The 142,317-nt window shown below is 40.8% G+C and overlaps 10 protein-coding genes across 16 annotated transcripts in view; 4 read left to right on the forward strand and 6 right to left on the reverse strand.

Annotated features, from left to right (window-relative positions):
• Positions 1-4,219, reverse strand: part of loxl5b (lysyl oxidase-like 5b) — a gene marked incomplete at both ends in the record, with an annotated part of 4,352 nt that extends 133 nt beyond the window's left edge. The window contains 6 exons of the mRNA XM_084545723.1: positions 1-143; positions 289-384; positions 1,859-2,015; positions 2,240-2,377; positions 2,833-2,941; positions 3,499-4,219. The exon at positions 1-143 is cut by the window's left edge and continues 133 nt beyond it. Of these exons, the coding sequence (XP_084401849.1) occupies positions 1-143; positions 289-384; positions 1,859-2,015; positions 2,240-2,377; positions 2,833-2,941; positions 3,499-4,219 (1,364 nt within the window). The remainder of the gene's footprint in view (positions 144-288; positions 385-1,858; positions 2,016-2,239; positions 2,378-2,832; positions 2,942-3,498) is intronic.
• A 5,371-nt stretch (positions 4,220-9,590) lies between these two features.
• Positions 9,591-12,214, reverse strand: LOC311489018 (nicotinamide riboside kinase 2-like; the record flags this gene model as incomplete). Its single annotated transcript, XM_084545913.1, has 7 exons — positions 9,591-10,326; positions 10,466-10,572; positions 10,666-10,737; positions 10,850-11,024; positions 11,261-11,309; positions 12,021-12,111; positions 12,189-12,214. 7 exons carry the CDS (start codon positions 12,212-12,214, stop codon positions 10,241-10,243), a joined length of 606 nt encoding a protein of 201 aa, XP_084402039.1. The 3' UTR covers positions 9,591-10,240.
• A 2,409-nt stretch (positions 12,215-14,623) lies between these two features.
• On the reverse strand, positions 14,624-24,380 carry atcayb (ATCAY kinesin light chain interacting caytaxin b). Of its 3 annotated transcripts, XM_084546892.1 has the most exons (14): positions 24,238-24,380; positions 23,691-23,907; positions 21,483-21,589; positions 20,358-20,407; positions 20,046-20,273; positions 19,539-19,697; positions 18,876-18,978; positions 18,472-18,603; positions 18,271-18,357; positions 18,019-18,117; positions 16,786-16,821; positions 16,643-16,690; positions 16,304-16,350; positions 14,624-15,271 (listed from the first exon to the last, which is right to left on the reverse strand). In XM_084546892.1, the coding sequence occupies exons 3-13, from the start codon at positions 21,557-21,559 to the stop codon at positions 16,311-16,313; spliced, it is 1,059 nt and encodes a 352-aa protein (XP_084403018.1). In that variant the 5' UTR covers positions 21,560-21,589; positions 23,691-23,907; positions 24,238-24,380; the 3' UTR covers positions 14,624-15,271; positions 16,304-16,310. The 3 variants fall into 3 exon arrangements, with proteins under 3 accessions (XP_084403018.1, XP_084403019.1, XP_084403020.1); XM_084546893.1 differs by lacking the exon at positions 24,238-24,380 and having other exon boundaries at positions 23,691-24,080; XM_084546894.1 differs by lacking the exons at positions 23,691-23,907; positions 24,238-24,380 and having other exon boundaries at positions 21,483-21,931.
• A 1,079-nt stretch (positions 24,381-25,459) lies between these two features.
• On the reverse strand, positions 25,460-29,565 carry LOC311489698 (excitatory amino acid transporter 1-like). Its single transcript, XM_084546895.1, has 9 exons — positions 28,727-29,565; positions 28,417-28,554; positions 27,875-28,082; positions 27,736-27,778; positions 27,599-27,668; positions 27,318-27,483; positions 26,463-26,696; positions 26,246-26,372; positions 25,460-26,001 (listed from the first exon to the last, which is right to left on the reverse strand). The coding sequence occupies exons 1-9, from the start codon at positions 28,899-28,901 to the stop codon at positions 25,903-25,905; spliced, it is 1,260 nt and encodes a 419-aa protein (XP_084403021.1). The 5' UTR covers positions 28,902-29,565; the 3' UTR covers positions 25,460-25,902.
• A 2,612-nt stretch (positions 29,566-32,177) lies between these two features.
• On the forward strand, positions 32,178-36,341 carry cplx4c (complexin 4c; the record flags this gene model as incomplete). The annotated part of the gene is made up of 3 exons (XM_084546481.1): positions 32,178-32,341; positions 35,758-35,845; positions 36,123-36,341. The coding sequence occupies 3 exons, from the start codon at positions 32,178-32,180 to the stop codon at positions 36,339-36,341; spliced, it is 471 nt and encodes a 156-aa protein (XP_084402607.1).
• A 4,216-nt stretch (positions 36,342-40,557) lies between these two features.
• Positions 40,558-45,744, forward strand: rx2 (retinal homeobox gene 2; the record flags this gene model as incomplete). The annotated part of the gene is made up of 3 exons (XM_084545724.1): positions 40,558-40,878; positions 44,125-44,381; positions 45,307-45,744. The coding sequence occupies exons 1-3, from the start codon at positions 40,596-40,598 to the stop codon at positions 45,742-45,744; spliced, it is 978 nt and encodes a 325-aa protein (XP_084401850.1). The 5' UTR covers positions 40,558-40,595.
• A 4,488-nt stretch (positions 45,745-50,232) lies between these two features.
• LOC311489914 (dynein axonemal heavy chain 8-like) lies at positions 50,233-79,057 on the reverse strand (the record flags this gene model as incomplete). The annotated part of the gene is made up of 91 exons (XM_084547225.1): positions 50,233-50,520; positions 50,603-50,724; positions 50,992-51,181; positions 51,346-51,498; positions 51,588-51,744; positions 51,856-52,016; positions 52,111-52,212; positions 52,290-52,406; positions 52,509-52,664; positions 52,823-52,975; positions 53,261-53,334; positions 53,433-53,635; positions 53,728-53,843; positions 53,927-54,329; positions 54,521-54,773; positions 54,872-54,977; positions 55,182-55,364; positions 55,447-55,602; positions 55,697-55,852; positions 55,957-56,128; positions 56,256-56,383; positions 56,477-56,614; positions 56,929-57,144; positions 57,285-57,452; positions 57,540-57,716; positions 58,114-58,217; positions 58,302-58,420; positions 58,567-58,793; positions 58,975-59,139; positions 59,358-59,511; positions 59,893-60,023; positions 60,105-60,227; positions 60,305-60,497; positions 60,572-60,735; positions 60,824-60,933; positions 61,026-61,239; positions 61,330-61,452; positions 61,537-61,671; positions 61,773-61,915; positions 62,039-62,270; positions 62,365-62,505; positions 62,614-62,855; positions 63,124-63,370; positions 63,476-63,637; positions 63,730-63,864; positions 63,943-64,050; positions 64,135-64,221; positions 64,320-64,507; positions 64,593-64,771; positions 64,868-65,040; positions 65,159-65,383; positions 65,784-65,945; positions 66,114-66,218; positions 66,563-66,665; positions 66,797-66,960; positions 67,046-67,199; positions 67,383-67,582; positions 67,713-67,953; positions 68,041-68,178; positions 68,262-68,362; positions 68,515-68,577; positions 68,666-68,779; positions 68,901-69,005; positions 69,559-69,794; positions 70,801-70,927; positions 71,028-71,188; positions 71,683-71,806; positions 71,936-72,008; positions 72,093-72,199; positions 72,288-72,385; positions 72,475-72,610; positions 72,802-72,921; positions 73,023-73,139; positions 73,303-73,383; positions 73,460-73,647; positions 73,768-73,900; positions 74,000-74,119; positions 74,217-74,316; positions 74,429-74,505; positions 74,645-74,842; positions 74,922-75,071; positions 75,169-75,270; positions 75,392-75,499; positions 75,684-75,797; positions 76,147-76,323; positions 76,551-76,714; positions 76,922-77,108; positions 77,295-77,446; positions 78,186-78,270; positions 78,788-78,943; positions 79,028-79,057. The coding sequence occupies 91 exons, from the start codon at positions 79,055-79,057 to the stop codon at positions 50,233-50,235; spliced, it is 13,743 nt and encodes a 4,580-aa protein (XP_084403351.1).
• Positions 79,058-80,851: 1,794 nt separating this feature from the next.
• Positions 80,852-84,289, forward strand: calr3b (calreticulin 3b). The gene is made up of 9 exons (XM_084546273.1): positions 80,852-81,021; positions 81,447-81,548; positions 81,950-82,153; positions 82,230-82,324; positions 82,411-82,620; positions 82,708-82,821; positions 82,912-83,055; positions 83,141-83,233; positions 83,331-84,289. The coding sequence occupies exons 1-9, from the start codon at positions 80,925-80,927 to the stop codon at positions 83,538-83,540; spliced, it is 1,269 nt and encodes a 422-aa protein (XP_084402399.1). The 5' UTR covers positions 80,852-80,924; the 3' UTR covers positions 83,541-84,289.
• Positions 84,290-86,998: 2,709 nt separating this feature from the next.
• On the forward strand, positions 86,999-104,685 carry LOC311489464 (epidermal growth factor receptor substrate 15-like 1). 5 transcript variants are annotated; one of them, XM_084546549.1, is made up of 25 exons: positions 86,999-87,036; positions 87,463-87,504; positions 87,617-87,706; positions 87,808-87,855; positions 87,951-88,046; positions 88,267-88,332; positions 88,407-88,532; positions 88,662-88,721; positions 88,857-89,105; positions 91,342-91,499; positions 92,847-93,012; positions 93,226-93,288; positions 94,182-94,267; positions 94,829-94,901; positions 95,107-95,268; positions 96,052-96,249; positions 96,647-96,814; positions 97,197-97,311; positions 97,458-97,597; positions 97,927-97,987; positions 99,998-100,083; positions 100,340-100,403; positions 101,796-101,932; positions 102,646-102,662; positions 103,120-104,685. In XM_084546549.1, the coding sequence occupies exons 1-25, from the start codon at positions 87,010-87,012 to the stop codon at positions 103,187-103,189; spliced, it is 2,568 nt and encodes an 855-aa protein (XP_084402675.1). In that variant the 5' UTR covers positions 86,999-87,009; the 3' UTR covers positions 103,190-104,685. The 5 variants fall into 5 exon arrangements, with proteins under 5 accessions (XP_084402675.1, XP_084402673.1, XP_084402674.1 ...); XM_084546547.1 differs by lacking the exon at positions 102,646-102,662; XM_084546548.1 differs by lacking the exon at positions 102,646-102,662 and having other exon boundaries at positions 101,799-101,932.
• Positions 104,686-105,715: 1,030 nt separating this feature from the next.
• On the reverse strand, positions 105,716-108,186 carry klf2b (Kruppel like factor 2b). Its single transcript, XM_084545725.1, has 3 exons — positions 107,832-108,186; positions 106,643-107,555; positions 105,716-106,529 (listed from the first exon to the last, which is right to left on the reverse strand). Exons 1-3 carry the CDS (start codon positions 107,901-107,903, stop codon positions 106,354-106,356), a joined length of 1,161 nt encoding a protein of 386 aa, XP_084401851.1. The 5' UTR covers positions 107,904-108,186; the 3' UTR covers positions 105,716-106,353.
• Positions 108,187-142,317: the final 34,131 nt, after the last annotated feature.

The raw sequence follows: 142,317 nt of genomic DNA on the forward strand, positions 1-142,317 counted from the left end.
TTATCCACAGAAACTCTCCCACCGTACCTTGTTACTCTGCAGTTGCGTGTCTGAACATAAGTTCCTGTGTAGGTGATATCACATCTCACTACGTTGTTGGTGAAGTCTGACTCCAGGACGTGGAAGTTGGGATTGACGGTAACCTGACAAAAAAACAAATATATATATAAATAAGTGCATGTGCAGCTCTGCAGGGAGGTTACAAATATAAACGTCTGTGTAGTGAAATAAAATCCATAAATAGGCGAAATTGTGCAGGTTGAACGGCTCGAAAGTTACGCGACGCACCTTCAAGATGTAGTTTCCTGGAGGTACGTCAGTGATGTCAATCCACTGACAGTCGATGTTGGCAGCGTAGACATCGTGGCATCCCGGGCTCAGTCCCTGAAAACACAACCCAGCGCGCCCTCAGTGTGGTTAAAAACTTTGACTACAAGTGCTGCAAATGAAGCAGTTTTTAGTTACATAAACAGTTCTTGGAAGGAAAGCTGTCATAAGAAACCGACGGTAAGTAGCGCAAAGCCAGACAACAGATATAATAAATATTCCTCTGTCCTCAGGATGTTTTTTTTTTTTCTTTTCTTTTCTTTTCTTTTCACTGGCATGCACCAGACTTTTAGCTAGAAAAACATTTCTCAGAAGTGGATCTGGAAGATTTACAAAAGAACTGCAAAAACAAATGAACTGTGCAGCACAGGTCTCTTTGAATGGTAGCTATTATCTAATCTAATCTAATATCTCATATGTGTCAATGCAACACATCCTTTATTTTATTATATATATATGAACAGATTTAAACTCACAACTACATATAGTGGATGTAGTAGGGATTTCAAACTCTCAGCACCCCCCACTACAGCCTTATTTTCTCTTGGAAATCTAATCTAAGCTCGCCTTAAAGACCGAATATCTATATTTTAAACCACAAGTGAATGTGCTCTTCATGTGAAGTTGTCTAATGTCTCCTGTGTCTCTATCGGAGCTTTGTTGAATGACTGAAGTAATCTCCTCTTGGCTTTGGAGGCCACAAAGAAAGAAGACACCCTGAGAGTCTAGAGTTAAAGAATGTGGCTGTTTAATAAACAAAAATCGGTCTAATAAAAAATGGATCTGATTTTTTTTTTTTTGGAGCTCGAGGAACACTGCTTTGGGAACGTCAAGAAACATCAGACAAAGTATTGGTTTTGAAAAGTGTGTAAAATCTCTGAAAACATATTGACCGCCTCAGAAAATTACGTCACGTCTCCTCTCAGATTCAAACCTGCTTAATCTCACAGCTCACAGCGTCTGGACATAAGACAACACTTGATGTTAGAGCTACACAAAAAAAACTGTTCTGGCCAAGAAAGACCTCATCTAGTGAAGTCACTACACTGGTTTTAGTAACTTGTCTTAACACCAGGCCTCTTTCTTTGACACATGCTCGGCCCAAATATGAATAGAGTGTATCTGAGCAGCTACAGGGTTTATTTAGATGATTTATGTCTCATAATAAAGGCAACACTTCTACGTTTGCTCCAGGGGTGGAAGAACCGGACTATATTTCACCGGGTCAGAGTAAATGAAGATGGAGGATCATGCATTACCTGCACCGAGGCTGATGCTAATAAAGTGAAGTTAGTAGAGGATTGTTTAGGTAAGCTCCCCAAATTGGCTACTTTGGCACATTTGGACCATCTGTATGCACAGCTGGCCCCTGTCCCATAAGCTCTGCAGTTCTGTGGGCTAATGTTTTCCCATTACCTTTAAAAGTTGCTGCGAATGGTGATTTTTTTAACATTCGTGCCAAAAGAAAACGTACGAGCCGCTGAGTGACTGACATGTTCAGAACGTATATATATATATACATATATTTCACCTGTGTATGAGCTGTGCAGGCGTATCGCCGTCTGAATCCAGGGTCACAGCCCGTGTCCTCCAGACAGAAACTGGCCTTGTGTCCCTCTGCCACTTTCCGTCCCGTGCTGACGTCCAGCAGGTCGTAGTTACTGAAGGCGTCCATGCTGTGGAAGTGTCTGATGGGTGTAAAATAGACAGAATGAAGCAGACTAATCATTTATTATTCTTGTGGCAGGGCTCAGGAATGCCTTTAAGCCATAACTTTGTTGTTGCTGCATTCTGAGAATGCGGTGCTTCCCCGGCATTGTCATATCAGATCTTATTGGAGCCGAACTAATCCCCAAAGACGTGTTTTAAAATAAAGATGCTTCATTTTGGCTTTCGGGCTGGGTAAACTCACTGGTGACAGCTGTGCCAATCCCACTGATATCTGGGCTTGACGGGGAGGAAGTCAGTGGTGCCTTGGTTCTTCACTTTCTGTGGGAACCGCAGGAGGACTCTGAAGTCGATGTCTCGCACCGCGGGCCCATAAGCCGACCTTGGAAGGATCACAGGGGGAAATAGGCATAAGCTGCGTTGGAAAGTGCTACTGGCCGAACTCCCGGGTCTAGTTTTCTTGAAAGTAACAGAGCGCAGAGGGTTTGTTCCATTTGTGCTTAATGCTTTTGGGAAAACCAACCCAGAACATTTATGTCTTGGCAGGACATCATGTTGGAGAATCACTGCTCCGTAATAACATCAGACAGTTTTCATTACTCCATCAACACAACAGTCATCCCAACACATTAACAAGTTGTACTTGCATAATTGAAAGCAAACATTGAATAGTTGTGCTCAGGCCTTCAGACCTGTAACATGAGCCTTCAGTGATAAAAGCAAAGGCAATATGACCATGTGTGTGTGTGTGTGTGTGTGTGTGTGTGTATGCCTCTGCGTCTACGTGCTATTGTGCACGTACTGAACAAATGAATCACTTTTGGCAGCACGGATTACCTGGCCAGACAGTTCTCCTCGGCCGCACAGCGCAGCGCATACATCTGCATGCGCTGGACGTAAGCACCTGCTTGGATGGCATATGGGTCTGGCACAAGGTCTGGCAGTCCTGGAGGAGGAGGAGGAGGAGGAAGAAGAGGAGGAGGGGGAGGAGGAGATTAATTTTGAGATATTAATTTTGCCAGTGTATCCATGGTGAAAGCAACACACTGGAAGAGACAGACTGAAAAGAAAAGGAGAGCAGTTGTTTGGCTGGTTGTTTTGGATTCCTTAGATGTCATTCTGAGATCCAAATAAGATTTCTTGTCTCTCCTTCTTCACATTTAGCTTTTTCTTCAAGTGAATGAGACACGATGCTGTACAAACTGTTTGACTTACACACAAATCAGCTGATTTAAGAACATACTTGTGGTTTTATCCTAATTCTTGTGGCCTGTTCCTGGTCTTTCGCAGTCATATGGACACTAAACAGTTTGCTGTAATTGTAGCCAGTCTAAAAATCACAGTCTTGGTCAAGTGCACATCTGGGTTTTACTCTGAAACACTGGACTCCATTAAAAGCTGCTAGAACAGGTCAGATTGTTATCAGAGCAGTTTGCTTGTGTCCATATCAGTCAGACTTGATACATCTAAAGAAGTGTCACTGCATGTGGATGGGACACTTACCGTTTTGGAAATATCTTGTTCCGTGCCCGTTGCCTGGTGGACGGCGGGTCCGGGCCGCTGTCCTTCCTCTTGAGGGGTACGCGTTATAAAAAACTGAATTCCTGTGGTTTTTTGACGGGTTTCGAGGGTCGTCGTTGACCATGCTCTCTCCATTACCGGCAGCCTCGTTTGAAACATCCTCACCGAGAGCAGGAAATGGAACCGGAGCCTCTGCTTCCAGCGCTGCGGGATATCCTGGGATGGAGCGGTCCGTCTGCGGGGGTTGCCTGGAGACGGGCATCGCTCCCGGGACTGCGCGTAACAGCTGGTTTTGCGCACCAGGCCCCGGCCCAGCTCCTCTGGTGACTGACGCGCGATCATTACCGGACACGTACTGTCTAACACTGTGTCCAGGTGTAAAAGATCCTGGTTCCACGCTTTGGTCAGTCCTAAACGGCCTGGACTCAGGCTGCCCAGTTCTTACAAGCGTGGATCTTCTGTGCGCTCCCGGCATCTGGCTCCCGGTGCCATCCCTCCTGGTGCTCACGTAAACCCTCGAGTGGCTTCTGGACCGAGCCGGAGACTGGAACTCTGAGCCAGTGCTCATCAAACTATAAACCTGCCCGTTGTTCTCCCACTGAATCCGGTGCCTCCAGGGCCCAGCTGTGCGCTGCTGCCCAAAGATTAATGGTAGTAGTAGTCCTTGGAAAAAGTATAAAAATAATAGTGGCCATTTTGCCATGGCAGTACAGTTTAAGATATCAAATCCCTCACGGTAAGTTAATGATTATGACATAAGCTACGCGCACAGATGCTTTGTGGAAAGTGGATGAAAATCAGGAGCGCGCTCTCAGTTCCAGCTCTTAAACAGAACAACAAACCACTTCTCAGGAGGACTGACAGTCAGAGTGGAGAGGAGGGCTGAGACCTTTTTTTTTTCCTGATCGTTTATCGAATTCAGCCCATTTACTTTCGTAAAGTCAAGCTGTTAGCAAGAGAATTTAACCCATCCCTCGCCAGTTCGGTTACACAAAACTTACGTAAGGGCGTTTGCTGAGTAAACTTTACGCACGGGTGTCAACTGAAGTCATCTGAATGTTACTATTCAGTGGTTGCTTTCAAGAACCGAAGGAAATGTGGCCGCAGTTTGTTGTATTGTGGCTTTTAAAGGCAGCCAGTGGTTTCAATAAAGCACATTAATGAGGATTAAACTGTCATTAAAAAGGTAAAACTTTATTTTATTTCTATGGAATTATAAAGCGCTACATGGAGAATGAATTAAAGTTAATAAAACATATTAGATAGCAGTGTTTATGTTCTGCAACATCTCTATAAAAGCTGTCATCACATGTTTCATTCAGATTTAAACTTTCACCACAAGGCGGCAGTCTGCATCTATATGTTCACATGCTTGGAGACTTTTCATTTCCAGCATCACTCTGGAGGAATCTTCAAACCCAGACTCATAAAATGAGTAAATTGGCTTCAAGACAGGCTCAACTCTGTGGATTATAGTCTATAATTATAAGTAGTTTTATACTTCTTATTTGTCTTATATTTCTGTCTTATCCAAAGATAACCAACCGGCCACGTTCAAAATGTTTTCTTTTTTTTTTATCTGGTAAAACATCCAGGGTCGGAAAAACTCTAGTTGTCTTAGTCTTAAATGAGATCAGTTATAATATTTGTTGTTTCCTGTTCCATCAATGTTTACTGGCTGTGTGGTGTGAGGAGCAGCTCGGGTTCAAAGTTCAACAAATCAGAGGCCGTCTCAGGCTGCCTACGTGCAGAAGTAATCGTAGGATGAAGGTAAAGGACTGAAACAGATTAGGATATCACCTTGGCAATGGAAGTCAAATACAAAACAAGAAGGAACCGGGAGGAGGGAAAGGAAAGGAGGAAGGCAGCCAGGAGGACAGAGATCAGAGGGAAACAGGTGGACAAGTGGAATGCTTTATAAATCCTTTCTATTCCTCTGAAAGTCAGCCATGCAAAATGTGTAAAGCACACCAATCAGCCGCAACATTAAAACCACTGACAGGAGAAGTTAATAACATTGACCATCTTGTGACAATTCAGTGTTCTGCTGGGTATCTTTTGGACCTGGCATTCATTCATGTGGAACCTAGACCGGACCAGCGGCAGCAGGATGCAGCCTGACACAGGCACACACATAAAAACAGTTTAGGAACAACTAAAAAAACATGAAGAACAGCACCTGGCCTCCAAATTCACTAGATCCCAAACTGATTCAGTATCTGTGGGATGATCCACAGAGGCCCCTCCCCCACTAACAACATCCTGACACCCTCAGAAGGCCCATGTCCATTCTCTGATGAGTCACAACTGTTTTGGAGACACAAGGGAGACCTACACAATATTAGGAAAGTGGTCATAATGTTATGCCTCATTTGATGATGTTGTTGTTGTACATAAGTCATAAAAACTATACGAATATTGTCTAACAACTGATGTATTTGGTTCAGATAGAGAATTTCTGCTTCACTTACTAAAGACATAAAATGAACTGCTCATTTGCTCATGAAACACGTGTCACAGAGACTCAGAGTCACTAACAGAACCAGGAACGCTGCCTTTTTTTTTTTTTTTTTATAATAAAAAAGTCTTAAATGAATTTAAGACCAGTGTACTTTTAGTTGGAAACAAGACCCAAACGAGGCAAGCTGCCGCAGCAGAAACACGAAACCAATAAAACTTGCATGGAAAACAGATTCTGCCCTTTTTTTTACTGCACTCTCACAGAGAAAATAAAACTTTAAAGACGTGTCGCAAATTACATTTTGTGCACTTAATGCATCAAGTTAATAACAAGCATACACCACAAAGTAACTGGCTTATAAAGTATAAACGCCAAACAGATGTAATGGAATAAAAAGGACATTTTTGTTGCTTCTGATAGACAGCAACAAAAACATATTAAACTGTAAATTAAAATAAGAATAATACAAGATGCTACCTCTCTAAAGTACAAAGAAGCTGTTATGTTGTAATCCACTGCTCTGAGTGACTCAGGTCTAAATAAATATAATCACCAAAGTCTATAATTAATATCACTATCTTCTTTTTTCAGGTAAGGAATAGCTGATATGGGTCACAAATAGGACAAGACACACAGGCTCAGTTTCTGTCACCTCTCAGATGAAGCATTGCGGTGTGTGTTACCTCTGCCAAATAGGGCATCAGGTTGGTGAGCCGCCATGTTTCTCTATTCTTAGCAGGACCGACCTCACCCCCCGCCCCCTCCGCTCTAAAGTCCAGCACCGCCCCGCTCTGCACTCTGCCTCCGACCAGATTTATAAGAGCCGCAGATCCTCGGCACTGGTTTGGCACAAGACTTCCCGAGCAGGACATGTAATCCACAAAATTTAGCCAGTAAGTATTCACGTTGAATTAAGTCTTTCTTGTGTGTCTGACCTGAAAGTAAAACAAATCACAACAAGTGTTGCCACAAGGTCTTATCTTTTCTGTAAATTGGGAGTGCTTGGAAATAAAATAAACTGGTTTTTTGTCATGGTGCGCCTTCAGCAGCAGGAGCTGAGCTTTTCCCTGAGCGAAAGACTAATTCTTCTACGCTTTGAATATATCTTATCCCATGAATCTAGGTGTCCAGGGCCGCTCACAGCTCTGCTTCTTGTGAGATTTAACGAAGATGATGGTCTTAAAGTGGTTTTACCACGAGAAACTTCCCCTACAAGGAATATACCTGTTGTCCTCCCCCCTGAGGCCTCACACTGCCATTCTGAGGAGTAAAATGATAGATCCAGAGGGTTTACCACAGATCATGGGGAGACAATACAGGTGAGATGCTGAAACAAACAAAAAAAAATGCTTGAAAAATGAAAATTATTAAACTCTGCTTTGGTTAAATCTGCCGTTATGTTAATACTCAGTTTCTCCTGAAAGCAAATAAAACAAGTGGATTGTTGAGTCTAGCCTGCATTAAAATAGAAATGTGTGAAGCGAGGCGAATTACAGCCCCTGTGACAGAGATGCATATCATCAAGTTTCTTGAAGCACCACTCGGCCGGCTTATCTTAGATTAACCTTTCGCCAGTATCCGATCTGCTCACGTTTCAGCTTTGACCAACGTGCTGCTGCGTCCATCTTTACGGTTTTTGGTCGCCAACACGTGATGAACTAGTTTTTACGGCATTCAATATGTGATCTATTCAAAATGGAGCTTGTGGGACTTCACACCGGCCCAACCTGGACTCAGACTTCAGGGTAAGACTCAGTGTTCGAGGGCTTAAACTCTTTGAGGTGAGGAAAGTACCTAAATAAATTTAGTTTGTACATAAAAACATTTCTGAATTACTTGCACTTGACTGAGTCGTTCAGTTTTATACGGCTTCTCTGCGACTTAAAACATAACTACTAGTCGTTTGTCACCATTTGCTAATAAACTATATATTGTCATGAAACATAAACTAACTAGAGCAGTTAAAATGTAATAAAGAAAACTGCTCATTATTAATAGTCAAAATGTCCTCCAGCCTTCGTACAGCTTCATCATTCAGTGTCATAATGTTCATATAGTGCCTGTGAGGGGCCATGATTCAAGTGTTACACCCACACGGTTTCAGTTGATCACATACGTTTGTCCCGCCGAGGTCGCCATAAATATTCCTGCCATTCACTCCGTGGTCTGAACGCAAGTGTTCACATGCCTCGGGGGTCTTCGCCCGCTCACACAAGAGGCCCCGTTGAGCATGTGACAGCCGCTTGACTCCCGTGTCACGGCCTCTCCCCTCCTAATATGGCTGTACATTTCAAGGGTTGCCATGGCGGCGGGCGTGACGTGAGGATGGTCTCGCCTTACGCGGTGTGGGGTGACGGCGGCGGCTGCGGCAGGGGGTGGTGGTAGGGGCTCCTGAGTCAGACCAGGAGCTTCCAGTGGGTGTGTTTTCACTAAGTAACAGGCTGTACACTTGTCTCATATATTCCACTGACAAGCCAGGACACTTGGCCTAAATATAAACCAAGAGAGCAGCTACACTCTGCTCCGGGCCAACTGTTGGCATGTAAGGACTCCCAGAAACGTATCACAAGACCCTGAACACCCCCACCCCCCCAGTGCTCCTAAACACACCCTCTGAGGCTCTGCCAGGTCCTGGGACAGAGCTGGACAGGCCTCTCTCTGAGTTACGCACAGAGTGAGGTGAATTACATGATCAGAAGGAGAGTCTAATGACATCTTCGCCGCCTGCGAGACACAAGTGGTTGGTTTTACAGTTCTGTGTCGTCAGCAGAAACACAATTGGCCCGGTTTTGATTTTAAAATATCAATAAAAGTGAAAATGGCTTCTTGTTGCCCCTCATTTCTGTGCTGACAGACAAGACAGACAGACAGGACAGAAGTGGCTGAGGGTTGAGCAGTGTGGGTGACTTTTGAAAAGACATCTGAGGAGGTGGTGACCTCTCAGTGGAAAGCGCGAGCCCTGTCACCCGGTCTTGTTGAAGTTAATGAACGAATAGATAAATATTTGCTGCTTTTGCCCCTCGTGACACACCAGGACATTGAAGGTTATTATTTTATAGTAATGGATGAGTTGTTATCGCGGCAGAGGAGCCGTAATTAAGAGTTCAACCAAACAGCCGGCGCTCAAGAAGCCGCATTTAGCAGAGGCTCTTGAGCAAGACATGCACAGTTTACTCAGCGGCCGACTCTGACCTTCCCGCGGGCACGCAAGTGAGACGATAATTTCCCCAGGAGGCTTTAAAGAAATGTCAAAAGCGATCTGGAGGATTCTCTGATGCACGAGTCGAACATTTCTTCGCGTTAAACACGTCGTTATACGTGTGTTTGTTTCTCTTGGTCCGGAGAGTTTATCTCTCTGTTTATAAGGTCACGTTTTGAAAGATGACAAAGTTATTATAGCAGGAAGAAGAATGTGTCATGTGAGTCAAATAATCAAGCTCCAGGCACTCGAGTGGATGATTGATAAGTAAATCTCTTTTAATAAAATGAGGAAAGTACAATACAGAAATAAATTCTCACAGTTTTCTCCACAAGTGAACCAGTTTGAACCCCGTTTCTTCACAGTTACAGATGAAATGCTTCCGCATTCCTTCATGCATCCAAGCGCGTGTAGTTACAGTCAAGCAGCGGTTAAACTGGGCCGCCGTTATCTTTTATTGGCCCTTCTTGTTCACGACCATATTTCATTTATTGTCTTTCAGGAAAAGCACATTTACTACTGCTCAGTCTAATCTGGCTGATAAGGAAGCTCAGTGCAGGATGTTATCGGTCATCCTCATTAGACACATGAATGGAGCTTTATGGGATGTGTGTGTGTTTTTCATGTGGAAGAAAAACAAGGAAGCATGAGCTGGATTCAGTCATTTCTTTCTTCAAGTACCGAGACACAAATATTTCCTGCCAGTGTGCATTTTATAACTGTCACATTTATAACAAGGTCAAGGCTTTATGTCTGGTGGTAAAACACTGGGCAGTCCAGAGGTTGGATTATCTTTTAGAAAAAAAAATAAAGGAGTTACATAGGATTATACAAAAGAACACTTCTGCCGTTAGTTCTTAATAAGTTACACGGTTAACTATTTACAAATCAGGCTAGAAGAACCGGTGTTACACATTTACTCAACATTATATTTACAAGTCTGTACACAAGTCCGCTGTGAGCCCCGTCCTGCTGTAGAGAGGAAGAGAGAGAAGGATTATAGATGCTGAATTGGTTACCGGCGATCCGTGGCGATCATGTGGAAGATCGTGCTTTTTATTTACCTATAACTTGTTCAGCAGAGAGTTGTGAACGCTTTCGTACACTTTGGTGTAGATATCGTCCTTTGATGACATCCCGTCGAGGTACTCTGTGCAGAATAAGAGACAAAAGAGTGAACGTGAGTCGGTTTAATGTTTGAGTTTTGTAGAAGAGGGGAATGTTTTGCTTTTGTTATGATACGAAGGAACGTCATTTTGCGTCAGAGGCAAGAAGGAGGCTTTGCAAACCTATTCTGTTGCAGTTATCCTCCATCTCCTTCCTGTGTTTCAAGTACATGGGCCAGACGTGGCCGTCGAACAGGCCAGGGGGGTCGGGGACTGTGTACGTCCTTGTACTGCGAAGACACATTCATTCAATCAATATATCAGTCATTTTTATAGCCTCCACTGCAGTGTCTCACTCCCACGTGGAATCTGTCGGTTGTTACCTTCTCCTCCTTTTGCACTCCTCATAAGGAATGGAAATGTAGAAACATTTGTCATAGGTGTCGATGAGAGGCCTGCAGAGAGCAGAGCAGAGCAGGGGTGAGATTAGAGAAGAGCTTTAGAGGTCAAGAGGCCTGCAGGTCAAATTTTAGAGCAGAAAACTGAGCAACGCGGCCGGCGACCCACTTGTAGTTGTAAATGAGGAATCCCTCCACGATGAGAATATGGATTCCCTCCTCCGAGTCGGATTCCTCAGCTTCGGGTGACAGGCTGACACCGTGAGAGCGGGCGAACTTGACCGGGTTCTCCTGCCAGCCTTTCACCGTGTTGACCATCGCCTCCATGTCCAGGGCGGTGATCACTGTTGCAGGAGAAAAGAGAAGAGCAGGCTTCACCACACAGGAAACAAACGCCCCTCACCAATGTGCTTTTTAACACACATTAGTCACGGTTAGTGAATGTCTGTAGCATTCACAGAATATTTAATAGAAAAAAAAAAAATTATGTTTAAGGATTGATTGGTTACAAAGTAAAGAAATGTGCAGGAAAGAAAAAGTACATTACTGCAAGGTTTTCCTATGCGAAATCCATTCTTACCATCCCACTGTCTAAAGCCGTCCTCCCCGACTTCTATTTGAGCGGGTTTCTGAAATAACAGTCACCAATAAAACATTGCTGCAACCTAGTAACCAGCCGGGGCTGATCACACCTGGACAGGATAAGTCAAGGACTCGTCTCCACCAAAAGTAAACGCACTGGGACTTTTTTTTGTTTGTTTGTTTTTGCGTGTTTTTGTTGTTGCTACGCACAGGAAATTTTGGTTGCTACACTTTAAGGCAGAGCTTTACTAGATATCTTCTTTTACTAAGTTTCAAATGAGAGTTAAAGCTTGTTGCCGGCTCACTTTGATGAAAGAGAACTTTTTGGGCAAACGCTTTCTCTTCAGACTCTTTTTCAGCTGTGACGTTTTCCCATGCTTTTTTTTTAATGACCAATTGTCGTTTTCTGGCCCTGAATGCACCATGGCTACATGGTTGTAGCAGAAATAAAACCTTCACTGCTCCTGCAAAACGCTATTGGACAAAGTCTGACTTCCAGTGGGGACGCTCAGCCCTTTCATTGACTGTCCAGGAGACAATCAGCCAGATGCATTACTAGACTACTACCATGACAGGACATCTGCAGGTCAAACTAGGGTTATATCTGAGCACACAACGTCTTCAAGGGTAGATTTAACGTAGCAATTGAAATTGTGTGACAAATAATACTTACAGGAAATGCAAGGAAATGCCATAAACTAGTTAATGTATCTATAAAAATATAATGACTTTAAAGTAATGATTTTAATTGAGCTTACCTTGAAAAAGTCATCCTGATGCACCACGCAACAGTTGGGTAATGTCTTTAGTAGTCTGTTAGTCAAAGTGGTCTTCCCACCGTTGGTCACTCTGAAATAAACAGGAATAAACTTTTAACACATATGCATCAAAAGACAAGTTGAAAAAGTAGATTAAATAGGACTTACCCTCCGATGCCAATGATGAACTTCATTTTTTATTTATTTTTTTTGTTGTTATTGTATTGGTCACCTCTGGAATTCAGTAGATAAAAGCAGGGAACCCAGCCAAAGCAAACTCTCTCTCAAAGGCTTCAACTAAAAACCTTTCCCTTCTCCTCCGCCGCAGATGTCCCCCCCTTTTACTACTTCATTGATAGACAATCTCCTCAGCGAGCATATAAAGGATTCGGCCCCAGCGTCACAGCCTCTCCAACCAATCGGCCCCTTTTTCCTGCAGCCAATGAGCTGCCACCTCACAGCCTCGCAGCCTCGCAGCCTCACCCGCGTCATGAGAGAGACTACAGGAGCCTCACAGCCGCATGAAAGCAGATCCCACATTTTGCACCTGCTGTCGGGGGTCAGCGAAAGCCGGCCAACAAAATGCGCGACAAATCCCTCACCCAATAGAGCTCTTAGAAGATTTAGAGAATAACAGTGAGATTGTGATGCGGCTAAGCTGTGAAACATTAGATTAATTCTCTTTTTGGAAGCGGCCACCACCTGTGCCTCACACAGGAAGTTGTTAAAGGTGGTGACGTCAGTGTGTGAAAGGAGAGGAATGGTGTCAAAAGCAGCAAATATTTAAGACTACGGTTTTGATTTGAAGTTGAGAAGCAGTTTAAAGAAACACTTTCCATATGTACTGTATATTCTGTGACATCTGCATCACAGCACAGAGGCAAACCCCATTATTTGGGTGTTTAAAGGATAAATTTCCATGCTTAGACAGCTTCGGTTGAGTGAAAACCAGGAGCTCTATATTTAGTTGGCCGTGTCTGCCCGCTGCGTCACACATATTTCTGATGCAACTGGCTGAAGTACATGGCCAGGAGCCATGTGATCACAGTGTCTCCATTCACGGCAATAGGTGACGATAAAACACATTTATTCCTTTGGAACTCAAGTGCTCTCTGCTGATTATCAGCTCTGATTGGCACACAGCTCCAGATGTGCACAGTATAATCTTACTATGATTAAATTTACACAGCCTTTGACAAACAAACTCCCTTTCAGCCGAGTCTTATCTTGTTGACTGTACGTGTGAAGGAGCTGAACTTTGAGCCAGAGCCATCAGGCCACATGGTTTCATGAATTGTTGCCACGACAATCTCAGTGGAAAAGTGGACCTGTTGACACAAAATGATTGACAGATTTAATGTTAGTAAACAGGAAACGTTACATAAATGAGTTCAGAACTGTCCCACCTACTGACTCTGGGGCACCAAACCATGTGGGCCAACATGAGAAGCATGTGGTGCACATACTTTTTCCTTTTTGGAAACAGAAGATGGACACACCTTTACTCGACCGTCATTTTTTCAGTCCCAGTTTAAATTTGACCTTTTGAGATTATGCCAGAGGTCTAATATCAAATTACCTATACTGTTGAGGGTAAAGAAAAACATTGATACTTTGGAAAATTTGCGTATTGGCTTTCGTGACAAGATTTTAATGAGAAGTTTGATACCACTCTTGTATGTGTGTGTGTGTGCTCTTGTACAGCTGTCTTTCTGAGGACTTTAGTTTTATACCATCAAAGTGAGGACATGTGTGCAAACTCTTTCCAGATTTCTAAATTATGCCTGAAACATATCATAATCTTTGTCGGTGGTTTAATCTCTATCACAAAAGCCCAAATACTAAATGTTAAGATGCTACTTGGTGGTTGTTTGGAGGGTGTTACACAACTCATTTTGGAAAATAGAACTCAATGAATCCAACAGCTGTTGGTCAAAAATACTTGTATACAAACTCAGGTATGCATTAATAAATCAGCTGCTTCCTTGTACCTCTAGTATTGACGCTAAGATAACCATGGCATGGCTCCAGCTCTGTACTTTATGCACAAATGTAGGCGAAAAACCCATGCATTTTTGTAAAAATGTTAAAACATTTCTTTATGTGAATCAGTTATTGATTTAATATATATACTTTTTAGCTAAGACACATGTGACTTTTTCAGAGAATCATTAACTGTATAAATGATTGCATTTGCATAACAGGCTATAAATATTAAAAGCAAAAAATGTGAATGCGCAGGAGAAAGTGCAGTTTCTAATGTGTTATGTAAAGTGGTTATGGCTTGTGATCACACCAACGTTGCATATGAAAATAAAGAAGGGTTACTTCAAGGGTATCAAGTCCAAACGACCCTCACAGAGAGCAGCACAGGACTGTCAGGTGGCACAAAGGCCATCAACTGACTTGGCCAACACTCTCATAGATTATAATTATGCCTCTTAATAACTCGTGTCAATGACATTCTGGACCAAAGTGGAACACAACAGACGGAGATGTAAATATAAGTTGAAATGTAAATGCATGAGTCAAGGTTGAATTGCAGGAGGTGAAGAATCATGACAAAGATTTCTTTAGTTCACTTATTTATTTTTTTATACAAACAGTAAATGGCACGTTTTCTTAAATAACACTTTTAATCTGAGTCTCTCTTTAAATATATTTAATTTAATTTGTAACAATCAATGCTTTCCATCTTGTAAAAGTTCTTCTTTTTTTTTTTTTTTTAATCTGACAAAAAGACAGGAAGGATATAAACCAGCATGCCATCTGCATATTCAACTCTGGAAAAAAGTTTAAAACTGCAACACATTTTTGCATCAGTAACATCTACTGTAGGTTTAAGAAGAACAATATCATTGCACATTATAATTATTATCTTTTTTTTTCAATAAATACCCTTTAAACCAAACAATACCCATGGCATTCATGTACAAACACCTTTTGCAAAAATATATTACACATATGTACACACTGGTCGCAGCTCTGTCTGAAGAGTCCTTAACTTTTCATTCATGTAGTTGAAGTCATGCGGAAGGTAAAGCTCAACTTGACATGCAGGAAGCAGATACTTTTTGACTTAGCTGCAATGCTTTGGTGTAGGTTGACAGAAGCAAGCATGTCACAGAAACTACGAGAAATGTTGAGGAATGATTGTCTTGCAGCTAAAAGATCCATCAGGGGATTTAATCCCGTTTAAGAAGTGTGTGATGCTGGCTCCCATTTTAATGAATTAATGTTTCCCACTGGCTCTGTAATGCAAACACAGAAAGTTTAATTCATCTCTGTGTCACATAAAAGTTTGATATCTTCAACATTTACAGTAGACTTTACATTTGTCTGTGTCGATCGGCATGCACTAAATCTAAACTGAATGCAACTTGACACATATCAGGTTTGCCTATTCATTTTTCTCCTGCTTCCAATGGTGGCATTTGGTCAGGACATAGTGCCTGTGTCCATTCCTGGGATGTCGGCCAGTCCTCTGTCTGATAGCTTGATAAATGAGGGTCGATAGGAATGGTCAGCAGCACAGGACGACGCAAGGGGACAGGGTTCTAAAAAAAAATGTCACCTCGCACCACGTAACCCACTCTGACCATCCACGGCGGGTATTTCCCCCCCTCAAGTGATTTCATGACAGGCTGGACAGCGCAGATCAATTTGCCAGACCTGGTCTGTACAGCCTCTTATAAATAGAACTGATCGGTTGTGTGCAGGCAGGTCTTGAAGAGACGAGCAGCTGTGCTTTATGTAACATGGAGTAATGTTTGGAGATCACGTAACATTTCCTGGATTCAGATGCAGATGGAATTTAAGGACCTGTAACATGACTTGGCAAAAGTGAATATAAGCTGGACCCGATGATTGACATTAATCAAACAATGCTCTACGTCAACTTTACATTCAGGTACCAGTGCTCTGAGAGAAGAGAGGTCAAAGTCCGTGAGGAAACACACAGCTGGTGAAATTACATTTTGATGAAGAGATTCATAAATATAGATCTGATTAGAGAAATAATAATTGAGGTCTGAGTCGGTGGGATACTGAAGCTGTATCTTGGTGCCCCTGAACTTAGAGCTGACCTTTTGGTCCTTTGTTCAATGACCCAACAATTCAGACATGCCGTCGTCCAGCATCTGATTTACTGTATCGTCTCACTTTTACACATATAAGCAGATGTCTGATGGCAGAAGAGAACATTTCCCTGTATGTTGGAGATTGGTTACAGTGGGCTGACATTACAAACTGCTCTAGAGAGGTGATGGAGGGGGCGCTCTTACCTTAATGTCAGATGTCACGGCCAACCTCTGCTATCATTGACTTAGGCCTGTAAACGAAAGATTAGAGTTAAGCCATGAGTAAATATAAATATTTTGCTTGCTCATTTCACCTGTATTAGGCTGCACATTGTGTTGCCAAGTTATATCTATCAGGCCAGAGAACAAAGTAAAGTAATCTTTGCAATTAATCAGTTTCCTTGATATAAATGGAGGAAGATTCCTTATTTCAGTTATCTCAAAGCATAAGTGAAAATGGTGTCACACTAAAAAGCAGCCTCTGAATGTATTTCATGGTGGAGCTGCATGCACAGGACTGTATGTACTGCAAAATGAGGTCACCTTTCTTTAGTGAGTGTTGAGTTGGGCTGCTGCTGCTCTTGCTCAAGTCTGTAAGTCACACAGGCAAATATGAATACTTCTGCTGACATGCAGGAAAACCTAATTTTAACACAAAATGGCGTGAAAAAAAATCTGTTGCTCACCGTTCACTTTGTGCTCTTATCTTCTCATCATCATACCTTTAAAAAGGAAAAAAGAAGAATAAATCTCTGATGTGTCATTACATCAACACACTGTATTTGTCTGCAGTGGTGCATTGCAGCAAAGCTAAAAGCTCACAGTGGCATGCTGTCCCCAATCATATGTGGGAAAGATCACATCTGCTGTTGGCCCTGCATTAAGTACTTACTGCATTGATCCACACAGCTGGTCTATAGTACAACCACTTACAGCGTACTTAAAAATAAGTACCTACATTTTTGGCTGCTTTTTACTGGTTTACTTTTTAATATTCATAGCCTTTGTCAAACAAGACAGATAATCTACTAAGTGAATGTAGGTTTAGAGTAGCTGTAGATAATGTGCCTTAAAGGGATAGTTTGGTTTCTGTGAAGTTGGACTGTATAAGATATTTTATGAATTATAGTAGAACATGGTTGGCATGCCCACAGTTTGGAGAAGCAGAGATGAGCCAAGTAATGAATACTGTGGACAAGGTCAGAAGAAAAAATAATTTTAGCTGCCTGAAGCAGGGCTCACCCCCAAAAAATCAACATAAGTTTAAGTGTAGGCCATATTTAGAATATCATTAGTGCTGACAGCAAGCCGAAGCCATTGTCAGGACAGACTAAGCAAACAATAGTTTTGGGTCATGTAAAAAAGAGAGCTTTTGGCAATGAAAACCATAAACTCCCTTCATAAACCTATGAAGTCCTTACAGTGGACTGACAATAATTAACTCATAGGGGCACATTCTATCGACCATATGACAGATTTTTACTCATTTGTACTACGTGCCGTAAATGTGTTTTTTAAAACCAATGCTTTTTTAAAACAAAAAAAGATTAATGACCATGATATTTTGAAGGGCAATTTTTAGAAAACTTTTTACGGGCGAGGTGGTATCGTTGCTTGGGGCCCCCCAAAATCTAGGATCACCACTGGCCACTATATTGTCTTCTTTAAAGCTTCCAGACTCCATTTACAAAACCACAAATTTTATGAGTGACTCTGTTGTCTTAGCACATTAATTCAAACCCAAACTAACATGTTAACACGATAATAACAAATAATCCACACTGCTTGGCTTAAGTTTGCCCTGATCATTTAACTGTGAGATTTATTTGAAGTGTTGTTATTGTGAGTTTTCAATGTAACAGCTGAGATGGAAGCATATAGTGCCTCAATGGTGACCCTTGGTGGCTGAGAGTACTTACTGGAGCACACACTCAGGGATCTGCACGTGCTCCATGGGGATAATCTGACTGAGTTCCTGCAGGGTGTGAACGTACCGGATCTTATCCATGAACTTCACACTGCAGAAAACAACAAAAACACCAATGTATTATGTCTACAACTACTTTTATGTTTTACTATCTACTCTGTTGTTCTCTTTGTCTCTTAGATGTGTTAAGAGATATGATTTCACTACCAGTAACTACAGCGATGGACCCTGAATGCATCCACACCTGATGAAAGGTCTTGAGATGGCCAGGACCGTCCGGATAAACCACGTTGGGTGAGCGATGATGAGACACTTTAGATTCTTCCTCAGTCTGCCGGAGACATTCAGAAAGCATTTGTGATCATTTTTTAACATTATAAATTCCAACATTTTTGATTGTTCTTATTTCCATCACATCAAGCTTTTCTGCTTTTGTGTGTCTTACTTTCTGTCAATCATCTGGTAGCATCTCTTCAGCCAGCCGATTCCAGGCATCTTCCTGCGAGGAGTTGCTCCATTCAGGTAAACAATCATGTAGTCCTCTGCCACCAGCAGCTCCAGGCTGCTCACAACGTACCTGACAACACAACAAAGAAGCTCAGATCAGTACATGAAGGCAGCACATGAAGTGAAGACGCAATATCTACTACGGCAATTCCCTCTGGGTGTTACACTGATTCATCTTTTTTTTGTGTGCAAATAATGATTTCCATGAACACGGAAGGAGACTCCTAGTATTTAGAAAAAAAAAGCCTCCATTCATGTTGTCGGATGAATTATGCAGTGAAAATACGATCATAAAGTATGCTGCTTTAAACGACTGCCTTGAGAAACTGGAAAGGATCTTACAGGAACAGATTCTCCATGATGTATGTGTAGTCATCACAGCTGCTGTCAGGAAGGCAGCAGGCTGCAAACACAATGATGGCATTCAAACCCTCACCATAATAACCTGAGAGAGGAGAGAGACAGGCGTAGTGTAAAAAGTCATGTTATCAGCTGCAGTATCAAACATATGGCATTTGAGAAACTTATATATCTCCGTGTGCTTGTTGTGAGCGGCTTTCCTTTTTAAGTTTCATTTCTTATGATGGTCTAACTGCTGCTTCAGAGCTATGGGGGTCATTAAATATTTCTAAACACAAAACCTATTTGTGCACCTGAAACAAATGTTTGTTTTTTTCTTTGTTCACAGCCTCAGTGAGTCAACTTTAGTGTGAATTAGTCACTTGGACTACGTTTCATCCAAATTTGGTGAATTAAGTAGCTATTTATGCTAAGATATGGTTACAGTAGATGATGACATAACACCATCATGTGTGCACAGTCTTTGTCACCTACTCTCCATGTTGGTCTTTGTCTACAGTTACACTGATCTCACCTTTTAGTGGTTGATCTTGGTTGATCAAGAGAAATATCTCTCTTTTCTTCAAAGATTTTGCATAAAAGAGAGTAAGAGTCTTTCAGAAGACCCTTTTAGATGAACTTTGATGTACACTCTCTCTAACTAACCTCCATGTGTGACCACCCTCAGGTACGGCCTGATGACCTGCATGTCAATCCGTTGCTCCTGGTCTCCGATGATCACCGTCCGCCACAGACGACCAGACGAGTCTCTCTCCTCTTCACTTTCACCTGGAAGACGCTTAGCGGTGGCCACAGGAGTGTCATCTGAAAACAAAGTAACGCCAGAAAGTTGCTGCTTAGATCGCTTAACCTTCCTCCTCACATGTATGGGGTCATCACAAAATACTATGACTGTTTTGCACAGCTTCACCGAGACTATTCTAACATTAAAAAACTATTATGACATCAAAGACTTTACAGGAGATTTACAGGTTGTGGATTAAACAAAAGGATGCTTAACAATATTTTGTAATCAATATGGAATATCCCAGCAATAAGCACTGCAGTGAAGGCTAAAATATTCTAGATTTGGTTGGCTGTGAGAGTATTTAATTATTCTACAGGATTTATTAGACTATAGAAACTGTCAACATCATTTGACCTCTGTCTGACCTTCCCACTCTAGCTCGTTGCCGTTGTTGATGAACTCCAGTGAGTCGGTCTCGTCTGGAGTCTCGATGTCGTCCACGTTGATGTCGAGGTCGTCGGGCGTTTCCAGGAGGTCATCAGAGAGCACCGACCCCTCGCTCTGATCCAGAGACAGGTTCATGTCGGGGGCGACCAGGGTGCGACGCTTGTGTTGGGTCATGGACTCCCCGACACTCAGGGTGGTGGGAGGATCTAAAACGGCAGGTCAGGAAAGATCAGACATAGAACAGAGCAGAAAATAAAAAAATCTAATAACTGTGTATTTACTGCACTTACTGGTTCTGTTGTCAGTGAGGCCACATGAATATCCATCCTCTGGTAGAGGCCTGCAAAGAAAGATGAGAATGTATAACATAAATAAGCTCATGAATTAGAAATAAACTGATATAATTATGGTTTCTCTTATTACCAAAACATGACATAAAATAAAATACTATGAGCAGTCACTTCTTGTATTTTACTCACTGTATGTTGTTTTCAAAGAGTGTTTTAGCTACACTGTGTCCTTGGTAACAATTTCTGTTGTTTGACAAAGCAACACCAGTAATTATCAAGTCCCCTGTGACATTATAATAAGGCAGCTGGAGGCTCAGTGCCTGGGCACGAGAGGCCTGATTACAGAAGCTGGCCCTCATGCCAGCACAGAGAAGAACTTTAATGCAGACATGCATGCACAGACAAACATTCCCTAAAACACCACAAGTATGGGCTAGCTGATGGAGCCGCTGGGATAATTGCTGTTATTATGTTGTCAGCAGCTTTGTAGAGGTAAAGTAAAGATGAAGCAACTAGAGGGAATTAAACAGCAGATGAAGAGGAAAACTGTTTGTATTCTTGTAATGTTTATTTCGATCTGCGTCACTCTAGTCATATCATACATTAACAAATGGTTGAGACTGAGGTTAAATAAAAGGAAATAATCAAATAGGACATTAAATTTAGGATATCGCTTCTGCTGAATCCACTTCTCTTACCTTATTCCACCTTAAAAATTAGTTGATCCTTAAATATTATGGCTCATTCACAATCGTAAACGAGGCAAAGACAGATGAAACATACTGAATGAAAATACCATTCTTTTCTACTGTTTCCTCTGCTCATTTCCTCTGCAGTGGAAATGATTTTAGCCAGTAAAAGAGTGGGTGTCTGGCAATTTTTCCACTGCTGGACACTGTGACACACTCTAGTTTTCCGCTAGTTACTATTTTTTTTCACTGACATTATGCAACCTCGTCATGACTACATCACGGAAAGCACACACCTGCTTCCTTTCAGCCTTCAGCACACACACACACACACACGTGACTGACTTTCCGTCAAAGCCTTGTGTGTTTGTCAAAGCCAGTGCGCGAATCAGACACAAACTGAATCTATCTCTCTCTCTGTCATACAAACAAATACCTGGGGAAGTCCTCATCCTGCCACTCGTCCTTGACCTCCATGCTGTCCATGCGCAAAGTGGCCTCCGCTGTACCCATCCTCTGCCGGGGAGGACAAGCTTCAGCTCACTGTGGTTGATCAAACAGATAAAATCATTCACCCAGCATTCATCAGTAGGCGGTAAAACACCAAGTACTTGGAACTGTATTAAAGGAGGCGCTCCACCCAAGACTTTAAACCTAAGTAGCCTGCATTACCACGTGAAAAGTCATGGGTGGTTACCAAACATTCAGAATAAAATGAAAAAAAACTATCTAGTTGCATTGTGGGAAATTGAGGATTTTGAGTTTTTATAGACTGACCCCTGCCATGGAGTAGAAACCAGTTGTCCTGGCGTCTTTTGCTTCCATTTTGAGCATTATTTGTGAAATTTTTGTCTCCTAAGATGAACTAAACTGTTGCAGTACTGCATTAACAGGCCTAGCAAACAACAGCTTTTAGATATTAGAGGCTGCTACTAGTTGTACTTGAAAGCAGCAAAATAGTACATGCATATATACTTCCAAAAATAGCACATTATGTAAAAAAAAACCTGAAACACCTAAATGTAATTTAGCCACCAGTCACTACTACACAGAGAAGTCACAGTAATAAGAATTTGGCTAGAACAAGTCCCACTGGCTTTCAACGTCCTCCCCGGGGATAGTGACAGAAAAAAAAAACATCCAATTACTCATAAACTACAGTGTCTCAGAGCAATACAAGCAACTCACACATGCCTCCATATTCTACACAATAACCTCCATTTAACATGTCCTTTTCCTGGTGTGTGATTAAAAGCTGCCTGACAATCAAGGATCCGTCGTGCACAGAGGCGAACATCATGTGTTAGTCTCGTGTCATAAATCTGTGATGGGAGGAGGAGTACCCCTTTTACGTCAGTGTCCCAGACAGAGTTCATGCTATAGCAGACGCTACTGCAGTCCATTTGTCCACTGAGATGGCACTGATGTACTACAGCCAGGCCACATGGAGAAAAAAAAATGAAAAAATGTGGGCTAAAAGCTGCTGGCCCTCTGGCTGTGTAGTGATTGGATTCCAAATGATGGGGGAAAGGGGAAGTGTTTACACCGTGTTAATTCAAGAGAAAGTAGAAGCGAGATATTTGTTAAAATGCCACTTTAAAAAGGTTCTTTCAGTTTGACTTCCTCTGTTTTCAGACAAGGAATTTCATATGATCAATGGGGCTGAGCTGCTCACACAGTGAACTGCAGATTGATGGACACAAAGTAAAGGGACGTGTTTGGTAGGGATTTGTATCCAGATGGCAGGCCTGCCTTCATTTCTCAAACACTGGCTCGTGTTGTGTATACAATAAACAAAATCCTAAAATTCCATCTCTAAGCTGGAGAGTAATCTATTGCAAAAGAAACACATTATAAATGTATTCATGTTGCCACGTAATTATTACTCTTTGTTCGCACAGTTCAGGCGAAGCCATAGAGTTTTCACTTTAATAAGCGTCACATTAACCTTTCCTCCTCTGTGATATGAAATCATTTACATGTCCTGCAGCTTGGAGATAAGGGGGCAATATATCCAGTGAGGATGAAAGGTAGCACGGACATCATGATCGAGATTGTTATCTACATACATCATTACATAGTGACATCAAATGTTCTCAGCAACATTTAAGGTGTACGCCTACAGCAAATAAGCACAAATCTAAGTTAAGAAAATGTCTTTAGGTATTTGAATAGCTTTCCAAATTAAACACCTGCTTTATCAGGACTGCGTAGCTGTTGATGTGATTAGATAGACAGTGCCCAAACAACCGCAAAGCTGTGAAAAAAAGTTGATTCAAAATGTTTTTGGGGAGCCGATTCCTCTTTAAAAAGAAGAAGTAAAAAAGCGCTACACATAAAAATCAAATGTCAAATCTGAAAAACTAACAACCGACATTTGTGGAAAGTGAAATCATGGAGGATGTCGTTACTCTTCAAATTCAAATTTTCAAGGACTTTAAACGTGTGTGAAAGCCATTCAGTCACGACTGCCCTCCTTTAATTAACGGACTCATTTAATCAGTCTCAGCAGAATAAAACTAAGCACTGAGTGTCACATTTGATGATCTGTGCCTCAAATCTGTGGAAACTGGCCAGAAGAAGAGCACTTAATCCAGAGATTAACCAGAGATATCACAGAGTCAGGTAAAGGCAGGGTACTCACACGCTGTGATTAGGAAGACTTCCTCTTCTCGGTTTTGAAAGCTTCCCTGTTTTACTTTCAGGTGCTCCCCTTTTACGCTTCCTCCCTAAAGCAACTGAGAGAGAGTCATGGCTGTTTACATCTGCAGGTGGGAGGCTCCTCTGCTCAGGACCGGGCTGCTGTAAGATTCTTGACGTATACTGATGCTGCTAATGGAGGCTGGGAGAGAAATCGTCTCCTGTAGAGAGCAGAAAGATTAGGAGAGTCAGAGTCACAGTGCAGGACACACCACCCTGCTCTCATGTTTTCCTCTGCCAGTCAGACACTGTGCTGCTTTTTGGACAAATGATAATCCTCGCCCCGCGCTTTTAGCTCGTCTCCTGATGATCACTCTCTTTCCCTCTGCCTCCCATTTACTTCTGCTTCTCTCTGCTGAATCCCCCTGCCTCTACCCTCCTCCTCTTCCCTCCACCAACACTAATGCCCCCACCCCGGGCTCTAATCCTGCTGTGGTGATGTCAGCCGTATGGGATCTGTGTTATGATGGTTATGTAATCAAAGTGCCTACCTTCTCGTTGATTCTCCCAGAGTCAGGATCACCTGTTTTCCTCACGTTCAGTCAATTGTGCATCCATCATCAGATGAGCGTTCGTCCTCCCACGAGCTGGAAAAGAGGGACGTTTCTATTTCAGCGTTGTTCCCCGGCAACAGCATCTTTCTCCGTCACACACACAGTCTCTCTCTCTCTCTCTCTTGATTTTTCTCACCATCTCTTATAACCTCCCTCAGCCTCAATGAAACTCCTCCTCCACATGTATTCCCCTCCTATTCTCCTGCTAGCTGGCTGTGACTCTCTCACCTCCTCCCTTCTCTCTCTCCCTCTCTTTCTCTCCTCACAGCTGCACTGAGCTCTGGGAGATGTCAGTAAACACAGAGTGGCATTGCCTTCAACGCCCTAAGGGAGCCGCCGCTGTTCTTCTCTGCTGACTACTTGGCAGAAAAGTGTATTTCTGGTGTGTTTACAGCTTCTATTAATAACACCACATGGAGCCGCATTGAAATGCTGCGATAGGTCCTGGCTCGTGACTGAAAACATTTGTTTTCCCACAGATCTGGTTGGCACATGTATAAATAAAACATGTATGAATCTCACTTCAAAAATATCAACTCTTAATTTTACTTGATCAGCTGTCCACTTTCATAACCTTTTGCAGAGGTAACTCAAAACACATTTGTGTTCCAGTTCAAGATCCACATTGTGTTTTTTTCTATTTGCATAAAGTACGATAACGTGGAAAGTACTTCTTTGTTAAACAGCATAATCAGTGTGTAACTGGGTCACTGATTTCTTTTTTCTCTTGCATATTGACCTTCCTGCCACCAGATGGCGTAAGAGTGCTCAAAAACATTTGTTGCAAAAGTTTAGCATGTTAAGCAGCTTATCTGTTGTATTGTGTTATTAAAGCACTACTGTAATAACATGGAGTTTGAGAAAAAAAAAATTAGGATACTTTTTAAATAATAATTAACCAATTTATATTATAAAAGATTATATTATTATTACCTAAGAACATAATGTATGTGACAAAGTATCCCTGGGCTGTGCCCTTCAAACTAAACAATTTTATTGTAATTTTGTTGGCACACAAAGTGTTATCAATATAAGCATTACAGGACAAAATCTGATTAAAAACACCAGTAAAAGCTTAAAGGCACCAACTTAATGTAATACTCCTTCTCCAAACACTATCAATGTATTTTCATCAACATTTTATATTTAGCATATTATACAGAGAGAACCATTTATGCATCAGCTTTGAAGGATCAATGCTGCAGGAATCACTGGGAATCCAAACTAGGAGCAGGTGCAAATAATTAACACAGCAAAAACCTTGCCTTTCTTCCACTAACATCAGCTGTTCCTAATGTTTTGATGAATGCTCCGCGCATCTGAGAGGTTTCTTACACTTGGCTTTGTTCAACAGGACTGGAGCTCTGAAGCTCATGTCTAGACAGATGCTGCACCACGCCGACACCGATACAGTCACCCAGGACATTAGTGGCAGTCCTTAGACGATCCCTATCAACACACACACAGTGAGTTGTGAGGTTAGAAATTTGTGTGTGGCATGACTTAAAACCACATCACATGTTACAAGGATACTTTTAGAGTAACACACGCTGAACATGCACTTACAGAATCCAATCCACAATCAACAGTAGCGATATGTCTTCAGTGGGCAGTCCAACTGACGATAACACAATCAACATTGATACCATGCCAGCCTGTGGGATGCCTGCTGCACCGGTGCTTGCAGCTGTGACAATCAAGCTGAACATGGGAAACAAAGAGTGTTTTGTCATGTAATAACAGCTTTCAGTTGTATGAAATCAGGCAGAACACGTTAATAGTGCTCTTAAGCTTGATCAGTCTTGTATGCCACAGTCCTAAATAATGGCTGTGTGAATTTCAATCATGGAGAGACTTTATGTTTACAGTTTCCATACCTGAGGACAATGATTTGTCCAAAATTGAATCCCATATTATTAACCTGGGCTATGAATAAAGCAGCTACTGCTTCATAGAGGGCTGCACCATCCATGTTCATTGTGGCGCCTACAGGGAGCATGAAGCGTGTGACTTGTTTGTCCATGTTGTGATTCCCCTCCATACAATGGAAGGTAACGGGCAGGGTTGCAGAACTGTGACAAAACCCGCGAGGCATTACAGCAATAAAGATATAATCGTTTCTTCATGTGTTTACAGTATTTGATTTCTGATATTAAACTCACCTGGATGAAGTCCCAAAGGCGGTGCTGAGAGCCTGGAGGAGACCTGCCATGAATTTAAATGGATTTTTACGTGTCACAATGAAATAGATGACGGGGAGTGTAAAGAAGCTGTGGATTATGAGGCCGGTGATCACAGTGACAGCATACATGGCAACTTCACGACCAATCTCTCCTGTGTCTGTCATCTTCACAACCTGCCCTGCAATCAAGAAGAGGATTCCCACAGGGGAATACCTGCCATGTAAAGGGGGAGATGTGATTATTATTCATCTTTCCTCTTATCTGTTTATCTTGTCTTATCTTGTTGAGCATCTAACACAACAATAAATTGTTAACCATATGCGGAAAAATGTGTCACAAAGATACAGAAAACTGAACAGCAATAGACAAATCTGAGAACTGGAACACAACAGTGTTCCTGTAGGGTTTCTAGAGGATGTTTAACCACTCACCCAAGTAGCTTCTTCAGTTATAAAATACCAGCGGGGAGTTGGGGTTTTAATAGGAGCATCTGCGGATGGTGCACAACTGAAACTCTCATGACTACACTCTGTAACAACCACATACTTACTTGGCCAGTAATGGCTTGTTAAAGTACTGGGGAAAGAAAACAGGATCAAAACAGAGTCATTCATTACAGGTAAGTATCTTGTTGTGCCAGTTTCAGGTGGGCACCACTCACAGATGTTCCCAATAAAACCCACCAGTCTTTTAGAACTGAAGAAGGTACTTGGACAAGGGGTGAAAGGTCTTCAAGAAAACCCAACAAGTTGCTCTTGTTTCAGTAGTTTCATTTTCTTTTTCTGGATACTAACAAGACAACTGGTTATTATAGTTTTAGCTTCTAATTCTTACCAGATGACTATGTTAATCAGATGCATAATAGCTTTATTCAGACAGTCAAAGAAATCCCTCAGAGGTTTTCCCTGAGTGTCCATGCTGCTCAGGATGAGGCCAAAGGCGAAGGAGAAGACCAACAGGCCCAAAATATTGATGCCGTCTGACGTGCCTGGCATTGGTCCTAATCAGTGATAATGGTAACAATTAGTGTTGAAATGTAAAAATCATAACAGTAATTAAAAGTTAGACTAACAATTGGTTCCCATAGATGAAAAAGAACAAAAAAGGATGCTCACTGATCTCAGTCATGTTGACGATACCATGATGCTCTTCTGTAGAACTACTCTGGGAATAAACTGTTTTATACTGGACAAAAAATAAACATTAATGCTTGGTGACGGTATAATTATTAAAAACAAATCACTGATTTTACCTTTCTGAAACAAGCTTCCACCAGATTAGAGGGGAACATGTTTCTGTAAACCGAAACACAAAGGTTTTTTTATAGTAGTTACACAACTTATACTAAAAGAAAATACCGTTCGGCTTCCTGGAAAGGCTTTCACACAGACCTGATTAGATCCAGGAAAGCATCCACACTTTGCACAGCCTCTGCTTCACCACCAGAGGACGCTGCAGTATCCCTGGAGGACTTCCCTGGCTGGATGAGGACAGCCAGAGCGATGCCAGTGAATGCAGCAATAACAGTGGTGATCATATAGTAGCTGAAGGCCCTTAGGCCAATTTTTCCATAAACCTTCCTGTCTACACCTGACACACCTGGAACAAAGAAAATAAGTTTGTAATATACTGGCAAGAAAAAATATGAAAATATGATCTGATTAGAATTTTAGTCATTAGTATAGGCAGACACGATGTGCTAAAGTTTATAACATTATCTGACAATAATCTCAAAAAATGATTTCTTATTGCAGATCTGCATGAAGTTCAGGAGGATGTTTTGTGCGATTTTTCCAACTGCTTTAGCTCAATCACATTGTTAGGTGCACCAGTCTAGAGCGGCTGTCAAACACAAAGCTATGAACATGTAATACGTGGAGGGTAAAATCATAACTGAAAACCCAGTTTAACCCAGCTGTAACGTGGGTCTAACCTGTAATCAGACTGGAAACGATGAGGGGAAGCACCAACATCTGCAGGATTCTCATCAGCAGCTCTCCAGGAAAAGTTAAATATTTTATATCCCTGGCTGACATATTTATGTGTCGCAGAGAAAAGCCCAGGCCAGTTCCTCGAAGAAACACAAACACAGGTCTATCAAAGAGAGAAACAAACGGAGAAGCCAATACACAGAGAAGTGCTGGAGAAAGCAACAAATCAAACAAACAAGCAACACTTTGTATTGAAAATGATAAAATAGATATTAGTAGATTTAAAGACATTTCTGGGAGAAAAACACTTACCTAATACAACAGCAGTCATTGTGAGAACAACAAAAGCATTTCCCTTCAGAAAAGCAGCAATATTAGATCCTTTCTGCTTAAAGGATTTATGACCTGATGGCTGGACACATCTGTGGTACATTTGGTTTTCTTCAGGTTCTGCAACCTTGTCCGCGATGTTGGAGCTTGGTACCATCTCTTTCTTAATTAGTCTCTACAATCAGCATCAAAAGATATAAACCTTACAGCACACGCAACGCTAAAGCAGGTTACAATTACAAAGAGCGAAAATGAAACTATATCTAAATGGGCTTTAAAAGTGACAAATCAACAAAGTTACAAGCCAACTTCTCTACTGAATTAAAAAAGCATTAAAAATTCTCATTCTCCTCTCGTCTAGTGGCACTGATAGAGAAATCCCCTTTAAAATGTCACTCCCTAAACAGTTTTAACACATGACGACTAAATAGAGTAACCTCAGGACAGCTGATCGAAGGGACGTTAATCATCAGCTCTGTGTCTGTGCCGTTCCCCCGAGCTACGTGTAAATAGTTTACGCTGAACTCAAGTTAAACTAGACAATGTCTAATACCTGGAATTATAAGAGTGTACTGTGATCACCTTTAAAGTTCTATTATTGTTTCAGAATAAAAAATCACAAACACCTTCTTCAGTCTGACAAAGAAAATGCAAATTTCCGTTGTGTGGATAAACTTGACTGATGTTTTCCCTTTTCCCCGTTTGTCATATGAAAATAAAAACAGTGTCACAGTTTGCACGTTCATTTTAGAAACAATCGTGTGCTTTGCAGAAGTCTGGCCACAGGTTGGACTCGTTTATCGTTGGCTAAATCGCAGCCAGTACACAGAAGTGTCACAGATTAATATAAGCTGTCAGTCATCCAAAATAAACCTCTTACTCCACACATTTCCTTGTCCCAGATCTTTAAAACCAAAGTGAGGGGGCAAATACACAAAATGGGTGCAGAGTCCAATGTACGCAAAAAAAAAAAAAAAAGTGCTACATGAGACCAGCCAGATCACTGGAGCACAAAATGTTTACCAAACTTTATTTAATTGGTAAGCAATGGGAAATTGTTTGTAGTTTTATTATTAATTTAATAAGCAGTTATAGTCTGCATAAATTAATTCCAAATTCCAAGTGGAACAAGGTTTCATTTTGCAAAATTACCAATGAAAATGACCACATAATGGTAGCTTGCACAGTATGTATGCATGTATTAAGCTTATAGGAAAGTGATTGTGTGACACATAAAGTTTAAAAAATTTGAGGTACATTACATCTCACTTGTGTTACATGAAGTCTGCAGATGTCAGATTTGACAGTTTGGCTTCAGTCCACAGGTCAGGTCAATACCTGAAACAAATCCTCTGTAATTAGATAATCTAAAGTCCGACATGGTTAATGTCCCAAGTTTTATTAGTTCTGTGTTAGGAACAGAGGTTTTAGGTCAAAGAGGTGTTAAGTCCCCAGCGTCCCTAAAATACTCTTAGTATCTCATGCTATGACATGGCAGCCATAGCAGACAGTAGAGCTGAGCAGAAAGATTTTAAGTATCTTATAGATTCATCCGTCTCCTTAACTTGCAAATCCATTAGAAACACAGGTCCTGTCGGGACATGTTAAGAATCCACAAAATATCTTTTAACTTGTGTGAACTTTGCTTCTTGTGGGATTGTGTGATTATACTGAATCAGACATTACAGGCTATCTGACAATTCTCGACAAGTTTACTTATAAAATCCAACACAGATATTTAAAAACATCTGTTCTGGGATACATTTAATATGAAAAATGACAATTTACTTCCGGCTCTTATAAAGCTTTGTCATAATTATTAATCCTATTCTGAAATTTACACCTTTAACAAAACAAATCCTGTTTTAGACATCATCCTCTATTCTTTTAATTAGTGGCCTCAAATGTGACCACAAAATACTGTTAAGCAACTTCCATCTGATCTTTTAGATCACTGCATAGCACTGAAACCATTCTGCTGAAAGTACACAACAACATCCTCCTATCTGTTGATTCTGGTTCCTGTGTCATTCCAGTAGTGCTCGACCTCAGGGCAGCCTTCGACACGGTTTACCACGACATCCTTTTATAGTGCTTAGAGGCTGATGTTGGTCTTCATGGATCAGTGCTAAAAGCGGTTTACATCCTATCTGAGAGACAGAACCTTCTCTGTAAAAATAGGCAGCAGCTCTTCACTCCCTGCTCCCATCAAATGTGGTATCCCTCAAGGGTCAATTTTAGGGCCTCTTCTTTTTTTCCCTTATATATGCTTCCCCTTGGCTCTATCTTCAACAAATACAACATCCAATATCACTGCTATGCGGATAACACACAATTTTACTATTTAGACCAGACTTCACCAACGGCATTGGCTCCCTGTGAAGCACGTAGTCGATTTTAAAATCTTACTATTTGTTTTTAAAGCCCTAAATGGTTTAGCTCCACAATACAACTCCGACATGCTAATTCCATGTTCTGCCCCCAGGTCACTAAGGTCATCCTCACAACAACTCCTCAATCCCAAACTCTCGCCTTAAATCGGAAGGTGACCGGGTCAATTACATTGCGTTTAAGTGTGCTATATAAATAAACGTGACTTGACTTGACTTGACTTGACTTTCAGTTTTTCATAACTCTAGAATAGTCTTCCATTCCACATTACGTCCTGCTCTACTATTCACTGTTTTAAATCTCATTTAAATTTCTACCTCTTTTCTCTTGCTTTTAGTTCGGTCCGAGGTTGCCCTATGGCTAACTCTGTCTGGTCCACTTTAAACTGATTTTTATTGTTCTCCTATTGTATTTTACTCTCTTACTGTACTTTTATTTTATTATTTTGGCTTTGGTTTGGTGCTTCATTGTTATTGTATTATACTGTGCTTTACTGTTCCTCTGTATTATTGGGTCTTACTTGTATGGAGGCAGATGTTTTTATCTGCCCTGACTGGAAAGCACTGTAGGTCAACTTCTGTTGTTTTTAAATGTGCTATATAAGTAAAGCGACTTGACTTAAATCTTCAATTTAAAAATTAAATCTGAATGATACAACTACTTTATGAGATATATCCAAATTTATAACCTGTTTGTCAAACAATGTTCACAATAGTTATTAGTACTTGTTTGGGAGGTAGACAGTGGCCTACATACTGAAGGTCTATGCTGCTGCGTCTTGTTTACAAGGTAACTAGTCTCCATTGTCTGTAGGCTGTCAATTATGAGCTAAGCTCTTTAGCGGTATTACTCCAGCCAAGTTATTGATACAGTCCAATCATCTGGACACACAATAGGCACAGTTTCAATTTGGGAAGTTTATAGTGAGCAGCTAAAAGAAATTCTTGATTTAAATATTAAGATTTCATTTTAACATTACCCTTTGTACTAGACTTCCCTTTAAAAAAAAAATCTTAGTAGGATTGAAAATTTCAACTGAGCAATGGCATTCCTCATGAATCAAATGTTGGGCAGTAAGTTGAAGAGTTTTACGGGAGGAGGTCAAGAAAATATTGACGCAGCAGCCGATGGAAAAGAAACGCCAGAGTCTAAAGGCATGTCCAGGGAGGAGTTTGAAGAATACCAGAGGCAGCTGGTGGAAGAAAAGTGAGTAAGCAGTGATGCTAATATTATATCATAAATCCAAGGCTGACAACAGTGACAAAAATATTGCATAAAGTAAACTGATCAGGAGATTGCGATTTAAAATCGCTAACAAATGTGGAAGATTGATTTTACGTATTTTTTTGAATGACTAAATGTTTCTGCATATGACATGAGTAGCATGGTAGGTAACAGTCAGCTGATAATTTACGATAAAAAGGGAGAGTAATTAAAATGAGAAGATGCAGCTGACATATCCATTAAGCAGGGATTAGCAGGTGTGATTAGTAATACTTAATGCAGACTTCCACTGATATGTAGACGAAGAAACTAAACAAAAACATCCCAACTTCAGCTAACACTGGAGGAATGCCACAGTATCGCTATACAGCACACTTAGTCCACATTAAGAGATGGATGTGAATCTACTGAGGCAGGGTGCTGTTGAAATATGGACTATACTGGTGACTTTAAAAGAAACCGGTAGGATGTTTTTCCAGAAAAGGCATCATGGTTAATACACAAAAGCTGCTATCTGTGTTTCTAAGTAAAGATTCTGCTTATTTATGTAGAGTTTAATTGAGAACTAGAGTAAACAACTTTCTGACACACTGCAAGCTAAAGATAAAATGTCTCAGGTCTCCAGTTTTCTGATCCTGAACATTCAGATCCCACAGACTGTCGTCAGAGTTCCCTGGAGTCCTTATTTAACTCTTGAATGGAAAAATAAAACCGTTCCTCTTAGCCTCAAGCTGCACTAAGTCGTGACGTGGACTGGACTGGACTGTGCAAAATCTTTGACTCATTCAGGTCATTACATGTAGACACATGTTAATGTTTCCATCTACCCACATACAGTAAACACACCCTAACTAAAATATGTTTAAAAAAACGTTGTGTGTGTGTGTATTACACAATCTGAACTTGTTGGCTTGGCCAGGCTTATAAGGTAGCTTTAGGTAGCGATTTATATCCGCGAGGCTCAAATTAGCCAGAGAAGCAGATTAGGCTCTGTGTGTAATAACTTGTCAGGACTCCGCTTCAAGAAGCCGCCATTAAACACGTCCTTTAGCCAGTGCGCTTTAAAACAATAATTATTTAATCACCTTACAATCTCGAGTGTTTGTTATCTTCAGTTAAGTAAAAAGGCAAATTGTAATGAAGTTAAAGTCTTATTGTCAACAACAAAGTGTGGGAGCCTGTGCAGCGCCTGACAGTTGACAGTGTAAATTCAAGCAGCACGGGTAATGAAAAAGAAAATTAAATTAAAGAAAGAAAATTCTTTAAATAATTAAATTAAGAAATAATATTTGAACAATATTGGAAGAATATTAGTCTGTAATTTTAAAACTTCATAATTCAGGTACCTTTTATTGAACTAATATAGCAGAAAAGTAAGATAAGATAATAATATATGATAGTCCTTTATTCAGCCCACAGTTTAGAAATGGTATCCAAGTCTGTGGTTAAGTCACAGTTTCAGTGAAGCCACACTGTTTAGAAAGCCATAAAACTGCTCTGACTACAGAAGTTCAGCCACAGTTCAGTAGGTTTGCCTTCTGCTGTTCCTGTAGGATAAACTTCAAAACCGTATCTCTGTAAATTCTGAGATTGTCTGTGTGTTGGAGGCACAGCGTTCTGAGGGAATAAGGCGAAGGCGCGAAGCAGCCATGGCCGAGACATCAAGGAACTGCAGATCTGTGCCAAGCTGCAGCTAATCTTATTATAGCAGGGTCAGGCTCTGAGTGGACCACCCTTAAATAGACACAGGTCAAATCTAACACCAGCGAAAAAACGGACCAATCGTACTGAAAATGTTAGCGGCGGCACATACAAAAGTGGGCTAATGACACCATTGACGTCAGTTGAGGGTCTGGGTTAGAGAAGTAACTCTGGATTGAGGAGAAGAATGAGAACCTGTGTCTTCTCTGGTTGGGTTGTGTAAACCCTACTGCTTAGTACTGTGCAACTCCACAGTTACACAGCCCGACGTCTATTACTACTGCTCATTTTTATTATACACGGTACCCTGAATAGTAATCAGAATTTAACATCGAAACCCAGACGTACAAATAAATAAGGATAACCAGAAACAGAAAGAGACAGAGGCTAACGAGTGATATTTAAAATACTGACTGGCAGAAATCACTAAAGAAGTGCAGACATAAAGTGGCAGTTTAGCTATGAGGGTTTAAATTTTGCACAATAGTTAAACCAGTTTCACCTTTAAAAGGGTCTCATAAAAACTACTGTGAACACAACTTGGATCAGCTCTCTGCATCAGCTCTCTGTATGTTTGTAGCAAACAAGGACTTCTGTTCTCATAAACAGGAAACATTATGTTACATTTAGAAATTTTAGTACGACACTAAAAGGTGGTTTGCTGATCCTTCAACAAACCACCTTAATAAAGCTGAGATGATGTACAGTGATAGCACCCCCAACAGGTTAATCTGAACTCTGCAAAATAAAAAAGACAAAGTTCAAATTATTAACTAGAATTAGTTCATATCTTTGTGAACCAGACAAGGATTAAGTGTAGTTAATGTCAGGATCATTAAACAGATGCGACAGAGGGAAGCAGAACAAAAGCAGCACAGTGAGCGTTCTTGATTAGATTAATAAGATAATGTTTCATAGACAGATCTCATCAACAGGCGAACGCCTTCGCTTGCTAACAACATTATTATAATGTGATAATGCTGCTGCTGATAAGACACTGATCGCTAAGGAAAGCTTTACTACAAGCCACCTGTTTCTTTGCCTACCCTTTAACCTTTTAATGCACTGTCCTTATGCTAGGTTATATTTCTTAGGAATTTGCTTTCCTGGAGAAGAGAGTCCACTGAGGTGTGGGTCAAATCTGAATCAATATATGTATGGCTTATACATTAAATAAAAATAACACTTTTATTTTTCTCACTGAAACTACACTCACCTGCCAGTTCATTAGGTACACTAATGGAAACTAATGCATTCCAATAAAACAGTGCTGCAATAAACTCCCCTTCACGTCTGCTATAATGTTCAGTTTATGTTGAAACAGCACCAGAAAAGTTGTAATTCAACTGTATGATCATATTGCAGGATTTTACTGGATTGAATTAAACATAAAAGGGTTTCTGTTATTCACCCTAGCTTAGCCCACTGATTAAAACTGGATTATCAACATACCTGAATAGTCCTACAAACCACAGCCTCTAAACTGAAAACAGTGTTGAATTAACAGCACTCAAGTTATTTTAAACAAATGCTGAACCCCGAGGAAGTTAAGATGTAGTGCAGAACTGTTGCATTACATGGCATTCATTTTTACATGTGTATCTAATCAAGAGGTCGGGCAGCGTATGTTTGACTACACTACACAAAAGGTCTTAGAGTTTCCCGACTGTTTTACTTTCAGTGTGTTTACTCTACAGGATTCAGCGTGACCAAGACTTTGCCACAAAGAAGGCTGAGAGGGCCAATCTAAGAGTGGCACTGAGGGATAAATACCGACTTCCAGAAGTAAGGAAACCCCCAGTCACTGTCTAGCCTCTGAATTTTTTGACACCTAATTCCATCAATAATTATTTGAACCAGACTAATTTATTTCACTCCCAGTTTCTACATTTATTTGATTACTGTATATTTAAAGTGTTTTTACGGTTATGCAGGTTTTTTATTTTTTTAAGTATAACAATACTGTGTAGAATTATTCTTCAACACTTCACTGTGCATTGGCAAGGAAACAGTTTTATATAATCCACTTTTAACCACCGTTCTGTATGACTTCTCTTAATAGAGTGCTCAAGACACCGCAACCGTTGAGATGGCCGGAGATGACATCGACCTGCCAGAGGAGCTCGCAAAAATGGTGGATGAAGACGAGGAGGAAGAAGAGACCAATGATTCATTCCTCCATAAACTTCAGAACATGGACGTGGATGCGCTGAAAACCAAGGCACAGGCCACAGTGACGGAGATGAAGCAGACAGCAGAGGAGAAGTGTGCCCTCATGTGACTGCTGTTCATTAAAATATACGGAACTTGCACCACGCCCCGGCCTTCAAAATGTTGTCCATGTGAATTGCAGTATAAGGCCATTCAACTCGGCTTGTTATATGTATATAACAAGTAATGATTGTCATCCTGAAGATTCCTCTTTCCTCTGTGTTTTCTTACTCCTATTACAGAATTAAACTGCTTTTCATATGGAGGGCTTCCCTACTTCACAGCCAACCTCACGTTTTTTGCTTTAACATTCATGATTATTTGTGACTCTTAATAAAGTGTCTTGGAGGTAATAAAAATAGATTTTCATTTTTGTGACAATCACTCTGTTTGTTTGTACACACATTTAAAAGGTTAAATTAGACTTTAAGTGAGAAACGCATTAACCATGGGAACGTCCTAATCTGGATGAGTAGAGGGAGGGTAAACTCTGACTGTTATGACAAATTGAAAGATTAAAAGATAAAGCACCCGAATCCCACAAAGATCTGTTTTTTCCTTTGCCCAATGGTTTCAACTGCATAAATTGCTAAAGCAAAGTATCAGGACAAAAGCACTACGACTAAGTACATTTTGGAAGTTGAGGATGTACTACAGAAGAGCCTGTTCTCCTCGGATGTGGCTCACTGAATGTGTGCACCATGATTAGGCAGGGTTACAGTAACTCTAATTCTGAATTGCTTGCATCTATAGGACACATTACAGGACACACAGTTTAATCTAGGATTAAACCTTTTACTTCTTTACCTGCCTGTCCAATCGGTTACTCGACAGTCATAACTTCATTTGGCTGATTAATATATTATATATAATATAATTTACATATATATCCTGATATTTTAAGATTTGAAGACTGAACAACAGTCATTTTAAATAATTTAATTCCTTTAAAATGAAAAAAGATCACTTTATTTACAACCAAGCAAAAAATTATCATATTTGCAGCCACGACTAAACAAAATGTGACAGAATCAGCTTTTTCTTCACATTTCAGCTTAAGTTAAACACGTGACCAGTCTCTCCGCGTTTAACCCTCCCTTTCCATCATCTTCCTGTCATCCCCCTGCTGCTCACCATCCCCCTTTCCCCCTGTAAGCTGACACAGCGCCTTTAAAACATTAGCTGCTTTCTTGCTAATCGGATCCCATGGACTTAAATTGTCATCTGATAAAACTAAGGCGCTTGATAGCTGTGCTGCACCCTCTTAACCAATTTGTACTCAATTAGGATAATGGGGAAACTAGCAAAGAGGGACAGCTTTAATATATTAACGTGATAAAATGATTATCAGTTTCCCTTGTCTATGACTTGGGTGCCATCAGTCGCATATTGCAACTTGCTCATATAAATACTAGCCGTTAATGACGTGGACCAAATGGTAAAGAACAGGAGGAATATTAATTTAATTTTAAGGGAATAGATTAAACATTGTCAACAGTGACAACAGTATTTCTGAGTACAGTTCAAATACAAATGTAAGAGCAGACGCTTTGACTTATCATTATCGACTTAAGGTCACTTTAAGGATCCAGCATGATTGGTACATATTAACTCATTAAAACATTTACATGGAGCTGGGCCATTTATGTTATTTATCATGATAGTTTTTACTTGTTTCGAGCCAGGTTTTGCAAAGTGGAACAGCTATGGACAGAGCTTACGTAAAAGCTGTACACAAGTGTCCTGTTGATTGATTATAGAATGTTTTTTATAATTTTCGCATTCTCTTTTTTTGTATGCCTATACTGAAAGTTGGAGAAAGCTGGCACCTCGTACACCTGACTCTCTTTATTGTCACCATGTGTACCGTACTTCGTGGTAAATCCCTGCTTGGAGTTAGGCATCTTTAAGTTCTTGATTTCATTTACAAGCAAAAGTAGTGGTCTTTTCAGTCTCTCATTCCCAGAAAACAATCCAGACAACCAAGAAAATGTGACTGGCCAAAGCCACTTAACCCACAGCTGTTCTACACATATACAGCGCTGGCAACGCTTTCCTGTTTTGCCAGATGGCTTTAAACTAGCCGGCTTTTTCCTCAACTGCTTAGGCTTTTTCTACATTGCGAGAAGATTGTGCATCCCTTGGTCTCTGTAATGCGTGTATGAGAAGAGTCTACGAGAGAAAATTTACCAAGCTGTCTAGGAGTTCAAGAATGTAATAATAATAAAAAAATATATATACTGTAATGTTCAAACATTCAAAGACACTTAACTCCTTAATTAAATGCATGCACACCATCCTCTTAAGGCTGAGGTGAAATAATACAATAAAACAATCAGTATGCTCTAGCCGTGGCTGTGCTGAAGATCAGTGCAAAATGTTTAAGTCTTTGAAACATTTGACTTTAAAATGAACATTCTGCGCCATTTTTCCATGTTGGATTTTGTCTTTGACGTGCAAAGAACCCCTAAATATATCTTCAGGTGGGAGGAGTGAGGTCACAGGAAATCTCTAGTGAAGTCTTTAGGCTCATTAAGGATGGGATTGATCTCTGCAACACTTACTGTAGCTGCAACGGCTTTGGCTGTGCCAGCTGGCAAAGGAGAAACTTTCAGGCTGCAGGATGACACACCCCACTGTGAACGCCGAGCAAAAAGATTATTTGTCGAACTGCCAGTGTTAGTTTCCATGCATTTATTTGAAGTAAACAGTCTCAACTAAACATTTTCAGCGAATGGTATGGATTAGGCGGAAAATTTGTTTTTTCTTTTCACTAACTGCGCATGTTTGATTTAATCTGTTTAAATTTACCATTATTTTGCTTCTTTAGAATTGTAGTTTAGCTTTTTATTTTCTTGTCTGTAGCATAAAAAACATGAAAAATTCTGAACTGTTATTATATTTTAACAGCGCCTTTCATCAGTGACTAATTGGACAAATGTACTTAAATAGGAAGACATCATAACAACGTGACAAGAAGTAACATCATCAAATTTTCATTGAACCACAAGTAATTCACCTCCTTATTTTGTTTTATTATAATCCAGTGTGCAAGAATTAAGTACCTACTTGAATGAAACTATTTTATGAATACAAGTCTTTACAGTGTGTAGCCATTCAAGTAAAAAGTCCATCTCTGTGTCTTTGCTCCCTTACATTGTCTAAAATGAAGGGATTAGCGAAAACTCTCAGTACAAGCCATTATCTTTCAGACAATAGATTTTTTGAAAGAAAGTTTTGTTGAGGCTTCATTAGCAATGACCTCCCTCTGTGGTCTGAATGCAGGACACATTTGGAGCAATTACTTGACCAGAAAACAACTGTCAGTCATTCTTAAAGGGGGAGGATTCCAATTAATAAACCTCTTAAACCCTTTGGTTTTACGACCATTCCCCCGCCAGCTTTGGTGTCTTGTGTGGTTAAGGAGAGTTTTGTCAGAAGATCGGAAGACGTTACATGTGCTTGTTGCACAGGACTCTGGCAGCAGGTCCTTTGCTCGATTGTTTGCAGGGGATTTCAAGGACTTAACTGGGAGTAACAAGTGCCTACGGTAGATATCGTTAGTGTCATTTGTCTACTTACGGACTACAGAGACACCATGTGCATACTGAAACCTGTGTTGGGAATCTGAAAGAGGGTAAGATCACTTTATACTTCTTTACTTTGAGTTCTGTCTATTGGGTTATCTGCTGATGCATGCTTTCGATAAAGCACATTGTATGTAAATGAGAAATTAAAATAGTCCATGTCCAGTTGGTGTGTAAGTGTATCTCAAGTTGGCCTTACAATGTGACCAAATTACTGGAATACCTATATAAAAACTTTAAACTGTAAATGAGTGCAAGTCTTGAGAGATTTCTTTTAGACAAAATATGTCTGTCAACATAACTCTTAATCCATTTTAATGGAAATAAAGAAATAGAAACTAAGACGGAATTTATGAAAGGTAACCACATTCACTCCTTTAAAGTATCTTGATTATCAAAACAGGGGAACATATTTGCTAATACAGCTATGGCACTGACACGTCTAATTTCCCTTGCATGTTAAACAGTCTATATCACCAGGCCCTTTAATTGTGTATTTCTCCTGTTTTTCTGTTCTCTCAATATTTTAGAGAAAAAGATGTGAGTTTGTTCTGCGTTTGTGGAAACGACACACAGAGCCTCACTGAAGAGATCCTTGAAAGTACAGAGTCCTCATACTTCACATAAACATCTCTACTGGACGTGAAGCAGAACTGTACAAAAACTGATTCACCTGGTCTCATTCGGTAGCTTTTGTTTTATGAGAAGGAAGAGAGAAAGTGTCTCCAAAGGCTCGGATGCATTTGTCAATGGATACCCTGGGAATAGTGGATGATAGTTGCCTGGACAACTATGATATGGCTAAAGGTGCTGGGTCAAGTGGAGGAGGCAGAGTCCACAGTATTGATGTCATACTGGGATTCACTAAAGACCAGGACCCCTTACTTCATTCAGTGGGAGGTGATGACAACCAAAAAAACAATGGATCAAACCCACAGGAGCCTGAAAAGCAGGTGTCATCAGACAACTATGGGCACCTTCCAGAGCTAGGTGACAGCTCCCAGCATTCTTCTTATCATGGTGAGTCACAAACTTTGATAGATCGTCTTTCTCATTATTTCATTTTGAACTGAACAACAGGTGGAATTAAAAAGAGGTTGTAAGAGTCTCATTTCTCTGGTTTAACATACATTACCCCCCTCACAGTTCTGCACCATTGGCACATAATGTACAAAAGTACAAAATTACTTTTAAGCAGAAGCTATCATATTTAGCTAACTGGTTGTCTAAAAATGATTATAACTTGTATTTAAGTGCCTGATTTGCAAAATGATTCTGGCAAGTGGTGACTGAAGAGCACACTGTGATGTACTGTACTTTTAAGATGTGTTCACATTCTGAGGATAAAACATAGTCTAGTTATATCTCAGAAACACAGCCCAACATGAATCCAAAAGCCTAAAATAATGTCAGATTTAAGAGTCCAAACTTAGAAACAGAATCTTGTTCTTAAATGAATATGAATTACAGCCCATTCAGGTGATATAGTTTCAGGGTCTGGGTATTGTGCAAGCAACCCCGCCTGTATGGAAGACAGGAGACGTTGCTTGCAGTTAGTCATACCTGTGTTCGTCTTGCCATGTGCATGGTGAGAAGTGAAAGTTTTTTTTTTTAATCTTTGGAAACATTTTTGAATGTGCAAATTTCATATAATGTCCTGAGGATTAGAGCAGTGCTTGTTCACACAGGAGGCTTCAATCCACTAATGGGTCCGTTTGGAAATAAAAGGTTAAGAAGTCAGTCAAATTAATCTGTTGCTTGTCTTGACTATTATGTACAATAATGATCTGACATGACACATGCTGTATGCATGATTTATATCATGCAATACGATGGCTACATACAGATACTGTAAACAAACAATTGCAACTCATATTGTATCATGTGGCCATGACACCTAACAGTCATCTGTATATGCAGGATATAATAACACACGATTAAACACAGATTAGCATGCAAATGCTATTAAGCGCTCAAAATATTAATGGTATATTTACAAAGCCACATTCTATGCCAGAAATACAGCAGCGACAACCCACAAAAGCCAAAGGGTGACCTATGTCTGATCAGGTCTGCCCAACAGCTGTGGAAGGTTTTCACTAGTGGGATCCATTTCAAACAATCTCCTTTGAGATCCACATTAAAGACTTCCTGACACCAAATTGAATTGTCTTATTAACCAGTGTTAATAAGATTTTGCAAGTCTTGAGTGAGAACTGACTGGAAGACTGAATTTCAAAACAAGACCTATCTGCATGATGTGTAGTAATGTTTAAGAAATTTTTTATTTTTTTATTTTTAATTATCACACTTACCTGTGATGGTTCTGAATGCCTGAAAGCTAAAAATGTAATAATATATATATATATTTAGGTTTGAGATTGACAGCAGTACCTTACAAATCCTGACATTTTTATTTTGACGTGAACTTTTCAAGAGTTTATCACAAAATAACAGTTAACTTTAAGATTTAAAACGGTGCCAATGAGTATATGGTTGGAAACTGGCTTGAGAACGGCAGCTAAACCAAATATTATTGTGTGCCATGAATTACAGATGGTTGATGATAACTAGACATCAAAAAATGTAATTACACTAGTAGCCAATCATTCATTTTATGAATCCTGACATTTTGTTATTTATCATATTTTGACTTAACCTTATCAAGACTTTAATGTGATAACGTAGAAAAGACCCTTCTGATGGGTATTAAAAGCCACCATCTCACTCATTCCCTTACTCACGGTGTACACTTCACAATGATCACACCTTTTGCTGCATGACATCATTATTTAAAACCAATGATCTGCTGACCACATTGCCTGATGCGATTTGCTATGATTAATGAGCTTTGGTGCATTTCTCACATGGCTCACATGTTGTACATCCATTTCATGGAAAACATAATCTGGACTACAACTGTTTACCTGGCTTGCGAAGACGCCGCCTAAAGTCCCTTGTTAGATTAGTGGAGGCAGGGACTTGCAGGTTTAACAGGTAGCATCTGGTACTTTGGGATTACTCCAAGGGAAGAATTCAGTGAAAGACATGATGTCATTGGGACTTGTCAAACCCCAGGGGTTCACAAACCCTTAACAACAAAACAAGGTCATCAGTCATTAAGCAGTTTAATCATGAGAAGAAATTTGTTTTTTCACCTTTTGTTAAGCCTTCATGTTAGAATACTTCACTTTAAACTGGAAATAATAAACAGTCGTAAATAAGTTGTTTTGTCTTACATAAGACAATATATTTTCATCATATATTCATTCATTACTTATTTGAAATCAAAGAGCTAAAGAAAATCATTGTAAGAAAGTTTAACTAGTATTCAAAATGCTGAAGCAATTTTCTAGGTTTTTATCTGTGTAACTGTAAGAAAAAAAGAACAACTCCAGAGAAATGCTGTAGAGTGGCACCATGTTTATGCTACAAAGTTGTGAAATATTCCCAACACTATTGTTAACACAGGTAACAGGGTGGGAAGTGTTGTGGAGAGTCACTGTTTGATTATGCATAGAATAACAATTATAATAAAACACAGATCATTTATTATCCTTGGAAACCTCACATGGGTTTTAAAGAGTCAATTTCCAATGATTGTCTGACACAAGACATATCAGTGGATCTTTGTGAATTTCACTGAACAAATCTAATCCTGAAATGAATGGGTTTTATGGCTGAAGGGTTTGCCTTTGTAGCTTTAAATATATAGTAATGCTACCGTGCCAAGATCCTTAGCTGCACCCATTAGATCAGCTTGCTTGGGGTTCTTGTTCTTGGGTAAAGCCAATGAGATTTGGCTGGTACTGTTTACGATCTCTAGGGACTGCTTAAAGCCGTGATATGATTCGATTAGGTGTTGATTCGATTAGCGGATACAATTCCGTCCCCATGTAACCCTAATATACTTTGTTTCCTCTTCACATAATTAGTTTTAGTTGTGAGATAGATATTTGAATTTAAGCGTAACTTTTTTCTAATCCCTAACACAAAATAACAACATTTAACTCTAAAGATACCCTGCGATAGACTGGTGACCTGTCCAGGGTGTACCCGCCTCTCGCCAGAGGAGACCCTTCACAGGAAAAGTGGTTACAGAAAATGAATGAATGAATGAATGCCTGTGTAGATTTGGTTTGAAAGTGGCTTGAGAAAGGCACCTACACCAAATATTGCAGTTGGCCATGAATTAAAGAGGGTTGATGATACCGAGAGACAACCAAAAATTTAATTTCACTGTATGTATCTCATCCATCATTTTAGAATCTGATCTCTTCTCTGGTGACAAGTGTGACGGAGGAATGAGCCACCTGCAGAAGGAAGTGGATGATGATGAGGGATCTCCAGAGACTGTCAAGGAGGATGAGCACACTAAAAAGAAACACAGAAGAAATCGCACCACTTTCACCACTTATCAGCTTCACGAGCTGGAGAGAGCCTTCGAGAAGTCCCACTACCCAGATGTCTACAGCCGTGAGGAGTTGGCAATGAAGGTCAACTTGCCTGAGGTTCGAGTTCAGGTAAAGATTGATCCCAAACCCCAATCTTTTCTTTTTGAGCTATTCTTCTGTGGATTGGTAGTGCGCATAGCAATGATTATCTTGTTAAAAGGTTCACTTCCAGTCTCCTTGGCAGTGACACAACCCCAAACCATAACATTTCCACCAGCAAGTTTCTTCTTGTGGAAAGCTGCCTTTGGTCTGTACCAAATATGCCTACTATTACTGTGGCCAAACTTTGACAGCAGCAGTTGAGAGTTATCTGAAAATCCTGTGATAAACATTTGTGGTTCTTGGAGACTGAATTGTCTATTAGACAAGTTTACATGTATTTATAATCTATGTCACTTGTAAAATACTTTCCTTTCAGTGGAACAATTTATTTCAAATAATCTTTTTAAATCCCTTCTTAGACACACTGGCATGTATTACATTTTTTTCTTGAAGGCCTCAGAGACCTATTTAGATCTTAGCATGACACCAAGCACTTCAATTGCAAAGAAAAAAATAAGTTCTAGATGTCAGACGTTTAAATAAGATACATATATCTCACCCTAATTTTGTGGATTTGAAGGTGTGATTATTGTACAATCATAAGTTTGTGTTGGTTAAATTATAGTATTGACTACAAATTGAAGCACTGTTTTAGTGAGGATTAAATATCTGCTTGTCCAAACATGACAGAAAAGACTAAAAAGTCCTACTTATTTGTTCACCTGACAGCCTGATATTATATTACCACATCAAAGCATGAGATTGTGCATTTAATTTTCATCTATACCTGCTAACTGTGTACGTTAAGAGCATACATTTTAACATCAAACACCTCATAAAACCAGTGTTGTACCACCTCATGGTATTATAATAATAGACTTGCAGACATCACAGTCTCTGCAAGATTATCTGTTTTTCTGACATACAATTCATCTAATTTCTGTCTGACCAGGTGTGGTTCCAGAATCGAAGGGCAAAGTGGAGACGTCAAGAGAAGATGGACACTAGCACCATGAAGCTCCATGATTCCCCCATGCTATCCTTCAATCGTCCCCCAATGGCTCCTAATGTGGGGCCCGTGGGCAACCCAATGCCACTAGATCCCTGGCTGACCTCACCCATTTCCAGTGCCACACAGATGCATACCATTCCAGGGTTCATGGGTTCACCACAGAGCCTGCAGCCTACCTATCCAAGCCACAGCTTCCTCAACACCCCACCCGGCATGGTCCAAGGTATGCAGCCTATGGGTCCACCCCCATATCAGTGCCCAACCAGCTTCAACGATAAATATCCAATGGAAGACGACAGGAGTTCCAGCATTGCAGCACTCAGGATGAAGGCCAAAGAGCACATTCAGTCAATGGATAAAACCTGGCAGCATATGTGATCGAACGTAGACGGATTTTTGCGCTGCACCAGTGAATGTTTACAAACTGTTTGATTCATGTACCAGTGAAGAGGATACATGACACCAAAGAAGTTTGAAAGATATTTTGTCACAACTCTTAGATTTTTCAAATCCACATTAAAATGTATTTAATTCTGTGTAAACCATTTTTTGGCCCCAAGGAAAATGATCAAATCTCTGGGCGCTGTTCATCTTGGTTTAGCTCAAAATGTTAGGTACCTACTCTTTTTTGTCAACATAAATACTGACTTAGCAAACTTTTTTGTCAGCATTAATTTTGTATATCTCTAATGAATTTCAGACAGAATTGACAAACTGAAATACAGTATAGAGAGGCTATATAGAGCCGTGTTGTCAGAAGTAGCAATGTTTTTGTACTGAGTTATTACTTGATGACAAATTTCCACAAATTTATACACGTTTGCTGTCTTAATGCAGTTGTGTACTGATCTTTTTTGTGGAGGTAAGACACTTTGTAAAAAACATAGTACTGGCAAAAACTCTACAGTCTGCAGGTACCGGGGTATAAGTATTCCCAGCTCCCTGAAGTGATCAAGACTCTATTTGTACAGTACTGGTCAACATTTGTTGTTTTTAAATGTGCTTTATAAATAAAATGACAATAACACTGACAATGTACCACAATTTGAAAGAATTGGTATCTTTCTTTAGATCTCCACTACTTTAGTATAAATTTGGTTCAATCGTTTTTCTTGCATCTCTGGTTGGGTTTTTTTATTTGTCCATTTTATGGTGTTTTGAAATGTAAATACAGTATTTTTTTTGTCAGTTCAGTTGCCATAAAGTGAGCAAAATGCATATTTAAAACCAATTTTTAAAATTTAAGCTTGATTTGGGTTTAAATGGCATATGGGTGTTTTATATTTAAATAACTAAAATGGGCCTTGGAAAAGCCCTGAGTTCTGATGGGGGTGGTTATCGGAAGTCACAGAGGGTAATCTGTCTTGGAAGCTAATTTAAACAGACAAGCACACCTCTTAACACCTAATTACTGCTTTTAAAGCGATTAACCCAGGATTCTCAGCCATAGACAGAATGCACTCAGATGCCCCTGGAAAACCCTTTTCAAGACCTGATTAACCTTGCCCCCCCCCCCCCCCCCCCCCCCCACTAAAATTAGTCTATTTATAATATTTTTAACTTACAGATACAACACTATATAGGAATATTGTTCTTTATTATGCAATGCCGTACTCTTGATGCTCCTCAGTGCATTGTTGACAAAATTAAGTCAGGTGGATTTAGAGTGAGAAAGTTAATCAGTGCTGGCAGCCTCTCTTACCTCTTGGAAGTATCACAGATAAAACTGTTGAACAACAAAGTAAAAGCTCACGACATTTCACTGACACTACTTACAGATATACGGTCTTTGTGATATTGGGTGTTTGACTTATACTTTAAATGCATTTGGTGTGTATGCATTAAATTAATGCAGGAAGGTGTTGGGCTATCAATGCAAAATGTATTTCTTTCTTCCATGGTTCTATTTTCATGTTATGTCATGGAATGAAGGGATCAGAAACTTGCAAAGCATCCTAAGCATGTTTCCCTTTATTTGTCAGAAATACGATGTCATTAAGAGCTATGAATATGTATCTAAAGATGATACTGATGCTTGGAAGCAAATGTATCTGAAAATGCAAGATTTGTCAGTTTCACATGTTTTGTTGTTTATTGTCTAAAGTGACTAAAAAGCCAAAGAAGTGAAGAGTAACATTTATTTTTACTGGAAGACACACTTACAAATGTTTTAGGATGTTTTTTATCATCAGACTTTAAAATCGTTTTATACTAGTTCCCCACTTTTATTGTGGACCATGTTATTCTTTTTAACCATCCATTAGTGAGCCACCAACATGACTTTGTGCCGTTAATGAGTCCTAGTGTACAATAGGCCATGTAAGCTTTGACAGAGAGCGCTGGCCTGATGGAGGCCTGTTGTGTTCGTCCAGGCCTGTGGAGTTTTGCCAGGCCGTTAGGCAGATGAAGCTCCACTCCATCAGGCCCAACCAGGGGTGTCAGGGGCCCCCGCCTGTTCGGCTGCCGAGGCCACAAGGGCTCAAGCTGTAATTGCCCTTCAGTAGCCTGTGTGGCTTAACTGCCCCAATTTATTTTGGGAAGGAATATTACATCCAAATACTGCTGTCAAATACTTTGTAATAATGGAGTAGCTGGTAGACAACCAAAACTCCAAAAACAGCACTTCTTTTTTTTTTTTTTTTTTTTAAATTGATATCAATCAGATCCAGATTTGAAGGTTGGTGTAGGAAATAGGAAACAGTTTTTATGAGAGGTGTTCAGGTTTAATATATTGTAGAGTAACAGTGGTGTGCACACCAAACACCATTTAAAAACAAATATTGTTTAGAAAATAATTTAGGGTGAACACATTTCAGCCACAAGAGAGGGAATCTTGCTTTTATAAATCAGCTGATTCAGACTTGCCTGGAATTTAAAACTAATGTTTGCATTACAAGAGCAGAAGGCTCTCTGCTTGGTTGACTCTTAGAAACAAAAAAAGAAAAATGAAAATTAAATAAAAACGACATAATATTCAAAACTATCAGCCCCTGTGAACTATGAAAAAAATAACACAAGGACATGACACAATTAAACTATAAAAAGATTTCTTCCGCCCCGTACATAGTTATTATTCTTTAGTTTTGCAGTGAGATCAGTTGCTTAATATTCATATCCTTAACATCTTTCAGTTTGGCACAATAAACCCATAAAAAGGACGTCAATAAAATGTGTTTGACTATGCTATATTTAGTAATAACTGTCTATCAATACACTTTTGTCAGAAAGACTTGTAGCAATACCCAGAATTTGCTCAAGACCCTTTCAGAACTAGTAATTAATTACACACATTATTATGTTATTTTGCTTGGCCAAGCATGACCTTCACTGGGGCCCAGGCTCTAGTTAACAGGCTGACTAGCAGGACGTGGTCCACGGTGGAAATAATAAGTGAAAGGAGCGGAATTAATTGTGTTTGATGAAGAACACTTTTTCAAAGGGACACCATTTTCCCCTCTTGACATAATTGCGAATCACTCAAAGGTTGGGAGGGGGGATAGATGGCTGGCGCCAGTTGCTTGTCTTCTACCCAGTGAAAAAGAACATGTCACTCAAACAGCACTTCCTTCCTTGCCTTAGACACATGCTTATGGCTTAATTTTGTATTCATTGCACTGAATAGCATTTACTGCCTGTAACTCATCTTTACCTTAAATGACAAACACATTCATACATCTCAGCCTCTCTACAAGAAGGGTTACCTGCATTTCAGTGCTGGTGTGTGAGTGTGGCCAGGTGGTTTGGTGGTTGGTTTTTAAGCTCCTGAGGTGTTGAGGCCTTCCACCTTCATGTCTACTCTCACTCTGTATGGAAACTGAGTGTAAGTTCAACATATTATTCGCAACACATAAATCAGCAAGCTCGAACAGAGAGACCCATACCTTATTCCACAATATCGAGTGTGGATTTCCACCTTCATCTCTATTCTTGATCTGTAAAGGAGGTAAGTGGGAGCATCAACATATAATTCATATTACAAAAAGCAGCAAGTTTAAATAGGAAAGGACTCATACCTCATTCAACTATGTCCAGTGAAATGTGATCTGTTCATTGTTCACAATGACGCTGCATAAGTTTGCAGTGTAGGGCTTGATGCCATGTTTTCATGTGCGATACTGTTACCTTAAGTATCTGCCAGTACTGACACCATCATCTTTTGACAGCTTTTCCTTTAAGCTGTTAATAGTTTACAAGATGCTTCTAAAAGTGTTCAGTAAAGTTTATCTTGTTTAAGTCGGATTTGTTGTAATTTTTATACTTGGAGACATTTTATTTTTAATAATACTCTTTTTAAAGTAATTTTAAAGTAATGAAATAGTGTTTATTGTATATTCTATTTAATAAATTGCACTGGAAAATAAAGACTGAATACTCAGGATACTAGTAATAAAGTAAAATGTCCACATGTTGGCATTTCGTTTATTTAGTTTAAAAGGAGTGCGACTAGATTTTATTAGATACACTTAAACACTCCTATCAGTGGCCTGTGAACTAGTTAAGCATCCTAAGAGCAGTGTTGTGCATGAACGTGTACATATTTTTGTGAACTGTGAACTGAATGCATTATTTTTCCAACTGTGAGCGTAGATGTGAGTTTTGCTCAGTCTGAAGGGAAATAAGGATGTTCAGCCAGTTCAGGAAAAAAAAGAAAAAAAAGTTTTACGACAGCTTACGACGGCAGCTGATCCACACAAACAGTTGAGTTATTTCCTAGTATATAGAGTCAATGGTTATTTAAAAAAGCAGTACAGATCCTGGCGGAAAAATTATCACAGGCTTGGGATGGATGGGCAGGTCAGTCAGAGATCCTATTGAACAAGAATAGCTTTAATTATTTACACAAAAATACCAATATGCTGCTATCTTTTATTTAATGTCGCAGAGCAAAGCAACCCCACGCAAAATCCAGTGGTCTGGAGACTGGATGGTGTTCAGCACCACTGCGGTGATGTAATTCAGGTCTGTGCGCCTTGGTTTCTTGTAGATGGGACAGACATAAAGCTTAGGATCCACAGGGGCAGTGGAATTGATGGCAAACATGTGGATGACGGGTAACGGAGTAAACAGCACTTTGGGTGAGGATTCAATGAGATGGATGTTCTTCCTGTCCCAGGAAGCTCCTTCCAGGTACAAACCATAGACATACACTCCCTCCTATAGAGGAAAAGAAAAGTATGTTATTTTCATTTGTTACTTAAAGAATAAACATTTGTTCACAACATTGGTTTTGACTCACTGTTGGTGAGGTTGTGATCTCCTCCTTTGCCTGCTTCAGCACTTTGTTGTTCAATGTGACTGTGTCTAGAGCCCAGCCTTTGTTTGCCCTAGTTACCTCTTGTCTCATAGCTGTTAGAAACCCTGCAAACATTGATGATAAAAGACGGTATTAAGTCTGATGCCGTTCATCCCCAACTGATGGCGACATTTATGGAGGTCTTCATTTAGCACAGTTTATCCCTAACAAACTTAAGAGATCTCAATCGTTAGCCTATTGTGATATATGGTTCTATAAGGTCAAAGTTGCAATGCTTAAACGGTTAAAACCAACAGTCTAGTGTTTTTATTTTGCTTGTGTATGACATGTATCTGTAATGTGATAGGAAAAGCTATAAACCTGTAACTCACCCTGAGGGTTAAAGAAACCGGTCATCCAAAAAGTTTTGGGTCGTCCTTCAAAGACCCATGAGTGGAACTGTTTGTTTCTCTCCAGAAGCTCAGTGAACCAAAAGCCCAGTGTGGAAGACTCCCAGGAGATTTTCCTCCACAGATTTGGCACACGGGCATCAAAAATATTGTCCAGGGCATCACGGAGGTTCTAGAAGTGAAGTACAAATGAATAGTTTCAAAACACTATAAACTATTTTTTTGCAGTTTTGCTCAAGATGATGTTTCAATTTAACACTCAGAAACATTAATTACAACCATTAACTAAAATTAGTGAGTGATGGTGTGTGCTATGTGATAAATCGGTCATCTGACCTCGCTCATTATAATAGTGCCATCAATGGCCAGCTTCAGGTCAGTCAGACTAGAGCGCACTGCACTGATAATCCTTTGCATTCGATCCACCTCCTGACGTAGGAAGATGTTCATTGGGTTAAAAGTTCCCATCTTCAAGAGTCTGGCTCTGACCTTAAACATTCAAAAGTGCATAGTTAAAATTTTATTTGATGCAAGAATTTATGACTAAAAGTCAAACGATATGAATGAAACAAACTGACCTCATGTGGCACATAATTAGGGGGCAGTTTGTCCAACATGTCCTCTGCCATGCTGTGAACAATAGACTCTCGAGTCACTCCTGATCCCCCTGCACTTTCCTTGGGCTGAATATTTGTGATTGTGTCTAACACTTCAGCAGATGTGTTTGTCTGGTATCTAGTCAACATTCAACACAGAGCAGAAATATAATGTTAGCAATAATATTAGGCTAAGTATTTAAATCATTATCAGTTTTAATGCTTCATAATGACCACTGTGTCGCCTTACGTGATATCAGCATTAGGATGCAGTCCCAATGCTTCTGTGGAATCCACAGTGGGCAAGCTCTGGATGTATTCCATGTACTCTTCTACTGTCTTGCACAAAGGAATTTTATATCCAGTGTAAAAGCAAAACGATGGGTCAAAGATCTTTTTACTGAACCACACCTGCCATGAAAAGCACCAAATCTCATGTAACTAATTCAATCCAATTATTGATCAACAGATGTAACACAAATTAAAACTAAATTGGGATAATTACACAAGCAAAACACTTCAATAGGCGTTTGTCATAGTCATCTGTAACCCTTCCTCCATATTGCACCTCAGCCAGCATGTATCGCACAGTTACCCATGACACATCCTGTAAAAAAACACAAACTGATAAGTGAGGGAAGATGATATGACAGTCTTACAATCTTACACTTGCCGGTTCCTCACCTTTTTGGGGCCACAATCATCCAAGTGTCTTTCAACAAATTCGACACTTGCAGTGAAATCAGCAGAGTTGAACTCATAAGGTATGTTCCAACCCAAAGGTCCAAATTTGCGTCGTTCCTTAAACAATTAATATGTCAGATAAAAACATATGGAGAAAAAAAAATTACCAAATGAAGTAGGGCTAAATGAATGCACCCATGCCCGCAGAATGGACAGTACCTGCACAGCAGTGTGGAGAAAGGCCACGCTGTACAGCAAAGGCTTCCACATGGGAAGGTTGCTGACTTCTAACTGGTTCTGTGAAATTCCTGCAAATGTTCTTTTCAAGCCGGCACGTATTCCCTGGGGTGGATCGTTGGTAAACTTGATTGAGGACTAGAGGTAAAGAGGTAAGAGACATTTGCTTTGAGCTCATACGTGTATTGTAAACAAGTGTACAACTGTTTTGTGCAGTCTAGGTCAAGATGCAAAGGAATATATAAAGTTATGCATTCTAACACCTTTCTGTACATAAAAGCTTTGTAAAGACTCACCTGCAAGAGTGTGATAGAGAACTGATCGTGTGGTTCTGTGGTGATCCAAACTCTGAAAGTATCATGCGTGGTCTCCGCAGTTGTGATTGTTTCTAGCAACTCATCCATAAACTCCAAGCCAAGGTGACAATTTTGCAAAAGTACCCAACCTCCCTATACATTTCCAGATACAGAGGTCACAGATCAGTCTAAATAATCAACCATCATTTTGAATAAACTTTTTTTTCAAGAGGGTGGTCATAGGCTACTTAATGTACTAAGATAAGTGAGCAGACCATTTGAGCGTAGGAAGAGTTTTGAAAGATATGAATGTGAAAACAAGGAAACATAATCTCTAAATGGCAGATACTGCTCTTGAAAAAAGTCAGCAATATACTCCCATATGAAATATCTCACTCATACAATGTAAAATGTCATTAATTTATACGATAAAAATACCTGTGTCATTGACGTCTGAATAAGCTTTCTTGCATGCACCTCTTGCCCTTGTCCCATGGATATTGCTCTGCATTCTGTAAAACAAAGCAATGTAATGAGACCATGACACGGCCTCTTCAGAGTCAAGACAATAAATTAAAAGCTGCAAGTTTAACAGAACAGCTAGGCTCACCAAGTTCAAGTTTCTTAGCAAGTGCTTCAATCTGATCAGTTGGATCTGAACCCATAGAAAGGAAGCAAATGAGAGGGGTGAGAGGATCACTTTCCTTCCAAGTGCCGTGAAGGTTCAAGATGACAGGCTCAGCAAACTTCGCGCCCAGAGAATCTCCCACATACTTTATGGCCTGACATAGCGTTCGGTCAGGGCACCAAGACCTGTGAAAAAAACAAAAACAACATCATCAAATATTATTACATCATACTGTGTATTTAAACACACTAACAACAGTCCAGCAGCGGGATCCAACCTTATCAACAAAAGTTTCTGGAAGACATCAAGAGAGTTGTATCCATCTGGAATTGAACCTTCCTCCGGAGCATCAAGATTCAGCCACGCTTTCCAGTGTTTCCCACTTTGAGACACCTACAAAACATGTCGATAGCAACACTGTATCAGTGCATGTTGATGGAGAATTCAGATGTAGGATCCATGAAACTTAAGCCCACCTGGGTTATGATATCAGTGAATTGTGGTAATTTGCTGAGTTCTACCAAGTTTAACCACACCATATCTAGGATCCAACTGAATGGTTTTGGGGGGCATGTCTTCAGGTCAAGAGCTGCGCCACCTTGTGTTATATTCAAAGAACTTATCATGTTACAAGTTCTCATAACAAATAAGGCTGATAAAATTTTCCAGGCATTGATGAAGACCTTACCTTTAATAAGAATCTGAAACTTGTTGTGCTCTATTTTGTGGTTCTGTAAGTCAATTTTGAGGGCGAGCAAGAGTGTGAAGATGAACTTGTGGTTTTCATACAGACCTCGGACTGTGTATCTGAACACCTCAAATGTCAGATATTCAATGATGTTTGCAATTCGCTTCTGAGTTTTAGAGGACTTTTCAGACCTGCAAAAGCAAATACAAGAGAATGATGGTACACAGAGAGAAGACAGAGAAATATAGTGCCACATTTTGTCTTGATATAGTAAAAGGTTAAACTGTTTTTTTGCATCACTCTGTTCTTTCCACACAAATTTGTTAGTTCTTAGAGTAAGCCAAAAAAAAAAAAGATTGTGCAGACATATTTCCTAACATACCTTGCCAGTGACAGGTCAAAGATTTTGAGGAACTGACCCAGGGAGGTCTGGTACATAACATTGACCATGCTCATCTCTGTGATAAGGAAGTAAAGGATGCTGCCTCGAGATGCAACAGGACGATACTCTGCTTGAGCTATATTGATCTTCAACTCTGCTTCTGCTGCAACACTGAGCTTTGCACTAACTTCAGCAGCAGTTTGTTTTGTTATAGTTAGAATGCCAATCATCGAGTCATCATCAACTAAGGAACCTTTAATCACATAAACAGAGAATTTTTTTTAGATATAAATACATTCCAGGTATGCCTTTGAAGATGTTGGCTTCAGGTTAAACTAGTAACTGTACTACCTTTTGTGCTGCTGAGTTTGAACAGTAAGTTGTCTTCCAATTCTTGCATCTTTCTCTTATTGGCAGTTACATCCTCAATGAGCTTCAGTCTTTCTGCCTCGAGTTCCTGTTAAACGTGCAATAATTGAATGTGAAATCCCTGTGCAGCCAAGGAAACCATCAGTGTTACATACTAAATACTGAAACACTAAAAATACACTCATTGTCAATAGGTCTTAAACTTATTACAGCTGTTTCCATTATTATATAGATACTGCTTTACCACTAATGAATGTCAGCCCGTTTTGCCCTGGAAAAAATAAATACTGACATGTTTCTCTCTGAGGATGACGCGTCCAAGCAGCTGGTTCTCCAGGCCCTTCATGTTTACAGTGAAATCAATGATGGATGTCTTGGCGCTGACTTCTGGGGTGTATGCTGGGTTAGGCAGTTTGGTGGTTATATAGAGTTGGAAGCCATCCATAATATTTACCTCTTTATCTCCCACTTTAACCTACAAGACAAATCGAAGAATTTAAGGGTACAAATTTTTTTTGTTGTTTTGCTAAGTTAATGGATATGGTCGGTACAACTACCTTGAAACTGGTTCCCGATTTAATAAAGTTTTTCTCAAGGACATTGTCGAGGGCAGGATCCAGTTCCTCACATATATCTTCAATTAGGAGTGGCCGCCCCAAGGACAGGCAGTCCTCCATATGAGTGCGAAAGAACTTGTGGTTGAGTGATGTTGCCTGAAGAAGGGATAATCAATTACTTTTAGTATTTACATGACCAAACACTAATTTGGGTAAAAATAACACAACTGAATTGCATTTGGCAATATACTTGGAGTGCATTGGCCATTTCCTTTTTCTTAATCCAAGCCTTTCCCTGAGTCTGGGGATCAATGAGGAGGGGATATCTTGTTGCTTTTGTGACAATGATGCCATTTTGCACAGATAAGTCATCTCCTGGCAGTCCTTGAAGGTTCCACTCACTTATCTTAAACATAAATAGCACAGTGATTGTGTTTGTTTACGTAAATAACCATGCAGTTGTCACGTGCAGCTAGCTGTGACATAAAAGTAGGGTTGTGTTGTTCTTACAGTGGGAGGGTCCACTAGGGCAGAAATGATGTTGAGGTTTTCTGTAAAAGGGATTTTATGGCTCCTGAGCTCTGCCTCCCAGATGTTCTTCAACAGCATGTCACGGAAACTTTGGTTGAATGGCCCACAGTAGGACAAGAAACCAGTGAGTTGGAGCACGTCACCCACAAGTCTGCCAAGAAAAACAAACAAGTGGTGTCAGCTATAGTTATTATAATTAATTATCATATTATCATAATCAATACATTTAAATCTGTAAATCTGTCAATGCACTGTCTGTATGATTCTTTGTAACCTGCCTGTTTATCTGTGATTTAAATTCTTTGCTTTGCTCAATCCAGCGAACTTTCTCTCCACCAAGTCCATCAATTAGTGCAGATGCAGCTTGCATTTTGTTCCTACACATCTCAGCATCATCCAACAAGTCCTGAAAAACACAATAATTTAAAAGACATATAATGCCAATTCCTACATAAAGGTAACTGTGAACTTACAACTTTTCATTTCGGATGAACCACACCTGTTTCTCTTTCATAGCAGCATCACATTTGGCCTTGACTTTGTCAAACTCTGCTTGTTTCTCAGCCAGCTGAGCCTCTGCCTGGTTTAGCTCATTATTGGCTAATGTTAGCCTGCTTTCTTGAATGACAAGGTTAGCCTGGACACAGATGAAGGACACTGAGGTTAATAAAACCACACGGGGGACAACAGAGGCCAACAAATTTAGAGCTGCATCTTAATTATTAAAATACTCGTTTTATCTGTGTATTTATCTGCTTTTATTAATGATGTGTCATACAAGAGGGCTAGATAGATGACACTTTAGTTATTTATCCCAAGGGAGCTAAAAGCTATGATTTATTCTATTCACCTAAAATACATCTGAACACATGATTGAAATATTGCAGTATCAAAGTACATTCACATTTGCCAGATGTATACAGCAAAATATAAGTATCAAATTAACTTTACCTTGAGTGGCAGCACTTCTTTGTTTATGCCATAGAAAGTGGCCATAGCCACGGTCCATGCTAACAGACCAGCAACATTACCGCACACTTTCTTGGCATTTTCCATTGTATAGTCTTCCATTTCAAAGTAGGGTTGCAGTAGTTCTACTGTTTCTGCATTAATTTTGTCCTTTTGGAAATTCTGGAGGGACGCCATAAAACCAGTAGCACTCATTAACTAAAGAGAAGACAAAAAAAGGCAAAAGGGAGCCATAAGTAACTTATATACAGACATTGTTTCTCTCCATTTGGGTAGAAAGTATGGGTACTTACTGAACTGCAACCACTGAAAACATTTTGATGAAAAAGTGCCATTACCTTCATTGCTTCTGCCCATGATGGCTTAAGACAAGGCCGATCTGGATCAACAGTGATGGAGTCTAACTTCTTTTGAAATAAAAGCACACAGCAGTCCATAATCCTCATGATGAGATGTGGAGGCTTGGCCAATTTTCTTACAGTGGCTATGTCAGCTGGTTTGATAGTCTGTAAGATATGTAAGTATAATGTTGTACAGCATACAGTATATGACGTAAATACAAAAAAAGTTAAAAGAAGTTACACAGATCTCACATTCAGCGCAGCTTCAGCTTCTGCTAAAGCTGGCTTGGCAGCTTCTAGTTTTTCTTCTGCGAAAGCTTTCTCTTTCCCAATCCCATCCACAATTTTCTGGGCTCTATCCTTCACCACTTGGACCTCATTCTTTATGATGGTAGCAGCTTCAGCACTGACTGTTACCTCTGCCACCACCTATGTAAATGCAAAGTAAAATGTGCCTTGTTAAAAACTGTATCACAAAAACACCCACAAGCTGTTCATCTTTCAGTCTTTTGACAAGACTGAGTCACAGCTGGAGCCTATCCCAGCTGTCATCGGGCGAGAGGCGGGGTACACCCTGGACAGGTCGCCAGTCTATCGCAGGGCTCAAAACTATTCATGTTATAATAAAAAATATTCTAAATAACAGACCTGCAATGAACTTATTATGGTGCATTTCTTTCTTTGCCACATTTTGTGATTTTAAGGTTTATTTCTTCTTCACTGTGTACACTCTGACTTGAGAAAACATATAACTAATCATCCATCCATCCATCATTAAAAGACGCAAATTTTGTGCATGGTCACTGGAGGCTGGCACTGTATTTACCTTGTCAGCTTTGACAGATGCTATAGCAAGCTCTTTTTCCTTTACTTTAAGATCTTTCGATAGTTGATCAACAGACTCACTCGCCTCATGCAGTTTTTCCAACCCTGGAAATCAGTAACATCTTAAAAAATCCTTTCTCTCAGATGACATTTACACCATGTCATAACCTTGCTGTTGCATTTGCTTACCAACATTCATGCGCTCTGCTAGTGTGTTGATATAGTTATGCTTTTCAGCATACAGCGTTTTGTAGCCATTTATAAAAGAAAGGTAGGATTTAGGGGTGACATGAGTTCTTCTTCGGAACCTGAAAGATATACGAAGATAGAACTTAGTTATCAGTTCATGTAAAATTCTGGACAAAAAAATTAAAGAATATCTTAAATATATAAATAAACTATGAATATAATTACAATGCAACAATGTGAGCTAAATGTGACTTGTGTCTTATACCTTTCAAAGTAGCTTTCACATGTTTCAGACACTTTGTCATGGTATGTTCCCATAGTGGTCACAACAGAAGCTTTCACAGCATCAGAGCAAACCATTGGAAACTCTGACAAAAAATAGTTGGACACGGCCACCAAAGCCTCATTGGGCCATGGGGTGAACCAGTCCATTGTGCAACCAGAAATCAATCCTGGAAACTTCAGAGATCTAGAGCGAAACTTTTGTCCGACCTATCAAAGAGACCCGACAACATGTAATTCAAAGAGAGAACATTCATTTATGCAGAGTTCACTTAGTAGAAGTGTATGACAAAATAGGGAGTGAAAATGAAACGAATAAAGATGTAGAAAAATAGGATCCAATCTATGGGTCATTACTTTTGGTTAATGACTACACAAAATTTTAACTTACCGGCGAGAAGCAAAGGACAACATGCAGATTCTTTTTAGACCGAGATATAAAGTAGTCATAAAGATTGTCGAAAGTTGGTGGAATGCGAGGAAACTCTGCTTTCATCACTGAGATCAGATTCTGGGTGATCTCTTGAATCTCATCTTTAGCAAAAAGATTGGATACCTGCACACAGGTTATTTAAAATTAAGCCATCAGGAACAGTACAGGTTTTCATTTGCAAATGTAAAATTCTGTCTGATCTCTTTATTTCTGTGACACAAAGACAACTTCAGGAAGTTAAAAATAGAACAAATATAACAGTCTTTAATATACTTGCAAATGCAGACTAAGTTGGTCAAGCTTCAAATATGTCACTGTTTTGTACCCTTAAAGGTCCTCACCTCTCCAGAAGAGAGAACATTGTTGAGGTACTCAAGGAATGCCTCATCTTTGATCTCATTGTCAGTAAAGACGAAGGTGATGCCTTTGCCTTCAGCTCCCGCTGTTTTATACAACAGTTTCAGGTCATCCATGAAATTACCCATGTTGTATGTTCTAATGAGAAAATAAAGATTGCACTGTAAGAAAACAGGCTCACTGTTTTCATGATTGACAAAACCTAACTAACCCTGGAACTCCAAGTCACCCATGGAGGATTACTTAATCATTTGAGTGAAGTCAAATTTCAAAGATGAGTGTGGGTTTTCAAATTTGCAATATATAAATTTACTTACATTAGGGTCAGGGAATTAGGTGAAATTGCAACATCATGTTTAACAGTGTAAATAAAATGATAAAAACTGTCCATTTTCTAGATTAACAATATGAATCATCAACATCATTCGAAATGATTATTATGAGATTAATCATTACAGTGTTTAATTACATCAGAGGTAAAGTAAGTATTAGCACTAATTCTGTTGTGTCTGTTCTCACCTTGTTAATGTGATCTGGAAGATATTGTATCCAGCTATGTATGAGGCTAGCCGAGTCAGGCTCTGTTTCCCTGATCCTCCCACTCCCACGAGTAAGGCATTTCCATTGTCAGTTCGAATGATTCGCGAGATCTAAAGCAAGTCAAATTTAAAACAAGCATGACTACAGTCTCTTCTAAAATACATGTTGCAGAGGGACTGGCTTGGTCTGACCTTGACAAGATGGGTCATAGCATCTGTGAAGAAAACCAGATCCAGACTGGAGCCTCTTACAGTCTCATTGTGCTGAGTCTGATACATCATCAGCTTTTCTGATAAAAACTCAAAATTTGGTACCTGGAAGAACATTAAATTTCTCAGATTATGTTTTCAACAGTACAAAAATGTTTTGCGGGTTCTAAAACAAATCATACCAGTTCATAAATTTTAGGGGCATCAAAACAGGCATCTTCTTCTTCTTCTCCAGTTGGCTCAGGTGCATCTCGGAGGAAGTCCACAAAATATGGCTCAGGATGAAGTTCTGGGACAAGGCCAGGGTCAACATGCTCTTGAATCACACGGGATACAGCCTTCTCAAACCACTCTCTGTCCTCAGAGCAAATAAACCTACAATAGAACAGTGGTTAAGTCAGCCTTTTTGTTGTACTTAGATGGGGATTTACTGTATGCAAGCACTGTACCTGTCTGCAATAACCCTTGTAGATTCACTCTTGAAAAGAGCCAGAAGAGTAGGGATATCACCACACTCCTCTGCCTTAACGTTTACCATTCCTTGCCAGATCCTGGACAAGTCTCTCAAATTGAAGATGTAGTGGAACTTTGATGGCGTGGGAAGCATTTTTGCCTTTAGAGTGAAATGATAAAACGTCATTTAGCCTTATTGAATAAATCTATCACTACAATTAGTTTGCCATCACCTGCCAAATAATTACTTTTGTCCACTGCCATACAATCCTCCCAGCAGATACAAGCAACACAATCATATCTGATACCGCAGGGTTGAAATTTCTGCATGCATGGAAATAGCCACACCCTATTACACCTGCAGAAAAAAACGCATGAATTTAAAAAAAAAAAATAATTTAATACAGCCTACAGTATGCATAAAAACTGAATAATTCCAGAGACAGCTACCAAAGATCTTATCAATGGAAGTGTTGGACGGCAGAGTACAGTTGAAGACTGTAAACTGTCTTTTCAATCTTTGCGGGATATCATTTCTCCCTCCACCAGGGTGAATCATGGCAGCCAATATTTGTACATCCTCAACTGTGGTAAAGTCTCCTGGTTTGTCCAGATTGTACATGCCACTCATTTCCATCATTTGGCGGACAATCTCATTAGTGATCTGTTTGGGGAGTCACAGAGTAGTTATTCAGATTAAACAGACTGACCATGAAATTATAAATATATTTTTAAAATAAATATATATGAATACCTGATCCCCCCATTCATTCACAACAGGCATATTTATATCATCGACAAAGACCGTCATCCTGCGCCCTCCTGGGGGTCCATAGGTGCTGCCAATTCTTTTCTCAATGTAGCTTTCCACTGTTCTCTATAAATGACAAAAAGTTTTCACAAACAAAAGCCGATACAGAACTGCACAAAGATACAGAAAACTTAACAGTACATAGTTTACCTGAAACATCATGGGTTCTGTTGCAGATGAAAAGTTCAGGGATTTGAACAGGTCTGTCTCGGGATCGTATTTTTTTGTGTAGCCTTTTATCATCACCGTCTTAGCTGTCCCTTGTTCACCAATAAGCAGTACAGCCTACATATACATAATTTTCATCTATCATAGATATAACTACCAAGCCAAACAAGTAATTCTATTTTTAACAGCATATAATTATTTTATAAGAGACACATCACCTTGTGTTGTTTGGCAATAGTCTCCAGCAAGAAAGAGGTTCTTGTGTTATCCACATTTGGCACAAGAATGGAGGTGTAGTCTGGAACATGGTCAGTGGGATAGACATATTCCCCCACGTGGTTGTTCCAATGGCACCACTCACCTGCAACAGAAGGAGTCAGCCTGATAGCAATACTATACACCTGCAAAGTGTCATTCAAACACTCACTTTAAAAATACACAAAGACAGCAAAGTGATGATAGATGATTTATAAAATGACTTTACCGTTCAAGTTGACCATGTACTCAAACATGGTTTCTCCTGGCTTTACTTGAGGCACATCAATGCAGCTGTCGTGGCCTCTGACGAAAGTTTCCAGTTTGTCTCTATCCTCTAACTCCAAAAGGGCTCCCAGGCTCCACATCAGGCAGAAGACAAAGAGGCGCTCAAGGTGTTTGCTATCAGTAGAGCCACTTACCTCCTTGGTTGCAAGGAGGCCCTCCAGCAGATTCACAGACTAAAAGTGGAGAATAATCAGACAGTTCTGAAGGAGTTTACCGGCATCATCTAATTCTTTCTTTTGCTCCAGCATCTTATTTGGATAAACGTACCTGCATTATGTAGTTACACTCCAAAAGCTCCATTTTGGGTTTAAGGTTCTGCTTCATATACAAGTAGACATCCTCAAATGCCCTGTCATACAAAGTAATAATGCTGTCGGCCTGTTTTGCATTGTGCTTATGAGCCCATCCCTGAAACATAAAGGCCATTTTTCATATAAGCACTCCATTGTAAAAAAACAGCATTATTTCTTTTCTGCACACATTTTCTCCATTTATGTCTTCATAAAATAACTATACCTGGAGTATGGGTTTCCAGCTAAGAGCTGATGAGCTCATAAAGACCATACCCACTCGAGACACAGTAGCAGGGGAGGCATTATCCATGTTATGCACCTCAAACACCAACTTGCAGGACGGTGACATTGTGATGCGGTCACCATTAGCTAGGGTCAGTGTTTTGTTATCATCCAGAACAGAGTTGAGGTTCTCAATCCATATGGCGTCCACAGGACCATCCAGCAGAATCCATATGAACTCCCCTGAAGTGTACACATTTCAGAGCAGTTACATTATTGAGTTCTCAAATCACATAATGGCATTCAGACAATATCACATAATGTTGTTCAGACAATATTTAACTAAGTACTATGTTTTGGGTCAGTTTGTTTTTACATAGGTAATTTGTTATGTATAGTGAAACTTCCAAGTGCTGAAACAAAAGCAACAGGAAGAGCTTGAGTTTCTTGATGAGGTTTCACCTGGACAACCATAGATCTTCACAGACATCTCACTAAATGTGTTACAGACCTTTCTTAGCTTTCAGTGTCCTCCTCCACAAAGTAGAAAAGATACCGTCGGTCCAATCATTTGTGGCGGCATCAAGACGACCAAACATCTGCGGTGCAGTGATTGCTTTCGGATTCATGCGCATCTCCCTGTGAGGGCTTCCGCATTCAGTCATAGATCTCATGAGAATGTTGATGACTGTGGTCTTCCCAGCTCCACTTGGGCCCAAAGTCATAAGGCCATGGCGTACTAGTGAAGACTCATAAAGCTGATTGTCAGAGTGACAATGACATAAAAGTAAGAGGGGTATTTCCCAAATGCTAACTTTATTACAACAGGAACTTAAAACACAGAAGAAGCAGGTTTGATGTACCTGAACAAGTTTGAGGTTCCATGGTGGGTGGTTGACAATACCAGCTAGCTCAACTTGATGAGCAACAGCAGTTTGAAGTTCAGTATATGTGCTCCCATCCAACTGGATACCAGGAAAGAGGTCATTGATTAGACTAATGAAAAGTGGCTCATCCTCATCCACCTGAAACACAGGGAGAGACTCATTTACACAGTACTTTACCTGCATATACAATTTAATGATTCCTGTCAGTCAAGAGTGAGTTTGTGCCATACCAGTTTAGATAAATTCATGTCACGCAGCACTCTCATGACAGTGCTTGACTCTGTGTCATCAGGTCGTGCTCTTTTACAGGCCCCAAGTGTTCTTAACACAGACAGGATGTTCCTGAGTCCAAAGTCATAGTGAACCTTACAAATAGCAGAACTGTGTGTTAGTGGGTCAACATTCATTCAAAACAGAAATTAAGAACCGACCAAGATTCTCACCTGTTTAGTAAGTTGTTCTTCACATAGTTTATAAAGAACAAAGAATTTCTGGGCTAAGATAACATTTTCATTGAATCCACAGCTGGCTAGTTTGACTCTCATGATGATCTGCCAAAGACAACAGTGAGAAACTAACTTGTATGTCTAAAGCAAAAGTTCTAGTAAAATTCCCTACAATAGCCAGTCACCCACCTGCCGGTCTGGCACCATCATAGACACTGTTCTGAATTGCACCTTTAGGTTTTCAGGAAGTTCCTGACGACCTGCATATCCAGGATTCTACATACAGGGAAACTTGTTTATTACACATATTAAAAATGTCCACCAACTTTCAGGTGTTTCTTGTAAACAGACACCTGTGCATTTATGTAGCTTACCATGGTGATAAACAGACCAAACTCTGGATTCAGGTCAACACAGTCCCCATCACTAAAAATAAAACTACTCTTGTGTTTCTTGCGTGCTTGCAGAACAATGTAGATCTGCTGAGCAGCAACAGAAAGCACTGGCAGGTCAATTCTGTTGAACTCGTCAAAGCATCCCCATGACCCAGACTGTGCAAGGCCTGAAAGAAAAGAACACGTAATGACATAAGGCAAACTGTACACCACACCACATTGCTTCATGAATTGTTGCAATGCCTGGTATACCTTTGTATATCCTGCCAAGTCCTCTGAAGTCCATTTGGTCAGAGCAGTTGAAAACCACAACATACTTGCCAAGGCAGCGACCCATGTCTTTGGTAGTTTCTGTCTTCCCAGTGCCAGCTGGTCCAGCAGGGGCTCCTCCCATGCTCATGCCTAAAGCCTGGGAGAGTGTGATGTAACACCTATATAGAGAAAAAGCATTTTTTTTTAATTTCCATTAAGGAATTAAATATACATTTAAAGTTATTAACAAACAAAATCAATTCCTCTTTTCTTGCCTATCAGTCAGAGGGGTGATAACCAGACGATCTGTGCAGCCGAGGAACTCATTCTGATAAATGAAGTCAACATTAGTAATCGATACAAGGACCTTATCCAGGTCCTCCTTGTAGTAAAATCTGCTCTGCTTCAGCCATTCAAAGTCACTGATGGATTTAATACGCTTTCTCACCTGTGGATAAAGTGGAGTATGAATAGGAATATGTTACATAAATGACAATAACAGTCATGCAATATTAATGAATGAGTGACAGTGGACATGGAGAAGTAAGAATTTTCAAAGGACCTACTAGATCATTAAATATATCACTCTGGTGCACATGGATTGTGACAAGTGTCTCATATTTGACTCTGTCAAATTTGGTGAGGTCGTGGGTGGTTTGTTTAATGAGTATGCTGAGTAGATTTAGGAATTTCTTTTTGGTGAAAGGCATGATTTCCTTGTCATCTTCAGCATTTTCAAGGGCCTCTTCTGCATCTCTTGTCCAAAGCATCTGGATTCCTAGCAGGCCCACCTAAAAAAATCAAACAGGGCATAAACTAGTGGTTTCGTGAGGCCTGGGCCTAAAATTCTGGACAAAGTGGTCACTATCTCAAAATTTGATTGGGTCAAGGATAGGTCATTACTAAAATATATGACAATGATTTTCTAGGAACACATTGAAGGGTGCACTGTTTGAAAACTTTGTTGTAAACACTTTTACAAGAAGGTGGAGATGGAGGGTGGATTGTACGGTCACAGTTCTTGTAACAGTTCTGGTATTGGTCTTAAGCAGTGGAGAAAATCCATATTACGATATAATATCAATACTAAGGGCTTGGGCTGACATCCATTAGGGTGCCACTAGTCACACATTAAAAAACAGCAAACAGCAGTAAATGTTTTAACTAACAGCCATACTATCGTCTTCTGACCTGGGCTTGAAATTTGTTGAGAAAAGAGAGAAGATCAAATTCTTCATCATTTATCTCTAGATCTGAAGCTTTGATAACAGTATGTAATGAAGACTGCTGTAGCAACAACAGCTCCCCAAGCCAGAGCTCCACTGCTCCCTGTGCCATGACTGCATCGTCCAGCTGAAACCATAAACACACATTTACTAGCATTTACTCAGAGCTCCATTTGCAAAAGATGCTAAATGGCTTTAGATTAAAAGTAACAAATGTAGTCCCATATATTTACAATCTGCAAATGCGTAATTATATTATAGTTATAATCTAAAAAAGGTTATTAGCATTACATACCGGTAGTTTCTCTCCTTCTTGTGAAATAACTGCCAAAATCCTGTCATACTCTGTTGCATGAAACTCTACTGCATTTACATTGTCGAAGACTCCAAGAAGATGTGACTGAAAAATAATTGTATCAATATTACAGTTTTTTATTAAAAACTAGAATGAATCAAATGTCAGTATGATAGATGAATACTTGTCAAAACGTTTTGAAGAGGTTATCACATGCATTTTTCTTCACTATTAAAAGGTAACATCAAGATTCATTTATGAGGAAATTAAAAATCCCATTGTAAAGTTATCTTTTAACAACACCTAATCCCATGTTTCTTTTTTACACCAAATCTCGTGCTGACTAGATATCCTGATAACACACAGACATGGAAATGGGACTGTCAAGGTCTTACACAGTGGTACTGTGATTCCAACATTTTTTCTATAGAGACAACTGATGTTCTAACCTGAATTGTGTGAGAATCACTGGCTTGTCCAAGGATTTCCAACAGAGCCGGATCAGACACGAAGAAGAAACGTGGAAACAAAAGCCTCTTTTTCTCAAGGTACCTGTTAAAATAGATCACATCATCTAATTGTACACATGATTAGAATCATCTGTACTGCTATTTGTAACTGGGGAAAAAAGGATGTTTTCGTATAAATGCTTCAAACAAAAACAGTTTTGGGCAAGAAATTACCCTGCAAGAGATTTCTGACAGAACTCCAGCTGTTTCTGAAGATCTGGCAGGTGCTGCCCCAGGATTGGATCTCCCACACAGCACTCCACCACATTTGTGACCTTTTGTGCCCGTTGCATGACCTTAATCCAGGATTTATCAATATTCTGAAATCGCTTTGCTTCCTGTAGTGGGGAAAATATGTATTATGCCATCTTGATAAGGCTCAATACCGTAATTTTATATAAGGATATAAAGCAAGGACTGCACCTGTGGCAGGTCTTTGGCAATATCACCCCCAACAAAGACAGCTTCCAAATAAATCCAGAGGTTTTGCACAATAATCCACTGTTCAATGACATCAGATGATGTTGACAACTTGGAGACCCAATCCTGGATCTCCGCTTTGTAGAAGGCGCTGTACCTGTACAAAGCAGAAAAAGACACAAGATCCATAAGATATTGTATGGATGTTCAAAAACATATCTTGACTCAATATACTTAAATTGCTTCACATCACATTTATCATCATAGCGTTTAACGTTTATTTGGGGATTGACTGAGTCAATCAAATTTAAATTCCCACTTGTCGTTTGCTCTGTTCTACCTGTTGCTCAGTAGTGAACCCAGGACCATCAGACTATCCTCCAGAATGGTGAGAATCTCAGCTGTCTCAGCTGATTTCAGCATCAGTTCTCCTCTATTCTTAAATGTCATCAAACTAAGGGTCTGGCTGGACCACACCTCTTTTATTTGTGACAATTTAGCCTCAATATCCTTCTCCTTTACAGATGATATGCAGATGTCCTTCAAATACAAAAAGCTAGGTTTAGAAGGGTTAATGCATATAAGACCAAATATACAGACAAGATAAATATTGTGGCAAGAAAGTAGTGTTGGTTTAAATGACACCAGAGTATCTAAACTAGCAACAAACCTCTATCTCATCCTTGTACTTCAACAGTGGTGCTTCCATGATGTTCTGCAGTGTAAAGGTAGGGGACTCCACCTCAAATTCATGTCCAGTCAAGTCTGTTATCCGATTCCAATGTCTTAGCTTCATAGATTTGTTTGCCATCAATTCAAGCAGAGGGCACGACTCATTGAAATCATCAATGGTCTTCTTAAGATCCAGAAAAGCTTGCCAGTTTTTCAGTGCTTTGGGCAGCTTTCGGCATCTATAAAGAGGTTAATTATTAAACTACAGAACAATAAAAACACGCAGCAAATTGAAACAGTAGGGGACAGTAACAGAAACGCTTAACCTGTTCTGAAATTCCAAAAGTTCCGAATTGATTTTTTCTATATCCACTTGTGTCCACAGAATGCCATAATACCCACTAATCTTTCTCATCACTGCATCATACAGGCCATAGAGTTTTTGAAGCAGATCAATCTCTTTTCTAAGGGACACAAAACAAATCATTACATTATTAGCTTGAATACATTACACATTATTATAAATATCATTACTTTGGTAACACACTTTTTTGTGAGTAGACATGTATACTCTGTAACTGGCAAGCCAAGCAGCTGCTCCCCAGAGGTATATGTGTTGAAATTTCTCCAAAGTCCTTCAAATTTAGCCTAAGTGAAATAAAGACTTTGTTAAATGCGACATTTATTCACAACTGACTTGGTTGGAATTTTGTATAAAATTGAATAATCTTCACTTCAGACTGAGATAGCAGATAATGCCAGTCTATTTGTTTAAATGGTTAGATAATAAACAGTGTAACCTGGAAGACCCGGAGCCTGCAGCAGGCTTCTTGAGGTGGTATTCCATCAGCCATGGGGCCTTCCTAAAATCCAAGATCATACAAGATAAATACTTTAATGTAATGTAGGATAGATTTATGGAAAACTTGAAAGTATTCACAGATTACTTACAGAATCATACTGTTCCATAAACGTGACAACATTATTTTGGAAGACAGCAACACATTCCACTAGGTTTTGTTTGAACTTGGGCTGCATATGGACAAGCTCTTCTTGCACTGATCTCTGGGAAATTCAGGAATCAAAGAGCAAGACTGTAACTGTGATGCAAAATAACACATTATAAAATCCCCAAGCAAAGTGAAGTATATATTACAGTAAAATACAGCATAGTGGTAATACTGACAGCTTTAGACTGAAGTTTTGTGAAGAAATGCCTCAGATTGTACACTCCCTCAGCATCTCTTTTGGTCACATCTGCTTCATATTTAGTCAGGATGGCATAGGCTTCCTGTGAAATACAATATCAGAAGTTTTTTTTATATTAAAATGTTTAAATTAGTCACAAGTGGTTATCAGTTCCATTAAGTGTCCCTGTAAGCCATGGCAGCGTGGAAGACTGCACACAAAAAGAAGGTTGTTTCACAGCCGATGTATCTAATGTGAAAAAGATCTACAGGGTTGGGTTTTGATGACTGTTTCCATTACACAGATTTAAGCTACAGCACTCACAAAACCCTTTATCTTTCTTTGGTATTTTTACTGAAAAATATATATAAAAACATACACATTTAGCATTATCAGGTTTTTCTTAAGGGCTTAATTAAGGTAATGAATTAAAAGTAAATAATGTGTAAAACTATGTTATATCTGCTTTAAATGTTTGTAGATACCATTTTAGTCTACATACTTGTAGTAATATTCCTTAACCAATGCAGACCTTTGTGTGTTTGTTTTTAATAGAGTGCAGCCATTTTGTTCAGTTTGCACATGGCCAAACAACTTATGGTTATATTCAAGTCTGCAGCTAAAGCCCAATGAACAAATGGTTATGATATTCATACCTCAATGGAAATCAGAGTCATATCAGTCTGTATTTCAGCATCTCGAAGCGTAGACAGGGCCCCCATGGCATGACGTACATCTTCCAGATTATCCACAGGATGTGATAGTTGTACGAAGTATTTGTTAGTATGTATGCTGACGTCAATCATTTTCTTCTTGTACTCCTCCTTCAGGCATTTACATAACAGTTTCTTCCAGGCTCTGGTCTCAACTGTCAGTGCCTTCTTTAATGAACCTGCATACAAGGGAAATAATGTGTCTTATAGAATTTTATTCTATGTATTGTCTGCCTAGTATGTACTGATTGCTCTAATAATATATGTTTTTCCAGTGAGTTTTAGAATCGATAATGGAGGTTGTAGTGGCTAGTCCTATACTTAGCCGATACCGGTTGATAGTGGGCTTGAAGCTGTTAGGACGTGTACTCAATTTAAAAGAAAAGAATAAACCAATAGTCCGTTTTCCGTGATTTACTTAGAATGTCCTTTTATTTCTCGTGACGGTGCCTTTGGTTATAATGAAAACAAATAGTTATAAAAATAAAAATAAACTCGAGCACAGTCGAAAACTACTGGGCTCCTTCCACTTCAGCAAACAGAACACATAATTAACCCAAACTTAAACACCTGTAGCCACCTTCGGCCGCATGACATTCAACCACTGCATGACGTTTCGCTGCCCCCTGGTGGCTCGGAGGAAAACAACCCTCTTAAAGAATATGTGGCTCTTACAGAGGTCAAAAGGCAGAGATTGTGCTCCAAACCAGACAAAAAGTACATAAGACATACATACATACATACATACATACATGTAGCTGGAAAGCTAAAGCACACCCACAAAACCAATTGGTACAGGAGTGGATTTAGTTTTAGATAAACAGATAAGATTTAGAGAACTTGGTGGGTGGGACACACAGATGACTGGGAGCAGAACGGGAGTCTGAGGACATCTGGTGGGTGGATGGGGTAATGATATGGGAAGTAAAATGACACTATTCTGTATTCAGTATACTTTTATGATTTAATTTGTTTTATCAAATAACACCATAAACAAATGAAAAATTCAAAGTATCTAATGTATTCTATTATTTCTATTAATACATTTTATTATTTGTGAGTTTGTGTTCAATACCCACAAAATAATTAGGTTCAATATTTTTAATATTATATTCTAATTAAAATCCGAATCATAGTTAAAATGATATATTTATGTGTACAACACGGTATGATAGACTATCTTACCTGTTGACAATTCAGTAGACCCCAAAAGGATGATGGGCTTGATATCACCAATTTCTTTTTCAACTGAGTCATAGTACTGGATTTCAGACTGAAACTGGATCAAGGATGGTTTACTGTCCATGAATTCCTTTCCAAGAGATATAATCATCATGTTATCAATGTGGGAAAAACTGATTTTTTTCAATGAAAATCAACACAGAATAGGCTATGTGTGTAGGAAAACAAACCTTCATTTTGAGGTTCCTGTCCTCCTCCCAGATCAATCTGAAAGGACTAAACTGCATCAAAACTTCAGTTGCGTGTTCCCTCTCTACGCTGATTGCTGCTTTCAGAACGATCACAACCCTTTTGATGTCCTTGTGTTCAACAACACAGTGATAGAAATTGTCTTTTGTGTATGAGAAAAAAGAAAAAAAAATCAATGTCAATCAATGATTTTGACAATTTCCCAAAAAGATTAATAAAACGAATCATGTTCACCCATCGGACTAATATGGATTTTAACAGATCAGAAAATAATAAAAAATAAAAATATTTTATTATACATTACTGTAGGATGAAAAAAGACACATTTTCACTCAATTCATTTTTTTTTTTTAAATACCAGACCAAAACGGTGCCCGTATTATTTACAAATCCATATGAACAGTTGAGAAACTGTCAATATGTAGTATGCACACAATTTTGATTATATGATATACAAATATTTGTTAATTAATTTAAACTTACCTAATAAACATAATGTGAATTCAACAAGCCAAATAGTTTAAATGTTTCTCTATTAAGATCCAAATATTTCTACTATATTTTAGGATATTCATTTCTGCCAACTTCTTTATCAGGTGTGCTTTATCATGGATGTATATGCTGATAATGGGTTACCGTTACTCTTTGTTTCATCCTGACTATACTCCCGCTGCCATGTAATATCCTTGCAAACTTCCAAAACCAAGTCAGTTAGGTGATTTATGTCGTGTTGGATCTCATCTATGGTGGGACTCATTACCTTATGACAAGAAATTATCAGACAGAGTTCATTTTTGTTTAACAAGACCGTCAGTGAAGTCTGGATGATCGTTCTCCACAACTCCAGAACTACTGTAGCATGGAATCTGTAATCACTCAACAGACTTACCACATTGGGGGTGTTCAGCTGAATTTCAGATTTTATTAGAGGGACCATCTTCAACACAGACTTCTGGTATGTCCTAAAATTGTTATTGTTATTAATGTCAACGTACAAGAGAGCGCAGTCATTCCTTGTCCAAAACGACAAACACAGGCATACTTACTTAGTGCCACAAATTCTCCTTTTCAGGGTTTCCAGAGATTTTTTGGTTGTTTTGACAAGTGCATCCAATACCCTCGCACTGAAGTGTTCATAAAGTTTCTTAAACTCCTGAAATTAAGATTTAAATTTTATATATAAGCACAATTGTTGTTGTACTGCATGACAGAAATGATTTGCCGTTAGTAAGCAAACATACCTTTTCAAATTTAATTGTTTTATCTTTAGCTGGACCTTCTAAAATCTCTCCCTCATCCGCAATACACCTCCCTCCTAAGAATGTCGCAATCCTCTGTCCTAAAACGTTCAAAGGGTGAAATACAAACAGATACATTTACTTTTTTTATTACCACTTGTGGACACTTAAAACTGGGACTTAATAGTACCTGAAGCAGGTTCCTCAACAGTTTTGGGGACTTTTGGTTCATATAGGGCCCTTAACACATTATCCAGCTCCTTGACTGCTGCTTTAACATGACTACATTTGTAATCCAATGTCTTTGCCCACTCCTTACAATGAGTCTAAAAAGGAGATAAAGTATGGTGGATTAGTCAACCAGACACAATTCATAATTTATTTCAAAAGGCAAATAAAACAACAACAGGGAAACAATAATAGTTAAATTTTAACATAAAAAATAATCTAGCAAAAGAACAACAGTATAATTTGTATTCATGTTTCAATTTGAAGAATGAAGACAAGATGATCATACCTTATTACAGTCAATCAGGTGCTGTACTGAAGACGCATGATCCTCAGGAAGCTCAACCAAAACTGTCTCTGAAATATCTTTAAGGACATCATCAATGCGAACGTTACAAATATCCTGCACCTGAAAAAAAGTAGCATCGAAATATCTTTGAGCAAGAGTATGACTATCCAGAAAGCAATTTTCTGGATATTCTGGATATGCTATTTCACTCAGTAGCATACCTTGTTTAAAAGATATTTGAGCTCAAACAAAGCAGTGTCAACATTTTGGAAGAACTTGTCCAGAAGGAAGGATGACCAGGTGAGCAGCACTGAGCCATGGCGAAGTGCAGATTCCACCTTGTAATTTACAAAATACATGTAAGCACTGCTAAAAACTAAACTTAGGACACAAAAGCTATGTAGATGAAAACTGTGGCACTGCCTCCAGTCAGCTGCATACTTACCAGCTTGGACACTTTCTCACAACAGACATCGTCTATTGCACTTACAAAATACTTACATTTTTTATTTTTGAGGCCATCAAGCTGGTGAACTCTGCAGGTATGCTCATACAAGTGGATTCATAATCTGCCAAAATGGTCTATTAAAAAAAATATACAAGTAATTTCACATATAACTTTAAAACCTTTCTATAGGAAAATTATACATTGATTTACCTGTAGTCTGAGGTGATTGGCTTTAATGTCTCTTTCCATGTGAACAAGACGTAAAGCGTGCTTTGGAACCTTCAGACCCATCTTCAGCAGACACTTAGTCTCCCGAATAACCTCAGTTACTTTAGGATCAAAGTTTACAAGTAACTTTCCAGTCGTTGGGTGACGAATCAGCAGCGTCACATTTAAGACTGTAAAGAACAGGGACAGCTTATTTGAAACTAAATTAACAGGATGCCCATATGAAACCTAACAAGGGAAATTGTGCACCCTAGAGTATTAACATATTAAGTCCCAAAATGAGAACCAACCATTTAGTGTTGATAGTTCATCAATCCATGCTTGGTGGGCAACACACTCAAACTCCACTAACGTAGCTGCAGTTTGATTGTACATTCTGACCACATCTTGTCCCTCAGGACTGCACAGGATCTCAGAGTTGTCCTGTGCAGGATGGCGGATTCGGTCATCATACAAATATTCCAGTATATTAATGAAGTCCTTACTGTTTTAGTTATTTTGATTACAGAAATGTAGTCTTACTTTCATATATGATATGGGTTCTTCTATTTTTTTGTAGAGATGCCTGACCCAACCAATCTTTCCGGCTGTAGGAGGCATGTTTCTAGCTAATGGAGGCTCCTCTTTGTTTTTGTCATAGAGCTACAAAGTAAGTTAGCAAAAGTCAATTTGATCAAAAATGTCAATATAATATAAATTTGACAATGCATTTAGCGCCTATTATAAGCAAACTGGATACCTGTTTGACAAACTCTATTTCGGAGGCGTAATGCTTGAGAATGAGGCACAAAATTTCAGGAATTTTTGTGTCAAGGCAGGGAATGTTAAGCCTCTGAAAACTACAGACAAAACACTTTATGAAACACGTCAGTATATCTTCATTAATATATCACAGCTTCAATAATTACAGTAACATCTTTATAACATTCTTCTATACTATGGTATACTTACCGCTGCAGTAGGGAAAGAGCTTGCTCAGATGATGTGATGTCTGTGAACCATGAACTCATAAAAGCCTGCAGCTGGTTCTACAGATAAGGACAGAATAAAAATTTCAAAATAGATCTTGATCTCAAAATGAATCCCTAAATACATAATGATCTGCACTTCACCGTGCCTTAGTTCTACTACCTCGCATGATAATGCTTAAAAAGAAAATGTACATACCTCAATGTTGCTGATTTGAGCCATAAATCTAACAAAATCAGCTTCAAATTCAGCTGTCCTTGGAGCCAACATGTCATACGGCTTCCTTTTCAAATTCATGGCCACAGTGTGGAATTGTCTGGCTAGACTCTGAATGCCCTCGATGTTTGATTTTTCAAGAGACTGAAATGCCTTGAACACTCTTATTATTTGTGTGATCTAAAAAAGAAAATGTTTATTGTTACTTGGCAATGCCTTATGATAAGAGAGGGATTCAAGTTTAAAAAATACACTGCACCTTTTCAAGCTGTTTGCAGAAGCGCTCAAACTTGCAAAAGATCTGCATCTCTGAAACCTCTAAGGACTTCTTTCCAGGTCCTTCCACTGTTCTTTGGATCTTTGTTTTCTGGAAGCAGGTCTGATACTCCTGATACAAGCGGACACAGTCCTGACCAAGATAAACGACAATAGAATAGTCTTCTGGTGTCAAAGCCTCAGTAATGGTAACACAAATGTAAGTAGTGAAAAAATAGCATGACCATCACCTGCATTTTGCTGATGAGATGTTCAGCATCTTGTTCCCACATGGGACATGTGCCATTGTCAGTAATATATGATCTGCAAGCTGTAACCATCTGATTTGTGACCTGGAACAGTTTTCACGAATGCAGTTTCACAAAGGGAAATGGATCCTTAGCTTGTGTCTTTGCACAAAAATCCTATTTTGTAAAATAGTTTAATCTAAATAGACTAAATACAGTCACTTACTTTGATGAACAATGCAGATATCTTTTCACTTGTATTATAGTATAGTGAAACACGGTAAATCATGTGGATAGCATTGATGACATTTGGCACGCTTTTCATCATGGTAACCTGGAATCACACATATACAGTATATCCAGAGTAGTTAAAATGTCCAGTTTATACATAACTTGAGTTTGTGCATGTGGCTCAGAGTCGAGAGTGCCTTTTGGAGTCGTAGTTCTCTGTCAATATATGATGTAAAGAAGTTATGTGTCAAGAGAGTTTTCTAAACTAAACTGTTGACTATACATACCGGGTCACTGTTGTACAGGGGATGAATGACATTCTCCAGCGTGTACAAGAATTTTACGTTGTCTTTTGCCTCATTGGCACGATCTGTTATCCTGACATCCAGCTCCCGCCACATCTGCATGGGTTAAGGGTTGCATCATTCTACACAGTTCATTCTTAGTGTTTAAAAGCAATGGAACTTCATATGTTTTACTAGTTTTATATAATATAAACTGTATATTTAATCAAGTGTTTTATCCCTTAAATCTTTTGATTGATAAAATGCCCTTCAAGTTACTATAGTTACTAGAGTCCAAAATAACGGGATCTTCAATGGGATAACAAAAGATCTGTGATCATTTCTATAATTAATGCAATATCTAAACACATACAAACCAGAACCACAAAATATAGTGCACTGTATTAACAATTTTCTGTAGTACTTGACTGTACTACAGAAAACTGTTTAACACTAGTTTTAGTACCTTCATAATTTTGGAATGGCTGATATGGAGCACCATTACCACTGCTTTACACGCTGGGCTTTTGATGTGACTGATGATGGAGTTGAACCTTAAGGACATCCTTTTCCAGTGTTCTAACTCACTCAGTGGACCTGCACAATCAGCCTCTTTCCTCAACTGATCACTCTCTAACAGAACCTGATAATTAGGGATTCAATCAGTTAATCTATAGGAAGGAAATATCTATTTACATTTTGGATTGTTGTGCAAACTGTACTTGAATAACATTAATGAGATTATTTTCAACTTCAGTATACTCTTTCTCAAACTATTTACCACTTTTGATCAGTTCTCAGAAATTGTTCTTCACATAAAACTGCCTAGTAATGTGATAATAACAAATAGAAATTCTTAATCATATCAACCTGCTCGATTTGCTTGCACCACTGCGTTAGAATTTCTTCAAGTTGATGCACCATGTCAAAATTGGCAGCCGCAACTTTCATATCATCAAGGGATGCCAGTTTAGAGAAGTCAATATCTGTGACTGTATTCAGGTGAACAATGCTTTCATTGTTCACCTGGATGTCTAGTGTACAAACAAAACAAAGTACAAGATCATCAAAACAACCATTTGATCACAATAATGAAACTGTTAACACATAATGCAACAATTGGAAATGTAAAGCCAGTTAAGATTCACCAAAGAAATGGTTAGGACATGGTTTCATTCCTCCTAAATATCTTTACAGAAAAGTATGGTGGTGATAACTTATAGGGGGGAAAAACGACTTACCATCCAAGGAGCTAAGACAGTGTTTCATGGTGTACTTGAAATTCTTTTTGATTTTTTCTCCATATCTAGACTTGTCTAAGGCACCCCAGTTTTGTTCCGCATCTAAGGCTGGAAGCAGAAAGCTGTAGGCATTCTTTATTCCTTTCAGAAGACCATCTCTGGCATCAACCATTGAAAAAAAGATCTCCTGTCAAGCATCAAAACAGTCTCAGGAAAACCACTTCCTCCAGAACATAAAAAAATGTTTTGTTTTTTTTGAACAATAATTATATTTGACTACAAAAACATAAAAGGCCCATAAGAAATGTGTTTGTTACACCAAAATAAACTAATTAATTACAAAAACAACTTTATTAATTTACGACTGTCTTACCTCATGTATGTTTTCTGAATTCACAGGAATGTCCACTCTGGTCCTTATGAAGCAGCAGCAAATGCCTGTAAGGCATGTCCGGGATAAATTGGCTAAAAATAGCCTCAGTACTTTTCCTTCACTGGCAGTCCCAGGATATACGCGGCCACACTCTGAAATTATATCCAAATCATAATTTGAATGCGATGAAATATCGCAGTGTACGTGTTAAATTATTTGGGATGCACATATTTATGGGCCAGTATTTGCTCTACTGACTATCATTGGCCAAATAAGATGATATTCACCGATGGCAGTGGCTGATGTTGTGTTCCATTAAGTTAGAACTGGCCAAATTTTGAGAGGATCATTTGTGTCGTACTAATTTAATTATTTGTATTTTATTTACTTTGTTAGCTTAACTTAATTTAGTTTCCGCCCTAAAAAATGTCAGGCTATGTAATCAGACAGACAGATAGATAGATAGATAGATAGACAGATAGACAGATAGATAGATAGATAGATAGATACTTTATTTATCCTGAGTCTCTTTGACTGTGTAGATATAAAGTAGGCCAACACATCTTCTGAATCTGTTTCCACAAAAGAATCTTTGTAATGTGAAAAGTTATATTAAAAGATAAATTTGTCAGTATTTATCACAGGTATATGAAGGCTTTTGTTAATACACAGGAAAAGATGTTACAATCCCTTGTGCCAAGATCCCAGGAAAAACACATTTAGAGGCCCAGTCAGATCAAACAATCAGACTTATTTGTAATGCTGATGCGGACTGAATCACAACCCAAACAATACAAATCTACCATGATTCGCGCCGTCGATGCAGACTGAACCACAACCAAAACTAATGTATATGACTGTCCAAAACTGTGTTTGTAGATTTATTCCTACCTATTCCTGGGACATTGGACTCTTGATACACAAAGGAAATGGTTTTACATCCTCCAGTGGCAAAGAAATTATCAAAAGCAGCCAGCTGTGAAAAAGACAGAAAGAAACTTTTTTTTATATCACCAGAGACTTGTATGTATAAAAGAAATCCAACCAAAAACACAATGTCCCTGTCACCTGTGAAAAAAATCATTATTAAAACTTCTTGCCAAAATTAAGAATGAAGAGAACAATGAGTAACCTCACTATAAAATGTGTATCATTATCCACATCAACACCTCTAGGTGAAAGACTTTCTGATTTTTGAGCAAGTGATTGTACGTGCTGGTTGAGATAATATGGATTTTAATAGTATAATACTCCCACATTCATTTTTAATCAGCTTTCATCTACATGATGATATGTAACCATCAATCAGGTCACCAATGCAGTATTCTGTTTGGGATTGTTGCAAGCATGTTTTTAATGATATTCAGTTTCCACCATGAAGGCAAAGTAATAGGTGAAACTGCTTCAAATGCAGAGAGGTTCTCTTATATCAACGTCAAGTTCTAGCTCCTTCACATATTTAATTCTGAATCTATGGGGGAAAAAAAACTCACAGATGAAGAATCTAAAATAAATTCCTCTACTGTTGTTGGTCCCAAGGCCAGTCTGTCAGCCAGCATGTCGATCATGTACTTGTGTGCAGGGGTGAGGAGCTTTTTTCGCTCTTCTCTTGCCTGCTTATATCTGGCCTGAGGAAGACAAAAGGTTGTAAATAGAGGTAATTATAATTGATCAAATATAGCTGTTTGAATTCTCTAGGTGTACATTTAAATGTGTTAGGTGTGATTACCTACCTTGTCTGCTTTCGAATGGTGTACATCCATGCTGAAGTAGTAAGGCAGAAGGAATTAACTTCTTCGGTGTTGGGAAAAACTCAGTTCTTCCGCTTATTCTCTGTAAACTGAAACAAAAAACAATACTAAAGCCTTAAGTACATATAGATAAGTGTTGTTTAGTCTCCATACATGAGCCAAATAATTCTACTTGGTTTCTCCAGCCACAAAACATTTTACCAATGGCCTTCTGGTTCGTTCACATGATGTTTAGAAAGCTGCAGATGGGCAGACGTGTTCTTTTTGGAAAGCAGTGGCTTTGCCCTTGCCACTCTGACTTGCACACCTGATGGTGGATTCATGAATATTAACATTAGCGAATATAAGAGAAGCCTTTAGTTGCTTAGAAGTTGACCTGGGTTCCTTTGCAACCTCTTAGACCAGTGGTTTTCAAAATGGGGGGCCGCCAGGGGGCGCTAGGGGGGCCTCAGACAATCGGAGGGAAAATAAGAAAAAAAAATGCAAAAATTGCAAAAAATATAATATATAATATATAATATAATTATTTTTAATCATTATTATATTATTATATAGTGAATAAAAGTAAGAAAAAAAAGATTGCAGATGCATTTGTTCATCTGAACACCTGAGTTTCATTACATTGATTGATTGGAAACTCTTATTTTGGGCTAAAATTAACTGGTAATCCTCGAGGTGCACTTACTTTTTTGCCCCTCACGGCTATGTAATATTCGACCATTTTCCTGAATAAGTGAAATACCAAAGCATAATATTTCTGTTTCATTTGTTTTTTTTTTTATACAGTTCTTGTTGTATAGTGTTTGGACTTGTGTGAAAATCCGCTGATGTTTTGAGTTATTTTTATGCAGATATGTCGACAATTCTGAGGTGTGCAAATACTTTTAAGCGGCACTGTATGGTTAGTATATACATACTACATACAGCGACATCTATAGTCCATTTTTTCTTAATAAAACATGCCATTTTGCTCTTTAAATCAAAATCACATCAATGATAATGCAGTGCAGTTAACAGCCGTCCGTTAGTTTAGCATTGAACTGTTCAGTGAAGCTAGGTTAGTTTAACGTTACCGGTAGCAAACTTTTGGTTACCCTTACACCATAATGTTAAGACATTAGTTTTTGCTCTTACCAAAACTCGGCCAATCAGTGAAATTGTAGCTTTCGGCTGGGCACATTTTCCTTTCGCACCATTTCTGTTTAAAGTAAACGACGAGTAGCTGGTGTTTCCCGTTTAAAACGTTTTCAACCAAGTATAGCCGTTATGAGCCGTTAATGACGTTAATGAACGATAAGCGTTGAGATGTCACGAGCTCAGCCGTTAGGGCAGTTAGGACGTTGGGAAAGGTAGCATTGAAGCTAACTTTAATTCTTTGCCAACGGAATTTCTCTCAGTTTTGAGGGACTTGTGTTACATTTACATACATTATTTTCTAGCGCTTCCCTAATCAGATTTGTTGGCTTCATAGTTTTGCTTAAATCGTTTTAATTGCAGACTCGAGCGAATACGCTGTATATTTCACCTGAGATAAACAGCAACAAATGATATCATTTAATAAATGATTGACAAGTCTTGGTCGTGGGAGCAGTTAGTTTTGTTTAAGTGGTATTTGTCACCATCTGCTGCACCGTCCACACAACAACACACAAGAAGAGTAAAATTACAAGACAACTGATCCTGGACCAGACCCTGTAGATGACATGTGTTTCGTGGTCTACTGTGATTGGTCCAGCGACGCCATCTTGTTGTCCAATGGCAGGTAGACATCTGTTCGCTGGAGCGACTCTAAAATATTCCCCACTCTTCCTTCTCCGCGTCGTAGTCTTAACTCGGCTGTGCAGCGGGTGGTACGTGAGCGGCTAAAAGAGGGGCAAAAATGGGAAAAATGCAAGTGTTGGGTGTAGTTGCAGTAATATTAGCTGTATACTGCGTACATGCAAATATCTACTTTCGGGAGGAGTTTCTGGACGGTGGTAAGTTTGGCATTGAAGTCTGTAATAGCATTTGTGCACGAAGTTGGCGTTAATTAATTAATAGCTTGGTTTTCTTTCGTCATTTGGTCAGAAGTATCATAGTGAGATTATCATTACATTGATAGTGGCGTTGATTCAGTGTAAAATGCCATCTTTTTTTCAGATTATTAACTTAATCTGGGTTATGAGCTAGCTAACTTTAGCAAGGCCTAAAAGCTAGCCAACGTAATATCTATACCACGGATGTTAATACACGTCACCCAAGCTGTAAAATAAAACTAATGTCACTGTTTTGCAGTAGGTTATAAAGTCATTTCATTTAGTGATAATTCCTGGACAGTCATGTGAATTTCGGGAAGTAACTTGATGCTGCTGAGTGATCAAAGTGTTAATCCTCTGTAAATTAATGGCCATTTTCTGTTCAGATGAATGGAGAAGTCGTTGGGTGAACTCCAAGCACAAGTCCGACTATGGAGAGTGGAAACTGACGGCTGGAGACTTTTATGGAGATGCCGAAAAAGACAAAGGTAAACGTTTGGACTTTCTTAATCAAAATCTCAATAGTAATAGCAAGATTTATCCCACGTGCTTTGATTTGCTCAATATCAAATAATTACTGTTCATACTGATTTAATTATAGCCAGTCATTAAAATTACTTCTAGTGCAAGTATTAAACTCACATTTAATTGTGGGAACTGAAAAATAAATCCTTGGCTATCATAAAATCATAAAAATGAAAGCGAAACTCACTCGTTGCAACCTGATTCTACAGCGTGAGCATTTACTGACCTGAATGCAAAAGTCACTTTCACGGATTGGAAACGTCTCAAACGGCCCTTCCGTCTTAAACAGCCCTTCCGCCTCAGACAGGTCTTATATGCAGTTTTAAATGCCTTGGTGTCTTTGTCTTTGCGTTTTCTTCTTTAGGTCTGCAGACAAGCCAGGATGCTCGTTTCTACGCCGTCTCCGCCCGTTTTGAGCCTTTCAGCAACGAGGGGAAGCCTCTGGTCATTCAGTTTACAGTCAAGCATGAGCAGAAGATCGACTGTGGCGGTGGCTACGTGAAGGTCTTCCCTGCTGACCTGGAGCAGACTGAAATGCATGGCGATTCCTCATACTACATTATGTTTGGTAAGAAAAGATATTAATTTTAACTGGAGCAATTGGAAGATTAAGAACATTTAGTAATAAACTTTATTTCACTTAGGCCCTGACATCTGCGGCTACAGCACCAAGAAAGTCCATGTCATCTTTAATTACAAAGGCAAGAATCACCTCATCAAGAAAGAGATTAAGTGCAAGGTAATTATAGTGTTTTACAATTTGTATTCTGAAATCACTTTGCTTTTGCATCAGAAGCCAAAACCAAACACTTTCTTTCCTTCCAGGATGATGAACTGACCCACCTCTACACGCTAATCCTGAATCCGGATCAGACCTATGAGGTGAAGATTGACAATGAGAAGGTTGAGTCTGGCAGTCTGGAGGATGACTGGGACTTCCTGCCTCCTAAGAAAATTAAGGACCCTGAAGCCAAGAAGCCAGAGGACTGGGATGACCGTGCTAAGATTGACGATGCAGATGACACCAAGCCTGAGGTGAATAAGCTTAGTAGTATAATTCAGCTACCTCTACTGTTTGGAGTAAGTCTTACTTAAGCATTTGAATTATTTTTTTTTTTTTAGGACTGGGACAAACCTGAAAATATTCCAGATCCCGATGCTAAAAAGCCTGAAGACTGGGATGAAGATATGGATGGAGAGTGGGAGCCACCCATGATCCCCAACCCTGAATACAAAGTAGGCTATATTTAAGTAATCTCTTCTGTTCTAACGCCTTCTCTCCTAATCCCTTTGCAGCCTAATAAACAAATACATTCTGTATTACAGGGAGAATGGAAACCCAAACAGATTGACAACCCCAACTACAAAGGAGCCTGGGTGCATCCCGAGATTGACAATCCTGAATACAGTGCTGATTCAAACATCTACAAGTTTGACAACATTGGTGTTTTGGGTCTTGATCTTTGGCAGGTGAGAGAGAAGGATTTCATCGTTGAATACTACAGTTATTGCTGTAATAATACCTCAATATAACATTTGTTGCGGTTTATCTCAGGTGAAATCTGGCACCATCTTCGACAACTTCTTGATCGCCGATGACGTGAAGGAAGCAGAAGAAGTTGGAAATGAGACATGGGGTGTAACAAAGGTATGCTGATGCTGGTATTCTTCTTGAGACACAAAGCCAGTGAAATCCTGAAATGATTAAGTTAAATTATTTGTGACTTTTCTAAACCTTCCTACAGGAACCAGAGAAGAAAATGAAGCAGGAACAAGATGACTTGAAACGAAAAGAGGAGGAGGAGAAGGCCAAAGAACAAGAAACTGAAGCAGATGATGATGAAGATGGAGACTTGGATGATGATGATGATGATGATGATGATTCGAAGGACGACCTAGAGGAAGCACTTTCAGAAATGGAGGAAGATGAAGCAAAGGCCAAGGACGAGCTTTGAGGAGGTGTTTCTAGCCCTTCTCCAGAAACTCTGTCCTGTTTTTCCCAGGGGTTATGTGGCTGCTGTGCATCCTTTCCCTGAGATTTGGACACAATCCAACTTAGGGGTTAAATGTAGTAAATGGGGACAAGTGGGTGTTACTGGACTTGGTGTCTTTTTCATTTTGGTCATGATGTTACCCCTGAACTGCTGAATTGTTTCGAAGGTTTTCCACTGTTCATTCCTCCTTTTCTAATGACACATCTATGGTTTCTTGCAGTTTCATTGGGTAATTACTTGTCTATTAGAGTATTTTGAAGGTTGACCAGACGCTGTGCCAAACCTGTGGTGAATTCGATTGAAAGAATGTAGATCACCACTGAGATTTCCATTTGAACTTAATTGTCTGTTGGACTTTTTTGTGCAGCCTGGTGAATCATAAAAACTCAGAATGGAGACAAAAATTAAGACTAATGTATTGTAACTTATTTCGGATATGTCTGTGGCACTGACTTTTCATTTTCCTTTCTGCACTCTCTGAGGTTAAGACATAAATGAATGAAATGTTTAGACATGAGTGAATCTTGATACAGTTAGAAATTTGTTTGCCCCCCTCCCCCCCCCACCACATCAAAATGGTATGAATTCAACACTTCTTCTTGGTGAAGCAGATGTTGAGCCCCTGGTGTGACACAAGGAACGGTCACGCTTATTTTTATTGGACAGAATGTTATTGATACCAAAGTTTTTATTAAAAGATTATAACCTTACTCTCTGGTCATAGTTTGTATTCCACACACTCACGTTTTGGGATTACTTTGTGTAGTTTAAATGGAAAGTAGATGACCATTTCATAAAGCAGCTTTCAGAAGGTTTGGGTTTACAAAGGAAGTTGCTCTTCTCTAAATTGAACAATAAACACTTGAAAAATAGTGAATCAGCTTTATTCAGCCATATGCTGGATATACACATGCAAGGAATTTGGTAACACAATGCTCTTAGTGTACATGAATAGGGTATAGGTAAGAAAATTATTAAGAAGAACAAGTGGGATATATATGCAGATGAAGTGGAAAGGTTTGTGATTGGGATAAATAAGTCTCCATACTCACTGTATAATTTTGAATTTGCAAAAAGTTGAACAGAGCAGTACAAATAAACTAAGAAGAGTAAGGTGGTGCAAATAAGATGTAACATGCACAATTTCCTTGAAGGATTAACAAAGTATTCTGATTCTGATGATTCACACTTTTTGCCAGTTCGTGTTGTGAAAAAGAATTTCTTCTACCATAACAGTCCTGCACTACAGCTGTGCTACATGAAGGTTATATTTATCATTTGTTTAAAATAACTGAGAGCTGCTGCTCTGTTGATTGAACTGTGTTTACATTTTGGAGGCTGTAGTTTCTAGTACTAGTAATTACACTCTGTTGCCAAAAGTATTCGCTCATCTGCCTTTACACGCATATGAACTTAAGTGACATCGCATTCTTAATCCATAGGGTTTAATATGATGTCGGTCTACTCTCTGCGGCGATAACAGCTCCAACTCTTCTGGGAAGGCTTTCCACAAGGTTTAGGAGTGTGTTTATGGGAATTTTTGACCATTCTTCCAGAAGTGCATTTGTGAGGTCAGACACTGATGTTGGACAAGAAGGCCGAGCTCGCAGTCTTCGCTCTAATTCATCCCAAAGGTGTTCTATCGGGTTGAGGTCAGGACTCTGTGCAGGCCAGTCAAGTTCTTCCACACCAAACTCGCTCATTCATGTCTTCATGGACCTTGCTTTGTGCACTGGTGCGCAGCCGTGGTGGAATAGGAAGGGGCCATCCCCAAACTGTTCCCACAAAGTTGGGAGCGTGGAATTGTACAAAATCTCTTGGTATGCTGGGTTCCTTTCACTGGAACGAAGGGGCCAAGCCCAGCTCCTGAAAAACAACCCCACACCATAATCCCTCTCCACCAAACTTCACACTTGGCACAATGCAGTCAGACAAATGCCATTCTCCTGGCAGCCACCAAACCCAGATTCATCCATCAGCGTGATTCGTCACTGCAGAGAAAGCGTCTCCACTGCTCTAGAGTCCAGTGGCGGCGTGTTTTACACCACTGCATCTGATGCTTTGCATTGCACTTGGTGATGTTTGGCTTGGATGCAGCTGCTCGGCCATGGAAACCCATTCCATGAAGCTCTGTCCTCACTGTTCCTTAGCTAACCTGAAGGCCACATGAAGTTTGAAGGTGTATGGCGATTGACTCTTCAGAAAGTTGGCATCCTCTTCGCACTATACGCTTCAACATCTGCTGACCCCACTCTGTCATTATACGTGGCCTGCCACTTCATAGCTAAATTGCTGTTGTTCCCAGTCGCTTCCACTTTGGTATAATACCACTGATAGTTGACTGTGGAATATTTAGTAGAGAGGAAATTTCACGAGTGGACACAGGTGGCATCCTATCACAGTACCACACTGGAATTCACTGAGCTCCTGAGAGCGACCCTTTCTTTCACAAATGTTTGTAGAACCAGTCTGCATGCCTAAGTGCTTGATTATATACACCTGTGGCCATGGAAGTGATTGGAACACCTGATTCCAATTATTTGGATGGGTGAGTGAATACTTTTGGCAATATAGTGATATATGATGTGTTGTACCGACAAATATTTCTATTATTTTGACAACCCCATTTTGGTGAGTGGGCTGGGCTAAATAACAGAAACACTTGTGTTTTATTCAGTCCAGTTTAACAGCACCGCAGACCACATCCTCCAAAATGATCGTTGAATTACCAGCTTCCTTAACTGTAAATATGAATATAATTGTGATTCAAAGACAGGACTTTCATCAACATGAATGAAGAGGCTTCAGTAGAAATTAAATCTCATTTTTGATGGTGTTTCTCTGTCCTGGATGAAACCATGAGAAGGCCCTGGGGCAAAAACATTTGCCCCACTCTCTTTTGCACTGTGTACATACAGTATATGTCATGTTCCCTTCAAGTACACACTAGGCTCACAGCACACAGCACAGAGGACATATGGCAGCTTCATTATATTTTGCCCAGAGCTCCTAAAAAAACAACCAGTACATATGGTACTTACCCGCACCCATAGGCCTTGGCCATGAGATAGATTTATAAAAATGAGTAGTTATTATTATTATGTTTTTTTGTTTGTTTGTTTTTTAAAGAAGAAGCAAAACATCAAACAGTCACATACAGTGAACCTGAGGGCCTTTTGGTTGCCCCTGAGGGTCTAAAGGCCAGAACTGTATCCTGCCTTGCCGGCTGGTGATCACACCTTGCTGTTTCTTAAGGAATAATTAGGAAGAATTCTTCTTAAAAAATTCCCTGAATGCAAAATATACTTAAGGTTACTCCCGGTGTAGCGACCAAAGGGCGGAACACTCACCGGAACCACTCCTCCGGCCCGTCGCCGCTCGTGCCCGCACCCTTCAGGGGCGTGTGCGCACTCCCGAGACACCAGGAAATATGGCGGCGCTCATGACAGTCAATCAGGTAACTACTTCTAACAGCTAAAGATAAGTCTTTAATTTCAACTTGGGGCCGTTATCAAGTGACAGCGACAGTCGTTTTAGGTTCCCAACACGTTACGACTTCATAAAGTGTGCTGAGTGTTCGCCAGCGGAGCCGTGTTAGATAGCTTTCGTTGGCATCCCAGTAAACATGGTTAGCTCGTTGAAGTGAGGATAGCTAAGTTACTTTAAGTTTTAATGGAGGAGGGACGCTACCGTTGAGGATAGTCTTGTATTAAGAAAACAAACTAACATGAACGTAAAACTGAATAAAAACAAACACTAAGGCTGTTAGTAAGACCTCTTTGTTGTGCGAGTGTTTCCAGTTTTTTCGTGTTTGGTGTGTGTGCCAGCTGACACAAGCTCATTTGTTACTGGTTTTGTGTTTCTTCCCTGTTTTCTCCTTCAGTTATCAAATGGAAACCCTGCATTTGAAAGCTATTACAGACAGGTAAGTTTGGCGTTACCTGTGGTTTCCAGTTTCCAGTTTGATTTGATGTATAATAATAATCAGTGTTATGTCTGGTGTATCCACTTGGTAATATGTTATTCATTCTTTACAGCTGGATCCAGGAAACACAGGCAAAATATCAGCTGGTGATGCGGCTCAGTTTCTTAAGAAGTCTGGGCTTTCAGACAGTACACTTGGGAAGGTGGGTCACAGAATCTCCTATGTCTCTCATCTGTACACACATATGTGTTTGGTAAATAGCATCCAAACAGTCTTTTTCCTTTTTCTGTTTTTTTTTTTTAGATATGGGATTTGGCAGATTCAGAAAGAAGAGGCTATTTGGATAAGCGGGTAACAATGAGTTTCCCTGTAAATCTTTCCGTTATTGGTCATGCTGATGTGCGCACAAAATGCCAGATTTTTGCTGCTTTATTCCTCTTTTGTAGGGTTTCTTCATCGCTTTGAGACTGGTTGCCTCAGCGCAGGGTGGAAATGATATCAGTCTTAACAACCTCCACCAAAGTGTAGCTGCACCCAAATTTGTAAGTGTGGACACGACTCTCCTGACGATAACTGAAATTCCCAGTACAGTGATAGCGAATTGACTGAATCTTGAGACATAAATAGACATTTAGTATCGCAGAAACGGCTACTATTACCACAACATTATTGCATGTCACACTGTCCTTTCCTCATTTACAGACCGTTGTTACGTGGTAATGTTTGCCCTGCTTCTCAGTATTTGCACTTTATATTTTACAGAAAGATGCTAACAGCCCATTATTAGGCATTTCAACAACAACACCTGACTCACAATGGGCAATTAGGGTGAGTCGATATAATATTCCTAGAATATTCTTGAGGATATAAGCAAACCTAACTAAACTTTTTTTCTTTTCCAGGCTGATGAAAAAGGGAAGTTTGAGGGAATTTTCGAGAGTCTGTCCCCTGTAAATGGTCTCCTCTCTGGTGATAAAGTCAGGCCAGTTTTGATAAACTCCAAGCTACCTATGGATGTGTTAGGAAAGGTGATGGTTTTTTGTTTTTTTAATGTTAGAGTGACATATCACGTATCACTACAAAGTCTTTCCTGATATAATTATTGCAATTAATGCTTTATAGCAACTTAATCTTGTATGTTACTTATGTTTCTGCAGATTTGGGAGCTAAGTGATGTAGACAAAGATGGACACTTGGACAAAGAGGAATTCCTAGTGGTAAGCTTGCATCATTAGGGTACTTATAAGGGTACGCTAGAGTAATTCTGGGATGGTAATACTTGATTTAAAATCAAGAAGAAAATATACAAAAAAATAAATAAATAAATAAAAAGTATGATTTCCTGCTTCCAGGTCATGCATCTTGTGTACCGTGCCATGGAGAAGGAGCCGGTCCCAACGACCCTACCTGCTTCCCTCATCCCGCCTTCTAAAAGGAAAAAGTCTGCAGTTGGGCTTCCAGGTGCTGTTGCTGTGCTGCCTGCTCTGTCCGGTCTTATGTCTGGCCCAGCTCCTCTCAAAGAGACTCTGCGAAGCACGTCTCCCTACAGCACCAGTGCGGTTAACCTTTCTCCAAAACACTCCTTCAAATCCAGCTCACCGGTATGTTGTCTCATACTGCCTTATCTTAAGTATCAATATAATTGTTGACTGCATCGTGGCATTGTGTAATCACATAGTATTGTGTAGTGCATAACTGTTATTTACAGTAATCAGTTTTTCTGCATTACAGTTGACTCTCAAAGAGACAGTTGACTCATAAATCAAAAAAATACTCATATTCCCTCTGATGTGTAGTTTTATTTATGCATCTAGATTGTTGTGATGAGAGATTCGGAGTTTTGGAGATACTGGTTGTGGAAATCTTTTTCAGTTCTTTTTCCAACAGTAAAAAACAAACAAAGGACAAAAAAATAGACTGAATATAAGCGAACAGACAGGTTGACAAAGTTGACACAGGCCATTTGTTTGCGTAAATCGGAGTGATCAATCACATAGGCAACGAGTTACACATCAACGAATATGAAGTGCACTTTTCCCAGTATTTTGTATACTGTTCCGCTCATAGTCTTAGAGAGTAGGTCAGTTTTTCCATGCATTTTATTTCATTAACAATGGTGATCCAGTCCTTCCTTGAAGGCAGACTGCAACCGTTTCCGTGTGATGGCCTTCTTGTTTGCTGCCAAGAGTATTTTATAAAGATAATTGTCCTGGTCCATAAGTCCAACTGGGATTTTACCCAAATACAGTGTAAGAAAGGAAAAATCAATGTTTAGGCCAAAGATTGTCTGGATTTCTCCAGCAAGTTCCTGCCAATATGGCTGAATGAGAGGGCAGGCCCAAAATATATGAAAGTGGTCTGCCATTGCCTGACCACATTGTCTCCAGCATGTATCTTGTCCCTGGAAACCCTGCTGTTTGAATTTCAATTTAGGAGTCACAAAAAATCTTATTATATTCTTCCAGCAGAATTCCCGCCAGGCTCTGGAGTTAGTGGTCTTAACCTGACCCGCCCCAAATAGTTCTCCAGTCATCCTCAGATATCTCCAGGCCGGACTCCCCCTCCCATTTTTGCTTCACCTGGAAAGTCGAGTAGTTCCTGGAATTTTGTAGTCTTTTATAGATTTGTGATATGTTTCTCAATCTTCTTCATTGTCCGGTTATGAGGTACTGCTGGCTCGTCTACCCCCATGGAGCTAGCTAATGTTACGGCTCAGCTGATGAGCATGTGCTTTACATCCTGTCATGCTGTCATGAGCACAAGGTTCTTGTCACGGACAGAAATCTTCGTGCCTAACATCTCCAAAACTCTGCAACTCTGCAAAAGCACGACAGACCAGAAGAAATTCATGTGTATTTGATTTTTGGGGTGAACTGTCATTTCAAAATAAGACCTAATTTAATCAATGAGTCAATTTTAGTACCTACTTGTTTTTTTTCTTGTTTCTTAAATGTGACAGGGATCAAGCCTCACTTTGTGTCATGCCTGATATCGTTTGAGTTGTTTCACAACAATGCCTTTCTGATAAGAATGCTGAATATCTTCTTAACCTTTGTTCGAATTCTTTCTTCATATGTTGCTGAGCGCCGTGATACAATCTTGGGATGTCGCTTCCTGAATGTGGATAGTTTTTATTCCAATATGTAAAACAAAGAATAACTAGTAAATGAATTGATGGGAAGAAAACCGTGAAACTGAATCTCTTTGTTGGCTAACCATGGGGCAGATTCTGGCATGCTAAATAGCATTTCATGTATTAACTCTTTTCTGTTGCTAATGGGTTGGACTTGTTTTACCACATTGTTGTGCGGATTGTGCCAAGGCCAGTTTGTTTGTCTCTGCCTGGATATAGCTACAGGGAGTCTTCACCCGTGTCTTTTGGAGGAACAGGTTTTCCTTGAAAAGGAAGTGAAGCAGTGCTGCTGGTACACCTATTATCTACCTTGATCACCTTATGTGATTATTGTGGTGTACTTGTTTGTTTTTTAATTCTTGTCCTTTTTTTCCACTTTTCAAGTTTCAGTCACAGCTGATAAGGAAACAACTTAATTTCCAGTTAGGGGTGGATTCTTAAATCTTTTGGATGAGATTTGGTGGGATTTAAATTATATATTTGCTTTGACTCATTAAACATTGTCTCCCCATGACCTCCTGCTGGTTCAACTCTTTGGACCGCTTTTGATTGGTACTGACGACTGCAGACTGTGAATGCAGGAGCTGCAGTGTTGAAGATGTCCTGACCCAGTCTAGCCATCAAAATTTGGCCCAACTCAATTTTTAGTTTACTGCTGTCGTCTCCCTCATCTGAAATCACAAAATGTCTTTTGTTCCCTCCAGCCAGCGGTGAACTGGGTGGTACCGGTGGCTGACAGAGAGAAATACGACGATATTTTCAAGACAACGGACAAAGACAATGACGGCCTCGTCACAGGCGGCGAGGTCATAGAGATCTTTATGCAGTCCTCTCTCTCCCAGACAATGCTGGCACAGATATGGTGAGACCACAAGATCACTTCAGATTTATTTGTAGATATTTGTTACAACATAGAGTCACAACAACTTTAATATATTAAGGATATTACAGTGGCCAAGAGTAGGGACACACCAAACTGGTATAAAAGAATTGCCACCAATAAACGTCTCACCTTGCCCGTGTGTTCAAGGTCTATAGCCAATGACTAGCTGGCACATACCCTCCTGTGTGAAAGAAAGTACTTCCTCATAGCAGTAGGTGGCAGTAGTCGTCAATAGATTTGTCAATTGAAAGGGGAAACCAGTTGAACTACTATAAGTTGGGAGGCTAGGAAGAGCTACAAACCACCGTACAGAGCTCTCTCTTGAATCATCCTGATCATGCTGGTCAACACCTTATTCATTCTGGAAGATCATGTGTTGAAAAACATATTTGAAAAGCTGCCTATATTGGCCGGATCAGGGCTAACGGTGCAGGACACACCATAAAACTAGTGTCACAGATGCTCACAGACAGCCTGACACCTGCAAATGGCTAATTGTCAGCTTGACTTTTCACAGCCGTAGGAAAACGGAAGCTGATTAAGACACAGTCTCACAGACATGTATGTTGTGTTTCTTAATTTAGATTTCTTTATGACATTTATACAATAAAATTAGGAGTATTTCCTAATTTCCACATTATAAATAGAACCATGGACACAATAGATACCTAATCTTTTTAAATAATCTTTAACTAGAACTAATCTTTTTACAACATTTCCGAGTACTTGAGTAACATGCAGTCATTACTCCACCAGATGTAACACAATAGCACCATCTTCTGATGAGTTTACATGTTTACAAAGGAAGAACAGGTAGTGTTTGGAAATTAGCTAAGAGTGCACTGTACTTGGTATAAAAGCGACAATTGGAGATGGTAAGATGGTAATTTATTTGTGGGCGGCACAGTGGCGTGGTGGTTAGCACTGATGCCTCACATCAGGAAGGTTCTGGATTCGAATCCATGGGCCTTTCTGTGTGGAGTTTCCATGTTCTCCCTGTGTCTGCGTGGGTTCCCTCCGTGTACTCAGGCTTCCTCCCACCATCCAAAGACATGCTCGTTAGGTTAATTGGTGATTCTGAACTGGCCGTAGGTGTGCACGTGAGTGTGAATCTGTCTCTCTGTGTTAGCCCTGCGATAGATTCGCCCGGTGACATCTGGGATAGGCTCCAGCAGACCATGCGATCCTTCACAGGACAACCGGTTACAGAAGATGAATGAATGAATGAATGAATGAATGAATGATTTATCCGTGAACATTGTTTTTATTATTTCTCCAAAATAGTTTAGCATCAAATGATTTGAAAAAATCTCCTCCTTTCCACAGGGGACTCGCTGACACAAAACAGACAGGGAAGCTGTCCCGGGAGCAGTTCTCTCTGGCCATGTATCTGATTGATCAAAAGGTCAATAAGGGCAAAGACCCTCCCTCCACTCTTACTCCAGATATGATCCCTCCATCAGAAAGGACTGGAGCATCTGCTACTGTCACAGTGAGTCCTTCCTTTAGCCCTCTGCTCCATCTTTCAATTGAAATTCTCTTTTTTTCTTACAAAATCAAATTTCCTCTTGCATATGTGAAGGTTTCCCAGCTACTATGTGCCTTTTGAAATGGTGATTCCTCTCTCTTGCTTTCTACTCTCCCAGTGCAAAACTGTTGTAAATGCTTTTGTTTTTTTTGAGCTGTCTTCTATCCTATCTAACAGAGCTATGCGGGGCTTGTGTCTTCTGTGAGACCAGAACTCGCAGCACTAGCTAATATGCGCAGAGTGAGTAGTTGAGCATCGTGTCACAAGGTGGCGCCGTCGCTCTATGATTTTTGTCTGTCTCGGTTTGAAGCGCACGCTGTGAACGGGAACATAATGTGCTGCACTGTCATCACCAACGGCCTCTCACATCAACTAATGTCACTCCGACTACAGTGTACTCTCACTTAATACTGCATGTTATTCTTGTAGAACAAGCTGTGCCACTTTGTTCGCTGTTTGTTAAGACAGACTTTCAAATTGGCAGAGGGTTTAGTTAACCACAGATAGGATCAAAACAAACATCAGGCCAAAAAAAAGACGTTGTTAAAGGTTATTCAAATACAAATGAGTTATTAAAGCCTTACACATAAAAACCTACCTATAACTATTAAGGAGCAGAGATGATGTGTGACTCTTCTTGGAGTTCCCACGAATGGAGAGGATTGTGGGACAGCCTGATTTTCTATTGAGATTCCTGAAGTATAAGTCACGTTTTATTGTAGTGTTCTTTTGTATTGTCTTGCCTGTGTGCATTTCTTGACATTCATGTATTGTCTGGCTCTCTCACCCCCCCCATAGCTGTGCAAGGTGTTCATATTTCCTTCCTGTGACTTTTGTTTTGTTAGACACAACAGCAGGGAGCTCCTCTCTCCTCCCGTGCACCACTCGCACCCCCCTATGCTCTCTCTCTTTCTACCTCCCTTTTTGTCCACACCTGCCTATGAGTACAGCTTCTTCACGTCCATATTGCATGTTCTTCATGTCCGTTTCTACCCCCTATTGACACTCTTGTTGTCTCTGTTCACATCTCCTTTCAAGATGTACCCGCAAGTCACCCATTATACTTTCTTATCAAACTCTCCTTCTATCTCCCCTGGCTCACTCTGTGTCCGTCTCAATGTCTTTCGCCTTAGGACAGCGCCAGCTCCACGGGGTCGGTAGAGCTGACAGGCATGAAAGAGCTGGATGACCTCAGCCAGGAAATAACTCAGCTGCAGAGGTGAGCCCCTGCACCCTGAGTAGCAGGAGGACAGCTTTGTTTCTCTTCCTCTGCAAAAAAGGGGGGAGGTTACAGTGAAGCGATGTTGAGGATCAAAGCTCTTTAAACTATTAGACCACTTGCAGACAGCAAACAGACTATGCACGTATGACACCCATCTACTCAACACAGGTTTCACTCTGCAGCTGTCACCCTGCTTCTCTCTATTGATCTAATAGTTTCCGGTCTGCAGTTTACTTCCACATGCATCGTTGATAAACCTAATAACTACAATGATTAGACTATTTGTTTGCCCATACTTGGACTCTTAAATAAATTAAGTTCAATGCAGCGACACACTTCAATGTCAATCAAAGCTTAGTGTGTTGCTTTCATTCAATTTCGGCCACTTATCATGTTTTTATGCAAGCAGCCTCATCAGTCTTCTTTTCCAAGCACATTAAAAACCTTACAAATGCCATTTGACCCGGTTTCGTCTTCAAGATTCGTGCTTTTGTTATTAAGTAAGACCTAATTATAGTCTCTCAGTCTTTGTTCTTCTTCCATGTCGTCTACTTGTAGAGAGAAGTTCATCCTGGAGCAAGAGATTAAAGAAAAGGAGGAAGCTATCAGACGACAGAACACAGATGTTCAGGTAGGACTGAGCCCAAATCATTTTGAAGATGTCTGTGTGTAGTAATGAAATAAGACCTCTAAATTCATCTTAATACCTCAATAATACAAAAAACAAACAAACAAGAGGCTGTTCACATCAGTCAGCCCAGCCAGCGCAGTCAGAAGGTTAAGCGACCAAGTCAGTAGCTTAATAAAGAGCTGTAATCTGTTCGATGAACCCTCAGGACATGCAGAATGACTTGGACAGGGAGAGCAGCAGCCTGCAGGACCTGGAGTCCCAGAAACAGGATTCGCAGGAACGTCTGGAGGAGATGGACCAGCAGCGCTCCAAGCTTGAGGGCATGCTCAACGACATCAAGCAGAAGTGCCAGGATGAGACCCAGATGGTTAGAGATATGGCTTATTAAAGAAACATGTATATATTTCAATCTGGTGACATGAAAACACACATGCAGTTGTCATCTTATTGTGGTGTAGTCTTTTTGTTGAATGTCATCTCAAGTATCAGGTAAGTGTCGAGCAGTAGTCCCCTTAAATTAGGACTTAATGGGAAAGGGCTGTAGATTATTATTATTAAAACGTCATCAAGTGTTTAAAAGTCAAGACAGCTGTATGTGTGTCCCTTATTGTGTTTCCTTAAACTATATACATTTAAAGCTTAATAAGGAAAACACAGATTTACCTTAAAAGCAAGTCTCATTTGGTCTTTCCTGAGATTAACCTTTAAAATATAATTGGTTTTATCTCTTCAGATAAGTCAAACTACACTCACTTGCCGGTTCAATAAATGTATTTTAAAACAATTATCCTGCACTAAACTCCCTTCATGACTGTTTTACTGTTTTGCTATCAGTTTATGTGGAAACAGCATAAGAAAGGTTTTAATTCAACTGTGTGATTGCCTAAATTGATAAAATAGTAGAAACATGTGTCGATACAATTCACTAGTACTACCAACTACAGACTTCAAACTTTAAAGACAGTTGAATCAGCAGCGCTGTTATTTATTTCAATCAAATGCTGAATATCTGAACCTTCACGAAGCTAAGAGGATTGTAGATAATCTTGTTCTCTAGTGTTCCTAATGAACTGGCAGCTAAATGTGATTTAAAGCTATAATATCTAAATGCTACCAATGTAAAATGGATCTCTGTTATGTCACCCTCCAGATTTCATCGCTGCAGAGCCAGATCCACTCTCAGGAGTCGGACCTCCGCAGCCAGGAAGATGAACTGAGTCGCACCAAAGCGGACCTGAGTCGGCTGCAGGAGGAGGAGGCCCAGCTGGAGCAGAGCTTGCTCTCCGGTCGAGTCCAGCTGGATAGCATTGTTAAGTCGCTCAAAACCACACAGGATGAGCTCAACCAGGTGGGTACAAGACAGGCAATAGGTTACACAATGACTCTGCTGTCTTACTTTGAGCCATAAAGCTGTCTGGCCAATTCAGGTTGGATTAATTATTTGTAAAGTTATGTAATGTCTATGGCAGTCTCATTCTTTTATTCTATTCTATTACAGATTGTAATTCTAGTAAGTAAATGACAAAGTGCAAATTCTGCTTTCAGTTTCAATAGCATTTTATTTCGTTTTGTGGCTTGAAATCTCAGTGGCTTACCAATTTCTGCCAGGTGTGAAGTTCCCCCATGTTGAACAACTTTGATATATATTTGAAAAGACCCATTAAAGACAAATCAAATCAGTATGTTTTATGTAGCTGGATAGACTTCACATTTACATGTCACTCACATGTCTCATGTGCTTCTAGGCTCGCAGTAAGCTGTCGCTGATCCAGGACAACCAGAAGGAAATGACCAAGACCATTGAGGAGTACAACAGCGCTTTGAGCAGCATCAACGGCGGAAACCTCAACAACCTGCCAGACCTAAGCGAAGGGTTTGGTGGTGAGAAGGCAAACGGAGGTTTCAGAAGTGCGGTGAGGAGATCATGAAGATCTATCAGTGATGGCCACAGAAACCCAGAAGCTTAATTCGTATTTCCTTCTGTTGATCCTGGTTCTTTACTACAAAAGTAAAAATGTTAATAATGAAAGCATATCACTCTTTATAGTAAAACCTTTCATATCGTATTTACTTTGAGAAGCACAAATATGATCATGAAACATTTTGATGCCGAGTTTTCAGAGTCTCAAAGTTAGTTTGTAGATGTTTCCTGGATGTTATGATGGAGGCCTTATGTCATATATTACTCTTTTTGTAACGGTCTTTCTGCCCTACACAGTTACTGTCGATTTAAAATTGGTCATTTGTCTCTGAGTAGACACAGGTATTGATTTGTTTTCTGGATCCGTTCATCAGGATGACTCTTTCAAGTCGAAGATAGCCATGTTCAACAACAACAATACCAGCGCTAAGGAGGCTCCAGCAGACCCTTTCCAGACAGAAGACCCCTTCAAGACTGATCTCTTCCAAGGTCTGAATACTTTGTTGTATGATCCTATATTTTACTACTGTGTCAGTAAGGACCTAGACTTTTTCATAGTAGTGCTTCCTGGATCCCTGTGTATAACTATTTCATATCACAGGGTGTAGATGACAAAGTTCTTGTTCTTTTTCTAGATCCATTTGGAGGAGATCCTTTCAAAGAAAGTGATCCCTTCAAAGGTACATCACCTGAAGACTTTTTTAAGAAGACTGACAAGCCAGACTTGTTTGGATCTGCAGACCCCTTTGGTAGAAAACCCACACCGCCTGTCAAGGTATCAAACTTTTTTTTTTTTTTCGGCACTACACTAAACTAGAAATACTTCTTTGAAATTCTAATCAGGGTGCTTTTATATGCATTGTGAATGTGAGTAGACCAAATCTCTTTTGTTAAAGTTCAGAATGAATTTTCTTTTCTGTGCTTTGTTATAGTACTGACAGAAACAGGCTCTGGCTTGTCTTTACTCTTAAAGATAACTGGAAAAGCAAACCAGAGAGAGATTCCTAGTTGTCATGTTGATGTGGTCATTGTGTGTGTGTGTGTGTATTGTAAACATCTTTTGAATTTCTCACTCACTGTACTTGTGCTTCTGTATTTCCTCAGCCGAGTGCCTTCAGCAGTGGTGACCCCTTCACATCAAACAGCCAAAAACCAAAGGATTCAGGTACACCGCTGCTCACACACATCATGGCATGCCTCTTATTGGATGTAAATGTAAAGACTAAAAGCGTGTAGTTGTTTCTGGGCTTCTTGCCTTTATATTATTTTCAAATAGTTGTAAAGCAGAGATTTAGTTCTGCTATTTTACTGGACAAATATGAAACTTTTTTTTTTTTTTGACAGGACAGCAAAAGCTACTTTTTAGCTCTCATTCATATAAATGAGTCAAAATAAGTTGTTGTTTTTTTTAAAGCAGCTTAAGGCGGAGCCTGTGATCCTTATCGGCCAATAGCGTCTTTATGTGTTAAAATGCTGATCAGAGCAACCTTAATGTAGGTTTTTAGGCAACGTGTGAGTCATCTGTAGCCTGATTAAAAAAAGCTGTAGGTCTACATGGCATCAAGTGTAGGCTATATGCTGTGAGGTATCACTTCACTTCCACCTATTTTTCATGCAAAGTCCTCTTCTGTCAACCTGAAATCAAATATAAACTATCTTCATGCTAGAAGAGTTTCCTCCAGACAACTTTAATCTTAGTTCATTTCTGTTGACTGAAGTGCTGGCACACTTGACGTGGACAGAACAGTGGCAGGTTTAGCCATTGTCGCCCTTTAGGGTGCATCTTGCCAAATAAATAAACTTTGCAAGCTGTTGCAAAAGTTACAACTCGCTTAACCACAAAGCGAAGACATTACTGCCACTCTGCATGGACCATGCCTTTCTTGTAGCAGCCTGGTATGAGTGTTATCGCCTGACATTTTGACTAGAAAGTGTCGAGTGTATCGTTTTATTTTCTTTTTTTTTGTATCACCAGAAACAAAACTGTAACTACCAGCTGACAGAAGCCCTACCGCAAAGTTCCTCATTTATATTTTATTGCAGTACATACTTGGCACTCATAATGAAACCAAGCTGATACAGATTCAGCATTTTTATTTGGTGTTTTCAGTCATTTTCAGTCCTTTTTTTCCGTCTGAATGCCTTCACTGTTGTGTGGATAAATAACGCCTTGCATTCATATCGTCATCCTTGTACTAATAACTGCAGGTTTCCCACAATGTTACCTTATTAACCGACTGCAGGAGATGAGAGAGCGCTCTAGTTGCGAAACTCAAAGAGTCATTCTTGGCCATTCTGGGTGACGTGTTAGATTTAGATTTTATTTTGGGGGGGCATTAAGGGAAAACAATTTTTACCCACTGTGCCTTCAATTTTTCCTGTGGTTTAAGGCTATTTTTAGTCGAGTACCTACGCATTTAACTACTGGCCAACTAAAAATACTCCCCCCTACCCTGGAAAAACAGGAGGCTTGCAAGAGCCAAACATAACAGAAACTCTGTGACTGCTGGTCCTGCTCTACTAGAATACACTGCCACTCCTTTTACCAGTTCACTTCTGCCTCTGTCCTCTCTTTATATCTGCTGCTATTGAGCTGCTGTGCCTCATTCGGTGCGGAAGTTGTTTTAAGTTAGGGGCTGCTGCTGGTCGATGATCTACCATGCTGCACATGCTTAAGAGGGACACAGAGCCAACTGTAGACCTGAGCTGAGTTACCGTGCGTAAAAGCAAACACAGCGCACTGCACATGAATGGGCTCTTTTGTGGTTGCACACTCACAACAAACATATTCTCTTACAATGTTTTGTTTTTTCACTGTAACCATCTGCAGTTTGCTGTTTTTTTCATTAAGTGGCATACCACCGAGCTTCAAAACAACCCAGGCACAGTTCTGGTTAACAGTACGCCAACTGACGCCTTTAATTAGCTGATCAGATGCATACGTCAGGTTAAACAAAACCTCTGCTTTACAGGTTTTTGTGAAATGTCATGGAAAATTAAACAGCCATGCCACATTCCCTCCTCTGAAAATAGCACGCCGGGGCCTTACAGAATAAGCAAGATGCAGAGATGATTTTGAATGTGTGGTTTGGGGCCGAGCTCCATTATAGTTTCTGGCTCTTTCCATAAACGTATTCAAAAGTTCCAGATGCATTTCAATGTACTCTTGTCGTAGATTTGTTTGGGAAAGCGGACCCCTTTGGAAGCAACTCTTTTGGAAGCAAGGGAGGTGGATTTGCTGACTTTAGTCAGATGTCAAAGGTAAGCCCTGGAGTCTCTTGAAGTTATGAATCAGTTGCACCATAAAGCACAATTTTCCACTTAAGCCGTAGAAAGCTATGCTGTTAATTTTACCGTGATCGTGAGTGATTTCTTATTTTTCTTCCCATTCATCACACTTATGGAAACAGTCTCTCTTGTAAAACTCCAAAGGCTTTATATCTTGGCTGACATTTCTGTTGGGGTCATCATTTTGCGCGACAGCTGAGAGTTTTTCTTTTCCCTTGCGTGTGAGCAGAAGTCGGACAATCCTGCGCTCCCATCGAAGAAAAATGTGCCCAACCGGCCTGCACCTCCCTATGGTAACCCCTCATTTTAAACATATATATATATATATGTGTGTGTGTGCTTGTGTGTTTGTGTGTGTGTGTGTACTTTAACATGACTACTTAGCTGTGACGTTCATAATTAGCATTAAACGTTAGTTCAAAGCAGTTCAAATCAATACCATTTATCACCCCAGTTATGTTTCTCATTACAGCTTTTTAACTTCACAAAAACACTATTATCACTTTTGGTTGGGTGCTGATTATGATCTGACTGTTATCCTGCAAAAATATGATTTTATGCCTCACTATTATGTCGAAAAAAACTACTTCTTCATTGAACTGTGAGGGTGCAGAGAAAGTAATTTCTTCTTTTGATAATGTAAACAGGAAGGCTGTTGGCAGCGATATGGGTACTATGGGTTCACAGAGCGATGTGACCCTGTTAGTATTAATTTAGATTTTTCTGCAGCTGTGGTTGTAGCCAATAGTAACTGGGCTAAGTTAAACCTGTTGACTGTGTGATATGACTGATAACTGCTCTCTTCTTCCTTTTGTGTGCTTGTAGCATTGTGTTCATCTGTGTGTGTGTGTGTGTGTGTGAGAATTCACACGTTACCTACAGGCCATGCCCAGCATGTGCCCTTCCGCTGTGACCTTGCAGTTTTATTTTTTTAGCAGAAGCCACAGCCTGAGAAAGTTGATGTTCCTCTTTGCTTTACCACACAGCATGGGTTAGATATGAGTGGCCACGGTTAGCCAGCCAGCTCATTCTAGAGACGTGCCTCACATGTTATGGGGAAGTGAGAAGCCCACTCTTAAAGTCGTGGGCTGTTCTGAATATCTGCATCATAGGGACAGTTGAACAAATAATCCAGTTTGTTCCAGTAAAAAAGAAAAAATATATATATTTAGCTGTAGCTTACAGCAGTGTTGCAATTTTTCGAAAATGTCTTAAGACCTCTTAACTGTAGTTTTGTGTTTTATTTTATTGAGCTAATAAAAGTTGGAATTTCTACGTTAAACGGAGCCTTCCAGTTTGCAGCACCAGCTTGTACTGAAAGTGTGCATATGACAAATAAATAATACCATCATTATAGGAAATGTGTTCAAAGCTTACTGTAGACAAGGGTGTGTCCATCTTTTACGATTGTGTTCCAAAAAAGCAACACTGTGCATGTTTAAGCTTCAGTGCATCAGTGAGCGTGATGAAAAATGTGGTTAACACCTTTTCTTCCCCCTGGGTGACTACTCTGCCTGCCATGAGCTCAAAGCTGTTGGCTTCCTGTGAATATTTAGTGACACGGTATTACACGTTAGCCTTTTAAAGTGTGAGGTTATTTTCCCACGGGGTTAACAGTCGGGAGCATCTGAAGATGGATTTTAGTTTATTTTTTTTATTATTATTTCAATGTCTTCCTTCTCCAGTAGGTTTGCTCGGTTTGAGTGCATCACAGCCGCCCCTGAGCGCTTGCTCCGCAGCAAACAGTAAAGACTCTTTTGTCACGACTCGCTCAAATAAAGCATCCAAAGACTGTCCTGTGGGTTTTGCAGATATTGGCTCTGTAAGTGTAGTCTACTTACAGTTTTCTCTTGGGTCAAGTGTCTTTGTCTGCATGAGCTGCTGATCTCATGATCTCACTCTTCAGCGTGCTGAGCTGAAAGCTCAGAGGTGTCAGCTCACAGTGCCTTTAGCAAGCATTCACAGGACGGTTGTGTTTACTGGCTGTTGACTAACAACTGACAGAACATCTGAGAGCTTTTCAACGGCTTCATGTAGAAGGAAATTAAATGTTTGCATGACTGGCTTGGACCGTTACAATTCTCAGTCTTTATCTACTCATATGTTGCCTCCATCCGCACGCTTGGTGTCATCTCTTGCCTTCAGCCTTCGACAGGAAGTGGGGATTTCTAAACTTTTAGTTTGCAAGTTGGTGAACTTGCCCCGTCAGGTTAAATTCTGGGAGCATTTTTCAGGTCTTGGAAGTACAAGCTAAGGGCTTATTCGCTGTCAGAACAAGATATGCCTCGAAGCAGAGCACAACAGAGTAAATCTGCCTCTTTGTCTTTGGTCTTCCGCTTCTTTGCCTCCGTGTATAGCCTAACGGCTGAGTGTACTCTCAAGTGGAGAGAAGATGCATGGCAGCTTTTTGTGTCTGGTTTGTATTATTTGACATGACTTGAATTTATTCTCTCCCTCATGCCAGCATGACTGTTGTGAAAGGGATTTGTGGTTCTTATATCGAGCTCTGTATTGTAATTTTTGTCTTTCTGCCAGGATCCGAACCTGTCAAGGTAAGACTGTACAAGGGTGTGGTGGTCAATCCTTTGCATGTTAAAAACCTGTCCGCACTGCAAAATCTGCGTACGATGATTAATGAGCACGATTATTTTCTATAAATATCCTCAGTGACATTGATCCAGGCACAGTATGTGGGGAAACATGAGCTGTAATTTATGGCACTAGTAGAGCACTGCGTATTGTGTAAGCTTTTAGGCTTGTAGTTTTGCTTTCTTTGCTTTTTTTTTTTGTGTCGCCCAAGTGAAATATGATTCTTTATTATTGAATTGTTTTCTCTGTTTACTGCAGTATATCAGGACATTTCATTTATGTTTCGTGTACTTTTTGAAATTCTGCCTAATTAGAAACACATCGGCATTTGTTTTGACATTTAAGTATAAAGCTGCATTCCTGCTCTTTTTTTTTTTTCTTTTTTTTCGTTCTCATATAATGTTTGTTTCTCTGCTCCAGTTTGGAAATGAGAGCCAGCAGCTGGAGTGGGCCAAGCGGGAGAGCGAGCGTGAGGAACAGGAGAGGCTGAGGAGGCTGCGGCTCCAGGAGCAGCAGGACCTGGAACTGGCCATCGCTCTCAGCAGGGCCGACATGCCCAACGCATGACCAAGTACGCCCCACCGCGGCTTTTTGTCCCCTTCCCTCTGCCCTTCAGTTATCCGTCTGCAGGCTCCTGACAACAGACACTGGCCCCGAAATGACTAACAGCCCCTGCTACCAATTTGTGTCAAGAGACCAGTGTTTCTCCAGCCATGACTGGACTCATGTCAAATGACTCCATATTTAGCTACCAGTTAAGGTTCATTGCTCCCAAACTACATGGCAACTATAATCAGGGACAATTCAGAGCCACTTGATTTAAGCCTGGCTTCATCCTGCAAGAGCAAAGCGATTTAACTCAACACGAACCAGCTGCAATCTACGTATCTAACCCCATATCTTACAGCTAATCAACGTACCTTATCGAAAGCCCGTATGGTGAAGATAACATCCTGAAAATATTTTATGCTTTTAACTATATACAGGAGCAACAAGTCTATGGTGTATGAAGTAAAAGGGCCTTGAAGCAATGCAAAAAAATATTTTATGTAACCTCTTACTACAGAGAAAGTTCACATTGAAAGTGAAACCATACACACTAACTACTCAGTAGGTCTACAATTTAGTTTGTCCGATGTTTCTTTCCTTTTTTTTTTTTTTTTTTTTTTTTTTTTTTAAGAAACCTCCTATTGTATTGTAAATATTGTTAGACGCCAGTTTTTTGGATCAGCAGAGTACGTCCTTAAAACGCAAACCTTTTCCTAAAGGACCGGAGCTTTAGCGATCGGATCATCAGTGACTTGACTCAGACTTCAAATGTTACACGTGTTTCTAGCCATTTATGCCTTCATATCTAATATTTATGGTATTTAAAGTGCATGGATTGAATGAATATTGGGATATAATCAAGATGCTAGCGATAATCATTGAGATCCTCCTTTCCCATGAACAAAGCTCTGCCCACCCGCAGCGCTGTTCACCGTCCCTCGGATGTCAGCAGCTTGTGTTTGTCAGACGGCTCATCATTGGTTGCCTTGTTGTAACACCCAAACAACTTGCACTCCCATACAACTAAACGCCTCTATAAAATGGAAGAAAAGTGTAAACCTACATTGTTTATACTGGTGCTGTTACACTTAACTTTGTCTTCACATGATGGACAGTGATGCATGCTTCCAACATTTTGCTTTTCTCTCAACAACCAAATCAGGATCTTTTTTTTTTTTCTTTTTGTGGATTTCTGTGCATTACTGTCCTATGACCCAGGTGGAGGACAATTCTCCAGATGCCTTAAAAATATTGCAATTATACAACACTAATCAGGTTTGTTTGGCACATAATGTACAGCTCTCATGTACAGAGTAACAGCGCCTTATTTATCAACATATCAACACTGTAACATGTACTATTGCACAGTACGTATGTAACTGTTATTTCTCAAGACTGTAACGACTTTTAATTAAATAAAAGTGATTTTTAACATTCCTGGGACAAGGTAAGTCTGGTGTCTTTTATTATCCGAACAGTAAATCAAATAGACCTAAGGTAAAGTAGTAGGGTTGAGGGATAATAGCTCAGCTTTGCATGGGCATGTTATAAATGTTTATAATAATTCTGGCTTCTATCTAAAACTAGCACTTGTGAAGACGCTGAAGTTAATTTAAGATGTATTGTTGACATTTCTTGGGAGTTCTTGTGTTGATATTAGAACAAAAAAAAGTGAAATGAGAGTGATACATTTGCATCTACCAGGGTAGTTATTTTTGACTTGGTGTGTAGTTCCTCTTTTTATAAATCCTGCATCTACATTTTTTAAATTTTTTTTTTAGTTGAAGGCTCATTCGAAACAAGTGGAACCCTTTTTATTCTTATTAAAACTGCAGTACGAGCAAGTTTTTTTTTGAATTGTCATGAAATATATTTTATTTTTTCAGAGGCGCCATCTGTCTTTGATACGTGTCCACGGTGCACGCTTTGATGCAGGAGATACAAATGCACACTGACACCATACAGGCATAATATGCACAGACTTGGATACTTTGAAACTGTAGTGCACAGTGACTCTGTGTAATTGTAGTATTAAGGCCCTTTGATGTCCTACTATAATTTCTACCCATCAGAAAGGGAGTCTAAGGGCTCCCTGATGAGGGTTTGCTGTGCCCCTCTGTCCAGACGGCTCCTGGCTCACTCTGTAATTATGGAAATGGAGTGTTTGTATTTATAGGCTGAGCCCACAAGCGACTGCCCTTCTCTGTCTTGCAGCTGCAAAACATCTCCGTAGAAATCAAATGCCCCTGACTTGAGACCTGAGTGTGCAATTGTAAAATATACCACATGTGATGTAGCAGATCTGATGGTTTGCAGGTCCGCCACACCTATTGTCGCACTATTCTCAAACATGCTTGTGAAACCTGTGTCAAGTGGGTGGATGTGGTTAATTAAACTAAACGTGTGAACAAGATGCACCCTGTATGTAAAGACTGCATTGATGAAAGATGATTTTCTCAGTCAAACGTTTGATTCCATTCTCTTTTAATATTTACAATAAATACACATTTTTTACAGTATAAAATCCATGTACTTCTTAATATAAATTTACGTAAAAAATAATGCACAGGACATCAAGCCCTGATAGTGTACAGAGGGGCTGGATCCAAGAGTTTCACACCGAGAAGACGAGAAGCATCAAAAAGAAATCAGTAAAGGCCGTTCAGACATTGAGGCAGTTTAAACAAAACATTGTCTTTGCACATGTTAAGCGACTGTATGTGCATTTCACTCCTGTCAACAAGAACATGTACTATTTTGTGGCCATGTCCTTCTGTCACAACGAGTTTTACAGTAGCACAGTCATAGAAAGGCACTTTGTGTCAAACACAGTATTCCAGTTCTGTCGAAGAAGAGTAGTATGTACAGGGCCAGCCCCTTCCTGGTCTGCCTGCTCTAAAGCAAACAAAGCTTTTCTAAAGCTTTCAAAAAACCAAAGTAGTACCAGCTACATTATTAGAAAATAATAACACTAAAACTTTTTTTTTTTAATTCAATATTATATAAAAAGACTTTGGTCAGGTGGAGAACGTTTTAAATAAAAAATACAGTTGGATCACAATAAAAATAACACCCCAAGAACCCCAAGTCCGTTTGTGGGCTTCTTCACATGTGTCTCTTCATGTGAAGTGCCAGGTGGTCAGACCTGGAGAAGGCGCGCTCGCACAGGTGGCACTGGAAGGGCCTGTGTCCGGTGTGTTTACGGAAATGACGGGTCAGCTCATCGGACCGGGCGAATTTCCATCCACAGCCTTCCCAGCTGCAGTGGTATGGCTTCTCACCTGCGTGGGCAGAAGAAAAAAAGAATTCAGTTAGTTTGTGCAGAGAGGGGAAACACTTTTTGCTTAGTTTTTCCAGTTGTAATCATCGAAGGGGGGCATGAGCTCGGACTTACCAGTGTGAGTTCTGAGATGTGCCTTCAGGTGGGAGCTCTTGGTGTAGGTTTTTCCACAGCCGGCGAACGTGCAGGTGTGCGTGGCAGTGCGCTTGCGCGGCCACGTGCGTCTGCCCCTCTTGGGTTTGGATTCCAGGAGTTCGAGGGGAGACGAGGGCGGTGTGAGCATGACTCTCTGCGCGCCTGGCTGCAGGTTGAGACTTTCGTCGTACATGCCAAAGCCGCTGTGCGCAGCGTGGTAGGGCATCTGCATCTGGGGAGCCTGAGGGTGGTGCTGGAAAGCTGCCGGTGTGTGATATTTCTGAGGGAAGTTCATGGGCTGGCAAAGCTGCGCCTGGCAGTCCGAAATTCCCTGGTCGTCGGGACTAAGAGGTGGGGTCATGTTGCTGGCTGCACGGGGAGAGATGGCCACCCTTGGCTGCTCAAAGGACATCATGCACGAAACGTTGCCTTCTTGCTTGATCTTGCTGCAGCTCTGAGGCACCATGCCCATCACGGGGCCGTAATTGTCCATGGGTGGCTCCACTTTGATGTTTTCCGGACGGGGGAAGTGCGCAGTGTTGACATAAAATCTCCCCTGAATGCTGGGGTTGCGCGTAATGCCATAGTTGCCGGTTCCTTCTGAGCGGAGCAGCTCTGTCATAAGGCTGGCGCCGTACGGGGGTGGTGGGGAGCGGTGGTCGTCTGCTGGATAAGATGGCACGGAGTTTCCAGTCGTGTACATGCTGGGATCTGTTGTGCCCACGTACTCCGCAGCGCTGTCTGAGCCAGTTGTGTTGGCGAGAATAAAATCCAGATCCAAATAATTACTCAGATCCTCGTCGTCCTTTTTGTTGTGATTGTCCAGGCAGTGAACCATCTCGAGCATGGAACAGCTACTAGAGACCAGTTTGTCCATCTCTCCTTTCCACCTCTGCAAGAATAAAGAAATATTGAGACATGATTAATATAAAGTTGATAAGATTTTTTTTGTATAAGAGACAGCGCTTTGTCGTTTTTACTCCAACCCAACACAATTTCTGTTTTCTTAAAATTAACAAAACATTTTTTTTTATATATATATATATAGATCAGTTATTTTCAAAAGTTTTCAAAGTATCTCATCCGAATCAAAACTGTGCGTAACACACATCAAATCCACACACGACTACAGATTTTGCGACAAAATGCAAGATCGTTTGCAACTTACATTTTCCCAAGGTTTTTCTCTTTGGTTTGAGAAAGTCGAAAATGACGGTAGCATCACTCCGGATAAGGCCATCGTCGGATGAAAGACTACAACCGTCTCTTGTCAAAAGTCGCGTTTGTGTCAAGCGACAAGAAAGTCCGTGCGCCTATTTCACTGTCCACTCTCCACAGTTGCGCTCCGAGTTCATGAACAGGTTTAAAAGTGGTAGGAGGTCCTCCGAACCTTATACTCTCTAACTCGAGTGCGCCCGACCAATTGTGAGGTTTCAGGAAACAACGTAGAACTTGGTAAATTTAGCACTTATAAAGCTGCTCCAGCTGACTGCCGGGCTCAGTGCGCTCTGTGACAGGCAAGGGAGCGCAGTGCAGCCTATAAAGCGGAGGACCTCCCCCTCCCCCGCCCGTGCTGACGCAAAAGCTCGTGGCGACCAACCCATCTTAGGTAGTATTGGAAAAAAATTACAAACACGGGCCGTATAGCAACCATAGATACTTACGTAATACGCTGAAAAGAACAAGCTTAATGACAGAAACTGCTTGAGGCCAAGCCGCACTAACTACTTAATACAAAAGACAGTCGGTGCTTCAGTAAACCATCATGACACTGAACAGATATGTTGTTTTTTTGATGGACATTAATAAAAATACCATTCAATTCCAAGTAGTGCGTTAAACTCTGGAAAGAAATAAACATTCCTGCACAGAGAGACAACTTGCGGCACAAATATCTGAGAGCATTTGCCACAGAAATTTCCAAAAAACACAACATTATATATTAGATGTGACACTATATTTGTTTTACTACTTCGTCCATGTGATTGCTTCATTTAATCCCTGGCCTCATAATTAATTTCTTTCTTTTTGTTTTCTTTCTTTCTAAGAACATTTCCAAATGATGCACTCGCTCCTAACTTTAAAACTGGCATACGAGTTTCCAAAGAAATCATAAATACTTTAGCAAAAATAAAATCAAATGTCGCAGGTTCTTTTCTCTTTGGGGACAGTTTAATAAAGATTTTCTCGTGTGTGCTGCTCGCATCCACCTGTTTGGCGCGTCTCCCTCTCGGCTCATTATCATTAATGGAAGTTTTTTTTTTTTGTCCCCTCTCAGCAGGCTTGTCCAAACAGGCGCCAGGGTCGTCTGAAACGGCTTTCAAGGCTTTTTTGCGCTCTAACCTGTCGTGATGTAAACATGTTTTAAGGTAACGTCCCATTCAGGTGTAAATGACAGACTCGGGGGGCTGCGGTGTCGATTAGGGTCAAATTTACATAACAAGTCGTCCTGCGCGCTTGTTGCGGTTTCTGCGGGGAGATCTGGTTTCTGACACGGAGGCTGTTTTCTCAGCAGGTATCCTCTGGCTCCAGAGCTCATCGAGACAACCACCGTATCGCTGGAATTATGTAAAAATCACTCACCTGCATGCGAAACTCATTGCACTTAAGAATATAACTGTGAGTATAGAATAGCGCTATCATAACACTGGATTATTATTCATTCATTCGCATTTATGTGGTTGTGGGGATCATTTTAAATTGTTATGCACTGTTGGACAGTTTAAATGCGCTTTACAGATTTGGAAAAGTTGTGCCAAACGAGTAGAGCACATACTTGAATCCAAACCCCCAGAGAGGGACCCACCCACCTGCAACAAGTACAGTAAAAAAGTACTCGATGTGACGCTGACCTGAGCCAGCTCAGCTCCTCCTGACAGATACATCACCTATCATCAAGCTGTCATGTCCAGCATCACCAGTGTAAGCCCTGTCAGTGCAGCTGTGAGGTTTCCACATCCTGATCGCCACTCTGCACAGTGTGTTCTGCGGAAAGTGCGTCACACAGAAGGAGTCCAGTAAGGCCAGAGGGGAAATGTGTTTTTAGTGGCAGCGGAGCGGCCGGCCTGATGCCTGAACCCTGACCCCTGGTTCTGACCCCTGAATGCTTCGCTGCCAGTGAGAGTGAGAGAAGTCTCACTTCCCCCTGTTACTCAGCTACCTTTAATGCGTTGTAATGCACTGAAGTTTAACATTTAGGGAACTTAATCTGCTGCTGAACTCTTGGTAGATACAGTCATCTCCACTAATGTACTTGCAAAATAGATGTTTTTATTCAGAAAACAACACCGGAGGTCATGTTGAATGTTTTCACTTGCTGAGCATCGGCTATCTCGACAGAATATCTGCTCCGCGGGTTGCCTTGAACTTTTCATGACCCCACTGATTTTAACTTTTGTCCATGGCAGCAGCTCACTGTACATTTTCTGTTGCTTAAAAAAGTAGTTCTGCATTTTCTGTGTGCCTGTCTGTTAGAAGAGATGATTATTGTATATGAGGCCAAGACCAAGAGAGTTTTCTCAGCCTCGTACGAACACTGGGAATTGTGGAGAAAAAAGCAGCAAACACTGACTCCCTGAACTTTCAGCATGGCCGTAATTCACGTGCTCATGTTCATTCAACTTGACAATGTTTGATGATGACAGTTTGCAGTTATATGTGGGGGGGTTACATGCTTCCTTGTTCGGTGACTTCTAAACCAGCATTTCTCATATATGTTGACCCATGCCTTTGACGTATGGAAAGGGGGTCACGATGAAGCATTGACCCTTTCTACCAACTGAGTCACAGCTTCATTTTCACGAAATCTTCTCTTCAGATTCATACTGGGAACTTAAGACATCAGGTTATTTTGGTCATCCACCTTTACTCACAGACCAAAACATATGGAAACGCGTCACATTTACAGCCTAGCTTACTCATCCACAATTCTGCCAGGCCTGGTTAACAGGAAACTTTATAAACTGTATAAAGACTCTCACAGACGACGCTGCACCTCGTGGATTCAAATGTCAGCCAGACACGACTGTAACGTTTTCACATGAGCAACCTAAAAATCTCGAGAAAACTGCACACGGTGTGCTCTGCTCCGTAAAGTGCACCGACGGGAAAAGAAAGGCAAAAAAAAAGGAAAGTTGCTGGCAGGTCTGGTGGGAGCGCTCTGTAATCCGCATGACGTTTAAGAGACAGTATTGTATTTCATTCTGATCTGTCGCTTCCTCTGGAGAAGTGTACATACCCGATGAGAGAATTTCATTAGAAAAGTTTGGGATTTCACACACGATAGGCGGGACACACTTCTGGCTGCAGCAGCAGCAGCACCACATAAAAATATTTTTAAGTAGAGGCTGCAGCGAGAGAGGGGCTTGTGAGAATTTGATGAAGAAGTGCCCGCTCAACCGATCCCCGTAGGGAAATACTGCCCCCCCCCGCCCCCCCCAAACAAGAGGTCAGAGGTCAAAAATAGGACAAACTTCTCGGAGTGTGTCAGGACCGTGTCTCCTTTTAGTCAGAGCACCACGCATCTCCCAACCTGCCGCTGCCCTACGTGGTTTGCACATTTTTACTTTTCCTGCAGAAGAGGAACCTCCGAGGCCATCATATGAAACAAGTGCATAATATGGAGGAGCAACATTTCCACAGAAGCCTCTGAAAATCTCTTTCCCTGAATCGGGTTTTGCTCAACAGTTTTACTTATTGGGCAACCAGCTTGTCATTTCACAATGGTCAGGTTTGCACTATTGGTGCTTCTGTCTTATCGGCGCTGTTAACTTATCAACGAGCTGTCAAGTTGTTAACAACGAGTCATGAAGACGTTGACATGTTCTTAGGGTGACAATGAGACTAATTCTTTAAAATATTCTGTTTTCTTAAAGCACATGTGTCTTATAGAAACATTCCCATGGACAACTTTAAAAATATTAGGTATTCTCTTCAGTTTTTTTTTTTTCCAAGAGACCATTTTAAGACTCAATATTGAACATAACATCAGTTCTGCGAGCCAGAGAAAGACGCTTCCTGTCCCTCTGCACTAAAACAGAAAGTGGACGGGTCAAAATAACTACAAAGGGGATTTCTTAGAGGCTCCGAGGCGTGCATGTAATTCTGTGCCTTCAGTTCACCCTCACTTCATATTTTCACTTAAATGTTTGTCCATGCTACAGCACTGTATGTCTCATGTCCTCCATGATGTAAGCTCATGTTTTGACTTCTAAGTTGTTATTGGGCTGTTCGATGAACTCAGGCATGCATCATGTCTGTGTCAAGAGCTTCATCACTGTGGCGAGGACGAATCAGCTCTGCCTAGCGGGGCACACTCCACCGGCTTCCATGGAAAAACAGTGCCTGAGTGTGAGAGGTAGTGTCTCGGGCCTTGCGCGGAACGTCCTGCCTGAGCGAGAGTCAGTGAGAGTTTGAGAGTGAGTGGGCTCCTGCTCCGGGCTTATATAGCCCAGTTATTTTTAACCACCCGCCCCTTGCTTATTACAGCGTTTCCCCCCCTAGAAAACTCAGGAAGCACGTTTGGCTCCTTTTCCTGCTCACATGCGGCCAGATTCAAACAGAATCAAAGAATGATAGCATTGAGGCTCTCCATCCCCCCTGTTGGAAAAAGAAGGGGGGAGGCGAACAAGAGGAGGAGGAGGAGGGAGGGGGGGGGTGTTTAGCAGCAAAAGGTTGGCACGCGCCAACGGCATGACATTCGCAAAGCTGCCTCTGGTCCTGCTCCAATTTCAGAAACCCTCAAACGTTTGTTTAAAAAAAAAAAAAAAAAACAGCACGGGGACAGTCCAGGACTAACAGCTGTACCTGCTGGGACCATTCAGCAAGGTCTCTCTGGTGAATTAGCATAACTAAAGAGCAGTTGAATTTCACAGCAGAAGAAAACTGTCACCAAACAGAGCTGTCAGTAACCTGGCAGTTAATTACACTCGGGTCATTTGAATAATGTGTTGCATGACACTGAAGGGTTGTTGACATTGTTAGGTAAAGTAGTTGATACTGGAGATCACAGAGAAACCAGTCTGGGGCACGACTACGCCGCTCGGACGAATACAGCCACAATATTTCTGGTTTCTTCATGGCTCCGTTGACTTTAATGGAAAAAAGTGTTATTAAAATAAAAGAAATCCACTTACATCATGTTTTAGTGTCCTTGTATACAGCTGAATCAAACGCAGAGCAGAGGCACTGTACTTTTTTGTATATCTTCAAATCAAAAACACATCTCAGTGTGTTGCAGCACAATTCATTAGCGCCACAAAGTACCACAATTGTGAGAGTTACTGAAAAAACTCTTGATATTACTGCATTAAGTCGAGGTTGGTGTATTTACTAAACGTCCATGTCTTCCATAGCGTTGAAAACTCACAGGCGACAGTTCTGAAATACCCCAAGAACAAACTCCTCTCCTAGAAAAGTCATCATATCTGGACGTGACTCGAGCCGAACCTGTTTATCGTCCCTACACGCAGCACGGAGGTGAGACTTTTGAAAACAAAGAGCGCACACTGGGCCCCCGCTGCGTTCCACAGCAACCCCGCATTAAAACAGCCGGAGTCTGGCTTCCACAGAGCCCGAACATGTGTCCAGACAACCGGCGTAGCTTTCAGCAAGTGTTATGGAAACCCACCTTTTAAAAATATGCAGCTCACTCCGGCTAACATGGCAGGAATAATGGCTACATGTGGATATAATTGAGCCAGTAGAGCACCGAGGGGATGGGCCCCCAATTTATTAGCTGTTAACACCAGGAATCATACCGGTCCCACTCGTCACACCACCACACACACACGCATGGCTTCACCGACTGTGAAAATGTTGTTTTTTTCTCTCCAAAGTGCAAAGAAAGGTGGTTTTTATTTGATGAATGAGAATAGGCAAGCTCTCAGGGGCCTGAAGTGGGCCACTCTGGAACATTTTCAGACCGCCTTTTGGACATATGACAATTCAGAATGCCGGCCTGGCCTCGATGCACATTATGAAACACAAGTATTGGAAGTATTTTCTAATGCTTCACAAAAAGCTCAACACTTGTTTGCTTTATTGTTAAGAATTACACCAGATAACTGAAGCCACCCTCATGCCTCGAAACGGCTAAAATATGCTAACCAGCTCCCCAGAAACCACCCTGATTCAGCTTAACAAAAACAAACATCAGCTTTGGCTTTAACAGAGGTCGGGTCCTGGACAATTTCTTGGCTGCGTGCAGTAATTTTGCGATGATGAAAACAAGACAGACCCAGTGGTCATTCCATTAAACGAAGCTAACTGATAGCCGGCTCCAGCTTACATATTTAAAACCCAAATGTGATTATATCCTCTTCAAGATAATAAACGACCTGACTTAACATGCTCGGAAGGTCGGCGTCCTCCTTTGAAGCTCGTCCACTGACGCTACATTACATGGAAACGGCTTCACTGATAATTACTTGCGGCAGTGTGAGGAGACTCGTACACGTCGTGCTCCGTTTGCTCTGATTTCTGGCCCATCTGGTGTCAGCGGGTCAACTCAACCGCTCGGTAAACACTTTGAGTATGATGACACTGTATAAAGTAAAGTCTATCCTGCTGAAAACTGGGGGAGGCCTGTGTTCTTTTCCTGTGCGGTGCGACAGCCTCAGACCTGCGCGCATTTGAACATGCCGAACTAAACTGTGCCAGCTGTTCAAATAACATAACCCCGGCCTCGACACAGGTTCCCCATTGAAGCCACGCTCCGCTTGATTGAGTGATCCAGCCTGCAGTGCACTTTATAGTGTACACACCTCGAAATGGCGACATTTGTTGAAAGCCTAATAAAAACATTCCTGGAGCAAGGAATGCTCCAGGTATTTCCTCTCCTACACCTGGTTACCATTCCTTAAGTGCACTCGTCTGTTTTCACAGAACCGCGCTCTTTCAGAGAGGGGATATTGATCCTGTATGCGTGAATGGTGTTGTGTTTTTGCTAAATGAATGACATTGTGTCAGTGCCTTAAAGGGGCCGGGGCTTGGCGGCGCGTCATCTGAATGGTCAGGAGCTAATCGTAATCCTAATCTGTGAATTGTCCGGGAAATTAGTGTGTTACGGTGTATGATGATTGAAAGTATGCAGCGAGCAGCCGTCATCGTGTGCGAAATCCAGTGGGAGGCAATGACAGGTCAACAGCTGAAGAGTCACCCACGAGGGTCAAAAGGTCACGCTGTTGGATTTGACAACACTGCAGCAGAGCTACGTGACTGGATGTTTACAAGGAGAGTTTCTCAATCTTGGGATCATCATTGCACACGGGTAGTAAGATATTTCAGGGACTCTTCTCTAAATACACTACACAGCTGTCAAATTACTCATGACGAGAAGAGCAGTTTGATACATCAGAAACATGGCCAGGAGATTCTGGTAAGAAAGATGATTCAGCGGCTCGTTTGAGCTTCAGTATATCCCCAGTGGGTCAACGGCACAGAGAGGAATTGTTCCAAGTCATCTTCAGCAGCACTAAATCTGCTCTCTTCCTACGCTGCCACATGTGATAGACCTTGAAAGCCTGTGTTTCAACTTATTGCTGGTCTTTGTGAGCAAAGATCAAGAATAAAGAGAGACTTTTAAAGTCTCTTGGGCTTTTATTTAAAGCACTTAAACCTTCCAAGTGTGGCAGCAAATTTGGTTATCACAGAAACTCAAATCCACGCAGGTGAAGTCTGTTCACAAGGACAAAAGGCGTCATAAGTTTTTCTCGCAAGCTGTCCAGCAGTCAGCCAATACCTCATCAGGCGGTGGCACTGGAGGGTCAGACAAGTCCCTTTGCATATAACTGATGCTATTTCAAATGAACACTGAAACAGAAACCTCCAGTCAAACCCAAAAACTTATTTTTGGGTTTGAGTGAGTGATCAACAAGAAACATGTTGATGCATGACATTTATTGAACTACACTTTACACCACTCACACATGCTGTCTTTCCACAGTGTTAAGTGAAGTGTATGAGTGTTTGATTGAGGGATTATTTAATGGTGTCTGTAGTGTCGGGTTCGAATGAGTTCTGGGTGCAACAAGTGTTAAATCAGGTTCTTCTCTTCTTTTACAGTTAGAGCAGTTAAAGGGAGTGTTCAGCTGCTGAGGGTGGATCAGCAACTGAGTAATTTAGATTTTTGGGTTTGGTTGCAAAAAGGCAGTGGAGATAACAACCTGTGGTTGTCAAGCAAACGAGATCCGGTGTGTACCGACATTTTGGCACGCGCAGAATTCATATTTTGATGTGTCCCTCTTTCACTCTTAGCCTGCTGACAGGAATTGGTGTTTGTAGTGTGGTTTTGTGAGCTAACCAGGTGGGTCCACGGTGCACGGAGTGATTCCACACCAATGCAAAATATTCAGTTCATGATGTGTGAAGTGTGCTACCTCAACGGAGAGAGTGGTTTGCTCAGCCACATGTCGGTTTCCTCTCAACTTTCAGCAGTTTCTTTTGTGGCTATGTGCAGTCCCCTGATGGAGCCTGATTTAAAATCTGTACAAAGTATTTACAGTTGGAGGATTTTCACCTATTTTAAATATGGTTGTGTTTTACTACAGTAGCAGAAGTGAAAATACCCACACATTTGCCGACATAAAAGTCTAAGGCAGCTTTGAAAACTCCCCGGAGGACTGAAGTGACTCAAATTACTGCTGAGGCTGCGCGCCTAATTGATTTATTTACTACACCTGGCTTCAATAAACGGCACCAAAGTGCAGGTTACTGGTGTATTTAACACTTCAACTAAGGTATAATTAACCTACTGTAATAGCTCAGGGGCCTCACCCGACTGGTTAACTTCAAACTCCCCCTCCTCCCAGCAGCTCTTTAAAAACCCGTATCTCTTGTATCATCTGCGCCTCTTCGCTTACTTCCTGAATGGGCCCCACCGCGATCAGGTTGTAATTTATTTGCTTTTCATGGGGTGAAAAGAGACCACGGCCGCCTCTTATCACATCTGAGGGGAGAAGATGAACAAAAATCAAAGGTGGAATTTAAGTGGAAGACAGACTGATGGTGATTACAGAACTATCTAGTTGACATCGAGCACATTTCGGGCGTCAGAGCCTTTTTTTTTTCTCCAATATGTCATGGAAGGGTCGGGTTGCTATTGTGAATGGCCCTCCAAGTATTTCATGACCCTTATGAGTCCCTTATTCATCAACTAAATGTTCTTAAAATATGTGATCATCTCATATGTGATCATCTCAAGCTGTCACGCTGACTAGTGAGTGTATCGCGGTGTGCTTGCACACACGCACAACCAGTGCTTACGGCATGTGCTAATGTGATAAAGCAGGGAAAACCGACATAGTGCAACTCTCACTCCTTAACATCGGAGTGTGTGACCACTCTGCAGAGGCTTCTTTAATGGTCAAAGGCCACAGTGGCTGCTACTCGGAGGCATCCATGAGTTCATGACCTCTGGTGAACCCCAGGTCCCCACCCTCTCAACCTTGACTGACCACTTAAAACTCACCTGAGCTCTGCCTTAAGCACTTATCAGGCCCATCGTGTTTGAGGCTCAGCTCAACTGTCAGAGCCTGTTCTCACACCAGCTCGTCACGGGACCTGTTGCCTGCGTTGTCCTTCGGCTAACTGCTCAGATAATGACTCTCGGCTTGATTAATTCCTTTCTTGTTTTTGTTTCCATTCAAGCCTTTACGACCGACGGCATGCCCGGGCACCTCCCCGCAGCAGGACAGGTCATGTACTTCAACCTGTGGCAGGCTCAGGGGATAAACACACTTGATCCATAAATGCATCTGCGCTCACGGAGAGAGAGAGCCCTGCAGCCCAGGGTGACATTCTCAAACGCAGCTGCTCTGTTTAACCTGAGGCAGACAGAGCGCAAGATTAAAGTCTTTGCTAATCTACCCTCATAGCATATTATGCAATTCAGACATTCCTTTGTTAAAGATCTAGAAATGTTCTTAGACAAAGGGCCTGCATACATGAGAGAGACTTTCTAATGCTATTTCTTTGAGGAACTGCCCTCCAGTATAACAAGAATCGCTAAATGATGTACTCATTTTTATGTGCATCTGTCTCTTATGCAAATATATCAAATATAAGTTCATTTTGAGGAGGTGGCGGAACATTCCTCTCAGTTCTGCATCTTTAAAGTAGTGACATATCATAGCTTGTCAGTGTATTTTGAGTGAGTATTACAGAGGTGTGCTCTGGTTTAATGCAGCTGGTAACCACTTCCTGTTTTTCAAACAGTGAATCTTCTCACAGTTTGGCCATAATTTCCTGAAGTGTGTGTTTCGTGTGTGCGAGAGCAAGCATATGTGTGTTGTGGGTTAACGCAAACTGGGGTGGCTTGCATGTTTGCAAAGAACAATCACAGTTCCTCTCTACTGCATGCGGTGCACCTTTCTGTACAGCAGATACCCGAGTTGACACGTTCAGTTTTCACAAACGTGAACCAACAACTTTTTATATCCGCATGTGCAGCCCGTGCAAGCGCGGCGTAGCTTCATACGTGATGTGTGCTCACACTGAGTCCGGAGCTCAGTCATCTCTCTTTGTCACCTTGTCTGTGATCAGCTTTCGGCAGCGTGGACCTCACACAGGCGCACACGACGGAGATACCACATTTTTGCTTGTGCTGAGGCCCGTGACGAATGTTGTCTTTCAAACTGGAGATTAACTGGAGCACATGTACACCAGTTGTGTGTATAATGTGTGTTTCTTGCTTGAGCCAAGAAGACTGCTTGGTCTTAATATGTTTTTGTAGACTTGAGGTTGACATTGTGAATATTTATATATTTTTTTTAGTATTTGCCCTTACCCCACCAACATGAAAAGGCCCGTGGATACGCTCTCAGCCTTAAAATACACACAAAGGTCTCACAGCCTGTTCTATTCTCTGCAGTTTATACACGAATGATGAAGGTGTTTTCGCAAGAAATCACGCTCCTCAAACTTGCGCCTCTGAGTCTGAATTTGTGTACGCTACCAACCGGCTATTGGTGACGAATTTCCAAGTTGTTGTTACCTGCAGAAACCATAGCAAAGAGAAAGACAAAGTAAATAGTCTCGCGACCGCATTACACAGGTAGCCACATACGCCGCAAGCTGGAGAAGTGGGCCTGACTTGTGGGGGGAAGAGGTTCTCCACAGGTTTTAAACGCAGAGATAAACAGTGCATTTTGCTGAAAATAGATTCCCTTTATCTCTCCTTGACCTAGAATTTGTGCAACCACGTTGAGGGTTTTCTCTCCAACCCTGTCGTTACCTGCTACTTAACAAGTGAGGAGAAATCTGAGACGTTCGTCAGCTAGTAGATCATCCACGAATGCCCCCAGAAGAAATTCAAAGTAGGCCCACCACAAAAAAAAAAACAGAGGGTCCTTCACCAAAAACTGAATAAACTGTCCTGTTGCTTCCTGAAATATCCTCATCACAGGAGAAAATGGGGTTATAATGGAAATGTATGGCAGGGTGTGTCGTGTTATGAGAATCCCACAAATTATGGGCTGGTGGGGGATTGTTCTAATCCAGCAAACCAATGCTGCGGAAACCGAGCTGCCATTTTGGAGAAAGGGAAAGAGTCAGTTATTTCCTGAGCCCAGGCTGAGATCTGATGGATCACGGAGGAGAAGCTGTGTGGGCCTGTCGGTGCTCTCTCTCTATAAGGGGAAGGGGTACCCCACAGTTTTGAGGGTTTTGGGGGTTTTCGCATATGTGAGCGTATGAAAATACCTGCATGTGAGATCCTAAGACGGACTCGGAAACATCAGGGACGTTATAATTAGGGTCAGTTCTTATCCAAATACGGCTCGGATTCATTTCTTCTTTTGATTTTTTTTCCACCTCTCAGCAGGAAAATTTGAGGAACAGAGATCAAAGATAGTGGCGTTTAAGTAATTGAAAGATTTCAGCGATCTGCTCCGTTCTTGGAGTCGTTCCTTGCTAATAATTCACAGCGCTCGCTCGGGCCGAACCTTTCATCAGACGCTCAGACGCAGCGATGTCCTGGATCATGTTGTGTTTCTGTGGCTGGCTGCTTTTCTTGGAATGTGCGCCGGCTCTTTGATTGTTCTGTTTCCTGTGATTTCAGAGGCCCTTTGTCTCTGCGTGGTAACTCACTAATCAGGGAACTCCGTCATAGCTCCCCGTCGCTAGGCCGCGCTCCCCTAATGTCACCCTCTGTGTAATGATATTTTTGGCTCTGTCCTCATGCCTCTTGCAGCCCATTGAATCAAAAAGGAACAAGAGAAAAGTCAGGAAAGAACAATCGCCTTCTGGAATGAGCTGGGGCAGGAAAAAAAAATAAAAAAGAGGCATCGTGGCATAAGGGGCAACTACTACTCCGTCACAAGGCACAGATCCAAATGTGAATTACTGTAAAAAGAGAAAAAAGTAACAGCAAATCCTTCTCAATGGGCCTTTCCTCTCACCTCCATGTGCCTCCTGTATGATTTATGATTCACGATTGGATATGTTACAGGCTACTGGAAATATGGAAGATTAATCTGTGTTCCCCAAAAAGTGAGAATATGAACACACATGCCAAGACTGGGGAATCAGAATGAGGTCAGTTTTTTTTTTTTTTTTTTTTTTTTTGCACTCTGGGTTTCCCCCCATCTTCTTTTGCTTAGGCTGTGGTTTCATGATGTGTTATGGGATCCATGAAACAACAATGAAACCAGATGTGCTTAGTAATGCGTCTATGCGCCGTCTTAATAACTTTGCAGAAGTTGAGCCGCGCTCACACCATGTAGTCAGTGTGAAAACTTTGTGCCGTCTAAGCTTTCTGGAAGGCCTTCGCTTCGCTTATATACCACCCCTTAAAATAATCCCCCTCCCATTGGCTGAGAGCGGTCAGGACACTGAATCACATCAGGCCAATTAGAGAGTAACACTTCCTTTACCGTGAAAGATGTTTCCTGTTGATAGTAAATGTATGGCCTGCCGAGGAGCAGAGGAGGGGGGGTGGGGGTTTGAAACGCTGCCAGTGTTTCCCTGACCTTTCGTGGCCTCTGTGGCGGAAAAACTGATGCTGTTGTTGGTGTGGAGGTGTGTGTTTTGACTGTGTGTGTGTGGGAGTACAGTAGTGCTAGAAAGTACTTTTACTGTGGTATAATCCTGAAGTACTCAGTGTCTCAGTGTAACTTTTCAGATTAGGATTTCATGTAAAAACTCTTTCTCATCAAGTCATCCCACAGTCTCCCACATTTATTTTCTTACTCTTTACACTATTAATAAAAAAAAACTAAACAAGCTCCATGTTGACCAGCTGCAAAAGTAAAAATGCTGCTTACACACTGATCCTATATATAAAAATAATCATTCCCAGGAGCTATTTTTCTATTAAACAAGCACATGTGCTTTAGTACATTTTGCTAATAATACTCATGCGCTTTTCTCAAGTGGAGAAGAGACAGAAGTACTTTTGGAGAAGCTGCATTTCTTTTCTTTTTTTCCCCCCACTATCTCAAAGGTCTGTTGAGAGAAGCTACTTGAGAAGCTACACACATGCAGCTTGGATGTACCGTGAACGTGACTCATCTCTGCCGTGTCACCTCTTCCTGGTGTCACCGGCCAGGGCTGGCTCTTTCTCACGCCGGTGCCATGTGAAGGCGCGCACCCTCCTGCAGGAGTGACAGCTTCGGTCTGATGAACAGATCGCATTCCGAGGCTGTAATTACGACGGCAAACAGATCTGATGTTTAACTCTTTGAGGCACAAATGTTGTGCGCTTCGCAACCGTCTAAACAAGCAGAAACCGCAAGGGAGGGTTTCTTTTTTGTTTTCTTTTTTTGTTTTTTTTGTAAGGTTGCTGTGCGTCTGCCGCCCATTTCCCGTCGAAGTTTCTCTGTCCGCGTCTAACCCGGGGTTTCGGTGACCAGTCTCACCCCTCACGCCCACCTGTTCCTGTGGCCTGCAGAGACCCAGGCTTGTTTACCTCTAATGGTGCTCACTCGGCTGCAGAGTTAAAACCGAGGGGCCCGATGGTTGTGGCCACAGGTTGAAGGAATGTCTACCGTCTGGACGGGAAAATGTAATCAGCTGAGATCAGCGAATTAGAGGCCAGGTTTCTCTTTCTCCCTTTGCGCTCTCACTTTCCCTCCATGTGCTTCTCACGCATGCAGGCGCTCTCACTTTTTCTCTCCCTCTCTGAATCGCACACACACACACACACATAAAAAAAAAAACTCCCTCAGATGAAGAAAAATGACACCTTTTCTTTCAGCTCTTTCCTCTGTTTTTACATACTTGGGCCTGGGGTACAAGAGGCAACCTTGTGTTTTCATGTGACAAAACACACAGGGGTCTGTGTGGATTCGAGAGAGGTGAATAGCCTAATTCATCATCTGGGGTTAGGCCTGTCTAAGCCTCATCTGGGAATATCTCTATCTACAGTTAAAACGTGCGACTGTTGGCGCTGTCTCTTGAGCTTAAAGGAGCTACAACTCAGCCCTGTCCTCCGTTTGACGGATGACTTCTCTGGAGAATCGAAATTCCACAGTTAAAATGTGGTTTCACCTAAAAGCCCGCGTTTCTCACCGAGAGCTCCGCCGCTGCGCGGAGGAAACGGCGCTTCGCCTAATCCTCGGGTGATTTTGGCCCCGTTCGGGAAAAGCAAACACCGGCGGTGAAAGAAATGTGCGGATCCTTAATTTCAGCAACGACTGCAAATACCACCGTGTGTGGACATTTACGAGGCGGAATCCTGCATTCGTGTATTTTTAATCATCTTGTTACGCGGTGATGTTTGAGAATTGCTGACTGGCAGTAGGAGTGGTTTTCATGCAGAACTCTAGTTCCTGTTTAACTTAAACTAAATTTACTTTGGAAAAAGTGACAAAGGCAAAGATATACGTGACTCAACAAGGGCAGCATCACTTACTATTTGGCTACGGCCACAGTTGTCATGGTATTGTGTTGATCCAGTTTGGTTTTCCCCTGTGTCGTTTCCTTCCTGTGTTACGCCCCCCTGCACCTCTACTGGCCTCACAGTGGCTGTGCAAGTGTCTCTGGCTTGTGCTTAATCACCTTAACCAGCCGCACCTGAGAAGACTGAATAAAAGGCCTTGAAGTAGAGACGACCACTTGTCAGGTGCAGAGGCTCACTGTGTCCCACGTTGCTTTTTTTTTTGCTTCTTTTTAATGAAATATACCCTCATGTTTGTGTCTCTGTCATGTGTCTCCACTTTAAGTCGCGCCCCTCAAGCCGCGTCGTAGCGCCTTTCTTAACTTTGAAGGTGTGATTTACTTCCTGGGTTAGCGTCTTTGTTGTCTTTACCTATATTTCGTTCCTTTTACCATTTCAAGGTTTAGTTCTTTTGAAAATCTTTTCTCTTTGGACTTGGCCCCCTCATTCGCGTTAGTTTTGTTTCTGACCTGTTCGCTTTTTGTACTTTGAAAATTGCCTTTGCGCTTTGTAAGTGAACATATCTGTGACTTTTCACATGTCAGACCCTATGCTTTTCAGCAATAGTCATTCCTTGTATTAGCATATTCCTTTTTTATTTCTGTTCGGTCTGCTGTCTGCTTCCCTCCTTTTCAGTATTGGATTCAGCTCTTGCATGTATTCTCAAGGGATGCACAGGAAATGAAGCATTCTTGCGTAGAACTTCAGTGGAAGTGAAAAGCTGATAAATACCCGCATAGCTCAGACAATGGTCCGATTCAGTCATTATCTTATAAATGAAGATAAACGATAAACTTTCTTGGCAAGCAAAATTAAACGGAATGAAAAAAACTTTCCCTTTTGTTACATTTCTGATAGAAAAGCAGTTAAAGCAATGTTCGCTGCTGTGGTGGCCGATAAATACATCTTAAGGATTATATTTCACGTACTGTAGATCTGTAAAATGTGTTTTATATGTAAAAATTCTACTAATATGTGCTGGTGCGGTAAAACTTGACACAATATTTTCACAAGAAATGTAGTAAAATATCATAAACCTGTACAAGGGTCGACCTTGAACGAATCTATTAGTTATGTTCCCAACCCCGACAAACACGCCTGTCATCAGTGCTCTCCCGTAACACGCTGTATATATTAACTGTCACCAGAGGCCTTATTTCTGATAATCAAGCCTCCTCAGTGGACGTTAAGGGTAACAGGTCGACCACAGGCACGCTCGGGAGGCCAAGCCGTCTGCCCGTCACGTACACTCACTCTCGCACATTCTCACTCGCTCTCGCACACATGTCGATAACCGCACTTGTAATGCGAACCTCGCTGCCGAGGAGAGCGGCCCTGTAATTACAGAGCATCGGTGGGGAGGCCATAATGACAAAGACTCAAATAGAAATCTGAATCGACGGATGATTCCAGATTGTTTCGTTGCCTCTGTTTACACAAGGCCATTTTGATTTACATTCATGACTGGGGAGCCTATTGTCCCTCACGCAGATGTTAGCATTTCTCTGATTGAGCCTTTAAGAAGCCGTAAGTGGTAACATACAGTTGGTGTTTTTGCTTTCACTCTGCAGCCACATCAAAGGTGTTTCTTCTTTTTTTTTTTTTTTGTTTTGCCGTAGGGCCTCAACCAATAAAGAAAGACAGTTTCATTCTGATCGCATGTTTTACAAGAAAATAAAGAAGACATATTGATTTTAATCAGTGGCCAACTGTGAATCACACATTGCACATGTTCAACTGCCTACAGATGCCTGACTGTGTTTCTGTTACGCACACAGATGCATCACTTGAGCCCAGCTGGCGGAAACCGTTAAGTGAGTAGAAACTATAACACCTTCCTGGTATGAAAATTAGATATAATGCAGTTGGCTACCTCATCACAGACATTTCATTTGGAGTATGCATGAGACTTACGAATGACAAATGTTTCATCTATCTATCTATCTATCTATCTATCTATCTATCTATCTATCTATCTATCTATCTATCTATCTGTCTATCTATCTATCTATCTATCTATCTATCTATCTATCATTCTGTGTTTCCAGCCATTTGCTGCAGCTTTGCAACCCTGCTGTTTAAAACACTGTTGTTGCTCAATGGCAATTGCCTAAGACACCCCATTCCTGGGAAATGAATGCATGCCCTTGTTCCAAATTTAGTTTTTGCCCGCCACCATGGGCTGCTATTTGGTCTGCCATTTCTCAGGGTTGTGGGCTTCTTTAATGAGCACTTTGATCCCACTCAGGTCTGGCGCTGATGTTTACGCGACCCTGTAGTAAAAAAAAAAAAAAGGAGGAAAAAGAAAAAGTATCCTATTCTCTCTAGAGACCAGAGCTGTGGTGTCCAGTCAGTGAAATGCCCGCAGAGCATCAGGACCCCGGGGACACTGTCTGCGCCCTCGGACCCTCAGTGGCCGCAGAGAGGTCATGGCCGCGCTATCAACTCAGAGCAGGATGGACTTATTGTTTTTTTTTTTACAGAAAATACAACAGCAAATGACAAATGTACACCAGAGGAGCGCTATAAAGGAGAAAATATCAAAATAATGCTGAAGCATTTCCAGTCATACTGTCAGATTCCTGCGGATTACCAGTTCACATTGTAGATGTCAGTGGTGAATGTCTTTTTACGTCCTTTTTGTTGTAAAACATGTGCACTTGATTAGGATTTCCCTTTATCAGCCTCGTAAATTTCATAAACTAAACAGTTTCTTGGCTCTGCACACCTGATATTTTATTTGCAGCCTGGCCCTGACATGGAGCAGCTGTGTTGTGAGCGTCCGCGGCTCGAGTTCCTTCTAAAGCGCTGCATTTCTTAGCTTTCGCTGCAGCTCGCAAACGCACAACATGTGAAGTTCTTTTTTTATCTAGCTGCTGCTGTGAAATGTTATTGAGAAAATCTCAATGCAGTGGAGCTGTGAGGGGTTGGACAAAGAAGAAGAAGAAGAAGAAGAAGAAAAAAGTCTGTCTTGTTACTTGCTGAACTGATTATTAAAGTTCAGTTTCATTGACCTGTGCTGTGCAGTCAAACGTTGATCCAACTCCAGCGAGGACTTAAAACAAGTGGAGACAGCTAGTTTGACACTCTCCAAAGTTAATAACATTTGCTTAAGATGAAATACTTTTCACACTCCTCCTGCCTTGTCAGTTCTACATTTATGTGTTAATCAGCAAGCTTTAGAGACGCTCTTAGGCATATTTTTATTCTTTACAGTGATCGACAGAGCCAAGCCAACTGTTCTCCTTAGCCTTCATGCTAAGCTAAGCTAACTGTCGCCAGGCCCCCTGTCTGTGTCGGTGGTGTAGATCGCAGCAAACTCTCAGCAAGAAAGAGAACCGGCATAAATGAAAAATTGGGGGAAATCAGTTTTTCATTTATAGTTTAATATTAGCGATTAGCATCTAATGTGTCCTTGAGCAAGATTGGCGTTCTTTTCTCATTCCTTCAGTACGGTATCTTGAATTTTTGCGAGGTATTCATTGCTGAGTGTTTGCATGTTGATGCATCCATCTACGAATCTGCATCTTAATATCCCTCGAGACTACTTTGGATATTTGAGATGCAATCCGATGGGCTTTCCAAACACGTGCGTGGAGATGTTGAGACACTATTTCTTTGTGCACATTGACTTCAATCACTTACAAAGGTGTGAATCATCCTGCAGTTCATTATTTTTTTTTCAAGTCAGCTGCTTCAGGAACATTTATTTTTAAATCATGTTGAAATTTTAGCATGTCTTTATTCGAGGAAAGCTATTCTTTTCTCTCGCTGAAAGTGTACAACATGTACCTAAAAGCCTTGGACAGTTGGTCTGTTTTTTTCTTTTTACCATCCTGGAGGCATCATCAGGAATTACCACATTCCATCAGATGAATTGCCAGCTTCATGGGCACGCACGGTACAACAAAGAGCAACAAGCGGCAGTACTGAATGTTCTAGCCATTTATTATTTGGCATGGAGTCTTATGTAATGTCAGGTTGAAGAATATTTGGCCCGTTTCACTCTGTGGGAGCACCCTGGAGCAAACAATGTAGCCCTACTGTAAGCATGCAAATACTTTAGCTGGCACCGAACAGCTCCTGGAAAATTAGGTACAGTATGAATACATAACTCGGTGTGGTGCATCAAATTAGCGCATGGTGCGGACTCACTGAGCGCTGAAAATACGTCGGCTGTGGTCAGTGTGAAAGAATAACCTCTAAATCCTGCTTGAAATGGAAGACAGGACATGCAAAGCTACCACAATGGCCTTCGTGACAGGTGTGTGTGTTTGTTTGTTTTTGCAAACTCAACTTGAAACTCCGAGTCGAAAACTAAAACAGCAAAAAGTGCACTAGAAAGCACACTGTTGTTTTAAAACTCAGCGAAATGTAAGCACGGGATAACGCTAATGTTTGCACCCTTTATTGAGCATGGAAGACTCGAACAATATGATGGGAACTGCAGAGACAGAAGACAGGTTGCATGTTGAAGCAGTGACTCACAGCAGGATTGTTGGTGTTTGCACTGGGTTGGTAATACTGTCTAAAGCCATGTGAGCGGGCGGAGGATCAGGATCTTGTGGCAGGTCGGCTGCGATGGACCAATCCGGACACACCTCGGCGCAAGACAGGAGGAAACAAACAAACAAACAAAAAAAAAAGCACTCGAAACCAAAACCTCTGCGCTCACATGCATTTTCACGTGTTTACACTTGATTAAGCGGAGCTGGGTGTAGAGGATCGGTGGTTCGGTGTGAGATAGATCACTGGATTTATCCAGGTGTTAATGGCTGCAGCCCTTTGCCTCAACCTGCCTCTTGTGTACCCATCCACGTGTGCTGGATCTCCATGTGTCAGTGGCTGTGAGTCACGCCAGACAACGTTGTTTGCCCAAGCGGCTGTGACTCATTGCACGCTTGCTGGATGGGATCTGGACTGTCGTTCTTTTCTCATGCCTTAAGTGCAGTATCTGTTTGACTTGAATGTTCGTGAGGCATTCATGGCTGCGTTTTTGAATGCTGATGCATCCGTCTTCAAATACGCACCTTGAATGTCCACCAAGATCACTTTAGATCATCAAGAATCTGACTTGATTTCAAAACATGTGCATGGAGATTCTGCCCCTATTTTTTTTTTATCTCAAAGGATACAAGAGTAGGGTATTTTTAACTTCCACATAAGTATGTCTCAGTCATCCAGGTTATGGTATATCCAAAAACCATTAAACAAAAAAAAAAAAGAAAACTAGACGTTTCGCCACTCATCCGGTAGCTTCTTCTACATAAGTGCATACACAACTCTTGGCTCCGGAGGCATGCGTGGGCGAATGTCGAAGCCATGTATCGGCGCCTGACCAAGGGTTACAGCCCGGTGGAGACAGTGCCTCTGTATCATCGCTGATACAGAGACATTATAGGTGTCTTATCTCCTCCCCGGGCTCTTCAGCTCAGCCGTACACCACTTGAGCCGGGTTTTATAGCGTCAGAAAAAAACGGGTCGTAAACATAAAATGACTGACTGATAGCTGCTCTCGAATGAAGGATGCCCTCTAATTAGTGTGTTTTATGAGCCCAGGATCCACAGTGAAAACATGTTCGTGCTGTGTCGCAGAGCAAACACTGCCTGGGAGGTCACGGTGGCCGCAGGGAGCAGCAGAGTGTCCTCAGACCAAGTTCAGGGAAATGCATAGAAAGTCTCCCGGTGGACCTTTGTCTCCCATATCTTATTTGCTAATTGCACAATTAAGAGCTGTGTGAGTAATGTGACAATTTAAAGCCTAGAAACGATAAGATGTTGTGTATTCCAACGTCATCTGTACCCTTTTTTTTTTTTTTTTTTACCGGATGATATAAAATGTCAATACTGTTATTATTTTGAAAGCAGCCTAAGAGGATTGTTATTGCTATTTATTTTTTATTCGCATTGCCACCACTGTTTTGCTCCAGTGACGAGCTAAGCTTTTAACCTTCACATGGGTTCATTTTGCCAACGAAAACATACTTCTTGAAAAGAAAAAGTGACAGGTGCCTCTCCTGCAGGAAAAATGTCGTTGAGCAGCACGCTGGCTTGAACTTGATCTCATGATGTCTGATGAGATGGGGACAATTTTAGAAAAAGTTTTGTCAATATTTTGAATTACATGCTCCTGGATTTTTATTTTTCATCCAAAGCAACGCAGTTCAATCATTGGCATCCCGGGAGTGAGTTCCTGGAGACCCCCCTGGCTTCTCCTGTTTCACGCTCCTGAATGAGCTCTCATCCCTAACAACAGGAGGCAACCTCCCAGCGAAAGAAAAGCTCTTTAAATGATTGGAATATTTTAGATGCTTCTCAAGACAAAAGAAGCAAAAACATTGGGTGAGACGCAGGAGAGCTCCCTCTGACCCTCTGGTCAACCAGAAAGTGGGAAGGGTTAATCCTGGTTTATGCCGACCTCACTCAGCAGCTCCTCTGCTCCGCGGCGATAAACACGATTTAGAGGAGGGTTCTCCTCTCACCTGGAGATCGAACGCAGATGTGTTGACAGCCACGACATGACCCTCTACCATGGCAGAGAGCGACAGACATGTAAAGAGATAAGTGGTAGATAGTGAAGATGCTATAGAGGCCGTAAAGATAAGTTCCTTCCATGGAAGATGGCTCTGTTTCTGCTTATCGAGCAAAACAATGACTTTTTGTCCCGTTGGTGACAAACGACATGCGGCCCATAACAAAAGGCACCACAGGAATTCACACTAGATTGTTTTGTGCAACTGGCAAGCTGCTTTTATCGTGCCCGTTCTGTGAATTTACTGTCCTAAAGCCATTTTCCAAATGTAGCTCGGATACGCTGCAGAAGTCAGTGCTTCGAAGCGGCCCCAGCTTCCACCTGAGATAATATTTTTTTAGAAACACGCACATGCACGGAAACCACTGTGATCTCTGTGAGTCAAAATAAAGGAGATATTGAACTATTGAAAAAGCTTCAGCACCAGTTACTCATCATCAGTCTCGTGTTGCTTCATGCTGACGCTGGTTCAGCACTGGAAACTGATGCCAAACTCTTTGAAGAAAGATTCTCCTTCTTATTTTTTATCGAAATGCGTCATGTTTAGTACAAGTTTGAATCTGATTTAGTGTCAAAAAGTCAAAATGGTCCCGGCCGGAAGAGCAAAACTTACAGAGAGCGTAAGAAATTGAACTGAGAAATTCACCCTGTCATTTATTAACCCTCTTTTCTTCGGCTCTTGTGCATTTCGGAGAAATCAGCAAAGCTTTTCTTAACTCTTGCAGCTGATAATATCCCTGATATCGTTCAAGGCAAATGCAAAGTTCAAAGGATGTCAGAACTGTTTGCAAAGCACTGGGCGTCGACATTAGCTTTGCAGCAATTTCTTTTTCCATTTTGGACTTATCTTTATTTCTATTGATAAGCTGAAGCTGATTCATCAGTGTCAAGGGTTTTTGTGAACACCTTGATCAACTCAGATTTAATTTTTCAGAATGATTAATGTCACAGCTATATGTTGTGTATATAGGGGCTGGATGATAGCGAGATTTCTATCTCTGACCTGTGTTTGGGTAATAGCCATAAATCAACTCTGGACATGTTTTTGTAGGTGTGTTTTGTCTTGAACAGGCTTATAAAACTATTACTACATTCCATGTGTGTTTACTTGTCTGTTCAGGTCTCATCTTTAACCACACCCTCAGAGTGTTTTTATAGTATGGATTCATGTCACTGTACGAGTCCTTTGAAGCAGACACATAAAAGTCTTGTATTTGCATGCCGACATATTTTTACTGCGGTTTGTTTGGCATGAAATGTGAAATATTTAAAAGAGTTCTGTTCCTTGTGTTTCCGTCCAAATCTGCCCTGCAAAATAAAAATACGTTAAAAAACGCGGATATCTTTTTATATCTGCACATTACACAACGTGTTTTAATGCTGATTTGATCTGTTAGACATGAAATCTGTTTGCATTTTTTCTGCCTGTACATCTCCAGACCTGAATCTGCAGAGAGGCGCCCCGCCCTTCTGGTGGACCACCAACTTCTTCATTAAGTGTTGCAGGTTGAGGAAACTGCCGTTTGGTGAATACAAGACTGAAAACATAGTAATTAGATGACTACACATGGCAAAGTTGCATATGCAACGTCGAGACGGATAAACAGATCGATAGGATAAAATATTATCAATACATTTTTCACATTCTTACATACACCGATCAGCCCCAACATTATGACCTCTGACAGGAGAAGTGAATGACATTGACCATCTTGTGACAATTCAATGTTCTGCTGGGAAACTTTTGCACCTGGCATTCATGTGGATGTTACTTAGACATGTAGCACCCACCTAAAACAGACCAGGCACCCTCACCCCATAGCCACCCCCAGCAGGATGCAGCCTGACACAGGCACACACACAAAAACTCATAAAAACATGAAGAACAGCACAAGGTGTTGACCTGGCCTCCAAATTCACTAGATCCCAAACTGATCAAGTATCTGTGGGATGATCCACAGAGGCCCCTCCCCTCAACACATAGGACCCAAAGGCCCCCACTAATAACATCCTGTTGTCAGACACCACAGGACATCCTCAGAAGGCCCATGCCCATTCTCTGACTGTTTTGGAGGCACAAGGGAGACCTACACAATATTAGGAAGGTGGTCATAATGTTATGTCTGATCAGTGTACAGTTCTGCTCTGTGAGGAAGCTGGACTCTGACAAGATTTGTGAGCTCAGGGCCCAGAATGTTCAGTGTCCTGTGAGGAGCTACGGGCAGATGTGGGTATTTTAGGTGTGATGGTGGCACTAGACCCTATAATGCACACATTTTCCTAACAAACCATCAGCTGATATGCAAAGCTCCTCAAACTGTGGCTTGTTAGATGTGATAGACGGTGACAGACAGGTGACATGTCCCTTCACCTGTAAAGTATTTTTCCCAAGGGCAACATCTCCCTTTAGTTCTCTGTAACAAATACCGTGGCATGTCAGATTAACATATAACAGCCTACATGAATAAAATGTTCTTACACGGTTTCTTTTGCCACTATAAATCTAAATGAGTCATAAAATCAGCAGCGAAATTACTGCTTTGCCCCCTGGAGATATACGCGCCATGCAGAAAAAACGCCCAACCTAGTAAGAAAAGTCCTGCAAACAGTTTGACACCGTGTCTCTTCCTGTGTTGTTTACACCTTAAAGCAATAAAAGCATAATAAAAAACATCTACAGAGGAGCTCCCTGAGCGCTGCATCCCAGTAAAACATTACCTGAAGCTCTGCACACAGAGAGGGAACATTAAAACAGCTCCGGCTGCATGTTGTCTCTTTGTCTCTGTCTATCACTTTATAATTATTTACCATTCATATGGAGCGACAAGTCATGCAAGTCAAGCCAGTTAATGGGTTTGATTTTTCTCACAGGCAGCCGTATAAAATTCCTTACAGTCCACATGCACGTGATTTTTTTTTTTAGATTCGGTTTTATGCAACTCCTCACACAACCTGTTTGTATGGGAAACTTTCAGTTGTTAGCTAGCTTGTCGTCTTGCATAAAGACTTCTTTTGGCATCCATGCCCTGAAATCTAAAAGACACGCTGTGTACGCAGGCACGCATAGTGTACATGTAATTCAGCCAAACTTTATCTTTCTAGGGCAGAGGAGAGTAACGTGTGATGGAAGGAGGTTACATCAAGTCAGAGCATTGTTCGGCAGCGAAACCTCTGCTTCGGTTGGGGCGTGCTTCCACACACACTCACCTGAACACCCACACACAAACACACAGCATGCACCTGTGCAGAAGAGCTGATAGCAGAGTGAAAGAACTTGACATTTGTTTTCCTAATCACCTGCGACACCTCTTTTCTGTTTGTGCAGAGCGAGAAGTATCGCGGAGCTCAACAAAGGCCCCATTTTCCTCGCCGTCCTTATTTGTCCAAGCATGTTTCCCTCCCCCCCCCCCCCCCCAGCTCCCTGAAACCACAAGCTCATTATTTCATCCTCCGTAATGTTAGCTTTTAAATCCACATCAGCACACTCATTTGGTTAGAGATGGTAAATATTTATGCGGCGTGTCACTAAAACACACACACTCGTGCACACATGCGCACACACACGACTGACACACACACGCTAGCACGCTGGTTCCCTCACGTTTTCTTTTTTAGATTTTCAGTTTGAGCTGAGGCCGTTTGAGCTGTGCCCCTTTGGCTGGATTATTGTGGAGATCTTATTGGATAATTGAAGACCAGCAAAATGCCGTGTTGTTTCGCCTGGAGGTCTATTTTTGTTGCTTAGCCCCTTGTTTTCACATGTAAAGCGGCCCTAAATGAGCTAATAACACTTATTCTCCGGGCTGAACGAGTGTAAGAATTTCATAATAAAAGTCACGGCTGATCTGCTTAGGGGGCTGAAATGAGTGACAAGCATCAGAATCGCTTTTAACGTGAGGGGCTTCTGGGGCTCCGGAGCTAACTGCAGCTAAATAAAATGATAAAAACAAACGACTTCAGATCAGGGGAGATTAAACTTGAAGGAGACGTCCCATTTTGACCGAGTATGTTGACTTTCCAACAAGATATGTTAATAACAGTCATTTCAAACAGGCTTAGGGGCCCCTTGGTCTGCACACAGTAGGGCCGTTCAGTAATCCATCCGTGCCTTCTGTTGTGTTTCAGCTGTTGGCTTGTATAGCTTTGGGATGGAGTGGTATCTTGAAGCTGGAATGTAAACCGATGTGTTGGTTTTCTAAATGGCTGCTCCAGTCCGGTCCCGCAGCAAGAAAGAAGCCTCAGGAATGAACATAAACATGCCTGAAATATGCTGCTGTCATGACATAATTTGTAAGTTTGGTGAGAAATTTGTAGAGAAATAAAAAAAAACAAAAAAAAAAAACATCAATTAACAAAATCTGCTCAGAAATGCAGAGTATTTCAGACTTAAATTGTTTGTTAGGTCTCTTTTCACTACAACTTAATTTAGCTCTCCCCTCGCCCCTCACCCCTCCTCCCTCCTCTGTGTCTCAGGTTGCCTGCAGTCAGGTATGATGGCCCGAGGCCTATGGTTAAATCCCCAGCCCAGACGTCTGCACAGCCCAGGTCTGCCTCATCGGGAGTCCTGCATTGATTGCTGCTTTAGTCCCCTCTCTTTGTTAATGGGAGCCTTGCATTGTGAGGGGGCCACTTGCATTGTGAGGGGACTCTTGTATTATTGTCTCGTGCTGAGTGCAGGTACTCGGCCGTGCGGGCGCTGGGCCGCCAGCGGCTCCTGTGGGGTCTTGTTGACCTGTCGACTGGGGGCCACGTGAGAATCTGTCGGGGTGCTGAGGTACAGCGGCGGGACGGAGGAACGTGGGAAGGCAGTGGGAACATGTCAATACAACACATGATCAAAAAATAAAACTGCATCAAATCACAAGGTGATGCGAAAATGTTCTTTCAATGTGCTGTTGCGCTGCTTTGGGGAAAGCTTGTTTCCTTTTAAACAAGATAAGAAAAAGGAAAAAGAAATCCACAAAAACACAATCGAATCAGCTGCCAACTGAAATCCTCTTCTTCCAAAACATGTAATGTGATGAAAAAAAAGAGGAATGCGCTTAAAATGAATTAGATTCGTGGCGAACACATGCTGAAATATTGTTTTCAGCATTTTTTTTTTGGACTTAACAGTCTAAACTAAATACATACCAGATTTTGTCAGACATTTTTTTTTTTTTTCCTGAAACCGTTGAGACTTTTCTCTTTGGCATCATTTAAAACTTCCGCCCATGACAGCATCAGATGTCTGCTGCACCAGATCTACTGTGAAATACATCCGACTGCGGCCTGTGCCGACACGCCATACTGAAATGTACCCGGAATAGAAATCCACATTAAAATGCGCTCAGCTACAACCTCAGAATAAAGGAATGCGTCGCACTTGTGTTTGGACTCCTCGTTGTTCCTGCAGGATGCCGTAATTAAACCTTCCTATCAGTGTCTTGCCTCGGCGCTCTCTTTCTCTCTCTGTTTGGAATTCTTTCTCGCGCTCGTCTCGAAGCCATTGTTTCGCCTGTAGCTAATCAAAGACGCGGGCCCGCTATCAGATCAGGGACCGTTTCAACATCTGTCAGCAGACTCAGGGAACCAACCAAGCTCCTGCTGAAGGCCTCTCCATCAGCACGCAACATGCTGCTGCTAAAAGAACAACTGCAGACGGCAGAGGGGAAGAAACAGAGACGCTAAATTTGGAAATGAGTTCGTTTCCCTTTATATTAAAGAAAACCCTGATATCCAAGGCTATTATAAGCTCTACTTCTGAGCCCAAAGCAGAAATAAAAACATGGACAGGAAAAGGCAAGTTAGCAACAGTGCAATCAGCCTGAAGTTATGTGGGAGTTTTAAAATACTGCCTGCTTCTTGAGTTTATAAGGTTGCGTTCAACGGTTCAAAAAAAAGAAAAAAAAAAAGATGCGACATATATACAGTAGCATCTGGAAACGTAACACTTCGTACGCAACCGTATACTGACGGTCACGCAGATAAACCCGAGGTTACCTCTTCAGTGAAGTCACAGGAGGCATGTGCGCTGAGCTCATGTTCCTGAAGCTCACTGTGAATCTCGGCGGATAATGCCGGTGACTGAGCCCGGCTCCATTGTCCACCTGCATTGTGTTGCATGGGAATGGGGACGGCAGGAAACCTACCCTTTGTTGAACTCTTATATTTTGTATTATCACACCAGCGCTGGCACACTCGCGCGCACAGAGCCAGATCACACGCACACGCACACGTATCTGCATCACGCACAAGAAAGAGAGCTCTCCCACTTCAAAGGGCCTCGGCCTGTGCACAAAGCAAATGGCGGGCGGAGGCAAATTAGAAGGGGGACATGGGTGCATCTTCAGAGGGAGAGGAAGTGTATCGGAAGAACCTTTAATCTCCCACAACTTTGCCAAATTGCACACCCAGAGGAAATGACATCACGCGGCTGGCTGTGGCCGTATCGTGTTGCAAAACAGAAAATTCACTGCTGCCCCAGATATTGTTGTCCCCAGCATGACATGAGGTTATGTTTCCTCATATTCTAGGCTTTCTCACTGAGTGGCTTCTTCGGGGTATTATGTGGCTAATCTGGGCTGACAATGGAAAAATACGATATTTTGACATCTTTCTATATCATGTATCTTTATGACTTTTGCTTGAGGGATACAGTAGTTATTGTTGAGAGGTTTGTTAAGTAGCGTAACACTGTTACTTTCTCCTGTGGGTAATTTCTCTTTAGGCATTTGGCACTGAAACTGAAAATATAAAGTCCTCAAATAAGTCACCGTTTTTTAAATTCACTATGAGCTTCGTTTGTTTTTTATAGTTATGTGTAAGCTCTGATCTAATATGTGTAATCTGTGTAAGCCACATTAAATGTATTTTCTGACCGAAAATCGAGGCTGAGACTGACGCCGGAAACATCACGGCCGCGAATTTTATTATTCCGAAGTTGTTTCTGCAAATCCCGCAGAGTTAAAACCAAAAAATTTAAACCAGTTCTCCAGTGATGGGCCCAAAGAGACGAGGGACGTAATGCAAGATGTAAACTGTGACCTTTGAAAACAAGCCAGCGCGTTCCAGCAGCCCAGCTTAACTCATCACCTCTGCCTTTGTGACAACCTGCAATTGCAGACTTTTTTTTAAAGCAGCCCTGAAGATGTGTCGTAGATAAGCTGTCCAGCTTAACACTGTCGAGGCTTCCCGGCGGTTTTCCTCCGGGCATGGCGCTCCCGTAGGCTGCAGATTTTGAGCAGCGGTGTCACATTTCAAAGATGTAATTCAGAACACATTAGAGCGACGAGTCATTCATCTTGAAATTAGCAGCGGAGAAATGATCTGAAATGAAAGTCTCGTATTCAAATGACAGTTTCGTTCCTGATCGTGAGTTAATGCGCACTCTCTGATTGTTTTCTAAGGCTGAAGGAGGGAGACATGTGTGCACGAGACTATGAAAGGCCACAGGAGGACAACAGTAGTCATTAGTGGCCACAGCTTTTAGTAAAGGCACGCTCTTTAATTACAGAAAACACCAATGGAGGTAAAGACTCTGCCATCTGATAGGATCTAAGGTTACCTCCCCTCCTTCTCTCATCAACACCAAACTCTAAGTGCCTGTAATGAAGCTGTAGCCCCTGAGGTCCCTGAGTCTCCAAACTAATCAAGAATGACAAAAGAAGTCAATCTCATTTGTGTTGTTTAGAAAACTCTTAGAAACAGTAGGACCTTTGATTTAACAACTACCAGGAACATTTTGCTCTGAAGAGCCACGTGAGCATTGAATAAACCCATGTTTACTGTACATCCATTCTTCAGTTGGAACACTACGTGTGTTTCTTCTGTTAAGGGACATCCAAAGGAGGAGTTTCTTGGCACGTGCAAGCGATTTCTTCTCTGCGGCTGATTAACATCCTGCCAAAGTCATAATGAGGAAGAGCACATTTTACTCATCCAGCAGCAGCAGCGGTGGCTTCCTTTGAATTTGCTTCGCTGTACATACTGCACCCCATGTGTATTAAAGCTGGAGATAAAGACAGTAAAAAAGTAAGAGGCACGGTTTATTAGAAAAAAAAAAAAGAAGTTTATGATACTAAATGAGTAAAACGGGAGGAGGTTATTTGTCCAGGTGGAGCTCCTCGGGCAGGTCTTTCCAAAGCCATAAGGCAGGTCACCTTTGGGTCTTTAACTCTGAAGGATGACGAATCGAGATATATAAAATTGCAGGACATTTTCCGGAAACAACAGCACAGACCGACAAGACACAAGCACAAGACCAGAGCTTCCCAACAAATTTAAAACAAGCCTGTAGCTCTAAAGAGATGCTCAAGGGTGATTTCTCTGGAACCTGAGTCGTATATGTGATTAAGTCCAGTAATAAAGTAGATGTCGTGCATTCGTAATCGGCTAAAACCACAGTCTCTTTGTAAATAACGGGTGAAACTAACGAAATGATTTACAATTTCTTCCGTCTTTTTTGAGAGGCTATTTAAAGATCCTGTTATCTGGGCAGCAATACGTGACTTGAAAAACGTATTTGTAGTTAAATATTAATGGCATATCATCAAAATAGGCAAGAAATGTGAAAGGTTAGGTAAGGCAGGGTCAGGTAGGTACACAGAAGCTAATAAAAAAAAAAAAAAGGTGCAGCCCAGCACACTGGAAGTTTCTGGAGTAAGATGCTAGGCAGTAAATCATTTAGAAACTCAATTGTTTAACTGAAACATTCTGGATGCTTGCGCGTAATTGGCCGTGTCAGAAGAAACGTGAAAGAAAACGAGTGTGAGAATCCTGTATACTGTAGCGTCTGCCTGCAGCTGAGTCATCATGAACGTGGGTGTGCCGTTTTTTTTTTTTTTTTTTTCGCAAGTCGCCCATAAGACCGCATTCACCAAAGATAACAGGATTTTAGCCGAGATTTTGAACCATGAGAAAAGAGAAATCTGTGGACAAGGCCTGCTTCTTTCTCATTTCCGGTTCGACTTCTTTTTTTAAAGAGGTCGCCTAAATCTCTCGCTGATGGGCTTATTTTAATTATTTCGGGTTAAACATTAGAATTTTAGTTTATTTCAAAATGAATGAAAATAAATTATGAACAGAAACACATTTTAGAGGAAAAACTCTACCTCTAGCACTTTTTTTTCTCTTGAATTCCTACACATGCTAAATATATGCTAAGTACATACTAAAATCTATTTTAAGTTTTAAAGAACACATTAGTTGAACCAGTTCCAGCAGATTTCCCTGGTATATGGGCACCTATAGACACATTCAGATAAGATAAACCTATAATGAGCCTTACATATCATTTCTATGTAATAAAACAGCTTGGCACGAATTCAGACTTTGCTGGAGATTAGATTACAAACTGGCACATGACCAGTTCCAATATGTTCTATTGCAAATGTTTTATTTATTCTAAACCCAAGATAAGGCCTCAACTTCTGCAAACAGCTCGCTTTAGGAGATTGCCCGGGGCAGGAAAACAAAAGCGAGGTGCAGTAGACGCACTGCTGCCTTGCAGGTCACATGAACTCCTCTGATAAAACATGTGCTAATTGCCAAACACTGTCACGATGGTCATCGTGCCTACTCATACCTCGAACAATGAGCGGTGCAGTGAGTTGTTAGCTGTCTGCCATCTGAAGATGTGACAGCGAGACGTTAGCGAGGCAAGTCACAACCTATAGCCGCGGCAATTATCCCTTCTTATTCCTTGTCCCGTTTCACGTTGAAATCTCTCTTTGATGCACTTATGATGAGTAATAAATAATAGGATGAGCCGTGTGCAGTCTTGTCTTTTTTTGCTACCAGCGATTCTGGTGAGAAGAATGGCTTTTAATTGTCTCAGTTAGCTGGGATGTGCTGTTCAGTCGCTCGCGGGACACAAAGTTCTGGAGCGGGCGCCGACCGCAGACCTGCATTATGTTTAATATCTGACGGATTATCTTTCAAACAGACATATTCAGCAGGCACAGTTGGAGATTACGGCCGTTGCAGGGAAAAGAAATCACAGGAAAAACGCAAAATCCCCTTTTATCTTTAACATCAGGCCGCTGTTGATCAAAATTTTGATAAAATTATTCACACAGGAGTAAAATAGTTGGGATCTCAGTATTTTGGAATGAGTTCGCAATTAAAAAAGAATAAAGAATAACCACAAGAATAGGGTGATAGTTGAGTTTCGCTTCACTGAAAAGGTTGTTGTAATTACTTTTGAAAACAACAATGAAATTAACTTTCTTTATTGCTATGCTCGCAACACTCATGCTCAAAATATGTGTTACTAATAGAAAGGTTGACGATGACTGAGCTCATTGCTGTAATACATGTGTATGTATTTAAGGCTTTGATGCAGCTGTTGACCTATCCCTGTGACTCAAACATTAATTTGGCAGCCTCAGAAAGTTTCTAGCGAACTTTCTATGCAGCACTGCATTCATATGGAAGAATAACGCACCCCAGCCATTAAAGGAATGCAGTTTAAAATAAAATTCAAATAACGGTAAACCTGTTCTGGGTCGTGGGTCTTTATTATTTCAAGTCATGTTTCTGCAACCGAACACAGTCGCGAGGAAGGAGCCGATTCGGAAAAACATACACTGTAAATTAGCACAAGCGGAGAAGATGTCCGACTTAATGTTGCCTAATTTCCCTCTAATGTGAAACCTGATAGACTGCATATTGTCATGCTACATTAAAAAAAGCCAAAAATGGTATTATATCCCTTTAATCCCTAACGGCTTCACAGAATTCGAGCAGTGATACCAAGAAAATCTTCCCATTGTACAGTAACCAGAGTAGCTTTAACTAGTTACACCTGTTATACTGAGAACACTGTGCTCTGCGGCTTTTCTTGGACGGTGCTGAAACTGGAAAAGCTTTCAACTCAAGTAAACGCCTACACATCATAAAAACCCCAAACTGGACAATGAAGCTGGAGTTGTTAAAAATTTATAGTGAAATACCCCTGCCTGTTCTCTGGGCCTCGTGCACACCAGCAGAAGTCAAACATTTACTGACCCTAAAAATAAATGTTTTCTGCCGATTGTATAATTACATGGCGCGGGGAGTGGAGATGTTAGCGTGTAATGCGATGCCCTTTTTTTTTTTCTTTCTGTGTGTTTGTAAAGGGAAGGGGTTTGCGGAAAGGGGAGGGAGTTGGGGCGGGGGAGCTTTGGTACAATATAATTAAAATAGGATGGCCTTCACAGGGCTCAACTTGTTATTGTCTTTTCAACCTCAAAAAGACGGCGCGTAAAAATAGACCTCTTTTTTCGTCCTCTATATATTTTACAAAGATCTGATGAATGAATTCAGCTTTGAGGTGGCGGCGATGATCGGCGTTTCATAGAAGGACGGCCTCGATGTAGTTTCTCAATCAGGTTTTTGTATCTGGAAACCTGTCAACACAATAAATCTCAGTTCCTTAAAAACTTCATGTACAACTTTAACCAGCCCCGTTCCCCGAGTTTCACCCCGGTCCGGCCAAAGCTGCTTTTGACTTATGCAATTCCATCCAAGAGGTATTTTATTGAAGTGGTTGCCTATTTGCCCTCACATTAAACGGCTGAGGAATGTGTCCCTGGGTTTGCTGAGGTTGTTTTGATGTGCATTCAAACAGCCCGTGTGTGTAGAAGGAGCTCATTCACAGCTCGCAGGGACTCAATGGCTTCATTTGTCCTTGAAGGTAAACACTCGCAGAGGAGGCCCACAAATATGGCCTTTTCAAATGCCAAAGCCCCCTCGGCTCTCCATCTTATGTGACAATGAACAAATTCCTATTCAAAAGCACTTACTGTGCGATAGCATGCCATTGTGGTGCCTTCAGCACACCTGAGCAAATGACCGAACCACATCACTGTCGAACAAAGCCGGCCTTGAACTGTAAACGTGACATCCATGTACGATGTACTCGCGCTGGACAGATGCCATGGTTCATTAGTCAGAAACCGGTTTGACAGTTTGAAAACGGTCCAAAATAAAGATATTTCACAGAGGATTAAAATGATCTGGTGCCTGTGTCAGCGTTACCCAACGTTTTCTGTCTGCTTCACTCCCACGGGGCAGATCAGAGCACAGCACGAGAACCCTTCATCACCACGACCCCCCAGGTTGTTGCGGGTGGATTATAAATTGAAGATTACTGTACTGAACTGGATGGTATTAATTTTCCAAATGCTAATACAAGTAATTAAATAAAAGTGGATATTATATTACAGCACATTTTTCTGGTTTTTCCGCTTTAATTGTTTTGCACTACAGCTGGATTTGTTGAAGATAGAAGTGTCAACCATGTGAAGCCATAACTTTCAGCAGCTTTGTTCGCCCATCACATTTATCAAACTGTTTCAACTCTTCATTCTCAGCTGCTCGGTGAACTCACATTGTCCTCTGATGTGCTTTTAAGTCAGAATGTGGAAACAATATGGAGGCTACAAACATTTTTTTCCCCTCCATGCATTTAAACAACACATTAGCAGGTGTTCACACAACATGCTTGACATGCTTGTCTTCCATTTCCATCTGTCTTTATTTGCTCCAAATTATGGTGTTAGGTGCATGTTAGAGATGGACATGAAGCTTGCAAGCGACCGTACTCAAATTTGGGTTAGATTTACCGATGCTGCCCTCAAATGGGGTTGTATTTACAGTGTTCACAAGAAACGTCCATCTGAGCAGCATGCTGTTGTGGTATTCACAACCTTCAGTTCCAGTCCATGAGGCGTTTGCTGATGTTTTCAGGAATGGCGGAGATGGATAGGTTAATATGTTGTAAACATCAATCAGCCACAACAATAAAACCACGACAGGAGAAGTAAATAACATTAGCCATCTTGCGACAGTTCAGTGTTCTGCTTGGAAACTTCTGGACTTGGCATTCATTCATGTGGATGTTACTTAGACATGTAGCACCCACCTAGACCAGACCAGGCACCCCCACCCCACAGCATGAAGAACAGCACAAGGTGTTGACCTGGCTTCCAAATTCACTAGATCCCAAACTGATCAAGTATCTGTGGGATGATTCACAAAGGACCCTCCCCTCAACCCATAGGACCCAAAGGCTCCCACTAACAACATTGTGTTGCCAGACACCACAGGACACCCTCAGAAGGCAAATGTCCATTCTCTGATGAGTCACAACTGTTTTGGAGGCACAAGGGAGACCTACACAATATTAGGAAGGGGGTCATAATGTTATGCCTGGTCGGTGTGCCCTTCCTACATTAAATTACCAGCTCATTAGCTTACTAACAGTTAGCCGTTTTTTCATTACTT

Source organism: Chelon labrosus, assembly GCF_963514085.1.
Source record: "Chelon labrosus genome assembly, chromosome: 6".
Classification (NCBI taxonomy): domain Eukaryota; kingdom Metazoa; phylum Chordata; class Actinopteri; order Mugiliformes; family Mugilidae; genus Chelon; species Chelon labrosus.

Excerpts from the sequence above, each read along its gene's own strand:
- LOC311489464 (XM_084546547.1), top strand. The coding sequence starts at position 87,010 with ATGGCGGCGCTCATGACAGTCAATCAG. Across the intron at positions 87,856-87,950 it reads GAGGCTATTTGGATAAGCGG|GGTTTCTTCATCGCTTTGAG; the intron begins GTAACAATGAGT and ends CCTCTTTTGTAG. Across the intron at positions 88,047-88,266 it reads GTGTAGCTGCACCCAAATTT|AAAGATGCTAACAGCCCATT; the intron begins GTAAGTGTGGAC and ends TATATTTTACAG.
- calr3b (XM_084546273.1), top strand. The coding sequence starts at position 80,925 with ATGGGAAAAATGCAAGTGTTGGGTGTAGTTGCAGTAATATTAGCTGTA. Across the intron at positions 82,621-82,707 it reads CAGATGACACCAAGCCTGAG|GACTGGGACAAACCTGAAAA; the intron begins GTGAATAAGCTT and ends TTTTTTTTTTAG. Across the intron at positions 82,822-82,911 it reads TCCCCAACCCTGAATACAAA|GGAGAATGGAAACCCAAACA; the intron begins GTAGGCTATATT and ends TCTGTATTACAG.
- atcayb (XM_084546892.1), bottom strand. The coding sequence starts at position 21,559 with ATGGGTACAGCGGAGGCCACTTTGCGCATGGACAGCATGGAGGTCAAG. Across the intron at positions 18,118-18,270 it reads ATCTCAAGACCTTTCATCAG|TGTGAAGTTCATGGATAAGA; the intron begins GTGTGGATGCAT and ends TGTTTTCTGCAG. Across the intron at positions 16,691-16,785 it reads ATAAGAGCACAAAGTGAACG|ACTTGAGCAAGAGCAGCAGC; the intron begins GTGAGCAACAGA and ends TGTGACTTACAG.
- klf2b (XM_084545725.1), bottom strand. The coding sequence starts at position 107,903 with ATGGCCTTATCCGGAGTGATGCTACCGTCATTTTCGACTTTCTCAAAC. Across the intron at positions 107,556-107,831 it reads GAGAAAAACCTTGGGAAAAT|AGGTGGAAAGGAGAGATGGA; the intron begins GTAAGTTGCAAA and ends TTATTCTTGCAG. Across the intron at positions 106,530-106,642 it reads ACATCTCAGAACTCACACTG|GTGAGAAGCCATACCACTGC; the intron begins GTAAGTCCGAGC and ends CTGCCCACGCAG.
- LOC311489698 (XM_084546895.1), bottom strand. The coding sequence starts at position 28,901 with ATGGTACCAAGCTCCAACATCGCGGACAAGGTTGCAGAACCTGAAGAA. Across the intron at positions 28,083-28,416 it reads CGTTTCCAGTCTGATTACAG|GTGTGTCAGGTGTAGACAGG; the intron begins GTTAGACCCACG and ends TCTTTGTTCCAG. Across the intron at positions 27,669-27,735 it reads TGGAAGCTTGTTTCAGAAAG|TATAAAACAGTTTATTCCCA; the intron begins GTAAAATCAGTG and ends TTTTTTGTCCAG.